At 43.8% G+C, this 144,179-nt stretch overlaps 1 protein-coding gene and 1 non-coding gene across 5 annotated transcripts; both read left to right on the top strand.

Annotated features, from left to right (window-relative positions):
• The first annotated feature begins 38,640 nt into the window (after positions 1-38,640).
• Positions 38,641-38,778, top strand: LOC114807770. Its single transcript, XR_003755843.1, has one exon. It is a non-coding gene; the product is annotated as a small nucleolar RNA SNORA7 (small nucleolar RNA).
• A 23,916-nt stretch (positions 38,779-62,694) lies between these two features.
• Positions 62,695-140,526, top strand: DUSP22 (dual specificity phosphatase 22). Of its 4 annotated transcripts, XM_029054045.1 has the most exons (9): positions 62,695-62,917; positions 78,405-78,438; positions 89,207-89,289; positions 118,750-118,799; positions 131,408-131,482; positions 133,765-133,936; positions 134,925-134,997; positions 139,430-139,571; positions 139,916-140,007. In XM_029054045.1, the coding sequence occupies exons 1-8, from the start codon at positions 62,897-62,899 to the stop codon at positions 139,528-139,530; spliced, it is 609 nt and encodes a 202-aa protein (XP_028909878.1). In that variant the 5' UTR covers positions 62,695-62,896; the 3' UTR covers positions 139,531-139,571; positions 139,916-140,007. The 4 variants fall into 4 exon arrangements, with proteins under 4 accessions (XP_028909878.1, XP_028909880.1, XP_039766593.1 ...); XM_029054047.1 differs by lacking the exon at positions 139,430-139,571 and having other exon boundaries at positions 139,916-140,526; XM_039910659.1 differs by having other exon boundaries at positions 139,430-140,526.
• Positions 140,527-144,179: the final 3,653 nt, after the last annotated feature.

Here is a 144,179-nt window from a genome sequence, read left to right as displayed (position 1 = left end):
GCTCACTACCTAATAATAATGATAATTATGGTATTTGTTAAAGCGCTTACTATGTGCCAGTCACTATACTAAGCACTGGGATGGATACAAGCAAATTGAGTTGAACACAATCCCTTCCCATGTGGGGCTAAACCGTCTCACTCCCCATTTTACAGATGAGGTAACGGAGACACAGAGACATGAAGTGACTTGCCCAAGACCACTCAGCAGACAAATGGCAGAGCTGGGATTAGAACCCACCTTCTGACTCCCAGGCCCATGCTCTATCCACTACACCATGCTGCTTCTCTAGAGGAAAGGAGAACAGGTAATAGACACCCATTTTACAGATGAAGAAATGGAGGCCCAGAGAAGTTAAGTGTCTTGCCCAAGGTGTTAGTGGTGGAGCTGGGATTTAGAACCCAAGAGTACTGACTTGATGGGCTTGACTCTATCCACTAGTTCATGCTGCTTCTCTTCCAACAACTATCCAGATTGTTTTTATTCCCTTCATGCTATTCAAATATTTGAATATTTCTCACAAATGCTGGCAACGTCTCCTTTGGGCCGCAGATGTCCATGCAAGGAAATGAAAGTCCCCCTTAGGAGAGTAAATGCCACCAAGATCTTCATCCCTGGATTTTACAAAAGAAGCCGACACTGTCAACAGGCCTGGGTCTGGACACAGTTGATTGCCCAGAAAATCATCACGATCTGAAGCCTTCTTTGGTAATACCGCTGGTCGAGTCAGAGTAGAAAATGCCCTCCCTGACATGATCACATCACCGGAGCAGTGGAATCTGTCTGATCCTGTGTCACGTATTTTGTGCTGACAATCAATTGCATTTATTGAGCACTTATTACATGCAGAGCACTCTACTAAGCACCTGAGAGAATACAATACAACAGAATTAACAGACATGTTCCCTGCTCAAAAAGAACTGACAAGAGACCTTGAAGCTGGCAGCCCAATATGGTTCTGATCTATCGGGAAAGTCTAATGAAATCGTTTTGTGAGTATCATCAAATGCCTTTAAAACTCATCCATGCTGAATGCTGCAGACTGCCTTAAGGGCATATATCCAAAAAGATATAAAGATTGAATGAGTACTACTTTTTGATGGTACTTGTTGAGTGCTTAGTATGTGCCAGGCACTGTACTACACTGTACTGCTAGGCACTGGGGTAGATGACAAGCTTAACAAGTTGGACACAGTTCATGTCTCAATTAACTTAATACCCATTTTACAAATGAGGTAACTAAGGCACAGAGAAGTTCAGGGACTTGCCAAAAGTCACCCTGCAGACAAGCAGCGGAGCAGGGATTAGAAACCACATCTTTCTGACCCCCAGACTCACACTCTATCCTCTAGGCTGCTATTACTACTACCCACCTCCACTATTACCACTAATAACAATAATAATAATAATGATAATGGTGGTATTTGTTAAGCGCTTACTATGTGCAAAGCACTGTTCTAAGTGCTAGGGGGATACAAGGTAATCAGGTTGTCCCATGTGGGGCTGACGGTTTCAATCCCCATTTTCCAGATGAGGTAAATGAGGCACAGAGAAGTTAAGTGACTTGCCCAAAGTCACACAGCTGGCAAGCGGCGGAGCCGGGATTAGAACCCATGACCTCTGACTCCTAACCCCGGGCTCTTTCCCCTGAGCCAGGCTGCTTCCTGTGCTTCCACTACTACTTCATAGAGACTGATTAAACACATAAAGAAGGTTAGTGATACACACATAACATCCAGCACTGAGGGAACCCCGTAGATTGCCAAACTATTCATTGGCGACATCAAACTTAATGCTATCTAGGCAGTGTCCTGTGCAATAATGCCCAGATGGGCAATTGAACAGAAATCCAACTCAAGAAAATCAGAATGTCCTTTAGGAGAATGACTGACAAAGTGTGGCAACAAAAGGGCATCAAGCTCAAATCAAGCTACACAGGTCTTCAAAGATGAGATAGGGATCCATTGCGGGTTGTATATTAGTTGTTTTTGCCATGCAAAGCAGGATCTAGTGATCAGTAGTGTAGTCTTTGAATTTGAAGCACAGCTTTTTTTCTGAAACCACGCCAACCCACCCAACACCCTCTTGGGAATTAATCTCCCTTTGCAAATGAATGGCTCTCCATTTGTAGTTCCAGGTCATAGGCAACAGAGCTAAACAAGGGGCCCACGAAGGATTTTTTTAAATAAAAGTGACCATGCTATTTGCTGAAGTCCTCCAAAATAATCTGAAAACTGCAGCAGTATCTTGCCTCCTCAACTATTATCTAGGTGGTTTAAACTTCATTAGTCTCCGCCCCTAGTGATGAGGGGGCAAAGCTGGGGAAGGAGGAGAATGGGACATTCCGGTGAGCCCGGCTTCCATATCTGCCAGAGTCGCCTTGATTTTGCTTCCTCTTCCCTCTCCTCTTCCTCCTCTCTTCTTTTCTGTTTCTCTCTGGGGTGGTGGCTGCAGGGGGTGTGGGGTATGGAGGGAAATGCCCTGAGCAGGCGGGACTCCTCCTGGGGAGCTGGAATGAAGTGGCCTCAGTTTTTCCTTTCAGGGACACACGTAGACCAGTTTATACGGCGATTAGCAAAGGCACACGCGTATTGTGTACACAGCTAGTCCATCAGTGCACTACTTTGTTGTTGATCATTGGTGTTTATTGCGTGCAGAGCACTATACTAAGTACTTGGGAGAGTACAATGTAACAACAGACACATTCACTGCTCACAGTGAGTTCACAGTCTCGAGGGGGGATATAGACATTAACATAAATAAATAAATTAAAGGTATGTACTTAATTGCTGTGGGACTGAGGGAGGGATGAATAAAGGGTGCAAATCCAAGTACAAGGGTGATTCAGAAGGGAGTGGGAGAAAAGGACATGAGGGCTTAATTAGGGAAGGCCTCTTGGAGGAAATGTGTTTTTAATAAAGCTTTGAAGGTGGTGAGAGTGATCACCTGTTAATCTCTTGAATATTGTGAGATTTCTTCCATTCCCGAAGAAAGGTCAGAAAAGCAACTGTCTGAAGAAGGACCTGTCTGTAAGAGATGAGAGGAGCTGGTATTTAATGACACTAGTTCTTCTCACTGTGGAAGTGAGAACTCTCTTGTGGTCACTGATTCTCCATGTGACTGAGGACAAATCTCTGTATCTTTTCGTCTCACCACCTCATTATAGATGGGCATTATGGAATTCCCACCAGATAATGTTGGTAAAGGGTGGCAAAAATCATTGGATACAAGGTGGAGGGTCCAATTTATACTTGATAAATGCCCAACAGGAACCTTTCCCTTGTCCATAGGAATCTGTATTTCTTTGATGCGGAGGGGAGTGAAGTCTCTCAGCCTTCTTCCGGAGTCTATATTTTGCTTAGATGTAGGGAGGGAGCGGCAGGTGCCCAAGGGTCATAAACCTGGTATTGTACTCTACTAAGCACTTAGTACAATGCTTTGCACAGAGTAAAGTTGCAGTGAAACTACTGATTGACGGATAGTAGATGGACACCAACAGAGGAGCCCCTCCATGCTTATGTTTACATGCACAAAATAGCAGTCTGAGGTAAGGAAACAGAGGCAGAGAATCCTGGGCATCTGTATTCTCTAACTCTGCCCTGACTATACTTGGTATGTGCAAGTGCGTAGTTTAGAACAAATCCCCCTCCTCTCCTTAGTGCCAACAGGTGCTGCCTCGGTGTCTGAAGCAGATGACTCCCTAGCCTCTCCTCAGCCGTGGGGAGAATCGGTTTTATCTCGATCGAATTAGTTTCTGGTTGAAATACTGGGGTTGAATTATCTTCTAAGTGACTGCTCTTGATCTAGAAACCTAAAGAATTAGAAAAATGTCCTCAAATTCTGAAGGTTTCTGGAAACCTCCAAGTCCCTTCTTCCAATGCCCTGCTTTTTCATGTACTTTCTGACATGGTTTCAAGCAATTCTTCCTTTCTAGAGATGTAGAATGATTAATATTTCACAGAATGGAGTTCAGAGGGGGTGTAAGGAAAAGAGATATGAGATAAAGTTTATTTTGCTTCTTTTAAGCAGCTTAATAGATGTGGCTTTAATCACGCTCCAGGGGTTGGATCCTGTTCACAGGATGTTTTGTTTTTTTAATAGTATTTGTTAAGTGTTTGTTATGTGCCAAGCACTGTTCTGAGCACTGGGGTAGGTACAAGGTAATCAGGGTACATAGTACCTGTCCCTCATGGGACTCACAGTCTTAATTCCCATTTTACAGATGAGGTAACCAAAGCCCAGGAAAGTGAAGTGACTCGCCCAAGGTCACACAGCAGGCATGTGGCAGAGCCCAGGATTAGAACCCCTGTCCTCTGACTCCCAGACCTGTACTCTTTCCACTAGACCACACTGCTTCACCTCCTATAGGAAAGTAGGTGTCTATTTCTGGAGGCTGAGGAGGATACTGTTGCTTTCATCCACTACCAAAACACCCATCCCACTGCCTTCTTTTGGCCTCAAACTTGGTTAGCAGGATAGTGGCCTTCTGTTAGAAATGGGCCAATTTAACCTTGAACCTTTTCTATCCTGCTCTTTTCTTAACACTGGCTTCCCAGCCCCCATATTTCAGGCCCGCCACCCACACCCTTGGGAGGAGATTTCCAGTGAATTCACTGGTGCCCTAGACATAGAGGGGACTGTGGGCAGTGTCAGTGTAGAGCCATGTGCCCCAAACTGGAGAGCAGAGAGCAACGAGGAGTAGGAAAAGATGGGAGGGACATTTTTAGGGGAGAGGGAAGGGGGAATTAGAGGATTTAACGAGTTGCAAATGGGTTCAACGTACCAATTTTCAAGTACTCATGACTTTAGTAAAAAGAGAAAGGGAAGGGGACCACATGAATAATGAAACCAACCATGAATAATGAAAGTACCAGCTACTCCCAGGGTATCTGTTTCTAACCAAATTCCTGTTAACTGGTACAGGTTATGGCTTGCGTGAAAAATTGATGGGACTGCATTGGCAATGGTTTAGCGTGTTAAATGGTTAGAACAAGAGCTCTGCCTTACATTAGTAGGCTTACAGCCGAACACTGGTATGCTGAACACTGCAGGTATTGCAGAAATTAATGGCTTGTCCCTAAGATAACACTGATCCCAAACATACAACATTAGACCAATGAATGTGACGACGATTTCAGGTTGTTCAATCATGGGTTCAACGTTCATCATCATCATCTATGAATAATTGAAAAGGTTAAGAAATCGACAAAGTCCCCCTAAAGCCCAATTTACACAAATGGAGCTGGAGATTTATATATTTAAGATCCAGGTGTTTCCTGATCATAAACTCCTTAGATTATGATTCCATGTGGGACAGAGACTGAGGCAGCATGGTCTAGTGGAAAGAGCATGGGCCTGGGAATCAAGAGGACCTGGGTTCTAATCTCAGCTCTGCCACTTGTCTGTTGTGTGACCTTGGGCAAGTCACTCAATTTCTCTGTGCCTCAGTTTCCTCATCTAAAATGGGGACTAAGACTGTGAGCCCTATGTGGGACAGGGATCGTATCCAACCTGATTACCTGTATCTACCCCAGCCCTTAGTACTGCCCAGAACATAGTAAGTCCTTAACAAATACCACAATTATTATTATCAGCTTCAGGGTTTATTACAGTTTTTAATGCACAGAATGCACTTCACAAATACCACAATTATCACTATTGTGATAATTATGGTATTCACCTTTTAAGTTAAACATTTGTTCTAATTAAAAAGATAACCGCTAACATAGGAGAATATATAATAGAAGAGGGAAATTGAAGTGAAAAGATTAAAAATGATATTTGATAGTTCCATAAATATCAATACAACTTTTCTCCAAAGCACTTTTAACCTTATATTCACCAGGGCTCCAAATTTATTGAATGTGCATCTAGAATACAATTAGTAGAATTTTGGTTTATTTTCACATAACTGATAATCTTGCAAACAAGTTAAAAGAAATCTCACAGTCTGAGAAGCAGCACGACCTAGTGGGAAGAACAGAAGCTTGGGAGTCAGAGGACTTGGGTTCTAATCCCAGCTCCACCACCTGTCTGGTGCATGACCTTGGGCAAGTCACTTCTCTATATCTCAGTTACTTCATCTAGAAAGTGGGGATTAAGACTATGAGCCCTAGATAGCATGAGATCCATGTCTAACCCAATTATCTTGTATCTACCCCAGGACGGTGTCTGACACATAAGAAGAGCTTAACAAATGCCACTAAAAAAAAAGAAGCCCACAGTATTTGAAAAAAATCCAGTTTCCTCTTCAGGTGACCCAATTGATCTGGCCACAGAGAATAAAATGAAGTGAAAAAAAGTTTTATTACTGCCCCATCATCCACCGTTACTGGTATTAGGTTCCTGGAAAAGGTTATCTTAGAGGCATGAAATATACAAATAAAAAGCCTCTAGGCAGGGTGCTGAGGTAGTGAGGAATACAACATAGAGGCTTCTTATTTGTTTCAGATTCCTTGGCCCATGGCTTCAGTTAGCACCCAAGCTCATTGCTCTAGAGGTGACTTGTGGTCCAGGGGCGAAAGGTGGCATTCATTAATCATATTTATTGAGTGCTTACTGTGTGCAAAGCACTGTACTAAGTGCTTGGGAGAGTATGGTTCTTTCTTACATGGCCCTATGTGTCCTTCCTGTCCTGGCTTTCAGTAACCAGAGTGATGGACTCTTGGAAGGGAGATGCTTGTAGGGTAGATGAGGGTAAGATTACTTGAATGCTTCCGGTAGACTATGGGACAAAAAAACCCATGGAATCTGGGGTTCATGTGCTGTGTGATTGTTCAAGCAGAACCAACCACTCACAGAGGTGAGAAAAAAAGGTCCAGAAACTCACTCAGGGCAGAGAACTGTACTAAGCACTTGGGCAAATCCAGTACAATAGAGTTGGTAAATACAATCCCTGCCCACAGTCTACAGGGGGAGACATATGTTAACATAAATTAGAGATAGAATTAAATTACTTAAATGAATAGGTAATTGAAATAAAGATAAAAGGAAAAGAGCAAGGGAGGGAAATGGGCACTGTGGGTTACCATATCCTGTCTCAAGCCAGAGTTTTTATTCCAAATTGCTTCTAAGGCTCCTGGAATAAGTGTAGGCTCACACAGAGCTATGTGACATGGACTCAGTCATCATCAGTGGTTCACTGAGCGCTGTGTGATAAACTATTTTACCCTTCAAAGCCTTATTGAGTACACATCTCCTCCAAGAGGCCTTCCCAGCCAAAGCCCCACCTTTGTCTCCCACTCCCTGCGGCATCACCCTGACTTGCTCCCTTTGCTCTTCCCCACTCCCAGCCTCACAGCCCTTATGTACATATCTGTAATTTATTAATTTGTATTGTTGTCTCCCCCTAGACTGTAAGTTCGATGTGGGCAGGGACTGAGTCTGTTTTGTACTCTCCCAAGCACTTAATATAGTGCTCTGCACACAGTAAGCGCTCAATAAGACTGATTGAATGAATATATTAAGTGTTTGGGAGAGTATAGTACAACAGAGTTGGTAAACATGTTCCCTGCCCACAATGAGCTTACAATCTAGAGAATGGGTAAATTCAATGCCTCAAGGTTTAGCATTGGAAAAAACAAAACAGGGAAGTGGAAAGTGTAGTGGGTGAAGCCACCTGGTCCCTCCCCCGTAAAAACCCTTCCCATTCCTTGTGGCCAGGGAATCCTATTACTGCACATCCCCTCCTCAGCCACCCCCCCGTCAGCTTAAGAGCCAGGGCTACACTGTTTAAGCAAGCAGAGTCTTCATTGTTCTGATCTCCCTTGGGTGCCCTCTGAAGCGGTCTTTCAGTCTGACTCCAGCAAGCAAGAAGACTCAATACAGGTTGAATAATCCTATATTTTATAGTCCTAAAGGTGGCCAGATAGCACCCTCTGTGGTCCTTGGTCTGCCTTGTGGACTCCCGCTGCCTGATTTCAACTGGTTGAAATAGAGGCCTTTCATCCAGCCTCCCAACTCAGGGGTTTCTCTTCTCTGAATAATTAGTATCTTTTCTGCAACAGCGGGTCTTCCACCTATTACGCATGCTTGGCCTTTCCTCTTTGGTCTCACCTTTCAGATTACATCTAATGTGCATTCTCAACGCTTCATCTGGCCCCTTTACTCCTCTGGAATTTTTCCAGAGGGAAAGGTATTTAACATCAATCCCTCACCTGCAGAAATCAACCAGAGCACACCCAATATGTTGGGTGCAGTTGGAAGGCTGGGAAAGTGGGGAGAAACCCCAGAACTACAGTAAGAGTTAGTTCCTGCCAAGCTTCTGAAACAACAGTGTGGCCTAATGGATAGAGCACGGGCCTGGGAGTCAGGAGGACCTGGGTTCTAATCCCTCTCTGCCACTTTTCCGCTGTGTGACCTTGGGCAAGTCACTTAACTTCTCTGTGCCTCTGTTCCCTCATTTGCAAAGTGAGGAGTCAATATTTGTTCTCCCTCCTACTTTGTGAGTCCCAGGTAGGACCTGTTTATTCTGTATCTACCCCAGCATTTACATTGCTTGGCATATAATAGGCATTTAAGATAGCACATTTGAAAAGCAGTGTAACCTAGTGGAAACGATGCAGGTCTGGGAGTCAAAGGAACTGGGTTCTAGTCCTGGCTTTACCACTTGTCTCCTGTGTGACCTTGGACGAGTTACTTAACTTCCCTCATTTGCAAAATGGGGATTCAATACCCATTCTTCCTCTTACTTAGACTGTGAGCCCCATGCGGGACCAGCTTATCTTGTATCTACCCCAGCACTTAGTACAGTGCTTGGCACATAATAAGCACTTAACAAAACTACAATTATAATTAGTCTAGGGGCTTGGAATGAACTTGGGAGAGGATCTGCATCCCAGGAAGGGAAGGGATTGGGCATTATCGATTCTCTCCAAACCTTAACCGCCAGACTGAGGAAGCCACTGAATCCCAGATGCTTCCCTTGCCTTTCAGAGGTTCCAAATCCAAGAGCCATGGGAGGGTGGCAGCAAACTACAGAGATAACCTTGGCTTGCTCTAGGGAAGAGCTTCTCATGGGACCCCTACCTCAAATGCTATAGTCAGGAAGAACCTGGTGTTTCAGCTGGGCAGCTAATCTCAAAAAGTGACTAGAAGCATCACAGATGGTGTAGAAATTAGAAAGACTAATGCAGAGAGCCACAAAAGCAGGCCTGCTGATAGCCCTTGCTTCTCGTTTCTTATAGGGGAAAATCCCTAAGAAGCATCAAATAAGGTGCTGCCTCAATGCCCTGGAACAGCCCGCAAGAGGGGTGGTAAAGCAACACTGACATCTTTAGAGCAGAATTTTCCTCAGGAGCAGTATAATGGTTAATTCTTCAAGGTTCTTATTATAAGGCCTGGAAAGGAGTGTGGTGTCAGTGTGTAGCATTTGAAATATTTGGAATGCTACTGCTTCATGGAACCCTAATTCTTTCTGGATCATTTATTGGGTCAGACAAATATCTGGTCAGAAATATTCAGCGAGAAGAAGATTCTTACTATATCTGGGATAGGAGTGCCAAAATGTAGCACCCTGGAAAAAAAGTGAAGGACTTTCGCTCTGATGCTATGGTAGCCTTGCTAAGAATGCTCATGAGCACAGAACAAATTTTCAAACCAGCTCTACTCCCACTCTAGGAGTAAATTGGAGTAAATTAAGATTTACATTTTCACTCTCCCCTAGAACAAAGCTTTTTTTCCCTTGGGTGGTTGCCTGTCTTAATTGCAAATGAAAGTTACGTACCTAACTAGACACACCTTGTAGCTTGCTGACCTTGGTTAACAATAAAAAACACTTATTTCGTCAAGTAATCTGTGGCCTCTCTGTTGTTTACACTGATGTACAAAAAGGTATGAAAAAGAACAAACACAACACAAATTAGGTGATTGGGAAGGAAGGGAGGGGGGGGTTCAATACTTAAGATTTTTCAATCGTTTTGTCAGATCTAGAACAGCTGCTGGTTTCACTGGTGCTTTATTTCACAACCCTCTTTTTTAGGGTTTTTTGCTACGCACTTACTATATGCCAGGCACTGCACTAGTTACAAACTAATCAGGTTAAACACAGTCCATATCCCATGTGGCGCTCACAGTTTTAATTCCCATTTTACAGATGAGGTAACAGGCACAGAGAGGTAAAGTGACTTGCTCAAGGTTACACAGCAGATAGGTGGCAGGGTCAGATTAGAACTCAGGTCCTTTTGACTCCCAGGCCTATGCTCCATCCACTAGGCTATGCTGCTTCTCAACCCTCTTGCTTGAGTTCATTTCTTACTTTGTGGTCAAGATGTACCTTGGCTTAAAGTGAGATGGAAAAAAAATTAAATGGGTGTGTACATTTAATGTAAATATGTAATTGTGCATTATGTAATTAAACCTCAGCACAGCATTGATTAAAGTCTCTGTTGACTAATGGTAATAGATCAGACATGCATAATTAATGCAACCAAGAAACACCCAACAACTAATTCATTAGAACAGTGTGGTTTGGAATAGGAAACATTGAAAAGCAGAGTCTTCTGCAAGCGCACTCTGTAGCTCAACCTTTACTGCATATACAAGCTGTGTGTGATTTATTGTTACTCTAAAAATATTATTTCACTTTTCTTGGCTGCTCTTTTAGAGCCATCGTGACCTTACCTTCCGGGAGGTCTGAGGTGTGTGATTTCCATGAATGAGTTGATTGAACAAACCCCAGTTTACAGTACTTAATCCTCTCTCCACTGAGATAATTCATCCAATTGCCCCTACTCCCAGCAGCTGGGTCTCCCTTCTGACTATACTGGCTCTAAACTGACTCTGGAGTGCTCTGTTAATAATAATGATAATAATGTTGGTATTTGTTAAGCGCTTTCTATGTGCAGAGCACTGTTCTAAACGCTGGGGCTGATGTCAGTCTTCACCACATCTGATACACCCCGATATGAGTCCTGATCAATCCTCAGGTTGTTCTGTTTTGGTGTTCTCTTCCCCCTGATCCCCACTCCTAAAAGAAAGCAAACATGTTGAACTGGGTTCCATGTGCTTTTCGGAGAAAGATTTGACCTCTGGCTGGGATGTCTAGCAAATCAAGAAGCAGATGATCTAGTGGAAAGAACACGGGCTTTGGAAGTCAGAGGACCTGGGTTCTAATCCTAGCTCCACCACTTGCCTGCTATGTGACCTTGAACTAGTCAATTGACTTTTCAGAAGAGAAGCAGCATGGTATAATGGTTAGAGTTCAGGCCTAGGAATTGCAAGGTCATGGTTTCTAATCCCTGCTCTGCCACCTAGCTGTGTGACTTTGGGCAAGTCACTTAACTTCTCTGTGCCTCAGTTACCTCATCTGTAAAATGGGGATTAAGACTGTGAGTCCCACCTGGGGCAACCTGATTACCTTTTATCTACCCCACCACTTAGAGCATAACATAAGCCAAGCTTAGAACTTGGCACATAGTAAGCGCTTAAATACAATCATTATTATTATGTGGGACAGGTGTGTTCCTGTCCCACAATGTATCCAACCCGATTTGCTTGTATCTACAGATAACATGCACATCCTCAATGCATATAGATTGACTAAAGATGTCATTGTTTGGCAAAGAAACCAGAATACTTAGAATCCTACCACCTAGGAACCAATTCTAGAAGGTCAGGATAGCATAAAGACTTGACTTTTTGTTGTTGTAAGGGGAATCACTGAATTACCCAGTGAAACTTGAAAACAAGGCGTATAAAAACCCCAAAAATCACTCTGGCTTCTGAGGTTCCTTGTCTTCTTTCAAGAGTTCTAGTAATGCTTCCAGTTTCCTGTAAAGGCCCTTCCTGCCTCATGGGAAACCACTATTAGCTTTTTATGAGATTCAGTGTGAAGAATTGATACTAAAAGAAGCAACTGACAGAAGTACATAAACCGAAAGCCAAAATTAAAGGGCTAAGGCAGGAAAATAATTTGGAAAATGTATTTGGAGAAAGACACTAGAAGGCCAAAAACTACACCAGAGAGAAGATGAAAGACATTTCAAAAGACTACATGTTGTAGTGAGCATTGTCTTTAATACCAGAAAATGTATAGACATCCTTTAACATCTTTTTAAAATGGGTCTGACAAAACCATATCAAAGAAAGGCTTGAATGATCAATGATCAGATGATATTTAATAACATGTAAATACCCTGAGGAGTAAAACCTGGCCATCTTAACATATTTTGCATTGCTTAATTCCATTTGCCCAATTTCAATGTAAAAAAACCCAATACCTCCCCCCCAAAAAAAACCCACAAACACCATCCCAAAAAAACAATGTGGTGAACACCTCTTGTTTGAGGAAAAGAATTCTGATTTTGGAAGGCCAAAAAGTCTCTCTCTTGGCATCCTGTAATTCCAGCATAATTAACAGGACAGCAGTTGTTTATATGCCAGAGATACATTTTAGTTTCAAATAAGTAAGATGACAAAGAGAAAATGTGACTAGAATTTTAGCTACAAACTTAAACTTATCCAACTAAAACTCTGTTTCCTCTTAAAAATCCTTCCATTTTACTCAATGAAAAACCCCCATCAGCCACTCAGGAATAAAGGACCCTATTCTTTTGCTGTTCACCTCCTCTCACTCCTCAACTCCAATAACCTCCGGCTCTATCATGGTCTAATGGATAGAGCATGGGCCTGGGAGTCAGAAGGACCTGGGTTCTAATCCAGATCCATCACATCTGCTGTATGACCCTGGGCAAGTCACTTAACTTCTCTGGGTCTCATTGACCTCATCTGTAAAATGGGGATTAAGATTGAGTTCCATGTGGGACAGGGACTGTGTCCAACCTAATTAATTTACATCTTCCCTAGCACTTAGAACAGTGCTTGATACAGAGTAAGTGCTTAACCAATGCCATTATCATCATCTCACCTTGCACATTCACCAGTTTGGGTACATGCTTAATCTCATCATTTCTAGTCACTGTATAATCTCTACTCTCACAAACTCTGAAATTCCTCTATCAAGCCACAACTTTCTCACCTCCTCTTTTTCCCCATACACCCACCCCCCACAAACCTGTTCCGTTCCTACACAGAGACATCCAGCCTCTTGACCCCTTCCAATATTCCAGAGTCATCATGCCTCATTTGGTCTCTATACCCAAACTACCTTCTGTTGATGCACAAATTGACATCCTCAACACCACCCTCTACATTGAGCTCAAACCACTCCCTCCTTCATCCCTCCACCAATCTCATACCCCTAACCCTCAAACCTGGATCATCTCCATGGTATGCTTCTCCACTCCTCTGCTTGAACTGTGGAGGTCTGAGGGTAGAAAGCCAGCCATCTGCTTGACTTTGCCTACCTTAAACTCATTCTCACCTGTTTCAATTCTACCTTCTTCCTCCACCTAACAATAATGCTTATCCTTTCTAATTTACTTCCAAAGCCATTGGTCCCACCAACTGTTTCAGACTTTTAACTCCCTTCTTAATCCTCCTGACTCCCTCCCTCTCCCATCTCCTTCCCCTAATGACCTGGCCACAGACCGTATTAACAAAATTGAAACCATCAGGGGTGACCTATTTAAAATCTCCCCTGTTCCTCTCCAGTTCCCTCAGCTACACCCTTTTTGACTCTCCAGATATTCCCAAGAGGAGATCTCTCACCTCCTCTCAAAATCTACCCCTTCACCCATGCTTTGGATCCCATCCCTTCATACCTTATTAAAACACTGGCCCTCTCCCTTCTTCCCTCCCTGATTGTCCTTTCTTCTTCACTGCTTTCAAACATGCTTACCTATCTCCTGTCCTCTGTCCTACACAAACACTTGCCTGATCTCCAGTTCTCACCCCATCTTCCTCCTCCCATTTCTCTCTAACTCCTTGAGAGACTTGTCTCACCCTCTGTCTCCATTTTCTCTCCTGCAGTTCTCTCCTGGATACTTTCCAATTTAGTTTCTGGTTTCTTCACTCCAAGAGAACAGCCCTCTCTAATGAGATTCTTCTTACCAAATCTGACAGCCTTTACTACATCCTAATCCTCTCAACTGCTTAGCTACCTTCAGCTGTGGTCAACCCCATTGTCCTTGAAACTTCACTGACATTGTTTTCTTTTGGTTCTCCTATCTGACTTCTTCTCAGTCTCTTTTTCAGGCTCCTTCTCTGTCTCCCATTCTCTGAGAGTGAGGGACATTCAAGCCTCAGTTCTGGATCCTCTTCTATTCTTTTTCTACACCCACTCCCTTGGAAAACTCACTAACTCCCATGGCTTCAGCTACCATCTCTGTGGGGATGATTCTTTAATCTACATCTCTAGCCCTGATCTCCCTCCTTTGTAATCATGTATTTCCTCTTACCTTCAGGATGTCTCTATGTGGATGTCCTGCCTATAGCTCAACTAAACATGCCCAGACTGATTAGACTGTAAGCCCATCAATGGGCAGGGACTGTCTCTATCTGTTGCCGATTTGTACATTCCAAGCACTTAGTACAGTGCTCTGCACATTGTAAGCGCTCAATAAATACTATTGAATGAATGAATGAATGAATGAATGCCCAAAAGAGAATTCCTTATCCTTCCACCTAAATTCTGTCCTCCCCATCTTTCCCATCACTGTAGGCAATACCACTATCCTGCCTAATTCATAAGCCTTGGTGTTACCCTTGACCCTCTCATACAACCCATAAATTCAGTGTATCTCCAAATCCTGTCAGTTTTACCTTCACAACATTGCTAAAATCCACCCTTTCCTCTCCAATTCAAACGGTTACTATGCTGATTCAAACACTTATTTTATCCAACATCTGCCTCCTTGCTAACCTCCTTGCCTCTCCCCACTCCAGTCCATGCTTCATTATGCTGCCCAAATCACTTTTCTAAAAATGGTTCAGTCCATATTTACCCACTCCTCAAGAACCTCCACTAGTGGCCCATCCAGCTCTGCATCAAACTGAAATTGCTAACCATCAGCTTCAAAGCACTCAATCATTCACTCAATAAGTTCACTCTCCTATCTTACCTCACTCATCTGCTACTACAGCTCAGCCTGTACACTTCAGTCCTCTAGCTCCAGCATGTTCATTGTGCCCCAATCTCATCTATCTTGCTGCTGATTCTTTTTCCACTTCCTCCCCCTGGCCCAAACACCCTCCCCCTCCATATTTGCCAGTCTACCACCCTCCCCACTTCAAAGGCTTATTAAGGTTGTATCTCCTCCAAGAGTTCTTCCCCGACTAAATCTTCTTTTCCCCGACTCCCTCTCCCTTCTGCGTCGTCTATGCACTTAGATCTGTAATCTTTGGGTGTTTTGTATTTACCCCACTCTCAGGCCCATAGCACTTAGGTATAGAAGTATAAATAATTTGAATTAATGTCTGTCTTCCCCTGTAGATTGTAAGCTTCCGGTAGGTCTGGACTGTGTCTACCAACTCTGTTATATTGCACTCTCTCAAGCATTTAGTATGGGGCTCTGCACATGGTAAACACTCAATAAATTCCATTGTTTAACAGGCAAAATCCTCACAGGGTAACATGGCCTCAGTGTAAGTAAAACAACACAACAGAAATTTTAAAGTGTACCCCAAAATGGCGGGGTATATTGTTCTGAAGCTTCAAAGTTTTTTGATTTTTTTAAAAAAAATTATTTTATGGACACTAGAAATTCATAGGAAGGAGGAAGAAAGTTTCTGAAAGACTTGATAGGCAACTCTTTCAAACACCAGAGGTGCTAGAGAAACAGTGTTATTTAAAAGGATGAGCAATAAAGGGGCATTTTCACTTTTCCCATTGGCAAGTAAGCTCCTTGCAGGGAAAGAATGTGTCACTTTCTTACTGTGAACTTGCAATGAACCAACAGTATTTACTGAGCACCTACTACGTGCAGAACACTGTCCTAAGGACCTAGGCAAACACAAGGAAGAGGGTAAACAAATTTCCTGCACTGGAGCAGTTTAGTGGAGGAGATATACACTAAAACAAATTACAGAAAGAAAGAAGAAGAAAAAGACAATTTGTATAAGAGTTGAGAATTAGGAAATAGAATAAGCAAGATATGTATACAAGTGCTTGGATGAGTACCTAGGTGCTTAGGTAATTCAGAAGTTTATGGGGCAGTTTTGGGGCAGATATAAACCCGAAGAATAAGAAATTAGCTGGGGAAGGCATCCAGAAGGAGATCTGATTTCAGAAGGGTTTTGAAGATGGTAAGAGCTGTGGTCTGTTGGATTTGAAGAGGGAGTTCCAGGTAGTGGAGAGGGCATAAGCAAAATTTGAGAGGAATAAAGAATGTTCGTACCTGAAGAGTTTCCATTACTCTACCAGTCTCGGCTATGGGAGGAAAAGTCCAGCAGAGGCATACTCATTCCATTCCTAGCTTGGCCAGTGGCTTGCCAGTGGAAGGCAATCTGCTACAAGCCAAACTCACCTGTGCTGAGCAACAGAGGCATGGAAGAGTTGAGGGTGGAGACTCAAGTTTACCGCACGGAAAGAGGCAATGGTAAACCACTTCTGTATTTTTACCAAGAAAACTCCATGGATACACTACTAGAATAATTGCAGATGGAGGTAGGTTGTTCTGGGAGAGATGGGGCCCACGGGGTCACTATGGGTTGGAAAAGACGCAGAAGCATAAAGCAAGACAAAAAGTCAGTGTTCAGGCATTTCTATTTGATATGGGGAGGAATGGGTAATCATTTGAGGTTTTTGAGGAGTATGAAAGTGTGGTCAGAATGACGTTTTAAAAAGCAGACCCTGTCAGCAGAGTGAAGTATCGACAAGAAAGGGGAGAAATTGGAGGCAAGGAGAACAGTGAGGAACCAGGTCTTCTGATTCCCAGGCCCATGCACTTTCCCCTAGGCCACACTGTTTTCCTTTCCCTTGTCTGCAAAATGGGGATTCAATACCTGTTTGGCTTCCTCCTTAGACTGTGAGCCTCATGTGGGACCTGATTATCTTCTATCTAACCCAGCTCTTAGTATAATGTTTGGCACATAGTAAGCACTTAACAAATGCCACCGTTATTGTTATCATCCTCAAAGTTGTGATGACGCGGCCAGTAGCAGTAAGTATCTGTGGCCTGAAGAAATTCCTCATTGGTGATTCATTGAAATCTGACCTAGGAGAAATGCTTTTTAGGGAGCATTTAGCCAAAGAAGTGATTTGGAATTAAGGTTTGTGAAGAGGCATTCCATTGCAGGTACCTGTTCTGCTGTGGAGGCTGGGATGGACTCTCAAATGGTGCTGATAGGGCCTGAACTTTCTGGTTGGTCGCTGGTTTTGCATTGCAGGGATACAGCTGAAATCAGTATTCTTGCTAATCATGTATTATATTTATCCAAGCTTAGAGTTCAAGTGAAAATGAAATTAGCCATGTTCAGAATGATTTTTTTCCTTAATGGCATTTAAGTGCTTACTATGTGCCTGGCACTGTACTAAGTGCTGGGGTAGATACAAGATAATCAGGTTGGACACAGTCCATGTTCCGCTTGACATTCACAGTCTTAATCCTCATTTTACAGATGTGGTAAATGAGGCACAGAGAAGTTAAGTGACTTGTCCAAGGTCACAGAATAGACAAATGGCAGAGCTGGGATCAGAACCCAGCTCCTTCAGACTTCCAGGCCTGTGCTCTATCCATTAGACAATGCTGTTTCTTCCTTGAATTTAGATCCGTGACCTTTGGGCATTTGATATTCACCCTACCCTCAACCCCACAACACTTGTGTCTATAGCTATAAATTTTTTATTTATATTAATGTCTGTCTCCCATTCTCGACTTTAGGCTCTTTGTGGGCAAAGAACATGTCTATCATCTCTGTGGTATTGTACTCGCCCGAGCACTTAGTACAGTGCTCTGCAGACTGTAAGCACTTAATAAATACCACTGATGATGAAGATGATGATTCTGATATCTATTTCACAACTAGACAAATTAAATACTGTTTTATTACTAGAAAAATAGGTGCTCTAAGTCAGTCAGTCATATTCATTGAGCGCTTACTATGTACAGAGCAAAGTACTAAGCACCTGGTATAACAATAGACACATTCCCTGCCCACAATGAGCTTACAGTCTAGAGGAGTGTCTTGAAGACAAAGATGCACCAAAGGACTAGAGGCTGAAGTTTACTGCTCTTTTTTCCTGTTTCCAGAATGTCATTAGCTCTTACAACCACTGCTCTTTAGAAACACATTGACCTGCAAACAATGACTACTGAAGAAGTTACAGTCATTCTTTCCTGAGTGCATATTTTCCATTTTTAATGAAGTTCTTGCTTGTCTGCAGCCTGATTTTTTTTTGGGGTTGTAGAAATGTATTAATTTGAACAACTGTTCAAAACATCACCTTCCGACCCAAACCCTGTTCTTCCCCTGATTTTCCTTTCACTATAATTGACACAATCACCCTCCTTGTCTCACAAGCCTATGGATGTCTTCTTCTTTTTATTGTTGTTATTTTTTTGTTTAGTACTTTGTGTCAAGCACTGTTCTAAGTACTGGGTTAGATACAAATTAATCAGGTTGGACACAGTTCCTGTCCCTTATGGGCTCACAGTCTAAGGAAGAGAGAGGACAGGTATTTAATCTCCGTTAGACTTGGCATTTTCCTCAACTCAACTCTCTCACTCAATCTGCACAGCCAATCTGTCATGAAATCCTGTCAGTTCTACTTTCACAACATCTCTAGACTCCACCCTTCCCTCTCCATCCAAACTGCTACCTCTCCATCCAAACTGCTACCACACTGATCCAAGCACTCATTTTCTACCTTGACTATTGAATCAGTCTCTTTGCTGACCTCCCTGCCACTTGTCTCTTCTTTCTCCAATCCATACTTCACTCTGCTCCCCAAATCATTTTCCTGAAAAACCAGCCAGTCCTCATCTCTCCCCTTCTCAAAAACCTCCAGTGGTTGCCCATCCACCTCCATATCAAACAGAAAGTCTCAGCATCGGCTCTGAGGCATTCAATCGCTCTCCCTCCTCCCATACCTTGCTGATCTACTACAACCCAGTCCACACACTTTGCCCCTCTAATGCCAACCTATCACTACACCTCAATCCTCATCCTTGTCCCCATCCTCCCTCTGGCCTGGAACTCTCTCCCTCTCAATATCCAACTGTCCACCACTCTCCTCACCTTCTAAATCATCCTAAAAATCACATCTCCTCCAAGAGGCTTCCCTGACCAAGTCCTCATTCCCCTACTTGCATTGACTATGTAACTGGCTGTGTTCCCTTTAAGAACTTTGCTACTTACCACAGCACCTATTACACATATTCTCTAATATTACTCCTATTCATAAGTGATCCATGGTATTTATTGAGCGCTTACTATGACCACAGCACTGTTCTAAGTACTTGGGAGAGTACAATACAACAGAATGAACAGACATGTATCCTGACCATTATTTTTACCTCTGTCTCCTCCTCTAAGCTTGTGGGCAGGGATTGTGTCTACCAACCCCATTGTACTGTACTTTCCCATGCTCTTAGAACAGTGCTCTGGGCATAGTAAGTGCTCATTAAATGTCACTGACTGATTGATTGATTGTTTATCTGCCCCAGTCATTCCAGGTGAATGCAGATGGCTCTGTCTTAAAAATGACAAGGGAAATATATGTTTTAATCTTTCTTGTGGATTTGTTCTTGTGCTTAACTCCTTGGTATAAAGGTGCTTTGTTAAAATTATACATTTATATTTATCTATCTGTAAGTATCTATAGCTGTCCTTTGAGGTCAAAGATGACCCTACTGATGGCAAATATTATCGGTTTGTGAGTGTAGTGCGAGTGACCTGCATATTGACTGCAGGTTAAGAATGCCCTTACTGCAGAACTGTGTTGCAGTATTTGGTAAGTGCTTACTATGTGCCAGGTACTGTACTAAGTGCTGGGGAGGGTTCAAGATAATCAAGTTTGGACACAGTCGATGCCCACAAAGGGTTCACAGCCTTAGTTTCCATTTTACAGATGAGGAAACTGAAGCACAGAGAAGTTGTGATTTGCCCAAAGTCACACAGCACACAAGTGGCAGAGTCGGGATTAGAACTCAGATCCTCTGACTCCCAGGCCCATGGTCTTTCCACTAGATCACTGAAGATGCCTGACACTGTTTTTGTTTCTCTTTCATGGTGTCCTCACTCCATCCTCCTTATCAAAAGGTAAGTTTCCAAACAGCATGCTTTAAGAAGTTTCCCATATTGGGTAAGCATGGAAATTGAACTTGCACCCTTATCCAAATGTGATTCCGACTACCTAACTTCAGGTGTACGACTCTGTTTGGGAGGGAATTGCAGATTCATTGTTGGTGAAGTGCCATTTCAAAGAATTACTTTTAGTCAATTGCTCAGGTCTGATCCTTTAGCTAGCAAATAGTTCATTACATCTGACTGCCCAGTGAATCACAGTGCCCTCTGCACTGAAACTTATGGTTGAATTAGTGAGCTTTGACCATGTTCATTGTGCAGTTCAGTCACTGCACAAGGCAACAGGATACCCACCAATGCTATGCCTCCTTTGACAGTATGGTGGTTTTCCAAATTCCCATGAGGAAACGACTCTGTTTAAAAAACTGCTGACTCAATACACTCCAAAGTTTTCTTGTGCCCGGGATAGAGTTAATTCACCAAACAAAGAGACGTCTTTTCTCCCAGGTCTAATGTGATTCTTCCACAAAGACTCTGGGGGTACAGCTCGGCAGCTCCTGGGGACACCCAGCTGACTAATAATAATTGTGGCATTTGTTAAGAGTTTACTATGTCAGGCAGTATACTAAGCACTGGCGTAGATATAAGCTGATCAGGTTGGACACACTCTGTGTCCCACATGGAGCTCACAGTCTTAATTCCCATTTTACAGACGGGCTCACTTAGACACAGAGAAGAAAGGTGGCTTGTCCGTGGTCATGCAACAGACGAGTAGCAGAGCTGGGATTAGAACCTGAGTCCCAGGCCTTTGCCCTATCCACTAGGCCAATGCCCCTTCCTCATCCGCCAAGGGATTCCAGCCGGTAGCTCTCGTATAAGATTCCTGCTGCAGGCCACTGGAGTCCCTAAGCCCACTGACAGGCCATAGAACCCTGTGGCCAGGGACTATGAATCAATTAATCAATCGGTGGAATTCACTGAGCACTTACTGTGTGCAGAGCACTGTACTAAGCTCTAGGGAGAGTACAGTAGAATTGGTATGACATTGGACGATCTGTGGAATCCCTGGAGATCAGCCAGACTGAGCTGGCTCCCTAGAATCCCTAACCCTGGAAGCCCCAGAGTGGCAGGATCCTCACCAGTGGTCCCGCTCTCTCTAGCTCTAGAGGTTGGTAAGTGCTTGGGCCAGGTAAACCATCCTCACTTCAGTGGGGAAACTGGTAAAGAGCTGAGCCCCAGGCAGGAGCTAGGAGCCTAGGAGTCTCCTGCTGTCAATGTAATAATTTCAGCTGTAAATCACACCCTGTGTAAGCTAGAGGACTAACTTTATCAGGGCATTGTACAGGATGACTGCGAAACAAGCAGGATAATGAAGCTCATTTTTTTTAATGGTATTTGTTAAGCACTTACTATGTGCCAGGCACTGTACTAAGCACTGAGGTACAGCCGTGCTAAGCAGGTTGGCCAAGAGTCCATGTTCCCCAGCACACTGACAGTCTTAATCCCCATTTTACAGATGGGGTAATTGAGGCACAGAACTGAAGTGACTTGCCTAAGATCACACAGTAGACAAGTGGCAGAGCTGGGATTAGAACCCAGGTCCTCTGACTCCCAGGCTCTATCCATTAGACAACACTGCTTCCCTCCTGGTGGACAGGGAACATGTCCCTACTAACTCTGTTATATTGTATTCTCTCAAGCACTTAGTAGAGAGCTCAGCACCCAGTAAATGCTCAATAAATACCATTGATTGATTGATTGAAGGGGAGGGTCAGAGAACTTGCCCTCCCTTTTCATGTGGATCCTCACAACACTCTGTTTCCAGGGGAGACTACTGACTAAGGATGGTTCTTTCCTGGCAAAGTGAAGTGTGTGGTTTGAAAACCTCTGGAGAATTTGGTTCTTTTTGCCCAGACAGGGGGAATTATTGGCCAGGAGATTTGAATTTTTCCAGTAGTACAGCCATTTCTATCTTAGGTGACCAGAAGCAAACTCATCAGGGGCTCTACATCAAATAAGCTTGTTTTGGGCATGGAACATGTCCACTAATTCTGTTGTATTGTACTCTCCCAAGCACTTAGTACAGTGCTCTGCACATTTTAAGTGCTCAATAAATACAATTATTGATTGACTGATTGAAATGAGCGTGATGCTGTTTGCCCCCAGCTGGGTTAGATCAGCGAAAGATGTCACTGTGGATCCCAGCATTGTTTCGTAGAGAAGCAGTAAGGTCTAGTGCATAGAGCATGGGCCTGAGAGTCGGAAGGACATGGGTTCTAATCCCAGCCTTTCCTCTCATCTGCTGTGTGATCTTAGGCAAGTCACTTCACTTTTCTGGGTCTCAATTTCCTCATCTGTAAAATGGGGATTAAGGTTATGGGCCCCATGTGGGACAGGAACTGTGTCCTACCCAATTTGCTTGTATCCACAGTGCTTAGTACAGTGCCTGGCACATAGTGAGTGCTTCACATATACCACAATTATTATTATTATTATTATTATTGTTATTGTATAGACTCAGGTCCCTACTGGGAACTAAGGACTCCTCCTCTCAGAGCCCTGGAGAAGCTGAACACTTTTAGCCTGGCTGGGCCCCTCAGAGCTGAGCCTCAGGTCTGAGGGGACCAGATCCAGCCCAGCCCTGTGACAACCCAAAGCCAAGAACTCAGTGAGTGCCTTCCGCCAGGCCTTGGGGAGGAAGTATTCAAAGGATGGAGCTACCTGCCAATGCAGTTATTCTGCCTGTAAATAACTCCCCCAGTTACACAGAAATGAGTGCAGCCAAAGGAGGTGGGAACGGAGCAGAGCGGAGAGTGAAAAAAAAGGAAAGTCAGGGTGATGGGTGTGGGAAAAGCAGCATGTCCTAGTGGAAAGAGCAAGGACCTGGGAGTCAGAGGACCAGGGTTCTCATCCCCACTTTGTCACTGACTGCTGTATGACCTTGGGCAAGTCACCTAATGTTTCTGTGCCTCACTTGCCTCCTCTATAAAATGGGGATTTAATATCTGCTCTGCCTCTTACTTAGATTGTGAGCCCCATGTGGCCACTGATCACAGTCAGTCAGCCACCAGTCAGTACCAAACCCCAAGGGGGCTCAAGCGCCTCATTAGTTCACTCGTTCAGTTGTGTTTATTGAGCGCTTACTGCGTACAAAGCACTGTACAGAGCGCTTGGGAGAGTATGCTATAACAATAAAGAGATACATTCCCTGCAGAGGAGTCCAGGAATGGGGAAACCCGCACTAGCTCTCCAGAAATGGCACCACACCATAGAGATAATACTGCCCACTTTATATACATGTTTGTAATTTATTTATATATATATTTATGTCTGTCTCTCCCTTTGCCTACAGCTAGTCATGTGTCAAAGCCCTCTTTCCCTCTACACTGTAGGCTCCTTGTGGGCAGGGAATGTGTCTATTCACTATTGTACTCTCCCAAGCACTTCAGACAGGTTCAGCATTTAGTAAGCAGTCAGTAAATGCCATTGTTTGCTTGGGGCAGTGACTGTGCCTGCCCTATCTGTATCTACCCAAGTGATAATAATGTTGGTACTTGTTAAGCGCTTACTATGTGCAGAGCATTGTTCTAAGCGCTGGGGTAAACACAGGGGAATCAGGTCGTCCCACGTGGGGCTCACAGTCTTAATCCCCATTTTACAGATGAGGGAACTGAGGCACAGAGAAGTGAAGTGACTTGCCCACAGTCACACAGCTGACAAGTGGCAGAGCTGGGATTCGAACTCATGAGCCCTGACTCCAAAGCCCTTGCTCTTTCCACTGCGCCACGCTGCTTCTCTAAGTGCTAAGTGCTAAGTGCTAAGTATAATGCTTGGCCCATAGGGAATACTTAACAAATGCCCCATTTATTGTGGGGAAATAGTGGGAGAAGAGGAGGGAAGAGAGGGAACTGGAAGACAGAGAAATTGCAGGGGGGAGAGAGAGAGGAGAAAGAGAGAGAGACTAAGGGATGGGAAAAGGGGAAGAGAGGGGAGGGGGAGGGGAGGGGTTCTACCTCTCGATGAAAGGGGTGGAGCACAGAACCTGGGATGATTGTCCCTTCCCCTAGGGACATCCTGCCTAACACCTTGGTATGAAAACTGAAGATTCTGTTCTTGTTCCTGTTTGGGAGAACTTTTGCTTGCTAACTGTCTTTGGATTGAATCAAATTCGGAGAGCCTCTGCCACACTAAAAGATTAGTCGTCCACGGAGAGTCAGGACTAATAACTTCTAAGAACTGGGGCTGAATGAACTCACCATTTGCAAACTCATTAGGCCTTTGCCATGTGTGGGTGCCTGATTAACTGATATCATTTCTAGTTCAGATGTGGGCTTCGTTAAGAGCACTGGCTATGTTTAAGGAGACTGCACAGTAAGATGTAACCTTTCTAGAAATAGCTCATTACTGACATCTTGAATTCATCTTAACCCGAGTTGCTTGCTGTGGCATTAGATACAAATGGTCTGGAAAGAAGGAGGCTGACTAATATCTCTGGCTTGAGTCAGAAGCTCTCCCAAGGAATCGACAATGTCCCTGGCCCAGCTGAGTTTCTAATCAATTTGAGTTGTATGCCCCACTTCCTCATGAGAGGAACTTTGAGTCCCAGAATACCTTGCCGCTTCAAGATCTGACAGTCTGGGTTCCATCAGTTTCCCTCACAGTTACAAAATGGTGTGAACGTTCCCATTTATTGATTTCGATTTCTTTCTTCTGATTCATCAGTGCTCTTATTTTGAAGTAATTCTCTGATGCTGTGTTACTTTTAAAACCAAGAAATTTTGTCATCTTTCTCAAATACGTTCCCAAGCCTGAGGTATGGCATTTTTAACCAAATCTTATTTGGGAGAGGTATCCTTAAGGGAGTGAGTTTGACCACCATATTCAAAAATATTTTGGGTCTCAATCTATATAAAAGGCTGAAAGGCATAACTTAGGGGTAAATAAGACACCCTTTTTTAATAAAAGGGGAACCCAAGATTCATAGTGGTTAAGCTTTCCAACTGCAAGCTCGTTATGAGCAGGGAACATATCTGCTAATTCTGTTGTATTATACTCTGCCAAGCGCTTAGTACCAAGTGCTTAGTACAGCACTCTGCACATAGTAAGTGTCCAATAAATGAATACCACTGACAGGTTAAGCAGCTTTTCTGAGTCACACTGCAGGTCAGATATGAGATTGGAATTAGACTCAGATGTTGATATAAATGCTCCTCTTAACAATAATTGTAGTGCAAATGTGCTAAGCATTGGGAAATAATATGAGCAGACCAGATTCAGTACCTGTACCGCATGGGGCTCCCAATGAGCACTGGAGGGAGAATAGGTGGCAAATCCCCATTTTACAGATGAGGAAACCGAGGCACCGATAAGTTAAGTGACTTACACAGGTCACCCAGGAGGACCCAGCTGGTATGAGAACCCATGTTCTCTGCTAGGTCCATGCCTTTCCCCTAGGCCACAGTGCTTCCTTTTGGGGTGGGGAAACTCCACAGGTCAACAGATCAGTGATGGGTTTCACTGGCGATCAAGCTTCCATATTCAACCTCGACTGTCAATTTCCCCGCTCAGATCTTATAGACTAAAGCGAGATGAGGCTTGATGGCAGAGCAGTGGCTGGACAGGGAAGGAAAGCAGGTGCCGAGGTGTGTGCTGATTGTTTTTTTCTGTTGATGGTATCCTTCTTTCTGAGTCACTATTCAACCAGTGGCCCCCGGCCTGTCAGGGTTAGCAGTTCCATTTGGCAGTGCCATCTTTCAAAGGAGAGGACACATAGGAGCCATGACTCTGAGAAGCCCATCAGTTTCAGTTCCCATGAGCTCAACCCAAACCTTCATAAAGGAGGGCAACAGGACATTTCAGTCCCTGAGTTTCACTTTGACTTTGGAACATTTAAACCTAAAAATCAACACACAACCACACCGCCCCAGGTGAGTTTCATTGTTAAACTATCGAAACTTATTTGGATCCACCCTCCTTATGCCTGTGGACGTGGGGTGATATCTTTGGGGAGGCAAGTGTAGACAAGGGAACGAATTCTGGAATGAGTCACATGGGAGTCAATTTGTCAATCAAAAAATGGAATTTATTGGGTGTTTACTATATGCAAAGCACTGTACTAAGCACTTGGGAGAGTACCACAGAGTTAGCAGACATGTTCCCTGTCCACAGTGAGCTTACAGCCTAGATGTACAGTCTCAATCCATCAGTGGTATTTATTGAGTGCTTGCTGTGGACAGAACATGCGTGGCCTGGCGGATAAAGCCTGACTTGGGAGCCAGAGAACCTGAGTATGATTCCCGACTCCACCACTTGCCTGCTGTGTGACCTTGGGCAAGTCATGACTTCTCTTTGCCTCAGTTTCCTCAACTGCAAAATGGGAATTCAATACCGGTTCTCCCTCCTATGGAGACTGTATCTGGCCTGATTAACTTGTATTTACCCAGCACTTAGAACACATACATAGTTAGTGCTTAACAAATACCTTAAAAAAAGTGCTTGAGGGAATAGAATATGTTTGGTAGGCATGATTCCTGCCCTCAAGGAGTTTACAGTCTAATGAGATGGTAAGACAGTCTCTCTATCTCCAATCAATCAATCAATCAATCAATCAATCAATCAATCAATCCACGGTATCTATTAAGTGCTTACTATGTGCAGAGCACAGGGCTAAGCTCCTGGGAAAGTATGACACAGTAGCATTGGTAGACACAAACCCTGCCCACAAGGAGTTTACAGTCTAGAGGGAGAGGTGGACATTTCAATGAATAAATAAAATAAAATAAATAAAATGAACAGATTCTGTTTTCTGCTTCTCTGGGGGCATCTTTAGTTTTCTCTTGCATGGAGTTGCTTTAAAGGTGGAATTATTATTGATTTAATGGCACCCAATTTGTCTGAGTGCTTTTGGGAGAGAGAAGGTGAAGAGGGGAAGAAAGAATGATGAGAGTGTACAGGAAATGATGCTTATTTGATCCAGTGAAAACTAGAATAAATAATAATTGTGATTTTTGAAAAGTACTTACTATAGGCCAAGCAGTATACTAAGCATAGGGTTAGATACAGAATGATCAGGTCAACACAGTTCCTATCTCACATGGGGTTCTCAGTCTAAAGGGAAAAGAGACAGGGTATTTAATCACCACTTTACAGATGAGAAAATTGAGGCACAGAGAAGCCCAAAATCATCTAGCTGGTAAGTGACAGAGTCAGGATTAGAACCCAGCTCTCCTGATTCCCAGGCCCATGCTTTTTCCACTAGGTCATGCTGCTTTACATTATCATCAACCCACTACAACTGATTCCATCCTCGAATAGAATGGAGAATGATGTGCCTTAAAAAACTCATACAAATGGCACAAAATAAGGAGGATATTACTCTAGTTCTCAGTAAATCTCATCCGCAAAATTACCTAGGAATTAAATGTAGGGGGTCAAACATATGTTATTCTTGAAATTTTATTAGTATCCCCATGAAATCAGGGGAATTCCAAGACACGCCTCACCTTTCCAAATTCTATAGATGACATGGCAGCCTCATACATTCTTCCAAGAAATTTTTACATTGAGTAATTGGAAAAAAAAAGAAATTTACACTTACAGTATTGGCATTGGGTTCTAAGCTTATCGTGGCAGGGAATGTGTCTATCAACTCTGTTGTATTGAACTCTCCAAAGTGTACACAGTAAGCACTCAATAAATACTACTGATTGATTGAATTGATTGATGGATTAAGATTCCCCCCAGTATTTTTCAAATTTTGCACACTGAAGGGCACCCTTCTCTTGACTCTTTACCCACTGTCTTGGGGAGCTTATCTATGCACACAACTTCCACTCCAATCTCTAAGGGGATGACTCCTCAATTTAAATGTACAGGGGAAGATTTATTTATTGGTGTCATTTGTTAGTATCCAATCAATCCAATCAATGAATCAATGGTATTTGCTTTGTGTAGTGCACTGTACTAAGCCTTTGGGAAGTACAATACAGCAGAGTTGGAAGATATAATACCTGTCTACAAGGAGCTCCAGTTCAACTTTCACGACATCGCTAAAATCCTTTGGTCTCCATCCAAATTCCTACTGTGTTACTCTAAGCACTTATCCATCCCATGGTGACTATTGCATCAGCCTCCTTGCTGAATACCTGCCTCCTGTCTCGTCCATACTTCACTCTGCTGCCCAGATCATTTTTCTACAAGAATGTTCAGTCCATGTTTCCCACTCCTCAAGAACCTTTAGTGTAACCCCATCCATCTCTGCATCAGAGACTCCTTATCATCGCTTTAAAGCACTCAATCACCTTGCCCTATCCTACCTTACCTCACTGCTCTCTGACTACAACCCAACTGGCACACTCCGCTCCTCGAATGCAAACCCTACTTACAATACCTTGATCTCATCTATCTTGTTGCCGACCTCTCACCCACAGCCTGCCGCTGGCTTGGAATGCCCTCCCTCTTCATATCAGACAGATGATCAGTCTCTCCAACCTTCAAAGCCTTATTGAAGGCACATCTCCTCCAAGAGGCCTTCCCTGACTAAGCCCTCATTTCCTCTTCTCCTACTCCCTTCTGTGTCACCCTCACACTTGGATTTGCTCCCTTTTTTCCCTCCTCCCTCTATCCCACAGCACCTATGTACACATCCTGAATTTATTTATTTATATTAATGTCTGTCTCCCCCTGTATACTGTAAGCTCATTGAGGGCAGGGAATGTACCTACCAACTCTGTTATATTGTACTCTCCCAAGACCTAGTACAGAGCTCTGCACATGGTAAGAACTCAATAAATATGATTGATTGATTGAGTGAAGGAGCTTATAGTTTCTAGGGGGAGAGAGACATTAAAATAAATTAAGGATAGGGGAAATAGTACACTCAGAAAGAATCAGCCTGTGACACCCCCCTCCCCAACACCTAAATCCCCTCCAGCCTCAGGCTGTGGGGAGCTTATAGAGTGAATAATGACAATCATAATAATAATTATGGCTCTTGTTAGGCCCTCACTCTGTGCCAAGGACTGTTCTAAGTGCTGGAGGAGATACAAGTTAATCAGGGTGAACACAGTTCCTGTCCCACATGGGACTCACACTCTTAATCCCCATTTTACAGATGAGGTAACTGAGGCCCAGAGAAGTTAAGTGATTTGCCCAAGGTCACAAGGCAGACAAGTGGCAGAGCTGAGATTGGAACCCATGACCTTCTGACTCCCAAACCTATGCTCTATCCACTAAGCCATGCTGCTTCTCATGGGAGGTGAACCGGAGGGGACCCCACAGGAGAAGGATACCATGCATTACTAGAAGAGGACCCAGGTAGGAAAACCTGCTTGAATTCCATGTCCCAGATGGCCCTCCCTGTGGACAGGGATGATCCTTCAGATGCTGTTCCTGAACTGGCCTGATGTTCGGGATACAGAACATAAATAGCGATTGGCATGGGGCTTGCCCACCTCCTCCAGCCAGCTAGCCGTGCCACTTGTGAGAGCAGAGGAGATACCAGCCCAAGCTGCCATGTGGGGTACCCAACCTTCCACCCAGGGGGAAATTCCTCTTCACAAGCAGACTCGGTTCATTCCCACGAGCCTCTGGGGGAGCCAGTAGCAATGGATTAGCTCACGGCCGAGTGTGGGTCCTAGCCAAAGAACTGGCCCTCCCTGTGTCTGAAGTCCCACCCGTGGCTCTCACCCTCTTGATGACTTGTGGCCCAGGCCCTGGCCCCCTGGAGAACGATTCCTCCAGCCCACGGCCCTTTTCACAAGTTTCTCTGGTCACCTGGGTCTGGGGTTCAAGGAAAGACTCAGCCATGCCCCTTTCTTCCACGTTGTTCTTCTAGCAGAGGCAGAAGTTGAGGGTGGTACTTCTTTCTGAAGCACCTTTATCTGAGCATCTGGCATAATGGAACTATTCCTCATAGTAGGCAATCGCCTTGTGGGCAGGATGATGATGATGATTTGAAATACACTGACTTGAATACTGTGATTTAAAGTCCATTTTAATTTAGCATTAATGACATCTGTTTAGCACAGATGACAGTATGCTATTGCTATTGTTCTGGTCGATTTGGGGGATCCTGAAGAGGCAGTGTGGTCTAGTGGAAAGGGCACAAGCCTGGAGTTCTACTCCCGGCTCGGCAACTTACCTGCTGTGTGACCTTGGGGAAGTAACTTAATTTATCTGTGCCTCATCTGTAAAATGGGGATTAAGGACCTGTTCTCCCTCCTACTTTGACTGTGAGCTTCCTGTAGGACAGGGACTGTATCTAACCTGATTAACTTGTATATGCCCCAGTACTTAGTACTGTGCTTGGCATTTAGTAAGTGCTTCATAAATACAAGTTGGTAGACATATAATAATATTTACATAAGCTCTCCGGGGTTAGGGTGAGGATCAAAGTGCTTCAAGGGGTGCACAGCTAAGTTCATAACTGACACATTGAAATTAAGGGTATTTCAAAGATCAGCCTGACACCAGTCTTGACCTCACCTATTTCCAGTTCCATATTTCCTTCTCATTCTGAGATAGCTCTTCTCTGATGTCCCACTACTACCTCAACTCTCTTTAAAATTGGTTTCCACAGCATCCCTCTTACTTATTCCCCTCTTCAAGAGCATGGGCACTAAGAGGACCTGGGTTCCAATCCTGACTCTGTCACTTGCCTGCTGTGTGATCTTGGGCAAGTCACTTAGGTTCTCTGGGCCTCAGTTTCCTCATTTGTAAAATGGGGATTCATTACCTGCTCTCCTTCCCTCTTAGACTGTGATCCCCACGTGGGACCGGGGCTGTGAACGACCTGATTATTTTGTATCTATCTCATCATTTGGTATATAGTATGCACTTAACAAATACCACCATGATTAATCCTTTCCCTCACTTTAAATCAAATGGGGAAGAGAATAGACATAGTCCATTTATATATTGTTGAATATGTGAGAATAGATACACATGATGTGTACTAGTGAATAAATAAATAAATTACAGCACATAAATAAACAGATCAAGAAAGGAGTCCTGAGGAGGCTGAGAGGATCTGTGTGACTGTGGGCAAGTCACTTCACTTCTCTGTGCCTCAGTTACCTCATCTGTAAAATGGGGATTAATTGTGAGCCTCATGTGGGACAATATGATTACCCTGTATCTACCCCAGTGCTTAGAACAGTGCTCTGCACATAGTAAGTGCTTAAAAAATACCAACATCATCATCATCATGATGATATAAACAGGAAGGTGGTTGATTAATCAGGGAGGCCTCCTGGAGGAGGTGGCTTTGCAAAAGGACTTTAAAGGAGAGTAGAGGCATAATTTGGTGAACCAAAGAGGAAGGGAGGGAGAGGGGAAGGACATTCCAAGCAAGGGGAAAGGCATGAGCAATGGTGAGGAGGCGGCAGAGTGGAGAGTGAGGGATTCTGGAATGCAGTCAGTCAACCAACACTGAAGCGATGCTTTTTACATCACGTCTTGGCAGGGTCTGGGGAGCAGGAATGGGAAACCTATAAACGTTTATAGGCACCTTAAAGCAAAACCTCAACCATGTGGCATAGCCATGAAAAGTTTGGGAAATGCAAAAGGCAGAACAACTTGGCATATAGCAATTAGAATGGCGGGGTTGTTCTTAGATGCTTCGTGAAAAGTCCAACCTAGAGAGGGAGAAACAAAGTGGGCACTGTGACTATTCAAAGGAACAAAGTAACAAAGAGCCACTTTGCAAATGCATCCTAGAGATTTGTCAACCACATTCACACCAACTGATAAAAACCTTTCTATCTGCTGACCTGTAAGACAGCCCAATTCACAGCCCCACACAAACACAAACACACACATAACCAATGTAACTTGCATATAGGCTAATCAAATACAAATTGGACTCACAATTTGTACTAGCACGTCTTGAGGTGGTAGAATTGGTTCAGCAAAATCTTTTGGGTCAAGCCAAGTTGAATGGTACTAGTAAATGTGTAGAGTCCTTCTCTCTCTTTCTAGCATGGCTTTCATCTGTGGGTTTCTATCATCTTTCTGTACCTACAGCATCTTTTATCTCTTTTCCCTCACCCCAGCTCCAACCTACCATCCCTTCTCCCCTTTGGATAGCTCATATGGTATGGACATTTTTTAGTTACAACAAATGCTGACTGACCCGGACTTCATAGGCTACTTGGAGGTAGGCTAGTGAGCCCTTGGGCTGGGCAAGTCAGTCAGGACTGGGGAAGCTAGTTTGTGAGCAGAAGCTGTAATCGACTAAGTAAGGGGCTTGAAAGAATTCCTGTAACTTCCTAAGGTTATGTTGCTGGATAGCCTGACTCATGTTTTTATGCTAATCTGAGGGTTGGCATTTCCTTTGAACACAAAGCAGGTCTTATCAGGTTCACAGGTATTTGGAGAGTTGTCCCAAGTTGTCCTTTGGAACTCCTTGAATTCACAGGAAGATTATCCTTCCATAACAAGTATCCCCCTCAGTTCAGTTTCTCGAGCTCCAGCTTTTGAGAAACAAAGACATTTGTTTTTTTGTTTTTTTTGAAAGATACTTCATTTTCAGATGTTTATTTTGGGTGAATTGACTTCCCTGTGACTCTCTAGCTTTCTTTTTCCCTAGCTCTCTCATTTGCAGTCGAGGGTATGAAGACGTCAGAGTGGAATAGAAACTACCAGGTTACATAAAATCTCTTCTCCACACTCTAATTGGGGAGCGAAACCCCCACACCCACACACCCTCAGTAGTTTTAAAATGATTTGCTCCATTTAAACATGCCACAGCTAGAGAACTACTCACTCCTCAATCAATCAATGGTATTTATTGAGCATTTACTATGTGAAGAGCACTGTACTAAGGGCTTGGGAGAGTACACCATAAGAAAGTCGAGAGACATGTTCCTGGCGCACAGTGAGCAAAAGGGTAGCAAAGAATGCCCCGAAAAAGATCCGGGTTTTTCAGGAGGGGAAGGAGAAGGAAGTAAGAAGCAGTGTATAGGAAATGTAGTCTGGTTTGGCAAAACCCAGGCTTTTGTAAGCATATTTCTCCTCTACCCTCTCCACCCATCCGTCAGCTCTTCCAAAACACAGTGTGATAATGGCCCAACAATTAGTTTTTATGCACTGGGTTTGGCTGAATGATTAATCATGCTCTCCAATCCCCTATTCTGCTACCCAGGACTGGACCTGTCCACCAGTAATAATAATTATTATTAGGATAATAATAATGATTATGGTTTTTGTTAAGTGCCTACTATGTGCCAAGCACTGTTCTAAGCACGGGGGTAGATCCAAAGTAATCAGGTTGTCCCACATGGGGCTCACAGTCTTAATCCCCATTTTCCAGATGAGGTAACTGAGGCACAAAGAAGTTAACTGACTTGCCCAAGGTCGCACAGCAGACAAGTGGAGGAGTGGACTCTTAGTGGAAGTGGACTCTTTCCACTAAACCACGCTGCTTCCCCAGAGGGCCAAGTGTCTATAAGGTCTGAACTGGATTGTGTCCCCCTGTGATTCGGGAGTGGCTCTCATGTTTACAGGAACCAGAGAGGGGATCGGGACAGCTCTGGAGCAATGGATGGGGTCAGGGGTAAGGTCTCTGTGGGCAGAGAATGTGGTCTGTTTATTGTCCTAGCGTACTCTCCCGAGTGCTTAGTACATTGCTTTGTACACAGTAATTGTTTAAAAAATACGATGGAAATATGACTGAATGAACCTGGCTACACACTTGATGTTCTGCAGATTTTCACAGAGCGTCTTTTTTGGGTGTCCTTATGACATCATTATGCCATGTTACGGCATATATCACTCATCTGTTGCATTACGGTTAGCGAAGAGGTACCCAGGGTTCTTTATTTACTAGTGGATGCCCTAGATGTTTCTTCATGAACGTATTTTCACCTATCATTCTTTACACTGAGCACAACATTAAAAAAGAAAAGAAAACCAAACAGATCCAGTCTCACAGCCCACACTGGTCCCCCCAACCCCCCAGTTCTCCTCCCTAGGTGAGCTTAGCTGGAAAGGGAAGAGATTAATGACTGCCCTGTCTCTTTCCCCACAACTGAAGTATGCTTTCATAATCAGCACCTGGAGGCGACTAACCGGGCTGTGACAGTGTCAATGGCAGCTGCAGCAGCAACAGTGATGGGTCTGAAGACGGTAATAAACCTTCAGCAGTTCCACTACATAGCTTCAGCAAAGTGTATGGGTTGACTGGAATTTAGCCTTGTCCCTCATTTTTGGACAAGGCAATTGGTGGTATAGCAGTGCCAGGAGAGGAAAGGAAGAAAGGAGAAGGGGCCTGGGGATGTCAGGTGAAAGGCTGAGCACAAAAAATACATGAAAGGAAATAGTGAGAACCCTTGGAGAGGCAGGAGAAGGCAGAGATGGTTTGGGCCAAATCTAATGGAGATCAGATGGTTCATAATAATAATAATAATAATAGTAATTATGGTATTTGTTAAGCGTTTACTAGGTGCCAAGCACTGTACTAAGTGCTGGGGTGGATACAAGCAAATTGGGTTGGATACAGTCCCTGTCCCTACCACCCTTAATCCCCATTTTTCAGATGAGATAAATGAGGTGCAGAGAAGTGAAGTGACTTGCCCAAGGTCACATGGCAGATAAGTGATGGAGCCGGGATTAGAACTCATGACCTTCTGACTTCCAGGCCTGTGCTGGATCCACTAAGCCATTCATAACTGTAAGAGTGATTCCTACAGAGCAATTCAAAATGGCTCTAGGGTTTGGGAAATGTTTCCTACTGAATTTACCTCTGGTTTTCTTTGGAAACTGTCATGGTTTGCTACATCAATACAGCTAGATATCTTTATTACATGGGATAAGGACTGAGTCTCCCAACTGCCTGGGGCCTGTGATGATTCACAGCCACTCCTCCGATGCAATTTTTCTTCTTCACTGTTGCCAAGCTGCCTTAAAGGTCAGACAAAGATAGCAAAGGAAAGGGATTGTTAACCCTCATTTAAGTCGTTCTCCCCTGATACTGCTATTTGCCTTTGTAGAGCCAGCACACAAACTACCCATAGGGACTGGTCCAGTGCAGAACAAGTGAAATAGAGAATCAAAGCAATTTTCTTGATAATTTAGGCAAAATCCATGATTTTTATTTGTGAAATAACCAGATGACTGAGGGAAAAGTATGAATGTTTTTCCTGGGCACAATTATTTGGATAACTGTCTCTTTTTTATGGTATTTGTCAAGCTCTGACTATGTACCAGGCACACTCTACTAAGTGCTGAGGCAGATAGAGCTAATCTGTTTGGACACAGTCCATGTCCCTCCTGGCTCTCAGAGTCTTAATCCCCATTTTACAGATTAAGTAGCTGAGGCACAGAAAAGTTAAGTGACTTGTCCGAAATCACACAGCAAGTGTTGGAGCTGGGATTAGAACCCAGGTCCTCGACGTCCAGGACAGTGCTCTATCCACTAGGCCACACTGCTTCTCAATTTCTCCTCTAGATTTCCCATTTCGCTTTGCTAGCATATAACTGACCAAAATCTGCTGAAGGCAGCATGAGATTTTCTGCCAAAATAGAAATACTCAAGCATTTGTTTAAAGAGGCGTGAGACGACCCTCTTCTTATCCTTTGCATTTAAAGAGTTTTTCACAATATCACCCCTCTGTTGGTGATTGTTTATTATGTGTGATGGTAACAGCTTCTTTTTAGTTTTACAGTATGTGCCCAGACAAAGCCTTGGCCCTTAAGGCTTCTGATGTACCCGACACTCATGTCAACATAATCTCAGCAGAGGAAACACCATTTGAACAAGTGTTGATGGACTTCAGTCTTCAAACTATTTGGATGTGATTCTTTGAAAATTATTTGAAAGCCCAATTTGTATGTGTGTCTTGGTACTCGGATGTGCACCAAGATTAGGGAGGCCACTTAATAATAACAACAATAATAATAATGATAATGATGGTGCTTGTTAAGTACTTATTATGGCTCAAGCTCTGTTCTAAGTGCTGGGGTAGGTACAACAACCCAGCTCGCACACCACCCTTCTCTAATGCTAATCTTCTCACTGTAACTTGATCTCATCTATCTTCCCACCAACCTCTCGCCCACATCCTGCTCTGGCCTGGAATGTCCTCCCTCCTCATATCACCTACAGTTACTGTCCGCCGACTCCAGAGCCTTATTGAAGGCACATCTCCTCCAAGAGGCCTTCCCTGACTAAGCCCTCCTTTCTTTTCCCACTCTCTTCTGCATCGCCTTGACTTGCTTCCTTTATTCATCACCCACTCAGCCCCACAGCACTTGTGCACATATCTGTGATTTTATTTATTTATGTTAATGTCTGTCTCCCCCTCTAGATTTCAAGCTCGATGTGGGCAGGGAATGTGTCTGTTATATTGTTATAGCATACTCTCCCAAGTGCTTAGTATAGTGCTCTGTACTTAGTAAGCTCTCAATAAATGTGATTGACTGACTGATGGTCAAATAAAAATCCTGGATATAAAGTTTCTCAGTTCCATGCCCATACTGGACAGGGGACAGATCAACTGGAAACTGGACTATGGGATAAAAAAACCCAGATAACATAATATTTGAAAAAAGTGTGGTATTTGTTAAGTACTTACTAAGTGTAAAGCGCTGAGCTAAGTGTGGGTGTAGATACAACACAGTCAGAACAGACCCAACCTCCATCCCACATGGGGCTCACAGTCTAAAGGGGAGGGAGAAAAGGCATTGAATGGCCATTTAAAGATGAGGAAACTGAGGTACAGAGAACGTAAGCACCTCATTCAGGGTCACAGAGTAGGCAAGTAGCAGTCCAGTATTAGAACCCAGGTCTCTTGATTCCCAATCCTGTGCTCCTTCCTCTAGGCAGGATACAGGTGATTCAAGGCACTGTTGGAAGTGTTTGATGACACTAAATCTGTTGCCGACTTGTTCATTCCAAGCGCTTAGTACAGTGCTCTGTACATAGTAAGCGCTCAATAAATACTATTGAATGAATGAATAAATTAAAGGGGATAATTTGAGGCTCTTTATACAATGAAATGATTTTCCATATATCTTTGAGGTAAGTCTAGTGGAAAGAACACAAACCTGAGCATCAGAGGACCTGGATTCTAATCACGGCTCCTGTCACTTGCCAGCTGTGTGACCTTGGGCTAATCATTTAATTGCTGTGGATGTCAATGTCTGCCTTTGTAAAATGGGGACTAAATACCCATTCTCCATCCCTCTTAGACTGTAAACCCCATGCGGGACCGGGGCTGAGTCTGATCCGATTTCCTTGTATCTACTCCCGTGCTTAACATAGTGGTTAGCACATGGTAAGTGCTTAACAAAGATAGCAACTATCACTAAAATAAGTAAAAGTAAGAGAAGGAATGGTCGGTTCTGGAGTCCTGGAGCTAGATGCCATCTTTCCCTCTCCAAGGTCCCGGAATTGTGATAGAGGGCACTGTGCTGCCACGGATCCTGCTTGTAGACAAGAGCTGGAAGGGAGTTCTTGACCACGTACTTTCTACTTTGTGGAAATCTCAAGGGACTTTCCACAGACCAGGATATTAATTTCCCCTCGCATTTCAACTGGACAAAGTCTTTTTCATCCTCTTCCACTGCTCTCCCCATCTTCATATTACTTCCGAAATCACATCTCCTCCAGGAGGCCTTTCTTGATTAATTTCTCATCTCTCTTCCCTATCCCCCTCAACTACTGCCCCTTCAGCACTTTCCTATCACCCAAGCCCTTGAGAACCCACACTTCTACCCCTGTAGCATTCTAATTTATTGCTCAGTGGAATGCAGGAGCAGCTTTTATCCCTGGCCTGGCAATAAGGCACCATTCTGGGAGCAGGGAGCATGCTGGGAGCTAGGGCCTTCGGTGGCAGGAGGGAAGATTGGCAGCCCTCTTCGTGGCAGTGATAGATTGTTCTTGCCCAAGCCCTTAGTAAAGTGCTCTGTACACAGTAAGCGCTGTATTTATTAATATCATTAATAAATGGATTGACTAATTATCATAGCGGTGATAGATTGTTCTTCCCTAAGCATTTAGCAAAGTGCTCTTTACACAGAAAGCTCTGTATTTATTAATGTCATTAATAAATTGATTGACTAATTATCATAACGATGATGGATTGTTCTTGACAAGCACATAGTAAAGTGCTCTGTAAGCAGTAAGCACTGTGCTTATTAATATCATTAATAAGTGCATTGACTAATTATCTTCATACTCTATTGCTTCTCTTTTTCCATAATCTATTTTAATGTCTGTCTGCCTGCTAGATTGTAAACTCCTTGAGGACAGGGATCATGTCTTCAGAATCTATTTTTTTCTCCCAAGCATTTATTACAGTTCTCTGCATAAAGTAAGTGCTCAACAAGTATTGTGGGTTGGCTGACTGATTTTCCATGTAAGGTAAGTGAAACTATCACTTCCCAAGCCAGAGTTGGGTGGCTATATTTCACTACCTGGTCAGAGCATCTAGTTTATCACTTGCAATCTCTGAATAATTAACCTAACCATTCTCGTAGTAAGCACGGGATGAAAGACAGGCTCAACTCAAATTGCATCCCATTCATCAATTTCCCCCCAATACAGTATAAAACTCCCTCTCAGGGTCACATCTGGAGAGTTCCCAGTACTCTTCCAGTCTCCACTACAGGAGGGTGAGTCAGGCAGAGGCATATCCATTCCATTCCTAGCTCGGGCAGTGGCTAGCGAGTGGAAGGCAATCTGTTACAAGTCAAAACTCACCCGTGCTGGGCAGCAGCGACATGGGAGAGAATCAAGGGCGAAGACTCAAGTTTACTGTGCAGAAGGAGGCAGTGGTAAACCACTTCTGTATTTTTACCAAGAAAACTCTGTGGATACACTACCAGAACCATTGCAGATGGAAGTGGGGTATTCTGGGAGAGATGCGTCTATGGCGTTGCAATAGGTCGAAGATGACTCGATGGCATAAGACAGACAGTATTATATTGTGTTCAGTACATTCGGGTTGTTCCTCATTTTACCTATAAGAGTCCCCACACTGATGAAATCTGGAGCTGAGCCTATCATTCGATCGATCGATCGATTGATCATATTCACGGAGTGCTTACTGTATGCAGAATACTGTACTAAGCGCTTGGTAGAGTACAAAATAGCAGAGTTGGTAGATACATTCCCTGCCCACAAAAAGCTTACTGCTTAGAGAGGGAGAAAGCTCCTTTGGGGCACACATCATGTCTATTACTTTACCGAATTGTACTCAATCAATCATTCAAGCAGTAGCATTTACTGAACACTTTTTCATTTTCTCCCAGCGGTTAGTACACTACTCATAGTAAGTGCTCAATTAATGCTTCAGAGTTGGTAGATGAGATCTTTGGCCTCAAGGACAGTCTAGGGGAAAAAGCAGACATTAAAGTCTATTAGGGATAGAGGAAATAATAGAGTATAACATGATTTTCAGAAGTAATAATAATGTTGGTATTTGTTAAGCGCTTACTATGTGCAGAGCACTGTTCTAAGCGCTGGGGGAGATACAGGGTAATCAGATTGTCCCACGTGAGGCTCACAGTTAATCCCCATTTTACAGATGAGGTAACTGAGGCACAGAGAAGTGAAGTGACTCACCCACAGTCACACAGCTGACAAGTGGCAGAGCCGGGAACCGAACCCATGACCTCTGACTCCGAAGCCCAGGCTCTTTCCACTGAGCCACGCTGAAGTATTATGAGGCTGGCATGAATTACAAAGTTCTTACTACTAATACTAATAATAACAATAATAGCAATGATAATAATAATAGGCAAGCACTGTTCTTAGCACTGGGGGAGACACAAGATCATTAGGTCCCACATGGGGGTCACAGTCTCAGTAGGAGATCATTTGAATCTCCATTTTGCAGATGAGAGGACTGAGGCACAGAAAAGTTAAGTGACTTGCCCAAGATCACACAGCAGGGAAGTGGCAGAGCTGGGATTAGATATCAGGCCCTCAGACTCCGAGGCTCATGATAATAATAATAATAATGGTATTTGTTAAGGGCTTACTATGACTGTGAGGCCCATGTCGGACAAGGACTGTGTCCAACTTGATTTGCTTGTATCCACCCCAGCACTTAGTACAGTGCCTGGCACATAGTAAGCGCTTAGCAAATACCATCATTACTACAATGTGCCAAGCCCTGGGTTAGATACAAGATAATAAGGTTGGACATCGTCCCAGTCCCACGTGGAGCTCACGGTCTAAGTAGGAGGAAGTAGCTTGGTGTAGTGGATAGATCACAGGACTGAGAGTCAGAAGGTCCTGGGTTCTAATCCTGACTGCCACTTGTCTGCCGGGTGACTTTGGGCAAGTCACTTAACTTCTCTGTGCCTCAGTTACCTCATCTATAAAATGGGGATCTGTGAGACTGTGAGCCCCACGTGGGACAGGGGCTGTGTTCAACGTGATTACCTTGTATCCACCCCAGCCCTTAGTAGAGTGCCTGGCACATAGTAAGTGCTTAACAAAACCATTATTATTAGTAGTAGTAGGATTTAATTCCCATTTTACAGAGGAGGAAACTGAGGCATAGAGAAGTTAAGTGACTTGCCCAAAGTCAACCGGCAGACAAGTGGCAAATGCTCTTGCCATTAGGCCAGGCTGTTTGTGTACTCTCCCAAGCGCTTGGTTACCGTGCTCTGCAAATGGTAAGGGCTCAATAAATACCACTGATGGATCATGGCCAGAATCTGCAGTAGGCAAGGTGACTAGGTATTTAGATCATCAGAAGACTTTCCCCAGAGCCTGCCTCGGTCTCTGTGACGTTGACAGAGTGGCTGACAGAGATATCGTTTGGGGGTTTCCTAGTCACGAATCCTCACCCTCCCACAGGCAGAGCCTCAGAGAAGCCTCCCGAGGTCAGGCAGCTGAACCAGGCTGCTCAGAGCTCCTGGCATTCCTGGGCATGAGCTGTCAATCAGGTGGATCTCCAGGCCAGTTAGGAAGCACACAAGAGATGGTAGTCACAAGGCCCAAGTCCATCTCTTACAGGATGTAGATGGCGATCTCTTTCTGGGAGGCTGGTACAGGTAGCTGTTCTCCTCAGGGAGAGAAGGGGAACACCACTGTTAGCCAGGTCTGACACTGTTCCTCGGACCTGCGGAAGAACCTGAGGAGGGGAAATGGGTGTCAAACCAAGGGGACTAGGGCTGAGGGCAAGGTCTATGGAGCCAAGTGGCAGAACTGGGTGATGTTGCTTGGAGAGGTTTGGCTCAAGTCAGAATTCAGTGAGTAGAGAGAAAAGAGCCCACAAGGAAGAGGGATGGCGGTATTTACCTCTATGCATGAACTCAATCCCACAATATTATGACATTGTCACCAAATTCCTTTTGTTTAGACCATAAGGGTGGAGGAACAATTTCTCCTGCTAGGGTCTTGTTTTGGAATAATCAGTTGGTAGTATTTATTGAATAATTACTGTGTGCAGAGCACTCCACAAAGCACTAGGGAGAGTACAAAATAGAGCTGGTTTTGCCACATGCAGATACAGCCACCTGTTTTTTTTCACCTCCCCCATGAACAGCGGTAGGGGAATAATGTTCTCTGGAGTTCTCACAGAAACAAATCCTTAGTTTCTTTAATTATTGTAATCATTGTTAGCATTTCCCCTTCTAAACCATTGTGCGCATTTATGCATGTGCATAGCATATCTACTTCAGCGCTTAGTATAGGCCTTGTCACATAGTAAGCTTTCAACAGATACGATTATTATTACTGTCACTTCCCATATTGTTATTACTGAAGGGCACTCTCTTCAGTGAAGAGGCCAATCCGGCTGAATGTGCTTGTGAAGAACTGAAAATAGAGAATTTGTGTGGTGCAGTGGAAAGGGCACAGGGCTGGGAGTCAGAGAACCTGGGTTTTAATACCAATTCTGCCACTTGTCTGCTGGGTCATATTGGACAAGTTACTTAACTTCTCTGTGCCTCAGTTTCCTCATCTGAAAAATGGGAATTAAATCATACTCCCTCCTACTTAGGCTGTGAGTCCCATGCGGGACAGGGACTGTGTCCAACCTGATTACCTTGTAACTACCCAGTGCTTAGTACAGTGCCTGCCACTTAGTAGGCGCTTAATGAATACCATAAAATGAATGAATAAATATGTCCACATTTCTAGCATACCTCTGCCTTTCAGACTTGTCTCTTCCCCAGCCTATTTAGTTGCTCTATCAGGAAAAGATCACTCATTTGAGGGACTGTTAAACCTGCCCTTTGGGAACATTTTGCTCCCTGTATTCATCTACCTGTGCTTCTTGGATGGTTATACCTGACTAGGAACTTTCTTCCAATTAGGAAGAGAACAAATTAACTGAGTTCTTTTGTGAGCAAGAACCTTAGCAGAAACACCTATCTGCAAAGAAAAGCCTATTGCTAGGTCTGTCTCCTATTTTCAGCTGCTGGACCTTTAAGATGTTGACAAGTTCAATTGCCCCGGAGGCACAGACATAAGGGTTGGTTCAGAGCCAGACAGCAGTAGCAGGAGGTGGAGTGGCCAAAACCTTGGATGACTATTATCCATCACATATTCAGGTCCAAAACTCTTGTCAAACTGAGGTTACTGAGATGGTCAGGGATTTTCTAGAGTTATAGGGGAAGAGATCAAAGATGCTAATTTAAAAAAAATGACTTTTTATTTGTTGAAGAAGAAGAAAGTCCTTTAGTAACATTAATTCCTCTAAGACCTGAGGGAGGGGAGAGAAAGAGGGAGAAGAGAAAGTGAATATAATAGTTGCGGTATTTATTAAGTGCTTACTATGTGCCAAGCACTGTTATAAGCACTGGGGGTAGACACAAGATAATTAGATACCACAAGGGGCTCACAGCCTAAGTAGGAGGGAGAATAGGTATTGAATCCCCATTTTGCAAATGAGAGAACTGAGGCACAGTGAAACTAAGTGACAGAGCATGGGCCTGGGAGTCAGTAGGACCTGGGTTCTAATCCCAGTTCCGCCACTTATCTGCTGGATGATTTTGTCAGTCAGTCAGTCAGTCAGTCAGTCAGTCAGTCAGTCAGTCAGTCAATCTTATTTATTAAGTGCTTACTGTGTGCAGAGCACAGGACTAAGTGCTTGGGAGAGTACAGTATGACAATAAACAGACACATTCTCTGTCCACAACAAGCTTACAGTTCCAAGCGGGAGATGGACATTAATATAAAATAATTACAGATATGTACATAAGTGCTGTGGGGCTGAGGAATGGGGGAATAAAGGGTGCAAATCCAAGTGGAAAGGTGACGCAGAAGGGAGTGGGAAAAGAGATAATGAGGGTTTAGTTGAGGAAGACCTCTTGGAGGAGCTATGCTTTTAATAGGCTTTAAATATTACTATTATTATTATCATTATTATCACCCTCTTTTTAAAGTGGGGCCTCCACTTTAACCTGGCATAGCATTTCCCTTCCTTGCCTTGGGACATTCTAATTTGGTTTGGAGTTTTCAAAGGTTCTGCTCTTAGAATGCTGGGGATTCCTTATGCCTGGGGAAGTGGTTAAGGGGATTTAGAAGAAGAAACCTTACTGATGAAGCATTCCACAGAAGACATTCGTAGGAGAAGTGGAAAGACTGCATCTAACTCATATTTGTTTTTCTGGCAATTGCCGCTTCTTCCCATTCCTGATATCACCTCCATTGCAGTGCAGTTTTCTTGCTACTCTTGAGAGAGCTTCTTTCCTCACCCCATTTTCTGGCTTGCACTGGCAGGAGATGAATCCTTCAAATAGCCAATCTCTCGATGGATTTAAAGTAACCATGTCACACACAAGAAACAGATGAAGTATTAAACTGATCGCAGTGAGCACTGATTTATGCCTGGAGAAAAAGCTGGCAGTCAGTCAACCATAGTTTCCAAGAGTTTTGGTTTAGAAAAATAAATAGATGGGCATATTTGTAAATCTCTCTCTCTCTTTTTCTGTGTGTGTCACATATGCTTAGGCCCACGTGTTTGTTTCCATGTGCTGAACAGGTTGTGCTTTTGAGATAACAGCCTCTTTCCTATGGGCACAGGGCACCTCATGATTCCTCTCTAAAGGACATGAGAAGAATGATAAATTGAATGGTTTGGGAAAGAAGGGCCAATAGTCCAATATAGGAGTGGACTGTAAGCTCCTTGTGGGCAGGTATCGAGTCTACCAGCTCTATTATATTATCCTTTCCCACGGTGGTGCTGTGCACACACTAAGCCCTCAACAAATACCCCTGATTGATTGACTGATTGAGTAATTGGTTGAGGTTCCAATCCAGGAGGGTAGGGATTGCTGCAGTTTGCAGAGTTGATGTATTTTGCATGTCTTCTCACTCTTACTTCCTACACTGATCCTCTTAAGGCTCTGTGGCAAAGCAATTGGTACAGCCTATGCCAATCAGATTTGTCCTACTCCAGTCATATTACTCCATTCTTTGCCCCCCATTTTAATAACGCTGTCAAAATTACCCTCTCGCTCTGCTCCAAGATGTGTTTGCTAAACATAGTTGTCTTATTCCTCAAAGTCACTGACTTTGACTTTTGACTTACACTTTCCTACCAGGAAGGTATGTATTTAGCACTGGCCATGTAGGAGAAAGAAGCATGTGCAAAGTTTTGTCATGGGGTTTGGTCGGGGAAACTCATTATTAACCATAAAGGTCTCCATGAGAATGGCAAGTTCCTTGGAATTTTGCTCAGAAGAGGCAGGTGGGGGAGGAGATGAGCCATCATAGAAGGGAGCGAAAAGAAGAGAGATAAAGGAAATTAGAGGAAACAGAAACACGGACAGGATTTCAAGGAGAAAAACACACAGAACATCTTTCTCCCATATGGTTTTCACCCATCTTGTCAACTGAAGAGTAATTTCCTTCCAGAAACAGTGAGAGCAGCAGTAAAATAGAAGTCCGACCTGGCATTTTCACTCCCCATAGCAATGTCTCTCCTCTCTCCAGGCTAATTTTAGTTTGCCTCAAGCCCAGCGATAATTCTATTTTTAAAACAAGAGAGCTAAGGGGGCTTCTTTTCATCTCTGGACATATCGACTGGAATCAGCCCCCTAGAATTCCTCTGTGCTGACCTAAGTTGGTAGTTTAATCACAAGCTCTCGCAGGACACTCTCTGTGAAGATGGAATGATTCATAATGGCAACAGAACTGAGAACACATGAGTTTTGACTTCCTTCCCCAATTGAGCAGCCCTGAAACAGGGAAATGCCATTTTTCTTGTCTGAAAGTCAATAGTAAGTTTCTTTTCTTCAAAGTTCATGTTGATGAAAGATCCCGGACAGACAGCCCCAGAGTTTCCAATTCTCTGCCTTATCCTTGTGACCGGAAGAGCTCAGTCAGGAGGGATGTAGAGTTCACCACAGTGGTTAGTCCTGAGCTGGAGGAAGTGCTTTTGGAAAGGGAAATCTTTCAGCCTTTGGAACAGAAGGTCTCACTTTGGATACTTTCCTTTCTGGTGGCTCTGGAGTTGTTACTGTGGTTTGAAAAAGATGAATCATCATCGGATGCTTGTTCACGGGGATGGACGGAGAGAAACATAAGAAATGCCAAACTGCATCAGAACAGAATTCTGCCTCCCACAGGGGCAACTGAGATTTAACCTCATTGGAAAACCACTGTAAAGTTGTCTTTCAGAGCAAAGCCAGATTTCCTATGTGCTTTCTCCAGGATTTAATTACCCTATCGGACATGGCAACTTTGCTCAGCCTTTGGAGACCTTTCCCAAGGATCTCTTCTTCAGGACTGGAACATTTCCCTCTCTAGACTGTGAGCTCATTGTAGGCAGGGATTGTCACTCTTTACTGTTGCATTTTCCCATGTGCTTAGTACAGTGCCCTGCACATACTAAGCGGTTAATGAATATGATTGAATGAATGAATTCCACAGTGTCCATTGCAAGACAGCATTCATACCTCCAGTGCTGGCCCTCAGATCCTCCATCTGTATTGTGCTGCCGTCGCTTTGGTCATAAATGGCTCCTTCACATAAACAAAACAAAAAACCCTTACCTCCTGCTGCCTGCCGACTTGCTTGTGGCACGCTATGCCCCTGAGGGATCATGATTGGCAGGGAAAAGAGAGGGCAAATCGGGCAAAACACACCACTCTCTCCTCAGGACCAAGGCTGAGCCATCTTCCCTGATGGCAGACTCCATCATCATCATAGCCAATAGAGCCGAATGGTCACTTATTCAACGCCAGACACTAAAACAGTAATGGTATCTGTTAGTCAACCAATCAGTCAATTGTATTTATTGAGCACTTAACGTGTGCAGACCACTGTCCTAAGTCCTTGGGAGAGTACAATACAACAGGGTTGGTAAAGGGTTTACTATGTACCTAGGATTGGGGTAGAGACAATACAACCAGATCATACAAAGTCCCTGTCCCACATGGGGTGCCCAGTGTAAGGTAGAGGGAGAATAGGTATTTAATCCCTCTTTTACTTGAGGAAACTGAGGCATAGAGAAGTTAAATGATTGGTCCAAGGTCACACAGCAGGCAAGTGGCAGAGCTGGGATTAGAACCCAGATCTTCTGACCCCACCCCCCCCAGGCCTGTGCTTTTTCCACTATACCATGCTGTTCCTTAACTCAGGAATCTTCCTGGGTTTATCACCATCAGTATTTTTGAGTGATAACTGCAGGCAGAGCACTGTATTGACCGCTTGGGAAGTACAGTACCACAGAGTTGGTAGACACGGTCCCTGCCCACAACTGGTCACATTTCAGTAAGTGAGCTCTACTGTGTTTCCATAACTGTGGTGGAGTCATGGCTGGGGAAGGTAAAAGTGTTTGGACTGAGCTTTTACAATTTGTTACCATTTTCACTCTATCTTCTCTCTCCTATCTACGTGTTAATGTTTATTCTAGAATGCATTTCTCAGTGAGGTTGCAGAACTTTTGCTCTTAATCTCAGAAGTGTTATGTGGTGACCTTGAAGGTATCACCCAAGATATCCAGATTATTGTTCCAAACCAACTTCTTTTCTGATTTTCTTAATCACTATCACTCAGCTCTTGTTTTGCTTCTAAACACTGCTTTCTTGAACTCACTTCTTGAACTCTGTTTCAGAAAGTTTGAGAAACCCACCTGTTCATCCATCTAGAAAACATGGAAGAAATCTGAAAAAGAGCCAGTATCTATTATTTCATAACTGAAACCAAGACAGATATTTGTGTATCTCTGTGATATCGTAAGCCACACAGGAAGTCACCTTCATTTCTATAGTATCTTATTCTAGAAAGGTTGGCCAGATATTATCAAATATATTAAAGCATAAAATTACTCACTGCTGGCCCCCCCTTCCAAGTGCGCACCCGCCTAGTGGCAATGCATGACCCAACTCAGATATTAAAGAGATGAGATTAAGATGACTTTCATTTTCTACCAGACGGTGACAAATAAAGTGACTATCACAACAGGTGACATAATAGCAGTCAACACAGATAGAGGGAAATTTCCTGAAATGTCTTTTCTAGTTTTGGAGAAAGATTCATCCAGGTGATTGTTTTGTGAGTGTAATTATGTTTTGGCGACTCAAAGGTTTCCTCTTTTTTAAAAGTATAAAGTTAAGAAAAATGTGACCAAATCACCGCCTGTGGCTCAAATTTACCTTTCGTCTCAGCGCTGACTCAACATATCTACATTAGGAAGACCTGGAACATGAATTATTGAAAGGTTTTGAATAAATACGATCCAAAAAATTTAAAAATAACAGGAATTGAGTTTGGGGGTCATAGCTTTGGTTTTCTGCTACAACTTAAAGGCATCTTCTAAAGTTGTGAAGCAGTATGGCCTACTGGAAAGAGCATGGGCCTGGGAGTCAGAGGACCAAAGTTCTAATCCTGGGGCTGCCAGTTGCCTGCTTTGCTACCTAGGACAAGTCACTTAACTTCTCTGGGCCTCAGTTTCTTCATCTGTAAAATGGGGATTAAATACCTGTTCTTTCTCCTACTTAGACCCCATTTGGGAGAGGGACTGCATTTGACCTGATTAACTTGTATCTACCCCAGCGCTTAGAACAGTGCTTGACATATAGTGAGTGCTTAACAAATATTATCATTATTATAATTATTATTATTGTGTCTTTGAAAGATAGCCCTTCAATAATTAATGCAAACCCTCCACATGTACAATAGAAATCCCACATTCTTGGATTAAGGTATCTGATGGAAAATCATTATGCAATCAACAAAGAAAAGCTTCCAACATATGGGACATGAAGTTTTTAAAAGGAACCAACAAAAGGGGAGTTTTGCAAGGTGTGGTGGGGGGGGAGGTGTGTGTGTGTGTTTTATTTGTTATAAACACCTCAGTTGAGGATTACATCTGCTTAAAGTTCTCTATGTAGAGAGACAGTAGAACACCTTGAACAAATTAGATGAGGAAAGCAGATTGTAGTTCATTCATTCATTCAATCGATCAATCAATGGTACTTATTGAGTGCTTACTGTGTGCAGAGCGCTGAGCTAAGCACTGTCCTAAAACCCTATGCAACAGAGTTGGCAGTCATGTTCCTTGCCCACAAGGAGAAGGAATATGTCCTACTGGACAGAGCTTAGGCCCGAGAGTCAGAGGACCAGGGTTCTAATCCCAGCTCTGTCAATTGCTTGCTGCGTGACCTTAGACAAGTCACTTAACTTCTCTGTGCCTCAGTTATCTCATCTGTAAAATTGGGATTAAATCCTCCTCCCTCCAGTTTAGATTAAGAGCCCCATACGGGACTGGCATAGCGTCCAGCCTGATAAACTGGTATCTATCCCAGTACTTAGGACAGCAGTTGGAATATAGTAAGTGTTTAACAAATACCATGAAAAGGTGCTTACAGTCCAAAGGGAAAGACAGACATTAAAACAAATTTCAGATATGAACTTAAATGTTGGAGGGCTAAAATGGAATATCAAGTGCTTAATGGGCACAGATCAAAGTGCACGGGTGATACAGAAGGTAGAGGGAGTAGAGGAAATTACGGCTTAGTCAGAAAGACCTCAATCAGTTTAATCAATCAATGGTATTTATTAAGCACATACTCTGTGCAGACCACTGTTCTAAGAGCTTGGGAGAGTACAATACAACATAATTATTAGACACATTCCCTGCCCATAATGAGTTTACAGTCTAGAGGCCTTTTGGAGGAGATGTGATTTTAATAAGGCTTTGAAGATGGGGAGAGTGGTGGTCTGTCAGATAAGAAGGGGGAGGGAATTCCATACCAGCGGGAGAATGTGGGCATGAGGTCAGCAGCGAGATAGACAAGAGCAAGGTACGGTGAGTAAGGTGGCATTAGAGGAGCAAAATGTGTGGGCTGGGAAGGTAGCGAGGTAAGATAGAAGGGGACAAGATGATTGAGTGCTTTAATTCTTAATTGATTCAGTCAATATTTATTCAGCACATACTGCTTATAGAATACTATCCTGGACACTTGAGAGCATAGTTGTCTGCCAACTTTTCCCTTGGAGTGTACGGGCGAACTTGAAGTAAAACACTGGGGTGGAAGGGTGTTGGAGATGGGACTTTAAGGGAGGAGGGCAAAAGGAAAGAAAAAATTGCATCTGAAAGAAAGAGAAAAGAAGGAGGAGGGGGAAAGCGAGGCGAGGAAAGCCTAGCATCTAGAACAGTCCTTGTTACACAATAGGCTCTTAAAAATACTAATGAATAATGAACTCATTAATTAACTTATTTTCCCAACTGAGCAGCCTTCTTCCCTTCTCCCTTAACCTCTTTCTCCTCCTCCTCTGTCTCTCCCATCATCTCTTCTTCCGTCTGCTGCTGCTTCTTTTGTCCACAATGGGCTCTGGGGTCAGGACTGTGATGGAAAGGTGTCCAGATTTCTAGCTGAAACTCTTAAAACCATGGGAATTCAGACACCCTTCATGTCCCTTTACAACCTCACGGTAAACATGGCCTTCTGGCCATTGCCACCGAACCACGGCCATATGACCACTGTTGTGAAAACCCTGCCACCCTACCACTATTACCCTATCACTGCCGCCCAATACTGCCACCCAACCACTGCCTGTCAACCACTGCCAATCTAATCAGCCCAAATGCAGTGATCTGCGCCAGGGTAGACATGGCAGCTGGGCTGCTGTGGCTTAGATAATATCCATACCACAGCTGATGCCCAACTACCATCTTGTCTTGTCTTATGCCAGTCGAGTCATCTTCGAATGGACACATCTCTCCCAGAACGCCCCACCTCCATCTGCAATCGTTCCGGTGGTGAATCCTTAGAGTTTTGTTGGTAAAAGTACATAAGTGGTTTACCATTGCCTCCTGTGGAGTAAACTTGAGTCTTCGCCCTTGATTCTCTCCCATGCCGCTGCTGCCCTGCACAGGTGAGTTTTGACTTTTAACCGATCGCCTTCAACTCGCTAGTCACTGCCCAAGCTAGGAATGGAATGGATATGCCTCTGCCTGACTCTCCCTCTAGTAGTCGAGAATGGTAGAGTACTGGGAACTCTCTAGGTGCAACCCTGAGAGGGGAACTACCATCTCACATGTTGTAAAATTTTGTCTGCAAAACAATGTGAAAGTCAGTTATATTTTTCAAACCGTTATTAAAAATCTCCTGGAGGGGAAGCCATTTTTGGAGGGATTTGAAGATGATATTGGCAAAACTGAAACCACCAGGCATACCCTTCCCCAAATCTCCCTCTCTCTCTTCCTCAGCTCCCTCCCATCTCCACATCCACTCTTATCTTTCTTCACTGTCTCTCAAGAGATCTTCCACCTGCTTTCAAAATCCAACCAGCCACCTGTGCCTCCAACGCCATCCCCTCTCAACTTCTAAAAACACTCGCACCCACTCTTCTTTCCTACCTGACTACTGTCATCAACTTCTCGATCTCGGCTGGCTCTTCCCCTTTGCTTTCAAACCCACCCACGTCTCTCCTACCCTAAAAATGTCTAATCGGAAACCCGCCCTAACCATCCAGCTCTGGCCCTATCTCCCTTTGCCTAAATCTGTCCAAACTCCTTGAAAATATGAAAATGGGTTGAAAATGGGTTGAAATGAAAATGGGTTGCAATATCCACTACCTCCATGCTGCCTCTTCCCACTCCCTCCAGTTTCTGACCCTTTTACTCTACTAAGACCACTCTCTTCAGTGTCGCCAATGACTTCTTCTTTTCCAAAATAGTGGATTCTCCTTTGTCCTTAATCTCTTCGCCCTCTTGACTACCTTCAACATTACTGTACTCTTCCAAGAGCTTAGTACAGCACTCTGCACACAGAAAGTGCTCAATAAACACTCACGATCGATTGATTGGAAACACAATCTAACCTTGGTTTCTCTGACACTGTCCTCTTCTGGTTCTCTGCTTATCTTTCTGGCCTATGCATCTCTGGGTCTTTCACAGGCTTTTCTGCTTCTCATTTCCTATCTGTGGGTGTCTCTCAACGTATTACTCTAGGTTGGTATTTGTTAAGCGCTTACTATGTGCCGAGCACTGTTCTGAGCGCTGGGGTAGACATAGGGGAATCAGGTTGTCCCACGTGGGGCTCACAGTCTTAATCCCCATTTTACAGATGAGGGAACTGAGGCACCGAGAAGTTAAGTGACTTGCCCACAGTCACACAGCCGACAAGTGGCAGAGCTGGGATTCGAACTCATGAGCCCTGACTCCAAAGCCCGTGCTCTTTCCACTGAGCCACGCTGCTTCTCGAGAGAGGTTCCCATCTCTTAAGATGAGAGGTTCCCATCTCTTCTTAATCAGTCCGTCAATAACATTTATTGAGCCCTTACTTTGTGCAGAGCATTATACTAAATACTTGGGGGACTATCTCTTCTTAATCAGTCAGTCAATAACATTTATTGAGCCCTTACTTTGTGCAGAGCATTATACTAAATACTTGGGGGACTATAATTGAGTGGGTAGATATGCTCCCCTGCACTCCAGAAGCTCTTGGGGATTTATCAGCTTTAATTCAGAAGACGGGCAACCAAAGACAGAGATAGAGCTCTGATCCAAAGACAGTTTTGAGGGATGAGGTGGCAAGCTAGGAGGGTATACGATCTGAGAGTGAAATTTAGCATTGGTGAGACTGGAGATGGTCCAGCACCTGGGGTGGGGTGTGCCCATGTTGATGTGGGTTCCACAACAGCCTGAACTCTTTTACTTCCTACTGATTTATGTGGCACCTATTTTTATATGACCACCACACCTGTCTTCCAGGCAAGGCTTTTTATTTATTTCTAGCCCCATTCTCTCTCAGCCCCACTGAAACCTCAACCTCCTCCTCATACCTCTATGTGACTTTTTTAAACCACTCTCCCTCCAGTTTCCCTGCATCCTCACATCCACCCTTGGACCCCCCACACCCAACTGGCACTAAGAACACTATCCTTCTACAATGTCCTTCTACATTTTTTTAAGCTTTATCCTGCTCCAGCTGCACAGTCCCTTCCCTGCTGTGTATGTGTTCTATGTACTGTGTACTTCTAAGGGATGGTCCTACTCGTCCCCCAGGTGCACTTTTGTAATTAGACTGTAATTAGACCGATTAGACTGTAAGCCCGTCAAACGGCAGGGACTGTCTCTATCTGTTGCCGACTTGTTCATCCCAAGCGCTTAGTACAGTGCTCTGCACATAGTAAGCGCTCAATAAATACTATTGAATTGAATGAATAATTATTGTACTTACATAATTGCCCCAGTTTTAGACATAATTTTTGCAGCCCCAAAACAGGGGTGGGGCTATTAATAATGTTGGTATTTGTTAAGTGCTTACTATATGCCGAGCACTGTTCTAAGCACTAGGGTAGATACAGGGTAATCAGGTTGTTCCACGTGAGGCTCACAATCTTAATCCCCATTTTACAGATGAGGTAACTGAGGCACAGAGAAGTGAAGTGACTTCCCCACAGTCACACAGCTGACAAGTGGCAGAGCCGGGAGTTGAACTCATGACCTCTGACTCCGAAGCCCAGGCTCTTTCCCCTGAGCCACGCTGCTTCCCCTAGCTGGGAATTACTGGAGCAATAAGGGGAGCAAGTGAAAAAAGTGGAAAAACAAGATGGAAAAGAGGGGAGAAGGAGGAGGAGGCTGAGGACACTCAAATGCTTCTTTTACCTCATCAGCACTGCCCCAGGTGCTGCATGTAATAGGTCCTCAGTGAATTCAGTCCCTCAACCACTACTGTATACCCAGGTTCTTACCCTTCTGCTTGCCTCTCCTCTCCTGAATCCCCTGGTGTCAGCTAACACTGGTGGTTTACAATTAAGAGGTACTACTATCATTCTTTTATTTACCCTTCAACAATTGGGGTGGGGCAATTATATGGGTAAATATAGTATTATTTTCTACTTGCCCTGTCATTTCCCTTCTTTTTCTCCACCCAGTTCACTCTACCTTCCCCTCCTTTACCTACCAATCCCCATCCTTACCTCCCCCCGGCCCACCTGCCATTCCCCCACTTTTTTTTAACAATTCCCATCACAGCCTCCTTGACCCTCTAACCAGGATGTTCAAAACAGGGGGATGCCGGCCCCCTATCAGGCCCCTCAACGTCACAGGGAAGCAAGAACACGATGGAATTGAGCTGGAAGGGAAGAGTAGTGATGGTTTTTTCTCTTCCTAGTCCTACTCCACCCCCACAGCGCCCCCTACTTTGGTAATGGGGTGTGGGAGGGTGGGGAATTAGAACAGGGATGGGGTAGGAGTAGGGAGGTGTAAATAAAAAAAGTATGAAAAGTGAGAGTGGCCCCCCGATGTGCACCTACTAAGAATCTGTTGATGAAGGTGACTAGCTGCTTTGGGTCACTCTAAGGCCATAGTAGGTAAACACATCCCAAACAGCACCAACTGTTTTAAGAAGTAGTATAAAACTAGTGTTCTAAGTATTATTATTATTATTATTATCATTAGTTGTAGAAGTAGTTTTGGGGTTTTTTATGGTATCCGTTAAGCACTTTCTATATGCCAGGCACTGTACTAAGCATTGAGGTAGATCCAAGCTAATCAGGTTGGACAAAGTTTCACATGGGGCCTGCAATCTTAATCCCCATTTTCCAGATGTGGTAACTGAGACACAGAGAAATTAAGTGACTTGCCTAAGGTCACAGAGCTGACAAGCGGCTGAGCCAGAATTAAATCCTACGTCCTCCTGACTCCCAGGCCCGTGCTCTATCCACTAGGCCATGCTGCTCTCTAATAATAATAGTTGTTGTAACAGTAGTAAAAGTAGTATTTATTTATTGGTCACCCACTGGGTGCGATATGTTGTACTAAGCACTTGAAAGTGAGCTGTTTCCTGCCCAAAAGAAGCTCATACTTTAACGGGGAACTGATATCTAAGGACAGAATCAGCATTGGCCCAGTAAGATGTCTACAGGTGCTTACGTGACCAAAGGTGAAGGTCTGAGCTACTTAGATATGAAAGTAAATATCTGGGGAACAGGTGTATTTGTCCTTTACAAGTCCATACAGCAAATGCTGACAGAAAGTAAAAGATGCCAGGCAGGCATAAACCTGATTTAGTGTCATAGAAGATCTGCTCTTAATATTTGCATTAAAATATGAAAGTTGAAGTTACTTTAATAATTATTTGTTTTGTCCTTTGATAGGCTAATAAATACTGTTTACCACTAAAATGGTCATATCAAGATAACTTTGAATATTGGTTGCTACTGTGAATTTTATTAAAACATCCATCAGGGAGGCCCTAAACCACATAGGTGCTGCTTTGACCAAACGTGTCTCCTGTTTCTCACCAAAGAAGCCGGACAGCAAAAGAAAAGGTGGAACTCATGGGATAAAATTGGCTAAGGTATCATTTCTTCCTCCCTCTTAGACCGTGAGCCTCGTGTGGGGCAGGGACTGTGTCTGACCTGATTCCCGTGTATCTATCCCAACCCTTAGCAAAGTGCTCGGTACATAGTTAGTGCTTTATAAATGGCATTGCTATTATTATGGAAAAAATTACTATCATTATTGAAAAAAATTCTACATCTTAAACAAAGAAACAGTCTATTTAGTTCCTTGCCTCAATCCTTGCCTCTCAATCAATCAATCATTCATTCATTTGATCATATTTATTCAGTGCTTACTATATGCAGAACACTGTACTAAGTGCTTCGGAGAGTTCACTATAACAGTATATCAGAGTTGGCAGACACATTCTGTGCCTACTGTGAGCTTACAGACTAGAGGGAAAAGCTAATCAGGCTGGACACAGTCCTCATCCCACATGGGGCTCACAGTCTTAATCCCCATTTTACAATGAGGTAACTGAGGCATATAGAAGTGAAATGACTTACCCAAGGTCACACAGCAGACAAGTGGCAGAGCCAGGATTAGAACCCAGGTCCTCTGACTCCCAGGCCCATCCTCTTTCCACGAGACCACACTGCTTCTTGCGACTGGGCTTCCTACTGGGATGTTTCCAGAGTGGGGATCTTTTCACTAGTCACATAGTAGGTAGGTAGGTACATCGCTAGGTAGACGAGTGAAATAATCCAGTTGTGGCATTTACTGCATACTCCCTGTGTGCAGAGCACTCTTCTAAATCCTTGGGAGAGTATGATACAATAGAGTTGTACTATGTACATGTACAGTACATGATTCCTGCCTTCAAGGAGCTTACGATCTAGATAGAATCAATCCATCTGTGGTATTTATTGAGCATTTACTGAATGCAATGCATTGCATTGAACACTTGGGAATGTACAACAGAGGAAAATACAGGTACCCCTCACAAGGAGCTTACCATCGAGTATAAAGTCTAAGCAAGTTTGAAATAGTTCCAAAAACTGCTTAGGAAAAGGGTATTTATGTATAATCATTCGGTGCATCAATACTGTTTTTAATTTTATGTGGCCTCACTAACCACTATAATTTTTTAAAGTGCCCAGCAGACGCCCCTGAAGGCAAGAAAGCAAGCATCCATTTTGGTGTCCTCTGACTCAGTCAGCAATGTATAATTTATAGGAGTGAAGCAAGTGAGTACATCTTTAATATTTCAAAACCTGTGGAAAATGTTTAATGTAACAAAGAGCTCTGGAATATGACTTGCATGGATTCACATTCTTACGCAATAGAAAGTGTTGGGCATGTACGTGGAAATTTTGAAGCCCCCAGGGAAAATCTGGTTAGCCACAATAATCCTCTGCTGTTGTTGTTATCAGGTAAAACTCATAATGGGGACAGAATTTTCCCTATCTAAAACCACCAAATGATCGTTGTCTTGTACAGTGTTCCTATTGAAGGATAAAACTGTCTTATTCCATTGTAAAAATTCCTGGGTTATATTCATTTAGAAAATATGGAATGAAAATAGCAATGTCCAGGGCAGATACACTTCTTCCAATCAATTAATCAATAGTATTTATTGAATTCTTACTGTGGGCAGAGCACTGTTTTAAACCCTTGATAATGCATAAAATGATTAGTAGACATGATTCCTGCTCTGAATGACTTTCTAGTAGGAAAGACAAACACTAAAATAAAATATAAATAGGTATCAGTAATAGAGGACATGAGAGTACAGTGCTTTGCACACAGTAAGAGCTCATTAAATACGATTGATTGAATGAATGAATGAATAAAGGTGTATTTGAAGCGGCTGAAGCAGCGTGGTCTAGTGGATTGACCATGAGCCCTGGAGTCAAAAGGACTGGGGTCTAATCCCAGCTCTGCCACTTGTCTTCTGTGTAACCTTGGGCAAGTCACTTCACTTCTCTACACCTCAATTACCTCATCTGTAAAATGGGGATTAAGACGATGAGCCTTGTGAGAGACATACATGGACTGTGACCAACCTAATTACCACAGTGTTGAATACAGTGCCTGACACGTAATAAGACTTAACAAATACTATTAAAAAATTAGACCCGTTGCCTATATTTTTGCCATCCACATGGCATGGGTGTGAACACAGCATGCCATAGAGGGTACTTGGTGGTGATCCAGTGTCGGGGGTTGGTGGTGCGCAATTGTCCAAGGGACAGGGGGTGAGGGTTTAAGTTCCGGGGAGAGGAAGGAGTTGAAAGAATGGATTTTTGAGAAGCAGTGTGGCCTAGTTGAAAGAGCATGGGCCTAGGAGTCAGAGGACCTGAATTATAATCCCGCTCTGTCATTCACCTGCCGTGTGCCCTTGGGCTACTCACTCTGTGCCTCAGTTCCCACATCGGTAAAACAGGGTTTCAATACCTATTCTGCCTCCTACTTAGTCTGTGAGCCCCAAGTGGGACCTAATTATCATGTATCTATCCCAGCGCTTAGTACAGCATGGACCCATTGCAAGTGCTTTACAAATACCATAAAAAAAATTAGGCATGGTCCTTTGTCCCCAGGGAGCTCACAAAGGACTGGAGAGAGGAGAGATGAGGAAAGATGAAACAAAACACTAAGATGACATAAAGGTGTGGACAAATAGACAAAATAAAAACAAAGGAATCTGTAGAGTACTGTGACAGGAGAAGAATTTCAGACTCTTCATGGCTCACCACCACAGCCACAGGGATTCCTCTGGAAGTAGCTGCCCCATCTCCCGAGGTCTAGTGGAGGCGGTGCCAGGCTGCAGCTGTTTTTCTCTATCATGCTGGGGTGGTGGGAGGCAAGTTGGGATGGAGGGTCCTTGGCGACACGGAGGAGAGCTAGTGCAGAGTCCCAAAGAGAAGGGTGTTATACCCTATTGACTTGGTTTAGGTGACCTTCATTTTTCTTTGAGCGAAATACTGGTTTTGGCTCTTCAGTCAGTTCTTCCCTCCCTTCAAATGAAGTCAGTATCAACTTAATGGAACCGGTTTATGAGAATTCCCTTGGACTAAATCCGGTGATTGGAAGAAGCTAATCCCTCTCTCTCTTCCAGGCCTCAGAATCCTTTCCTTCTGATTTGTTGGGAGATTGAAAATAACAATCACTCCTTCATTTCATCCATCAAGGACTGGAAAGATGTAAGCCATATAAGTGGTTTCTACGAGACCCTTCTGCAATATGAAATAGTACATTAATTAGGAAGAATAATCGCTGCTTCTGCCTGGGGGAATTCTGATAGTTCTGTCTTCAGACTGACAGTGAAAGCACAGCAGCCCCTTATGGAAAAAGAGACCGTGATACTTAGGGATTCGCTAACTTAATTTCCAAGTGTGCTGACCTTAACTGGCAACTAGAACAAAACATTCTATAATTCTAAAGAAGTAACTTTGTCATGTTCATATGTCATGCTTCTTTGTTTCACCTCAACTGTGGTCAGAGAGTCATTTTGTGGAATTCTACCAGTTGGCATTGCCATAGACACTTGTCTTGAAAGCCCAAAACACAAACACCAGATTTATTTTCAACATAAGAGAAGGCATAACCACTAAAATGATCATAGGGAAGAGAGCCTGTGGTTCAGTCGCTGCGGTGAGCTCTTCAGTCTGTGTTCATTCAGTGGAGTGGCAAAACGAAGGGTGGGGAGATTTTTTTCCAATGAAAGTCTTTTCTAGATTTACAAAGCTCAAGTTTGTTTTAATGGTATTTGTTATGTGCTTACTATGTGTCAGGCACCTTTCTAAGCACTGGGGTAGATACCGGCTAGTCAGGTGGGCCACAGTCCATGACCCACATGGGGCTTACATACTTAACCCCCCACTTTACACATGAGGTAACTGAGACACAGAAAAATGTTGACTTGCTCACGATCACGCAGCAGACAAGTGGCGGAGCCAGAATTAGAACTCAGGACCTTCTGACTCCCAGGCCCATGTTCTAAGCATTAGACAATGCTCTTCTCAAATCGTGTTCAAACATGAAAATCATGTTGAAAACAACATCAGGAAGACATTACCCAAAGAACATTAAATAAGGTTTTTTGCGGGACGTTGGGGGTAGGGGGTCAACTATGGGGAATGGAAAAACTGAATTCAGAATCAGAGACCAAGATTTCCATTTCCCAACTGAGGGAGGTTACGTGTTTAAATATTTTCTCACTTATAAAACGGGACTTAATTGGTAAAGAATAATTAGGGGAATAGTATAAAAACCTTTCAGATAAAAAGAATTTGAACACCAATGCTGAATAATATGTGAAGTGGATATCCCCCTCTCGCTATGAGTGAAAGTTTCTTTACTCTTGGGATATTCCGTTCTCTAAGGAAATCACCCCTGGCCCCCCAGACCAATTTTAGTGTTCTTTAACTTCTGCTTCACAGAAAAAAGGCCTAAAGTCCTCCTTGAGCGGCTCGCAAATTTAATCCATCCTGTAAGTTACCACAGTCTATCGAGTGTGGCTGACAAAGAGAGTTCCATCACTCATTCCCTGTGCCTGTGCTCTTGGCCTCTGCCGTGTTGAAAGCACAGTGACCCAGAAAGCTGTCTGAGAGACTGAGTTAGAGAAGCACCAGGTGCAGCAGAAAACTTTTATTTGTATATTACATGAATGTCTGTCTCCCCCGCTAGACTGTAAAATCGTTGTCGGCAGGGACTATGCCTACCAACTCTATTATATTGTACTCTCCCAAGCGCTTAGTACAGTGCCTTGCACACAGTAAGCACTCAATAAATTGATTAGGTCCATATCTGAGGTGGGGAGAGATTGGTCACACGCAAGGCCTGGCATCCCCAAATAGTAGCAAGATGATATTGCAGTCTCCACAGCTCAGTAGAGCCCTTCATGAGTTGGGTTGGATCCCATGGCCCCAGCCCCATCATGCCAGCACCCAACTGAACTCAACCGGTAATTATTCTCTGCCTTCTTTCATCTCTTGCCCAGTTGAACAAGGCTGGGCTGTCGGTACCCAGATGGCTCCCAGTTCAGTAGGAGAGGAAGACCAACAAAGATGATTTGGGGTTTTATCAATACTTCTAGTGAATCCAGTGAGGGACGGGGACCGTGTCTGACCTGATTAACCTGTACCTTTCCCAGTGCTTAGTACAGTGCTTGGCAAATAATAAGTGATTAACAAATATTATCCTGCCACTCTAATCTTCGTTATTTTGGCAGAGGGTTTGGGGCCCAGCAGCAGCTCTGGAAAGAACTTCTTAGTTGGGTAGGTGACAAAAGTGAACCATTTAAATCTGAAGCACTCTTAACGATGCTTAAGAAAATATTTTTGAGGCAGGCCAGGCCCATAATTTGCCATTAACAGGCTTGAGTCAGGCTGAGTTGTATCTCAAAATCTGATTTGGGCAGAGCTTCACCAGATCATAGCTCCTACCACCCAGGCCACCCTGGTCATTCTGGCTTCAAAATCCAGGCTACTCCCTTTCCTGTGGCAAAGCTGGGCCTTGGAACCTCCCTTATCCTTTCATCTTCTCCTCTTCCCTCATGGGCGGGAAGCAAAGGAGGAGCCGGGAAGACAAGATGCTTGTTGCCTGGGAGACACTTTGGTTTGGAGCTAGTCCTTCCTGATGCATTCCCACAGCTCCCACACCTTGGGGTGGAAAAGCAGAGATGGGAAACCAGGTGGGAGGTTGGTGTTACAGATGGGTGGAAGGGCAAGGAAGAGGATCCCACCACAAAGTGCGTAATTCCATAAGCCCCCTTCCCTTTCCTGAGTGAATTTAAAATGCTGACTCCCAGGTGGGGATTAGGATGGCCACAGTGGGCATTGGGCTTTTGGAAATTTATTACAGATAAGGTAGGTTTTATGCAAAACCTAGGGGTATATATATGCAGGCAGGAGGGGTTGTGGGCCCTGGGGGAAGCCACCTTCATTGCCTTTCAAATGGTTGTTTGATGCCCACAGGGGGAAGCAAAACTTATTTCTTCCCAGAGCATCCAGGCATTTAAAACCAGCTGTCACTGTGGTGGCACCAAGCGGGCACTGTGTAGGGGTCCAGGCTGTGGGCGAGAACTGCTCCAATTTGCCCTGCAGCCTGGAAAGGATGAAGGACCCCACAGGTACCTGAACTAGGCCGGGGGCTGTATCCTGCCGGATGAGAGAGTCGGAACAGCAGGAGCGCGGGCTGGCTTTCCCTCTGCTGCGGAGTGACCCAGGCGCCCCGCCCAGAGCCACGCCAGCTCCCCGAGGCTGGGAAGATGGCATGGCTACTGGCCAACTGGCTGCCTGGCACACTGTCTCCTGGTCCCACAGTGAAGGAATAAGGGCCCAAAATGTGTCTGCTTTGAAATAATTCCCACTAGAATGGCAGTAGTGGCAGTCACTGTTTTACAGATAGTTCTTAATTACTTTCACCTCTGTTGATTCCTGTGGTTTAAACACCTCTCAACCTTCCTCTCCTGGCTCTGAACCCTGCCCTCGAGAAGGCCCCAGGGAATAGGGGTGGGGAGAGCGGATAAGGTAGGGGGAAGCAGAGCCTCCCCAGTTTGATCCTGTTATGGTGGAAATGAAAAGCCAGACTTCACTAAATGCCTCATTAACTTTTGATGGACTGGAGCTTCAGGTTACGGGAGAGAGAAATTATTATTCTGTGATGCCATGCCTGCCTTTCCCCATCACGATGACAAGGGGCTCCAGTATATCCGAGCTGAAGCAGGCACCGTTGCCCTGTTAATCAGCCACAATTTGGCATTAACTTGCCATTAGGGTTTGTTATAGTGTACCATCCCAGGTGCTTGGTAAGGTGTTCTACACTCTATATGTACGAGTAATAACAATGCTGGTATTTGTTAAGCGCTTACTATGTGCCGAGCACTGTTCCAAGCGCTGAGGTAGATACGGGGTAATCAAGTTGTCCCCCGTGAGGCTCACAGTTAATCCCCATTTTACAGATGAGGGAACTTAGGCCCAGCAAAGTTAAGTGACTTGCCCACAGTCACACAGCTGACAAGTGGTGGACCTGGGATTCGAACCCATGAGCTCTGCCTCCCAAGCTCGGGCTCTTTCCACTGAGCCACGCTGCTTCAGGCATTCAATATATACGATGAACTGACCACGGCAACGTGTACTGGGCCCACTAAGGGATCTTAGCTTACCTGCCACGGCTCTCTATGGGCTGGGGGCGAAAGGAGGGAGAGACGTGGGGGTTCTCCCTCCATCAGATCTGGACAATCCCCAAAAACCCACTGCAAGTGGTGGCCAGTCGGATACCACCTTGCTCACCGAGGCATTCGAGTCAGAGTAGCAATTTCCTGGTAATAGGCCCCTAAAGGGAATTTAATCAAAGAAAAAAGAAAGTCCCTGCCTGATTTGCATCACTTGGGAGAGCCATGCACTTCAGTGTTGCACAGCCCCTCGGAGACATTTTATCCACACCGATTGCTGAGAAACCCAACGGCGTCCGCGACAACCCCGTCGGCGACGGCGATCCCCCGCCTTACTCATCCTTCCAGGAACGCAAGGCGGGAGGGGGGTGGGGGTTGGGACGGGGGGCAGAAGCGGCTCTCGCCCCGCGACAACCGCCCCAGCGCCGCGCGGCCGGCGATCCGGTGACTTCCCCGGGCGCGGCGCAGGCTGGGAGTTGTAGTTTCCCCGGTGGAGGGGGCCGCGGCCGTGGCGGCGGCGATCCCGACGGAGGAAGACTACAAGTCCCAGGAAGCCCGGGAAGGCAGGAGGGAGGGGGCCGGAGGGAGGGGGGCGGGCAGCCAGGGACGGTCCGCCTTGACTCATATGTGGGGGAGGAGGAGGGCCGAGCCGGAGACGTTTCCTGGCAGCGGAGCTCACCGTTCAGCTGTCTCCTCGGGGCTAGGGAAGTCCCGGGGCGGCCAAGCGGAAAGCCTCCCACCGTCGCCCCCATTCCCCATTCCCCCTCCCACCCCCCCCCCACCATCCCCAAAGAATATAGAGCATCTCCCGCTCTTTTAGTGTTATTATTATCGTGATCCGGCTAATAAATCCTTGTCTAGTGCCTCCCCCTCCTCCTCCTCCTCCTCTCTTCTCTTCCTCCTCCTCCTCCTCGTGTTGTAACATGCAATTAGTGATCCTGCAACCAAATTTCCGGGGGTGCTAAAGTTCAGTTCGCTTAGAGTCACCATGGGGAATGGGATGAACAAGGTAAAGTTTTGTCCTTTGTTGGTCTGCCTGCTTGTTTGCCTGTGCTCGTCCCTGCGTCTTTGCTTTTGCCATCAACGTGCAGCGGAAGGTTGATTCCCCCCAAGCCCCTCGGATGCCTTCTGTCGTGCCCCCTCCGCCCCACCCCTCGCCCTTCTGCGACTCGGGCTCACGGAGCCCACGGAAATCAAGTGAGATTACGTTTGCGGTCAACTGTTGCTGCTTTCAAGGCGTTTGTTGGGGCGGGGTGGGAGCGGGATCGGAACTGGTGTCCTCTTTAGCCCTGCGCTCGGTCTCTCTGTGTGCCTCTGCCTCTCTGTGTGTCTGTGTCTCTGTGCTTCTCTCTCTGTCTCTGTGTGTCTCCGCCTCTGCGTGTCTCTGTGTTTCTCTGCCCCCCCCCCTTTCTCTCTCTGGGGTTCTCTGTCTCTGTTTCTCCGCCTTCCTATGTGTCTCTGCCTCTCTCTGTCTTTCTGTGTGCCTGTGTCTCTGTCTCTGCGTGTCTCTCTGCCCCTCTCTCTCTCTCTTTCTCTCCGGGGGGGGTCTCTGTCTCTCCCTGTGTCTCTCCCTCCTGCCCAGAAGTTGCTCCGGGCAGACAGCCCCGGCCGCCCGCCCGCCCTGCAAGCCCAAGTGCCTCGGGGCTCAATGCCCGCCGTGCCCGCCCTCCCGGGTGCTCCCCCGGGTGCCCGCCGCCAAGCCGTTGACACTTGTTGGAGGTGCGGGTGCGGGGCCGCCGTGGCCGCCATCCCCGAGCAGAGCCCCGCGGGCCCGGGCCGGTCCCTTCCAGCCACCCCCTCCCCCGGACCCCCAACCCCCAGCCCCCCTGCTTTATTCCAGCCGAAGGAAATCCGCGCCATCGCGGCGGCTGACCCTCGTCGTTCTCTGTCTGTCCCTCTATCTTTCTGACTCTCTCCTCTCTCTCTCTCTTCCCCCCGTTCTGTCTCTGTCTGCCTCTCTGCCTCTAACTATATCTGACTCTCTGGCTCCGTCTCTCTCTTCCTCTGCCGGTCTGACTCCCTGCCCCTATCTGGCTCTCTGTCTCTGTCTGACTCTCTCTGTCTGTCTCTGACTCTGTGTCTTTCTGACCGTCTCTCGGCCTGACTCTGGCTCTCTCCGACTCTTGGATGGTTAGTGTATGTACAGAGGGAAGTGTGGGGATGAAATCAAGGGCCCCTGTGGGGTGGGGAGAACTCACAGACTCGACTTTGGGGTTGTTTGTGTTGTTCTCCCCGAGCGATCTTTTGGCCGTGTTCTCCCAGAGGTGATTATTGCTGTACAGGCTCTGCTGAGTCTGACCTTACCATGGGGTACCCTTTCCTCATCTTTCCCACCTTTTCTCCTCTCCATGTTTTCTCCCCCGCCTCCCCTTTTCTTTGCCCTTGCTCCTCTCCCCTCCTCTCCACCTTTGCCCCTCTCCTCCTTCTCCTCCCTCCCCTCTGCTTTCCCCTCTCCCCTCCTCTCTGCTTCCCCTCCTGCTGCCCCCTCCCCAACATTTCCCCTTCCTCCTCCTCTCTGTTTTCCCACCCTCTCCGTTCCTAGCCTTAGAGGCGGCCGTTTTTCCCACCTCCTTTTCTGTCCTTACCTCCCCTTCCCACCACTCTCTTTTCCATCCTTTCTTTCCTCCCTTTCATCCCTCCCACTTTTCTGCCTGATTTCCCCTACTCTTAGGCCCAGAGGTTAGCTGTGCCTCTAAATTTTCCAACAGTGGAAGATGCTGGATTCCAGGTTCCGCGGTTGACAGCTGGCAGGAATGTGTTCCTGTAAACAAAAGTACTCTATTGTGGATTCCTGTGTCCGTGGCAGACAGCTTCCAAGAAATGTTTCATTTTAACAAAGAGCATCTTAGTTTTTTATCAACTCCTCCTTGAATAAGAGGCCTAGACTCCCCCTTCCGTGTAATTCTACTCTCCTACGCACATTTAGAAGTGGTTACATTCATTGAGGTCTGAATTGTCTTTGGTTGTCTATGCGTTTCAGCCTATCATATCTTGCCCCAGGGCTGATCACTGTGACTCAGAGTTCTCATTCCCAACCATTTGGATTGGGACAAACCCAATATAGCACACGGGTTTCTGGGGCTCACCACCACCACCTACCTCCCTATTACCATTCCTCAGTTGACTCCCCAGAAGGGCATAGGAACCAGACAGAAATTGGCATACAGGCCATCCCTATATGGTACTGAGATCATCAATAAGAGATACCGCCTCCTTACATGGTTAATATATGGTGAAATTAGAAGTGACAGCACCCCAAAATTCTCAGAACACCTGATAGGGATTCCCAAGTCTCACAGAGTTGATACCAGTTGAAAATCATTGTTCCGGGAAAAATCTTGCCATTAGTAGTATTATGTTCCATCCCAACTATGGAACTATTTTTCTTTAACTTGGACTGTAGTGCAGTGCTCTGCACATAACAGGTACTCCAATACTCAGTGAATAAAAACCTGATGCTGAGGTTTTCTATTTTCCAGTATTTTATTTAGCTAGGACCTTTCCAAGAGAACAAGTTGAACTAATAAGCCCTCATATCCTCTTCTCCTACTCCCTTCTGCTTTAACCTTACACTTGAATTTGCAGCATGATTCACCCCTCCCTCAGCCCCAATGTCTGTCTCCCCCTCTAGACTGTGCTCTCCTCGTGGGCAGAGAATGAGCCCACCATATCTGTTACATTGAACTCTCCCAAGTGCTTAGTATAGTGCTCTGCGCTTAGTACAGTGCTCTGCACACAGTACATGCTTAGTAAATATGATTGAAGTTGTAAAAGAGAGAGGAATGCTGAATGATTGGGCAAATTGCTCCAACCCTCTTGTGGATTTGATACTGTGATTGGCCCTTCTTTGGGAAAACGAAAACATTGAAAAATGAAAAACATTGTTTTTTACAGAGACGATGTTACTGGCTTTGGCTCCAACCTGATTTGTGCACAGTGATGTTATTCTTGACTCATGGTTCCTCTTTAAAATCTTTATTTGATTTGCTTGCTCTTTGTCTTCTCATTAAGATGGTACTGTTGCCACATGTGGTCTGTCAGAGTCCAAAAGGAAAAAAATGACCTTCTGGCCAAAATGTGGCCAGCTTTTTCAGTTGTAGAAAGCTTTTCTTTCTCATCAAGTCTCTCAAGGCTATTTTCTAACACTCAACTAGAGGCAGCATGGCTCATTGAGTGAAATGGACTGGAAACTTAGATTGGGAACTCTCTCATCTGTGGCTTACTGTGTGACCTGGGCAAGTTACTTCTCTTATCTGGGGTGCGTTGTTACCATCTGTAAAATGGGGTAATGGTTTTAGGAGGATAGTTGTTAGGGTTTAATGCTATCAAAAGCTTTAGGGGACAATTTCATACAGAGGGCAACCCACTTGCCAAATAATCATGTCCTGTTTGTGTACCTTTAATGTATTGCTATTGTGACGAAAATTATCTTCAACATTCATGTATATCTATTATAAAGACCCACAAAGCCCTCACAAAGCAACCCAATCCAGCACACATTCCAGTCAGAAATTTTTAGGATAATCACCTTTATAGGAGGGAGACTAACTGATTCCCTTTCTAGGATTAATGAGGATTTTTGGGAAAAGGTTCCCAGCTTCCTACTTTAGACCTGGATGTCAAGTTTACTTTGTGATTGAACAGAAGGATGATGATTTATACGTTTAAAATGAAAGATAAATTAGTAATTTCTAAAATCTCTGACCAGGGACTGAACCAGTACTGCCAGGACTTTAACGGGCCTCTGAAGAGAGAACCAACCCTTTCATCCAAAGGGCTTTGAAACAACCCTGGGAAGCATCCCTTTTCCCAACCATTGCTTGGTCACAGCTTCATATTTAGCACCACAGGTTGTTTTTTCTCATAAACATCTTTTTTATGGTATTTATTAAGTGCTTACTATGTGTCAAGCTCTGTTCTAAGTACTGGGGTAGATACAGATTAATCATGTTGGACACAGTCCCTGTCCCACATGGGGCACACAGTCTAAAGTAGGCAGAATAGGTATTGAATCCCCATTTTACAGTGAGGGAAGGCTGACTCAGAACTACCCTGTGAGTTTATGGTCATCAGAATAGAGTATTTCTGCCCATTCTGATGATCTCAGGGTGGTTCTTGTCTGATATGAGGCAGGTTGTTAGAAGAAAACTCATTTGATGGCAAACCACTTGACGAGAAGACATTCGTCATGACCGCAGAGAGCTAGTCCTCTCAATCAGCAGGGCCTAGTGGAACGAGCATGGGCTTGGGAATCAGAGGACCTGGCTTTTAAATCCAGCTCTGCCACTTGTCTACTGTGTGACCTTGGGCAAGTCACTTCACTTCTCTGGGCCTCCGTTACCTCATCTGCAAAATGGGGATTATAACTGTGAGCCCTATATAGGACAGGAACTGTGTCCAACCTGACTACCTTGTATCTTCCCCAGCACTTAGAACAGTGTCTGGAACATAGTGCTCAATAAATGCCATAAAAAGAAATACCTTTAAAAAAATCAATTAGTGTTTATGGACACTTCAATAAGTGGTGTTTAGTGAGTACTTACTTGTGTACAGAACACTTTACTAAGCACTTGGGAGAGTGTAATATAATAGAGTTGGAAGACATGTTCCCTGCCTACAATGAGATTACAGGCTAGAGGGGGAGACGGACATTAATCTAAATAAATTCTGGATGTGTATGTCGGTATTGTTGGGCTGAGGGAGGAGTTGAATAAAGGGATAAAATCTAAGTGCTCTGTGCCACACTTGTTCTGTGCAGAGCACTATTACTAAGTTCATGGGAGAGTACAAGAGAGCCTTTATGGGCCTTGGCTGGGAAGAGCCTATTGACATTTCTTATACTGGCAGCACCTGTTCTACAAGTTGGGCACCTCTGATATTGATTGGTCAATCATCAGTGGTATTTATTGAGCACTTTGTGCAGAACACTGCACTTGGGGCTTGGGAAAGTATCATAGAGAAGCAGTGTGGCTCAGTGGAAAGAGCACGGGCTTTGTAGTCAGGGGTCATGAGTTCAAATCCCAGCTCTGCCACTTGTCAGCTGTGTGACTGTGGGCAAGTCACTTAACTTCTCTGTGCCTCAGTTACCTCATCTGTAAAATGGGGATTAAGACTGTGAGCCCCAGGTGGGACAACCTGATTCCCCTGTGTCTACCCCAGTGCTTAGAACAGTGCTCTGCACATAGTAAGCGCTTAACAAACAAATACCAACATTATTATTATCATACAGTTGGTAGACACAATCCCTGATTGCAAAGCCTGTACAAGAGAGAGATATGAAAATAAATGACGGGTAGGTTAAGCTGTTACATGCTCCTAGGGACATGGGTGTTAATTCAAGGAATGAAGAGGTGGGAGGCCCGTGAAGAGCCACACTCACTCCCCAAATCTAGGGCTGGACTCAAGCTGAGCCCCATAAATGTGGGCTTGTGCTCAGTCCCCCAGGTCTGACCTCACTCCAGAGCGGGGAGGGGGCAGAACCGGGGGGTACAAGGTAATAATAATAGTAATTATGGTATTTGTTAAGCACTGACCATGTGCCAGGCACTGTACTAAGCACTGGGGGGTGAGGGGAAGATGACAAGCAAGTTGGGTTGGACCCAGTCCCTGTCCCACATGGGGCTCAGGGTCTCAATCCCCATTTTACAGATGAGGTAACTGAGGCCCAGAGAAATGAAGTGGTGAAGCTGGGTTTAGAACCTAGGTCCTTCTGGCTTCCAGGCCCTTTTGACTTTGAGACCCTTGCTCCATCTACTAGGCCATGCTGCTTCCGTTAACGTTTTCTCTCATATGTAGCTGCTTGGCCCTCCGGTTTCAGCTCAAGTGCCCAACTGAGGGAGCATTAGAAGTGCTTATTGGTCATGGTTTCTGCCAAAGTCTTAGTGGAAAGAGCACAGGCCTAGGATCCAGAGGACATGGGCTCTAATCCCGGCTCCCTCACTTGCTTGCTGTATCACCATGGCCAAGTCACTTAACTTCTCTATGCCTCAGTTTCCTCAAATGGGGATTCAATACCTCCTCTCCCTCCCACTTAGACTGTGAGCCCCATGGGACAGGGACTATGCCTGACTTGATTAACTTGTATTGATCCCAGCATTTAGAAACCTAGTCAGGACTTAAATACTACTATTATAGTTCTATTGTTATTATTAGTAATGTAATAAAGGTTGACATGAGGAAGGAAAAACACAATTCTGCATGGTGCCAAAGGGATTGTTTCCCTTGTCATGAGCTTGCTGTGTGCTTTGGCCACTGTTTTAGAATGTATGAATCTGAATAACATAGTCTGAATTTGGAGTGATAACTCTGGGTTGCTTCTATCCTGGAACTCTTTCTTAATCATTAATCATAAATATCATTTGATGATACTTGGCCCCTAGTTTACCTCTTTTTCTCTCCTTTCCTGAAGACTTAAAGTTTGACAGTTTTTTGAGGAGGAAACAAAAGTATGAGACAAAATTCTGCATCTGCACAACTTAGCTCTGGCTAAATGCTACTTCTCCCTTTGGTTATTGATTCAAAGCTCCATTTAGAGTTTTAAAAAAGCTGTTCTTTAGAGTCAAAGATAGTGGTGAAGATATTCATTGATTCTGTGACTGAATGTCATCAAATAGAGCCAAATATCCTTATACTGTACTATTTCCCTAACTGTAATTTATTTTAACTTCTGTCTCACCCTGTAGACTGTAAGATCCTTGTGGGCAGGGATTATGTCTACCAACTGAATGGTACTCTCTCAAGTGGTTAGTACAGTGCTCTGCACAATGTAAGCACTCCAAAAAAACAGTGATTGATGAGGGCCTTGATTACCAGAGAGGCTCAGCCATTCTGTAATTCCTGGAGGGTTAGGGTTAAAATCAGGTCTTTCCAGTTCCCAGGCCTGCTTATTAAGAAATTCTGTTAAGTGTGCTTGTTTGGGTAAGCTCAGCATTTCATGACGTTTCAGTACCTTGAAGCAGGCATTGCAAATTAAGGCCGTCTTTTGCCTGATTGGGTTTGCCCTAGAGTACTAGCCAATGATATATAAAGAACTCTGTGGTAACTGTTTCCCAAGAAGGAAGAGTACCCATGGACTGTCTATCCCTGTATCTCCGTTTATGCTATTCAATTAGTATTGTAGCCTGTGGGTGCAAATAGAATCACTCAAAATTGTGAAATCTTTTGTAAAGATTTGTTTATATGATCCCCAAATATTTTTCCCTTCCTTTAGGAGGACTCTGCTTCACAATTTATCTGTTGATGGCACTTTAATGCAAAACAGAACTCTTTGTTCCTTTCTGCATGGCTGCATGTCAGAAAGACTCCCTCTGTCTGTTTACAAAGTATTTGCGTTATTTTCAGCTACTGTCCTGGACTCCTTTTTTTCATTTTTGAAACAGCAGTAAAAAATTACCCAATAGACACATAACCAGCTTTTAAAACATCTATTTTCATTTCATGTCAAATATCTTCACTTGGTCTCTTAAATCTGTACTTTTTCCACCTTGCTTGAAACAGAATTAGCTTGAGGCAGTATTGCTATTGTTGTAAAAGAGTTTCAGCTCTTTTGTGGTAATGCAGCACAAACTGCCTTTTTTAGGACTTTTTTTTCCCATCATTTTCTGTTTTCCTTCTCTTTTTGGCTCCTACATGTAGGAACTGAAAAGAGGAGGAAAGGAGAAGCAGCGTGGCCTACTGGAAAGAGCCTGGGCCTAGGAATCAGAGGACCAGGATTCTAATCCCTGCTTTGCCACTTGCCTGCTGTGTGACCTTGGATAAATCATTTAACTTCTCTGGGCCTCAGTTCCCTCATCTGCAAAATGGGAATTCAAGTACTGTTCTCACCCCTATTTAGGCTGTGAGCCCATGTGGGACCTATCTTGTATCTACCCCATTGCTTAGTACAGTGCTTGGCACATAGTAAGAAATTAATAGATATCACAGTCTATTACTGATCTGAGTGGTAAACTGGATCATAAACTTGAGGGATTTGGAATAAACCTGAGGGGTGGACAAGGATGGGATAAAGAGTTAAGTTTACACTGGCAGCACCAGTGTAGAACATGCCTTCATCAACTTGGGAGGGAAGAGACCTGTGTTCTAATCCCAGCTCCTCCACTTGCCTGTTATGTAGTTAACCTCTCTGCCCCTCAGTTTCTTCATCTGTAAGAATGGGGATTATACCTGTTCTCCCTTCCCCTTAGACTTGTGAGCCCCATGTGGGACGGTGCCATACCTAATTTATCTGATATCCACCGCAGCACTGAGGACAGTGCTTGACACATAAGAAGCCCTTAAATACCAGAGTTGTTCTTATTTTTAGTTTGGGACTTTGGAGGAGTTGTGGGCAAGGAATGTGTCTGTTTATTGTTATTTTGTACTCTCCCAAGCGCTTAGTACAGTGCTCTGCACAGAGTAAGCTCTCAATAAATATAATAATAATGTTGGTATTTGTTAAGCGCTTACTATGTGGAGAACACTGTTCTAAGCACTGGGGTAGATACAGGGTAATCAGGTTGTCCCACGTGGGGCTCACAGTTAATCCCCGTTTTACAGATGAGGTAACTGAGGCACAGAGAAGTTAAGTGCTGTGCCCACAGTCACACAGCTGACAAATGGCAGAGCTGGGAGTCGAACTCATGACCTCTGACTCCAAAGCCCAGACTCTTTTCCACTGAGCCACGCTGCTTCCCCGTGATGAATGAATGAATGAAAGGGGCACCTTCATCCCATGACTGACCCTACAGTAGACTCAAAGGGCCCTCCTTCTGACTGTGGATCATAAATGGTGATTAAGTGTCTCCTCTTGCCTATCAGGGGATGTTATTTTCCACCCAGCTCTCAAGTCTCTGATGCAGGGAAGCCAGAGGATAGATACCTGGCTCCCATTTCTGGTCCTGGATGGGGAAGGAATTTGGCTCTTTATTACATTTGTCAATTCTTCCACAGCGTGTATTCCCCCTCCAGATTTGGGATCGATAGAATACTGCTTTGGAACTAGGGAACATGCTGACAGGGCATGTTTAAGTGAATAGAACATGATGCAGTGTTGGAAAAAATAGCTGTGCACTTGGCGTTGAATAAGGTGTGTGATCTATAAATCCAACCTGGAGCACATTGAGGGCATTGCCACTCTCCAGTTGTGGGTTAAGTCTCCTTGCAAAAACAACAGATGAGCCTTGGCTCTGAGAGCTCAGGGCCAAGCGCCTCCACAGAATACTTGATTAGTGTTGGCTGGGAACTTTTTTTATAGTATTAAGTGTTTACTTTGTGTAAAACACTCTTCTAAGCTCTGGGGTGGATAAGAGGTAATTAGGTCAGACACAGTCTCTGTGGGGCCCGTGGGCCTCACAGTCTAAGTAGGAGGGAGAACAGGTACTGAATCCCCATTTTACAGTTGAGGAAACTGAGACTCAGAGAAGTGAAGTGACTTACCCAACGCCACACAGCAGAAAAGTGGTGGAGCAGGGATTAGAACCCAGGCTGTCCGACTCCCAGGCCCGTGCTCTTTCCACTATGCCATGCTACTTCTCGTGGAACTAATTTTTTTATGGTATTTGTTAAACACTTACTACGGGCCAGGCAATGTTCTAAGCTCCGGGGTAGATACAAGTTAATCAGGTTTGACCCTGTCCCTGTCCCACTTAGGGCTCACCATCTTAGTCCTCATTTTACAGATGAGGCAGTCGAGACACAGAAAATTTAAGTGACCTGCCTGCAGACCAGTGGCAGAGCTGGGATTAGAACCCAGGTCCTTTTGACTGCCAGGCCTGTGCTCTATCCACTTGTCACTTAAGCTTCTGTTATGGTACCCTGTTATGGTACCCTGTACTAAGTGGGTGCTCAGTAAGTTGCTGCTGCTGCTGCTGCAATATTACTGTTACCACAACCAACTGCCACTAATTGGCTTGAGGAGCACCACTCTCTTGTTTCTGCTGCAACAAGGAGGTAGACAGCGGTGTAGCACCTTGAAAAGTGCACATGTCATCTTGCCATTCAATCCTGTTTATTGAGCGCTTACTGTGTGCAGAGCACTGTACTGAGCACTTGGGAGTGCATAATATAACAATAAATAGACATATTCCCTGTCCACAACATGATAGGCAGAGGAGGACTAGAATGCTACAGTCCCTCTAGACTGTAAATTCCTTTGGACAGGGAACGTGACTACTAAACTCTGTTGTATTGTACTCTTCCAAGTGCTTAGTACAGCAAACGCTCAGTAAGTTCCACTGATTGATAGAGCCCAAGTCTCCTGATTCCCAGAGCAATGCTCTTTCCACTGGACTAACACCCGTGATAGAGCAGAATTGACTGTTGGCAATGAGATCTGGGAATCCCTTGATTCTCTTCCAGGTGGAAGGCCAGCTAAAAATAAAAATGCTGATAGTCTGAAGGGAGTATGCTAGTCCACTTTGAGCATCGAGTGTCCCCAGATAAAATTAAGATATTAATATAGTGCCAGAACTATATTTACAGTAGCCTTCAAGCTTGTTCTGGACAGGGAATGTGTCTACCAACTCTGTTGTACTGTACACTCCCAATCGCTTAGTACAGTGCTCTGTACACAGTAAGCACTCAATAAATATCATTGAGGATGATGATAATGTTGGTGCATGTGCTTCTGTAATGTCTAAATACCTTGGAAAACCCGTATCCAGTCCTTCTGTCTTTCAGGGGTTGGGTTCTTAAAAAAAACAAAAACCCCACTTCAAGGAAAACATGAGCTGTAGCAGTCGTGGTATATTGAGAATATATATTGAGTTATGGTAAATTGAGAAGCAGCATGGCCTAGTGGATAGAGCACGGGCTTGGGAGTCAGAAGGACCTAGATTCTAGTCCCAGCTCCTTTACTGTCTGCTGGGTGACCTTGGGCAAGTCACTTAACTTCTCTGTGCTTCAGTTACCTCATCTGTAAAATGGGGATTAAGACTGTGAGCCCCATGGGGGACATGAACTGTGTCCAACTGGTTTAGCATGTATTTACCTCAGCGCTCGGTACAGTGCCTGGCACATAGTAAGCGCTTAACAAAATACCAATACCGTGGGCATGCACAAAAGTGGTTTCTCCCAGCACGGTGGTATACTGAAAATAAGCAGGCTTGTCACGTACTCTAGTTCCCCTGCATCATCCTAACCAACCACCTAGGAAAAAGACACATTATGGAACAACTGAATATACAGTACCTAAATTCTAGACTGTAAGCTCCTTATGGGCGGGGAATATGTCTACCAACTCTGTTATATTGTCCTGTCCCAAGCGCTTAGTACAGTGGTCAGCACACAGTAAGAACTCAAGAAGATTGATTAGAGCCTAGTATTAAACATACTGGTCATTTTATAGGTGCAGTTCAACCCTCACTATGATGAGTTCCCAAAAATTTTCAAAACCTTGTTCCAATGGGTCTATGTCCTCTCAAAAATCCTATGCCTTTGTATCCTCTTCCTAAAATGAAGCTCTCAGGATAGATCCCCTATAATTACTTGATAATCAGTGTTGATCTTACTTAGTCATTGACGTGAGCCCCAGATTGGAAAGGGGAATTCTGTCAGACTTTCCAGCTATACCACTGATCTGCTGTGTGAACTTGGGCAGGTCCTTTAAACTGCTCTGTGCTCCAGTTTCTTGGATTCAGGGGATTAACTAACTCCCTCCTCCCTGGGTAGGCTGCAATAATGGATCCGGTTTAAAAGCAAAAAAGAGAAAACTCTGTTTTGAGCTCTTTGAAAATTGGTGCTTTTTATTACAAGAATCCTCCCAGTTACCAAATCACTTCTTCAGGAAAATAAGTTACCGCAACACTTATAGTCTCGAGATCTGAAAGAGTAACTGTACTTTCCAAAATTAGTCGAGAAGGAACATGGTCAAGTAGAAGGAGGCTGGGCCTGGGAGTCAGAGAACTTGGGTTCTAATACTGGCTCCTCCAAGTATCTTTTTTTTGTTGTTGTTGATAATGGTATTCGTTAAGTGCTTATTATGTCCTAGGCACTGTTCCTAGCTCTGGAGTAGATACAAAGCTACTCAGGTTGAATACAGTCCTGGTCCCACATGGGGCTCACAGTCTCAACCTGCATTTTACATATTAGATAACTGAGGCACAGAGAAATAAAGCGGCTTGCCCTCGCCACCTCCTACCTCACCTTGCTACTCTCCTACTACAATTCAGCCCACACACTTAGCTCCTTTAATGCTAACCTTCTCACTGTACCTCAGTCTCATCTGTCTCGCCTCTGACCTCTCACCCATGTCCAACAAACAATTACTTGCCCCCCTCTTCAAAGCTTTATTGAAGGCACAAGTCCTCCAAGAGATCTTGCCTGATCAAAGCCCTCCTTTTCTCTTCTCCTACTCCCTTCTGCATTGCCTTGACTTGCTCCCTTTATTCATCCCCCTTCCCAGCCCATAGGACTTTTGTACATATCTGTAATTTATTTATTTATATTAATGTCTGTCTTCCTCTCTAGCCTGTAAGCTCATTTTGAGCAGGGATTGTATTTATTGTTGTATTGTACTCTCCCAAGTGCTCAGTACAGTGCTCTGAACACACTAAGCGCTCAATAAATAGGATTGACTGGGTGACTGGCAAAATCATCCAGCAGCCAAGTGGCGGAGCTGGGATTAGACCCCAGGTCCTTCTGACTCCCTGGCCCCTGCTCTGTCACTTAACTTCACTGTGCCTCAGTTCTCTCATTTGCAAAATGGGGATTCAATACCTGTTCTCCCTTCTACGTAGGCTGTGAACTCCATGTGGGACCTAATTATCTTGTGTCTATCCAGTGCTTAGAACAGTGCTAGGCACATAGTAAGCACTTAATAAATACCACAACTATTATTTTTACTGTTATTATTTAGAAGCAGGGAATAACTTGGGCTCCTTATTATTGTAGAGCCAGTGCCATGAGTCTGGCTGGCTTGCAGTCGGTTACATAAGGCTCTTGCCCAAAGTGGCCCACGTGCCTTTCAGTTTTCAGCAAGGCAGCTGGCTGTTTCAGAAAACCAGTTCCAGGAGGAACTACGGAATACCTTTTGAGGCTTCATTTGTATGGAGTGGATGGAGCAAAATGGGTGGAGTTTTTTCTGGAAATAGCCATTGCTGGTTGAGTTATTTTGCTGCTGTTGTGATGACAGGAGAGTGTTGCTAGGGTACGAAGAAATCAGCGATGACATGTCATAGATGCCGATATACTCTATACACTTAACTCACATCATATCATTTAGTGTGCATATTTTTAGCCACCTCAACAGTGTTGAACATATAAGGATTTTGAGATGGTGATACACAAGCTTGGCAGGAAATGCCAAACTGGGAGCACGGAAGGTTTTTTTATAATGACTGTATGATTTTATTTTTATTCAGGAGGAGGTATACAAAATGGTGGGGAGGAGAATTGGTTCTCACTTTGTACACACATATACCAGCTGCTGCACAAATGGGCACCACATGGCTTCTTGGACTAATAATAATGATTTTGGTATTTGCATGGCATTTATTGTGTCAAGTACTGTATTAAGTGGTGAAGTAGATACAAGATAATCAGGTTGGACACAGTCCCTGTCCCACATGGGGCTCATAGTCTGAGTAGGAGGGAGAACATGTGTCGAAGCCCCATTTTACAGATTTAAAAACTGAGCCACAGAGAGGTTGTGACTTGTCCAAATCATGCAGCAGGCAAATGAGGGAACCGGGATTAGAACCCAAGTACTCAGACTCCCAATCTTGTGCTTTTCCCACTAGGCTGCACTCTTTCTTGGACTGAAATTTGAGAAAAAGAAATTTGAGAAATTCAAATTATCATGTGTTAATTACAGGGACTTCCTAGTTACCACTCTGAACTGGTTCCATGAAAATATCCTTAAGCAAAAGTGTGCTAAGTGAAATTTAGTTTCCCAGGGGAAATAATGTAAAGTTCAGTACTGTGTTTTCAAGATCCAAAAAATTTACCCAAAACAGTATGTTAAAAGCTGAATGAAAAGCCCAATAGCAGATCAGATGGCACTGTATGTACCAGTAATACAAGATTATGATTTATATGTCTTGTATGTGTTATAGGTAAATCATTTTCTTATGTGTTATCTTTCACATCCTATTCAGCAAGACTAGAGATCTGTTATTAGTTATAAATAAGGACCAAGCATGTAGTCTCTCTTTTCAAGTCAGTCAGAATACTTCAAAGGCTGAAGGGCAAAGGGGAAGGGAGGTGTTGGACCCAAGGACACATGCTCTGCTCAAAATTCTAACCGTAACAGTTATCTGGATGTGAGAGAGGGTGCTCTGTAAGAGATACCGACATTAAAATTAAATCGTTTAACTGCAAAAGGGCACTAAGAGGAAAGAGTTTGAATGGGGGAATCCCACTGTTCACCCCAAATTTAATACAGTACTTTGCACAGAGAAAGTGTTTACCGGCGGTAATGATGGAAGCAACAGGAATTAATGCCTGCTGCTGCCTCCTCATTCTCTTCTCCTCGCCCTCCTCCATGTTCTCCTAGTTCTCGTTCTTCTTCTCTGTGTTCTTCTCATTCTTGTTCTCCTCCGTATTGTTCTCCTCCTTCTCCTCTTCCTCCTCATACTCTTCCTCCATGTCCTTCTCCACCTCCTCCTCCTCTCCCCACTCCTCCTCCAGGATACTGAGCTTGAACTAAATCCCTGCAAGGGAGAGCAAGTGGCAATTGGCTCTTCCCAGTAAAAGACAATTGGTTATGGCCGAGCCCTGGGGGCATGGATCTAGTTTTTGCTGGCCTGGGGAGGGAAAGGAATGAGAATGTTTCTGGGACTAGCCAGGAGGGCAGCATTCCCCTCATCCCCATTTTCCTTTGTTTTCCCTTTTCCCTTTCACAATTCCAAGTTCAGTGAGATTTTAGGACAGTGGTGCCCATGATTACCTTATAAAAATTGAACATCTCCTGGGGTTCACTGTCCTCAGAAAGCCCCCTGGGTTCTGCACTCCAGGTATTTAAAAATAGTCTTGCTTGAGGAAGTAGCTCTGTGTGAAGTAGATGTGCAACAGGAAAGCAGCTTGGCATAGTGGAGAGAGCGTGGGCCTGGGAGTCAGAGGACCTGGGTTCTAATCCCAGCTCCACTACTTGCCTATTTTATGACCTTGGGCAAGTCACTTAACTTTGCTGTTCCTCCGCTGCCTCATCTGAAAAATGGAGATTTAATAACTGTTTCTCCCTCCTACGTAGACTGTGATTCCCATGTGGGACAAGGACTGTGTCAGACCTGATTGATTTGTATATATCCCAGTGCTTAGGCCAGTGCTTGACAAGTACCATAAAAAATCAAAACACTTCCCCTGCCCTGGCTTTCTCACTATTCTTCCTGCCCAGGTCCTCTTGGGCCAAATTACGTGGGTCAAGTTCTGCCAGCTATTAAGGAAAGTTGAGGTGGGAGAGGTTAAATCACAGGTCTTCCCTCAGGCTGTGGACTGCCACATTCTGTTTCAATAAAATATTCTGTCCTGAATGCAAATTTTGTGCCAACCACATTCATATCTCCAATTTGTTTTTCTCCTAGATCTTGCCTGGCTTGTACATTGGCAACTTCAAAGGTAGGTTCACTTTGTTTCTGGTTGTTTTTTTCTCTGTCATCTATGCATTTAGATCTGTGACCTTTAGGCATTTGTTATTTGCCCCACCCTCAACCCCATAGCACTTACATACCTATCTATAAGTTATATATTAAAAAGTATTTCTATCGGTGTTTGACTCTCCATCTAGACTGTTGAGAGCAGGGAACATGTCTGCCAACTCTGTTATAATATACTCTCCTGAGCACGTAATGTGAGCTGTGTGAGCTCTGCACACAGGAAGTGCTTAATAAATACCACTGATGACAATGATATTCTAAGCATCACATTAAAGATACCTGCTTATGGCTTCCAGGCAGTGTTAGTCCTCATTTGCTCTGAACGTGGGTGCATTTGGTCAGCTCTGTGGGATCTCAGACCTGCTTAGCTTAATCACAGTCTCTAAGGCTGCAAATCTCTCTCGCTTTTTTTCTTGCATGCTCCAATGGGCCCCCTAACATTCAAACGAAGTTGTTCATGACTGTGGGTGTGCAGATTCCAGCTACCAGGCCCCAAACCTGGCTTCAGCTCTCGCTCAGGACTTCTCAGCTTTGCTTCATTTAAGCTCTTGTCGGATTTTCTAAAGACAATTTGATCACTGCTCCCTTAGTTACACTTTTGGTCTCTGATTCTCATCATTTTCCATGAACCCGTCTCCCTCCACTGGGAAAAACACAGTCAGCCGAACGTCTGCGACGACAGATAATTACTATTATCCCCGTCTGCCTGTCTGCCTTTTATTTTACTTAAAGCCGGTTATGGTGACAGCCTTGTGTTAAAAATCTCCGCGGTCTTTCGGGAGACTGGAAGAAGAAGCCTCCGTGATTGTCGTCGGAGATCTGTGCTCCTGATCCGCCTCTCGGGTGTCCCTGGAGAAAGCAGAGGCAGTTCATGAGGAATATGGAGGAAGAGTGACCTGACTGGAATGGGTGGCGGGAGATATCTGTAATTAATCTGTTTATAATATCTGTAATTTATCAGTTTAGATTAATGTCTCTCTCCCCCTCTAGACTGTTAGATCATTCTTGGTTGGGAATGTGTCTGTGTATTGTTGTATTGCCCCAAGTGCTAAGTACAGTTCTATGCACATAGTGAGTGCTCAATAAATATGATTGAATGAATGAATGAAATGGGGTGGGGGTCAGAGGAGGGAGGGAGAGAAGAGGAGATGCTTGATTCATGGCTCAGGTCCCTGGAGCTGTGGGTGCTGCCCCTCTTTTCTTTTGCCCTCTTGCCCTCTCTTCCCTTTCTCCTCGACACCTGCTGTAACTTTCCCCTGATTGCCCCTGCCCCAGTGGACCATGAAGGAAGGGAGGTGGGGGCCCAGCCTCCTCTCACCCCCGCTCTTTCACTGAACTCAGTTCATGGTATTTCAGTGCCTACTGAGCACAGAGTGTTGTACTAAGCACTTGGGAAAGGACTTCAGAGACAGGACCCTCAAGCAGCTTATTTTGGTTACTCTTTTCTCGAGAAGTTTTGAAGTTCAGCAAATGTTCAGTCTGAGCAGTGATGCACCTTCATGAGCCACAGCATCAGGTGGTCAATCAGTCAGTGATATTTACTGAACGCCTGCTGTGTGCAGACCACTACAGTACACGCCTGGAGAGTACAATGCAGTTAGTGGATATGATCCCTTCCAAACAAGGAGCTGGCAGTCTACAAGGGGAGACAAACATTAAAATAAATTACAGGTAAGGAAAATAGAATATGGACATAAGTGCTTTGGAGCTAGGGTGAGTACCAAAGTTCTTGAGGGCTATATAACCAACACAGAGTAGCTTAGTTAACACCAAGGAATGGACGATGAGAACACAGACCTCTAAGTTTAATGGGGTAGTTTGGTTCTTTGGGTTTGTAGAAATGAAAGTTTTGGTGAAACTGGGGCCAGTCGGGGAAATTGTTTCACGGTTTCCCCACACAGGCCCCTATTAGGTTGAGCCAACTCTTTCAGGTTCAACTTATGGCTTTCTCCCTCTTCCCTTCTTTCTTCTTTCCTGCTGACCCTCTCTCCGTGCAGTGAGTCCTGTCATAACGCATTCTTTCACTATGCATTTTGGGTGGAAGAACGTGGTGCCCAAATGAGGAAACAGTGTTCTGGTAACACACATCTGTCTAGATACAGCACCATACCTTGTTGGAAGGAACAGTTATGCCCAGTTATGTGTGGTTTTGTTTTTTTTAATTTTCCATTAAGGTTAAAGTTATCAGAATAGTATTCTTTTACAAACTGACTTATACAAATGAATTAACCTTATGTTGTGTCCTCCAAAATATTGATTTATTTCTCTTCCCTCTTGCCTACCTCCTTTGTCAGATAATTGGCGGAGTTGTGTCTGGAGAGCTGACAGCAGCTTATTGCTATTAGAACTCATTGCTAAAAACAGTACTTTTGTAATTATCTCTGAAGTACTCAGTTGATAGGAAGCGGTGAGGTTTGAAAAGTAGTATATCTGACTCTGGGGTTTGCTCATATATATCAGTTCCTCTATGGAGGAAGTATCTTAGGGGAGGTGTTTAGTCAATGGTATTTATTGAGCGCTTATATTGTTCATGCCCAAGCACTTAAAACTGGTCAACACACACTAAGCGCTCAATAAATATGATTGATCGATACGCTTTGAAGGCAGTGATGTTTGTTCCCTTGTCATTTGGGTCCATCCATCAAATGGGATCTCTGGAGATGTGCTGGGTTTTGTTGGTGGCATCAGTACATTTCCGAAGGCCACGAGATTAAGGGCTCTGCAGCCGAACCCAAGAATTGGGCGTGCTTTTTCTCTGTGCTTTAAGAAGGACGTCTGTCCCTTTGCCTCAAGACAAGAGAGTTAGGGATCATAGCCTGAGAGGGAAGCTGCAGGGGGAATCTGCCCAAGCTTCACAGATGATGGCTGGGAAAGGAGACGATGCATTTCATTTCAAGTTAAAATTCTCCCAGGAGGTTGAGAACCTTTGTTATATTGCTGGGAAAAAGAGAACTGAAAAGGCTCATGATGGATTGGTCCCTGCTCGGTTATGAGAGTGCACTGAGTGCACTTCAGTGGAGAACAATTGGTGAGCGGTGGTACCAGAGGATGCTGGGAAGCATTCAGAGATTACTGGGGTGGATGGACCAGTGGTCCGATCTAGGATGAGATTGCTAAATTTTCATTCTTTGTCTCCAGATCCATTCCATGAGTAAACTTGTTCCCCATCCATAATGAGCTTACAGTCTAGTCTCCCCTTCTCTCCGTTCCTACCCCCTCTCCTTTCTGGGCCCGAAGCTCATTTGCATCCAGTCTCCCCGTACTCTTAAGACAGGAACTGGATTGGCTCTCGATGGGATTGGGGGAAAGAGAGGAGGATGATGGAGGAGAAGGGAAACTTGGGGAGTTGCAGGAATGGGCCTCCTGGGTGGAGGAGTTTGGTCTGTGGGGTTGGTTTTCCCTCAGGTGGGTATGTGGTAAACACTCAGTTGATGCCATTGATGGATTGATTAGGTCTACAACTATGCCACTGGTCTAATCTGGTCTCCTCCCAGCCCAACCTGAGAAACATTGCCTTAGAGGAACGAACAGAGGGAACACTTGGGCACTCCACTCCCAGAAAGGCAGCAGTCGTGGTGAGAAGAAGCCTGACATTTAACTTGACAATCACAGAATAACAGCAGAAAAACTATACCTGGGAGTCTCTTCCTTCAGCACTTATGTACATACCCGTAATTTGTCTTAATGTTAGTCTTCCCCTCTAGATCATAGGCTCTTTGAGGGCAGGAAATATGTCTGCCAACTCTGTTATATTTTACTCTCCCAAACGCTTAGTACTATGCTCTGCACACAGTAAGCACTCAATAAATACGATTGATTGATTGATGCATTCATTCACACATTTCAATTGAAATGTTTTTAACATTGAGAAAGGACAGTGTCTGTGTAGAACATTCTGAGTATTAAGGTGGAATAATTTGGGTAGGTTTCGGGCATAGCTTGCCTCAATGGAGATAGATGTATATTAAAACTCAGCTAGTTTGGCATAAATGGTTCATAAGGAAAGTGGAGAAACTAGAACTGTTAATTGAGAGGAGCAACCATAATCATTACAGAGTTGAGAAGTTTGGGATTATTTTTCCTGGACAAGTGATGACTTAATAACCGCATTTATTAAACACTTACTATGTGCTAAGTGTTGAGGGAAATACAAGCAGAGCTAATAAATCATAGTTTCAGCCCAACAAGAGGCTGAGTCCAAGAGGTAAGGAGATCACTTACCTCATTCCCATTTTACAGATGTGGAAACTGGGGCCTAGAAGGGTTAAACAATTAGCTATGGTCACAGAGTGACCAGAGAAGCGGAATCTCCTGACACTTTCAGAAGTAGCTGCCTTCAAGTTCATGAAAGATTATTGATTAGATGGATTGTCATTCATTATTTATGTCTGCTGAGGAAAGAGCAAGAGGTTTAATTTATGGTGAGAGCTCAATTAAACATAAGAGTTTTTCTTGACTGATGGATGGGAGATGCTAAGATGAGCTATTGAGGGAGATGTGGAATTCCTTTGCCCTGGAGATCTCTCAAGTTAATTAAATTCAGTTATGTTTTTTGATATCCAGAGGGTTTCTGACATTACACTGCAGCAGTGTGGTCTAGGAGAAGGAGAACCAGGGTTCTAATCCCAGCTCCACTACTGTCTGCTGAGTGACCTTAGGCCAGTCACTTAACTTCTCTGTGCTTCAGTTTTAACCATAAAATGGGGATTCGATACCTGTTTTCCCTCCTATTTAGACCGCGAGCCTCATGTGGGAGAGGGAGACTGTGTTGGAACCAATTGCACTGTACTTACCCCAATGCTTAGAACAGAACTTGACACTGAATTATTATTAGTTTTTTCACATGAGAAGGAGGTGGATCCCCATCAGGAAGGACTGTAAACCCACTGTGGGTAGGGAGCATGTCCACCAACTCTGTTATATTGTATTCTCCCAAGCGCTTACAGTTCTCTGCTTGCGGTATGTGCTCAATAAATATGATTGATTGAAGGGGTGGAGGAGATTTATTTTAGGAGGCAGGAAGGGGCTTGGGAAGGTAGTCATTCCCTCTGCCTCTGGGTTGGGGGTGGGAGTGGATGGGGTTGGAAGCCGAAGTTTCTGTGAAGATGGGAGCAAGAGGTCGATGGCTAGAGAGATGAGAATGAAGGATTCTGAGGGGGTTGGTATTAGAGGAGTGAAGCGTAAGAGCTGGGTTGTAGTTGGAGAGAAGCGAAAATAAGTAGTAGGGTGGGAATACAGGCTTCTGGGGCTTCTGGAAATGGGGCAATGACAAGTCCCTGGTCTCCTTCCCCCCTGTGGAACAGGGACTGTGTCCAACCCGATTATCTTGCTTCTATCCTGCCCTTAGTACAGTGTTTGACATGTAGTAAGCACTTAACAAATATCACTATTATTATTATCCTTATTATTAAGTCCTTAGTAAGTGGTCAGCCGCAAAGGAAAGTGGCGAGAGAGCAAACCTCCATGGAAGGTATGGTTCATACTGGAGGTGAGGGTTTTTAAAGAGCTCCAAGCTTGCACTCCACCTCATCTGCTGGAGAGTGAGTGTCTTCTTCTTAAACTTTTATTCCACCGAGCCTCATCTCCTGTCTCCGGGACCAACCCGATCGATCTGAGGCTCAAGAGTTTGGGCCATCTGCCCTAAGACACCTTAATGCCTAGAGGAGACTGATTATCTGTCAGAACGGACGCTTGAAGAATTTTGCTATCCCTCTCCCAGGTTAAATAATCGTGACTAATAAATGGAAGGAGGGATGGCTGCTATAGGCAAGAGGAGAGATGAATGGGTTACTACTGATAATGTAGACTGTGTTGCCTAGACCAGTGGAAGTGCATGTCTTGGCCTCCCTCCCAAGCAGTTCCTCGAGCTATTCCACCATGAACTCCCTCCATCCCTCCTCCTTGCCATCCAGGAGCCTCGTTCTCAACCTGGCCCCTCACCAGTAGGAAGGACTTGAGCAGCAGCAACTCTCTCTCATTTTGGCATGTCACTTTGATTCTTCGGGGAAGCATCTCCCCAAATGCTTTTCTCTCCTCTCCACTGAGCAATCAGCCCACAACTGTCCCCGGCTTGTCTGAGAATTGTCTCAGCCAAAAGAGGAGTAGGCTTTTCTGTGCTCATTTCCCTACTTAAAAGGGAGGAGCATTCTGCTGCTTCCAAAATACTACTTGAGTCTCTGGGACAAAATGTTCAAAAAATGGAAAACCCCTTAAAAAGGAGGCACCTGGTCACCCTATTCTGAATAGGCTTACGAAGGAATTAAGACAGCTGTCTATCTGAAATTTACCACTTTGAATATGTGATTGCAAATGCATTACAATTCTGTTTTCTGACTTAGAAATAGTATTGAAACCTCATAGCTTAGAGGAATGGCATGATTTCTGAGATGTCAATGAACTTCTGCAAGTATAGAAAGATCATCCAGGTGATACCACTGTTATTTTTGTGTTGAGGAAGAACCGGTATGAAACTTTGTGGTCTGTGCACATTTTATATGTATGTACATGAGCTGCCACTGTTTTATGAATACACTCTCCAATTCTAATACTTGGAATGCTATTTAGGTGGGTTTCTCAAAAGAATTAATGGATCCGTTTCTTAACACAGACCATTTTCAGTAGTTACATCCATGAGCTTTAGTAGAGGGGCCAAGATTTGGAAAGAGTCACTGTCTTTCATCATCAGAGACTGTTTATTGATGTAGTTTCTACCCTGGGAATTAGTGAGGGACATAATCAGGTACTTTCACACATTCAGACCAAAAGGTGACCGTCTCATTAACTGCTGCAGCGATGCAGAGAACTAACAAGTATTACTGAATTGGAACCTTAGTAGACTGAAAGAATGACTAAGCACCACCCTCGTACCGGAGAGTGATGCAAGTGTGTGAGAGAAGAGAGCCATTAGGGCCCATAAAGCCATGACACAGGGCTGGGCGCTTGACAAGCAAGAAGACTAGGCATGGATTCCACCCTCTGGAAGCTTATGCTCTAAATATAGACAACACTAATGCCAACAAACACATAAAACACTCAATTCCTGAGTCGTTTCCTTAATTGGTCGTTTGATGCCAACTCTTATGCCTGCACCTGTAATATATTGGGACAGCAATTCTAGGTAGTTTTTTAAAAGTGTAACAGAGTTTGAAGGAGCATTATTTCTTTAGAATGAATTTTTTCCCATGGAACATAGAAATATAAATAACCGATTTCTCTCTTTATCATTGAAAAATACATTTGAAAATGGGGATAGGGAGCAATTATCTAATGGATTTGCAAAGAAAATCAATGCAGGATTACAGTGGTAAATCAATCACTCATATTTATTGGGCATTTATTGTGTGCAGGCCACTGTACTGAGTGCTTGGGAGAGTACAACTCAACAAATGCTGGTAAATGTCCTGACCCTTATGTCATGGACCCATAAAATTTAGAAGCTTTAATTAAATTAAATTAAAGCCAGTCTTCAATTTATGGATTAGGTGATCATACTTCAAACTAGATCCTCGAATTCTTAGTACTGTGCTTTGCACACAGTAAGCGTTCGATAAATACGATTGAATGAATGAAGGCTTTGTAGATGTCCTTGATGTAGGAAACTCATCCAACATTTCTTCTTCACCTCTGACTTCCTGTAGTATTTCCTTGTCCATTTTCAGAGAATCGAAAATAAAGAGGCAGCTCCATACACACCTATGGTCCCAGGCCTCTCTCCGGGTTAATCAATCAATCATTGGTCTTGCTGAATGCTTATTGTGTGCAGAGCCCTGTCCTAAGTGCCTGGGAAGGTAAATACTAAATAAAAAAGGGGGACCCCCTACATGTCTTAAAATAAAGATATATTAGTTTCTGTTACACACACTCACGCATGCACGTTTGTGTGCTCATATACATGTTTGTTAGCTCCTGGAACCCCAAGTGTGTCCCAGTACCCTGTCTGTTAACTTGACTTGTAAAATAATAACGATAATAATGGTGGTATTTGTTAAGCGCTTACTATGTGCAAAGCACTGTTTTAAGCGCTGGGAGGATACAAGGTGATCAGGTTGTCCCACGTGGGTCTCTGTTTTTTAATCCCCATTTTACAGATGAGGTAACTGAGGCACAGAGAAGTTAAGTGACTTGCCCAAAGTCATACAGCTGGCAAGTGGCAGAGCTGGGATTAGAACCTCTGACTCCCAAACCCGAGCTCTTTCCACTGAGCCACGCTAAATAACAGAGAAACAGAAAACAGCTCAGCAAGCAGATTGAATACCAGAAAAAAGATCTAGGCTCACGATTGAAGGAATGGATAAATAAGCAGACTATGTTCAGGGTTTGGTGTTTGTCATTCTCTTGTGCTGTGGGGTATGAATGAAACATACATCTTGCCCTCGGGTTCAGTATACCCAGAATACAGATTTTTGTTGTCAGTGTATCTTTGATCATGCTGACAAATCACGGCAAGCTAGTCTTTAATTTATGGATTAGGTAAACTTCAAACCAGTTCCTCAAATTCTTAAAATCTTGGGTGCCCACAGAACTGGAAGAAACCTCGGAGGCCACCTGTCCAGTCCACGACATTGTCAGGTGCATTACTAAAACCAGCCAGTGAACTGAATGTCCTTTCTTTTCTTCAAAGTTTCCCTTGGTAGCGGGTTCCACTCTTTGTCATTCTGCCAAGAAGTTTTTCTTTTTCCCAACACCACTTCTTTCTTGCTGCATTCGAAACTCACTATCTCTTGCTCAATCCTCGAAGGATGTGATGAGCCCTGTCAAACCACATTCTCCCAACAAACTTTCACCTTGACCTTCCTCTAGATTGTAAACTCATTATGAGCAGGAAATATGTCTACCAACTCTGTTTTATTGTATACTCCCAAACATTTAGTTCAGTGCTCTGCACAAAGTAAGTGCTCAGTAAGTACGTTTGATTTATTTCCTTTCTCAAGGGTAAGAACTCCAGTTCCTTTAACATTTCCTCAGTTGGGACTGCTTTTCCATCCCTTTAAAATGGCTTGGGGATTCTTCCTCTGGGTTCTTTTCAGTTCCTTGTACAGTCCTAGGTATCGCCAAGAATAGTAGAAAGTCTGATTACTTCCAAACTCTAGTTATGTCCTACTTCTGATTCTACATCCTCAGACCATGTTGACTTTTGCTATTCAAAACAAAACATGGTATTTGCTGCCTTGTATTTAGCTTCAGGCTAATTATGACTCTCAGGACATTTTCTGCTGATCTAATGCCTAGCTATTCTTTGCCCTCCCTGTATATGTGTTATTTATTCTTCATCCCTAAGAGACTACCTTGTAGTTTTACTTAATTCTGGGTTTTCTAAGGCACTGAGAAAACTTTGAATTTCATTCAGTCATCCTATGTGTAAGGATTTAAACCTTCATTTAATGTCGGGTACAAATTTGATGAGTATTGAAATCTGGATGAATTTCTATGACGTGTAACATCTATCATTGAGCCTATCTCATTCTGCTTTGTTCTCTGTGTATCGTATGTGTCTGTGTATACCTATTTTTCCACTACTTGTTCATTTTACTGTGTCCTTGATTAGGCTGTAAGGTCCTAGAAGAAAGAAATTTTGTCTATTTGTTTTCTTGCATGGTGCCCAGTACAGCTTCAACCCAACCTGAGTCTCCAGCCTAGGATGAAAAACGTTGAGCTTCAGACTTGCCATCAAGATTTCAGTGACTCAGTGCACCTCTAGATTCAAAGTCAGTGTGCAGAGTCCAAAAATGCAAATTTGACTTCCGATTTGGCATTACGAGATTGAGTTGGTTGGAATTCTTCAGTCAAACGCTGCATGTTATTTATTGAGTGCTCACTTTGTGTTCAGCACTGGACTAAGCACTGGGAGAGTACAGTTGGTAGTCATGATCCCTGCCCTCAAGGAGCTTACAGTCTTAGAGGAGCATAAAAGAGATAAAATGAAGATAAGAGGGGATTATGAAGGAAGCTATGGAATTGCCTGTACATGCTCAATAGATTAATAGAAGATTTCAATCCCCAGTGAGATTTGTCTGGACTTTCCATAAGAAAAATTGAACGATCTTTAGCTTAAGCATGCAAAAGAATGCAGTTCTGGGACCTCCAGGCTCTACAAATATGCAAAATATTAAATAGCAAGAAGCTGCTGCATTCATTCAGACAGGGTTCTTAGAATCAACTACCATCATCCATTCCCAATACTGCCCTAACGTGAATTTTAAAGTCCTAAAAAAGTAACACAACTCCACTACTTGGCTATCATTGTATTTGGTAAAATACTGGTCCAACAGGTTTCTGTGTCTAACTCTTAGTGGAGGAGTTGGTGTTTACTTTTAACTTGAATTACTGGTTGTGATGAAAGGTACTTAATTTTTTTTTATTCCGCCAGGAGCCTGAGAGAATTGTTTTAAAAAACTAAGAAGAATGCAAAAGTCTAATTTTTACTCCCTCTAATAACATTCATATTAAAGTGGCAATGCTTATATAACCTTAATGCAGTTCAGGTTTTCAAGTGTCAGATATAATATGAAATGTGGGGTGTTTGCGCATGTTCTTTTAATCCGCAGCAGTGATTTCCTTCTATGTAGTCTATCGTTAATGCTTATGTTTTTTATCTTAATGAAGTTTTAAGATCAGCTGAATCCTAGGTCTGAAGTTTCAAGAAACAGAGGGACTGGCATTTATCCTAACTGTTTTTTAACAATGAATCACCTTCATAAAAATTAAAGTGTCCTTTTTTCTATCCCTGTCAGATGCTAGAGATGCAGAGCAATTGAACAAGAATAAGGTTACCCACATTCTCTCCATCCACGATAGTGCTCGACCTATGCTTGAGGTAAGACTATAAATTTGTGGGTTGTCTGTGAACAGATTTGAATTAGCTACCAAGTTAAATTTATACTAAATCAAATGTAACTTTGCTTAAAATTAAGTGGGGAATGAATGTGGAACTTGATTCCCCTCCTTTAGTTCCCCATCACTTCTGTTCTTTTTCTCTGTGATTTGGGGTATGTTAAATTTTGAGAATCAACTGTATTTGTTTATATCACAGTTTTTGGCACCACAGGGAGTCTGGCTCACAGAGGAAAAGGCAATTATCTTAACTGCCGCAGCCCGTCCTCATTGGCCATTTCTACTTCCTTTGCTAATGACAAGGGGTAAAAACCTCTGTTCATTTCCCTCTGGGTTTTGATCACATTTAAAATCCATTTTCATTCCCTTTCTCAAAAAGGGTCTCTTTCACTTAGAGAATTAAAAAAAAAAAGTTTATACAGCCCATTTCCTAATCTTCTCGAAAACATTTAAACTCTACATACTTTTCGCAAGTGGGATAAAGGGACAATTAAAAAGGTGAGTTGTCATTCCTTCGCAAGCTTTCTCTAGGGTTTGGTGCCAGAAATCGGCAATGCTGTAGCTGTTTGCCTTATTATTGTGCTGCGTGCATATTAGAGTAAACAGGGTGTGTCTGCCTGCCACTGCACACTAATTCCAAAAACATCTTCAATTTTAAGCTGATGGACGGTTTGAGCTGTTTGCCTGGAGTGAAATTTGTTTCTGCTAATTGACCTAGACTGCCCAATTTAAAATGCTTACTGGCTGTGATGAATGTGTTTTTTTTTTACTTTAGGGTGGGGTGGCAGTTGGGTGGGGGGGTCTCTCTCTGAATGAAATAATCCTGCTTCAACCTGTTGTCACTGTGAGGAATGAGTAAATTCACCTGGCTTTTTTTTTTTTTGGTAGATTTCATGTCCACCAAAGGGTTCATAAATTAAGGTAGCATCAGAATACTGCATAATAATGGATGCTTAAGAACTTCATCATGTCAGGAACACAATCAGTGAAATAGGATACAGGAAGGGATAAAACTCCTAAGTGCCCCAGATATTTAGGTAGGGTGAAGCTAGAAAATAAGTTTTCTTCTCCTCCTTAATTCATGGCTTACTGTTGAAAGGAGCTAAAAATTGCATTACTGGTTATGATTTTGCTGAATAAACTTTGCTGCTGATTGTCTGACAGATCAGCCCACTTTGAAAAAACAAAAACCAAATCTCCACTTTATCATCATATAGTATTTTGTAGTCAAGATATTCATTAGGTAATATGTCTTAACGGTAAAGTGCTTGACTTCCTCTTTAAATCACTTGCTAAAATGTGTGGTTTCCTTTATTTTAATTCATCATCTACATCCTATTTACATCCCAAGAACAGGCATGCTATGTTATTTTTGCTCTTTATACTTACATGCACTACAACTCTATTTTATGTGGTCCCTAGTGATTGCTCATGGCGCGACCAATGACCTCGAACCTCTTCAAGCTGAAATTTCAAAACATGCCTTTGGGTTTTTAAGGAAAAAAAAATCTTTCCACGTGCAGTGTGTATTATTACAACGTGAGAGCTTCAGAGAAAAACTCCTTATCTTTTTCCACCTCTGGGCTATTAACACCTGATCTATTTGCTTGCTCTTTTCCTGCTTGTCAGCAGAGTACTAGGGAGCCTCCTCAAAGAGACTGTTAAGTGGTAGGGATCACGAGGCAGTGTGGCTTTGTGGAGAAAGCATGGTTTTGGGTGTCAAAAGACCTGGGTTCCAATCCCAGCTTTGCCACTGGCCAACTGAACAAATCATTTAACCTCTCTGGGCCTCCATCTGGAAAATGGAGATAAAATACCTTCACCCCCTGCCTCTTAGATCACAAGCCTTGTATGGGGGACAGGAGACGTGTCTGATCTCATTATCTTGCTTAGCTCAATGCATGGCATACAAGTGCTCAATAAATAGCATAGCTAATCAATTGTGTCAGTTATGACTTTTCTTTCTTTCCCAGACACCTAGTACAGTGTTCTACACATTTAATACTGTTTTCGTTTTTATTTTACCATACCTGTTGAGTGCTTACTATGTATCTAATGCTGTTCAAAGTGCTGCGGTAGGTACAAGTTAATTAGGTCAGACTGTTGATAAGTGAATTCTAAGAAATAATTCTGTCTTGCTTTGAAGCTGCTGTGGGAATAATAGATTAAACATTTGTTACCCAGTTCCTTAGTATCAGGAACTTCCTTGATAAAGTTTAAATTTTGGTTAAAACCCTTTCCTTTTTCTACAAAGAAGATGTTGACTGTCAGAAAGTAATAGATTGCTTTAGAAATTTGAATAGACATGGACAGCTCTTTCTTCAACATAAAAAAAGTCTTCTTTTCCCTTCCACTGCTATCAGAGTACTTTCCCATCACGATAGACGTCACCACCATCCTCATAAGCCTGTAACCTAGGTGTTGTCCTTGACTCCTCTCTCTCATTCAACCCACATATTCAATCCATCACTAAATCTTGTAGGTCCCATCTTCACAATCTAGCTAAAATCCACCCTTTCCTTTATATCCAAACTGCTACCATATTAACCACTCATCCTAACCACCCCCGGATTAATGCATTAGCCTCCTTGCTCACCTCCCAGCCTCCTGTCTCACCCCACTCCAGTCCTTACTTCACCCTGCTGCCCGGATCATTTTTCTGCAAAAATATTCAGGACATGCACCACACTCCTCAAAAAACACCAGTGATTGCCCATCCACCTCTGTATCAAACAAAAACTCCTCACCATTGGCTTTAAAGCACGCCATTGCCTTGCCCCCTCCTAACTCACCTCACTTCTCTCCTGCAACCCAGCCCACTCTTTAGTCCTCTAGTGCTAACTTTTTATTGTGCCTGGATCCTGCCTGTCTCGCCATTGACTCCTCACCTACATCATGCCTCTGGTCTGGAACACCCTCCCTCCTCAAATCTGACAATTACTCACTCTTGCTTCAAAGCCTTATTGAAGACACATATCCTCCAAGAGGCCTTCTCAGACTAAGCCCTTCTTTTCCTCATCTCCCACTCCCTTCTGTGTCACCCTGACTTGCTCCCTTTGCTTTTCCCCCCTCCCAGCCCCACAGCACTTATGTATATATCTGTAATTTTATTTGTATTGATATCAGTCTCCCCTGCTCTGGACCGTAAGCTCGCTGTGGGATGGGAATGTGATTGTCGCTGTGGGATGGGAATGTGATTGTTTATTGTTGTATTGTACTCCCCCAAGCACTTAGTACAGTGCTCTGCACACAGTAAAAGCTCAATAAATGCAATTGAATGAATGAATAATCAGGTCCCACAGGGGGCTCATAGTCTAAGTAGGAGGAAGAACAGCTATTGAATCCTCATTTTGCAGATGAGGGAAGTGAGGCACAGAGAAGTTAAGTAACTTACCCAAAGTCACTCAGTGGGTTCGTGGAGTAGCTGGGATTGGAACCCAGGTCCTCTGACTCAGGCCCATGCTCTTTCCACTAGGCCACACACTTCTTGAATTCCTGGAATACAGTTTTCAGTGCTAAAACATTTATGTAGTACAGTTCAAATTCAGTTTTCTAAACCTCACAGCGAGTTTGTTTAATCGAGGCTTGTTGGAATGATATTCCCCCCCCCCCCCATCTCTTCCTCCAAAACAAACCACAATTGCTTTGCCTGTTGGGGTAAGGCAACCCAGTAAGTCAATGAGGGAGCAAATGCAGCCACTGAAAAGTGTTACTGGTTGTTAGTGTCAGAGTTATAGTTTCCTAGTAATCAGTTGATCCGGGAGAGGAAGGGTTCTCTTGCAATTGTAATTTTTCCTGTTGGATTGTGACTGTCTTCACCAATTCACCATCACCTGTAATAGCCATTTTACTTGTGTAGCTGTTTAGCCTCAGGTTAATGTCACTTACTTGGGAGCTTTGTTTTTAAATGGGATCTCTAAGCCTATATCTCTCCATTGTTCACAGACATGATGTTTTGCAGTTTGTTGCCCCCAAGACAGAATCACATCCCCAACCATGGGCTCTGAGTTCTAGTGTGTGGGACAGGTGCTGTGAGGATAAAGACTTTAATGATGCCAAAAAAGAGAGAGGCTTTGAAGGTCCTTGATCCAACCGCCAGTGACTTTGGTTCAGTAACACTCCTAGATTCAGGGACCTCCTTGGTGATTAGACTGGGAAATGAACAGTAGCTGGAAGAATGGGTAGAGTTTCTCTGGGACAGGTACAGTGCTCTGCCCACAGTAAGCGTTCAATACATATGAATGAATGAATGAATGAATGAATGAATGAATGACAGGAGTGCAGTTTTGAACTGGGAGAGGGAGAATAAGCACTACTGGCAGAAAGGGACCAGGGTAAGAAAGGGCAGGGCTGCATTTTCATTTCGTCCTTTCGGAAGTGGATGTCCATGGAAAACACCAGGTTTCTACCATTGATTGACTGACTGAATGATTGTGAGGATTGGGTGGAGAACACCAAACCTGTTGGAGAGGGGTGTGGAAAGCCCTAGATCAGATTTTAGGTAACCAGCAAAGAAGCCATGTACATCCTCAGCCATCTGTCTTCCGAGTCGTCCAACATTCAGTTTCAGTACGCACACAGTTTCTAGTTGAACTGCTTGGCCAAAGACATTATATAATCTGCTCAGTATGACTGACCCACTCAGATTTTGTTAGGTTGCGTTTTCTGGTTGGCTTGGTTAAATTATTAATATACAAGCTCCTTTAAAAGGATTACATGAGTTTGCACAACTCCGTTGGTGACTCACCATGAAAGGTGTGTTTTACTTTGGCTTTCTCACAAACAGAAAGTGCCTCATGTTTAGGTGGGCAGGTGTGTTGAAGGGCACAATTGCAGTGAAACCAAATACACAGCGACCACATCAGCGGTCCATTAAACTGGTTCTTCACCACCTATCAACCAATCAATCATTTATTGAGCACTTACTGGGTGCAGATCAACTCTTAGTGGTATTTATTGAACACCTACTATGCACACAGCCCTCACTCCCTGCCAGAACTCTAATTGGGTTGTGTTTCACAGTGTCTTGGACACAGTATTTATGTGGGTGGATTTAAAAACAATAGGTTCGGAAATACTAGTCAGCATGGCCTTGTGGCAGGAACACAGGCCTGGGAGTCAGAGGACCTGGGTTCTAATCCCTCTCTGTCATGTGCCTGCTGTATGGCCTTGGGTAAGTCACTTCTGAGCCTCAGTTTCCTCCTCCATAAAATGGAGATTTTAAACTTGTTCTCCCTACTTAGACTGTGAGTCTCATGTGGGACAGGGGCTGTGTCCTACCTGATCAGCGTGTTGTATCTATCCAGTGGTTAGTACAGTGCTTGCCACATACTAAGTTCTTAACAAATACAACTATTATTACTGTTTATTATTTGTTATTTTTATTATTATTCCCTGACACAGAAAAGTAGATGAGAGGAGAGGATAAGGAATTTTGTAAATATAGTGTTTTAATTTGCATGTGTGTATATATTTGTACAGAGTGGGGGTTCAGGAAATGGGGACCATATTGCAATGTGCTTAACAGCACTTTTTACTTTTTTATGGTATTTGTTAGCAGTACTTCTTACTTTTATGGTATTTGTTAACAGTACTTTTAACTTTTATGGTATTTGTTAAGTACTTATTACGTGCCAGACACTGTACTAACTGCTGGGATCGATACAGGATAATCAAGTTGAACACAATCCTTGTCCCCTATAGAGCTCACAGTTTTAATCCCCATTTTACAGATGAGGTAATTGAGTCACAAAGAAGTTAAATAATTTGCCCAAGCTCACACAGCAGACAAGTTGCGGAGCCAGGATTAGAACTCAGGTCCTCAGACTCCCGGCTCGTGCTCTTTTCACTAGGTCATGCTGTTTCTTTGTCCAAGAGGACAGAGTAAATAATGTCTTCTATAGTTATCTGTTCTGGGAAGCCTGACACACTTCGGGTCACTTGAGGTGGGCACCCAGTTATAACACCCATAGTCTAATGCCCTCATCCATTTACAACCAGACTTGTTGGGGGCAGACTTGCCTTGATTATATTCTTCCCTATGCTTATTACAGCTCTGTGCACAAAGTAAGCTCTCAGTAAATACTACTGATGGTCATGATGATGTGAGAGGCTCATTAGCATCTTTGCTTTTTGGGGGGCCCTCTGACCCTGGTTATGCAAGCTGGTTATGCAATCTGGTTCAGTAACCTTCACTTACTGAATTGAACTTCTGCAGCAAATAATGTTTTCAGGTGGAAAGCGAGACAGTGAAGAGACTGAATGATATACAAATTAAGTGTCATTAGTAATAATAATTATTAAGCATCTTGAGGGCAGGAATTGTGTTTACTTTATTATACTCTCCCAAGGGCTTACTTACTATAGCCTTCAACACACAGTAAGTGCTCAAAAATGCTATTGATTGTGTGCAGAGAACTGTACTACGCGTTGGGAAAAAATATCCAAGGGAGAATTAGACAAGATCCTTGCCCCCCCCCCCCAGTAGGTCAATCAATCAATCATTTATTAAGTGCTTACTGCGTGCAGGGCACTGTACTAAATGCTTGGGAGAGTACAACGCAACAATATAACCACCACATTCCCTGCCCACAATGCGCTCTAAGAGACTCACAATATAAGTGGGGTAAGAAGGAGGAAAAAACATAAGAAATGAAGAAACAGTGAAGTCACAAAAGCTATTTAAAGCAAGGATAACAGTAATTCAAAAGGATAGAGTGCTGTGTCTCGGGGAAAAAGGTTTTGGGCTCCTCGTGGCCCAGAGTCCAGCAGCCACGGCTTCAGTCACAAGCCTTTTCAAAGCCCCAAGGGTTAAGAAGTTCATGTTTTCGCTACACTTTCTCACGCTCTTAGATGGAGAAGGAGGGGTCAGTGGTGGGTTGGTGGTGGGGTGGCTTCTCTCCCATGAAATAGCCTCGGTTGTGGGCTCACATGGCTACTGCCTTCGCACCCGTGGCTCCTGAGACCCTGCTTCCCACTTTGTACTTCCTTCACCCTAGCCCAGAGGTATGGTACAGTTATGTGCAAAACGTGTGGGAGTCAACATGTCAAAGGGTTTTGAAATTCTAAATTCAGTAGAAGCACTGGATTTATTCAAAGGGTTTTGAAATTCTAAATTCAGTAGGAGCACTGGATTTAGTTGTGGTCCCCAGAAATAGGCAGGCTGTAGGCTAAAGAGGAAACCCACCTAACTTGTATTCCATTTAAATGGAACAAGGAGATTCTACTTCTGTCATCTGGGGGAATACCAGCATACCAGTTAGGGTTGAAAGAAGATACCAAATGTGGCTTCTTAGCAGGAGGTAGTGGTTTTGCCATTCAGGGGAAGGTGGGTGGTGGGGAGCCAGAAGAGGAACGGGTGAGGAGATGTCCGCTGTCCTATATGAAAGCTTTATTCAGGAGTCATGGGCGGGGAACGTGTTTTACTCTCCCAAGTGCTTAATACAGTGATCTGCACAGAGTAAACACTCAATAAATACAATTGAATAAGTGCTCAATAAATATGATTGATCGATTGAGCTTTTAGGCTCCACATTGAGGGAGATCACTACCCCAGACGAGTTTCTCCACTCAACCAGAACTCTTAGATTCCCACAATTGTTGTCAGTACTGAAAAGACTGAAAGGCTTGCAGCAGTTTTGATGGGTTAGATAAATTTGAATGTAGCCAGCATGAGGCTTAAATAGAAATGACTCAAATAGAAATGATTACAGTAGGGTATCGGAAACTGTCTAGTAGTTCTATTTCTTGGATTAAGTTGAATTTGAGACCCTTGTTTGCAAGCAGTCTTAGGGCATGAACTTGTCTCCCAGTTGTTACCATTTCAAATTGCGTTTTCACTTAAGGATGTAATTTCACAGAATTCTAGAACCAAAAGGCTGTTGGAGACTTTGATAGGTCAAATCCCCTCCACTAAATAAGGACTTCACTTGAACCATTCCAGGTTGATAATTTATCCTTAAAAACATCCAGAGAAAGAGAGAATGTATAGAATTCTTTCATTTCCGTGAGCCTAAATACTTATGCTGCAGTGTAAACCCATTCTGTCGTGCTTCCTCCTCAGTGGAAGCCATTATAATAATTAATCATTTGTTGTTACCCAATCCTTCTGTCCCCTCTTTTGGTGCTTGAAAGTTTTCCAATTAGCCAATTTTCCAACTCCAGAAAAGATTACTGGAGTGCTCCTACTATATTGTAAACTCTTTGAAGGTGGAGACCATGTCTGCTAAATGCTATCATTCTCTCCCAAGCACATAAAAGGTGCTCAAAAATGCTACTGATTAATTAGATTGCCTGGAGCCAGGGGTGCCCTATGAAAAGATTTCACACACCGGGTGAATGTGGAGTTGTGTTTTGAAGGAGGGGAGGGATGTGCCTGGGGGATTGCAGTATCTTCTCATTTCCTCAGTTTACTGGATGCAGAGAAGGGGAATGTCGTGGGCCGGGGGGAAGGGCAGTTCCTGGCTGTAGCATTGAGTGGGAGCCGAAGTGACAGGAGATTAAGGCACCCTATTCTCCCTGCTACTTAGACTGTGAGCCCCATGTGGGTCAGGGACTGGTTGTAATCTGTCTAACCTATATCCACCCCATCTTAGAGAACAGTGCTTGACACATAGTAAGCACTTAACAAATACCATAAGATACCCTCTAGATGTAATAATAATAATTATGGTACTTGTTAAGTGCTTACTATGTGCCAAGCACTGTCCTGAGCGCTGAGGTAGATACAACTTAATCAGATTGGACACAGTCATGGGCCTCACAGTCTTATTCCCCATTTTACAGATGAGGTAACTGAGGCCTAGAGAAGTTGTGACTTGCCCAAGGTCACACAGCAGACACATGGCAGATCCGGGATTAGAACCCAGGTCCTTCTGACTCCCAAGCCTGTGCTCTATCCACATCTACCACTCTGTTGTATTGTACTCTCCCAAGCACTTAGTACAGTGCTTTGCATGTAGTAAGCACTCAATAAATATCATCATGGATGATGATGATAATTTAACCAAGCAAAGGTAAGGGTGGGAGGCCCCTAAAACTCATGATAATAAACTTTCCTGAGATGGAAGAGATACTTAAAAAACTCTGCAGGGCATGGACTGCAACTTTTTGTGTGAAGGGCAGGGGCACAAAGAAGGTAGGGATTTAGGGATGATTGGGTTAATAACAATTACTGTCTTTAAGTGCTTACTACGCACTAAGCATTGGGGTAGATACAAGGTAAGTGTCATTTGGACTGCATTCTTGCAAATGCTCTGCGTAAAGTGACTGCTCAATAAATACCATCGATTGATTGATTGACACCATCCTGTCACACATGGGGCTCACTGTCTATGGAGGGAGAACAGGTGTAGCATTCCCATTTTACATTTAGGGAAACTGAGGCCAAGAGAAGTTAAGTGACTTGCTTAAGGTAACACAGCAGGCAAGTGGAGAAGTCCGGATTAGAACCCAGGCCCTCCAACTCCCAGGCCCATGCTCGTTCATTCATTCATTCAGTCGTATTTATTAAGCGCTTATGGTGTGCAGAGCACTGTACTATGTGCTTGGGAAAGTACAATACAACAATAAAAAGTGATCCCTGCCCACAACGAGCTCACAGTCTAACTCACAGTCATTCCGTTTGGCCCCGCTGCTTGTGTAGCTGACCAAGAGGGGATAGACTTTAAAGAACTAAGTCAAACAGTAATCATTTTGGATCTTTACAGTCCTGACCAGAAGCTCTCGCATCTTGGGCTGACTGAGACAAGGAGTCCAGTTCCCTAGAGCTACTGGGGCAGTCTTCTCCCTTGGCCTCCATAGAGTTGGCACTTATGCACCCAAAGTTCTGCAATCAGCCCAAAGCTTCCCTTGGCTCTTGCAGGACATCAACCCATTACGGAGGTCCTGCTGGGCAGTATTGTACTTTCGAGGTTCACTTTGTCTTCCACACCTGCTCTGAGTGCATCTAGATCTGGTGGGTGGCACATTGTGGACAGGGTGTCTGTCCACACCTGGGAGGGAAGTGGTCCAACCTCATTTAAATTTTCGGGGTGCACATGTTCTCAGGGCCCTGAAGGTTTCGACGCCTCAGTCAAAGGTAAGAAACCAGAAGTTGTACTGGGCCCTTCTCTGGGTGGTTTTTTTTTTTAAAAAAAAACTTCACTTTTTCCCCCTCATGGGTGGGAGGGAGTCAAACCTGTTTAAATAATGAACTTAGTGGGGGGTGGGAGCATCGGGGTGATCAGGAGGAGTCTGATGCTTGAGACAGGAAAGTCTTACTTTCCTCTCTGGAATCGGCAGAGCTAGTAGAGTTGGTGGACAGTTGTTGAAGCAGTGTGGCTTAGTAATAATGTCAGTATTTGTTAAGCGCTTACTATGTGCCGAGCACTGTTCTAAGCGCTGGGGTAGATACAGGGTAATCAGGTTGTCCCATGTGAGGCTCGCAGTTAATCCCCATTTTACAGATGAGGTAACTGAGGCACAGAGAAGTTAAGTGACTTGCCCACAGTCACACAGCTGACAAGTGGCAGAGCTTAGTGGATAAGAGCATGGACCTGGGAGTTAGAAGCACCTGAGTTCTAATCCTCCCTTCACCGTGTATCTACTGCATGACCTTAGGCACACAGTAAGTACTTAGTAAATACAACTGAATGAAAGTCACTTAACTTTTCTGGGCTCCAGTTACCTCATCTATAAAATGGGGAATAAGACTGTGAGCTCCATGTGAGACAGGGACTGTGTCCAACCTGCTTAACTTGTATCTACCCCAGTGCTTAGAACGGTGCTTGTCACATAGTAAGCAGTTAAGTACTATAGTTATTATTATTAGTCCTGGAATCCCTGACTTCTTTTCTTTCTGATTCCCTTCCTCTTCAACTATGAAATATTATCATAGATCTAAACTCTCAGTATTGCATTAATGCCCCTGGGCATTTCAGGGAACCACCATCGGAAAGTAACAGGAGAGGAAGGTGGTGAAGGTGTGGACTAAATCTGGTGTGTCCGTGGCCCACTTCATCACGTATGAGGTCCAGAGATACTTTGTGAAAGCAAGTTAGGCCTTTAACTTGAATACACTTTTAATCCTAAAATAGTCCCGGTGGTCATGGAGAGAGACTAGGAAATAGGCAGCACTCTGAGGCACGGAGATCGTAAGAATGTATTTTTGAAAATGACTGAAGTCATCCCAGAATTTCAGCAACTAGAAGAAGAGCAGGATATTGTGCTCGTTTTGTGGAAGAATGAGACACAGGGAGTTTGAGACTCTCCCAGAGTGTCACAGGGATTCTGCGATGGGCTAGGATGCTACTCAGGACTCTTTGCTCCCAGGCCAATAAACTAGGCTTCATTATTTAAACAGGTTTTTACTCCCACATTTAAGAGGCTGTGATTTATAACTTATGCTTGTAACACGTCTACTGGAGCACTCCAGTCAACATGTCAACATGGCCTTTCCTGTTCAAAATCTCTTCCTCTCAGCTGTCCCGCCTGCATTGTCATGAGAGAGATCCTTTTACCAAAGTGATCAGCCATGCTTGGAACCTCTGACCTGCCTTCCTCAAATGCCCAGAATGTGCTCTTTCAGGGGCTCTTTTGTGGCAGAAGCTCTTCTCGCTCCTGTGAGCATTCATATATATCACTGATCAAGGTGGCCGAGGGTTCCTCCTGACCATCGTGCCAGAGGATGCAGCTGTAGATATAAAAATAGCCCTGTCAGATTTTTTTTAAGTTGGGGGAGGAAAGAATGAGGCATTAGATTCCACTAAGGGCTTATAGAACCTCCATGTACAGTAATATCCGTGGCCTAGTGGAAAGGGAATGGGCCTGGGAGTCAGAGGGCCTCGATTCTAATTCTGGCTCTGCTGCTTAGCTTAGACCTTGGGTAAGTCACTTAACCTCTCTGTGCCTCAGTTTCCTCTTCTGTAAAATGGAGCTTAAATAACTGTTCGTCCTCCCACTTAGACTCTGAATCCCCCTGAGGGATGGGATTGTGTCCAATCAATCAGTCATATTTATTGAGCACTGACAGTGTGCAGAGTACTGTCCTAAGTGCTTAGATCAGAAGTATAACAGAGTTGATGGACATGTTCTCTGCCCACGAGGAGCTTACAGTCTAGAGGGGGAGACAGAATTTCATATAAATAAATAAATTATGGATATGAACATAATAATAATAATAATGTTGGTATTTGTTAAGCGCTTACTATGTGCCGAGCACTGTTCTAAGCGCTGGGGTGGATACAGGGTAATCAGGTTGTCCCACGTGAGGCTCACAGTTAATCCCCATTTTACAGATGAGGTAACTGAGGCACAGAGAAGTTAAGTGACTTGCCCACAGTCACACAGCTGACAAGTGGCAGAGCTGGGATTCAAACTCATGGCCTCTGACTCCCAAGCCCGTGCTCTTTCCACTGAGCCACACTGCTTCTACATAAGTGCTGTGAGACTTAGGATGGGGTGAATAAAGGGTGGAAATCCAAGTCCAAGGGTGATACAGAAGGGAGTGTGAGAAGAGGAAATGAAGGCTTACTTGGGAAAGGCCTCTTGGAGGAGATACGGTTTTAATAAGACTTTGAAGGTAGGGAGAGTGATGGTGTGTCGGATATGAAGAAGGAGGGAGTTCCATGCCAGAGGCAGGATGTGAATGAGGGGTCGATGTGAATGAGGGGTTGGCAGTGAGATAGCTGAGTTCTAGATACAGTGAGTAGGTTGGCATTAGAGTAGCTAAGTGTGCAGGCTGGGTTGTAGTAGATCAGAGAGAAAAGGTAATAATAACAATTATGGTACTTGTTAAGCACTTACTGCATGCCAAGCACTGGGGTAGATACAAGTAATCCATGCTGCTTCGGGGCAAGGTGACTGAATGTTTTAAAGCCAATGGTAGGGTGTTTATGTTTGATGATTTAAAGCCAATGGTATGGAGTTTGATGCGGAGGTGGATCAGCAATCGCTAGAGGTTCTTGAGGAGTGGAGAAACATGGACTGAACAATTCTGTAGAAAAACTGATCTGATTATCTTGTACCTACCCCTAGGGCTTGGTACAGGGCTTGGCACATTATAAGCACTTACAAATGCCACTATTTATTGTTTTTGTTGTTGTTGTTATTCCATATGTTTTGATCCCCTACTGTGTGCAGATCCCTTTAATAAGTCTTATTGGGAGGTTGTAACAGAAGAGGAAAAGTTGGTCCCTGCCCTTGAGGAATTTCCAGTTTAGGAAAACAGATCACATGCATACACAAACATGCAAGTGTTAGGCATGAAAAGTGAAAAATAGATGAAAAAACAAGCACAAGAACAATGTTCGCATAATTGGCAGAACTAGACATAAGAGCCAGCTGGAATAATAAATGTCATCAGTCTCCCTGAGTTCCAGAGTTGTGTCTAGTACAATTAAAATGCCATCTGCATAGATCCATTAGATACTTAATAGGAAGGTGGTCATCTTGAAGTGCACCTTTGGAGAGCCTTTGGGTGTGCTTTTCCAATGATTCAATTGACATCTTTAGTTGGATACTTCCCTCTTTTACATATTGTTCATACTAGTCAATGGAAATGCACTAATATCTGATTCCCACAGCTCAGACACTTATTTTTGAACAACAGTCATAACTTTACTGCATTTGGACACTGTTGACCCGCTGTTCTTTTCACTTTTGATCACCCATAACGCCCCTTGTTTTCTGAATCAGTGGGAAAAGGGTTGGGTTTGGGGAGTCATGAAGTAAATAGAGGCATAGCTTGTACAGTAACCTCGCAATGCCACGTTGGCTAAGGTGATTTGAGCGAAGACCATCTTCAGGCATCACAGCCGAATGATTATTTGAGGGGATTATGACCCCCTGGTCAATCAAATGTGTATAAGTGTAATTGAGTAACCATAATCATTCTATTTTACATCTACCTCACTGACACTGTTAGTCAAGTGATATGGGCAGTCCTATCTCATAGATGAGAACACAGACAGGGAAAGCTCAGTCACTTGACTAATGTGCCGACAGAAAACTGTGACACAGTTTAATGATAATAATAATCTTTGTTAGATGCTTACTATGTGCTAAGCACTGGGGCATATACAATACTATCAGATTATTTTTAATTAATTATGGTGCTTGTTAAGTGCTTACTATGTACAAGGCACTATACTAAGTGCTGGGGTGGAAACAAATAGGGTTCGACAGTCCCCATCCCATTGGGGGCTCACAGTCTCAATCCTCATTTTACAGGTGAGGTAACTGAGGCACAGAGAAGTGAAGTGACTTGCCCAAGGTCACATAGCAGCCAAGTAGAGGAATTGGGATTAGAATCCAGGTCCTTCTGACTCCCAGGCCTGTGCTATCCACTACACCATGCTGCTTCTCAGGTACAGTACAGTCTCAGTCCCTGTCCTAGTCGAAGGGGGAAGGAGAACAGGTTCTCCCAGAACATTCCCCATTTTACAGGTGAGGAAGTGGAGGCATGGAGGTTAAGTGACTTGCCCAGGGTCACATAGCGGGCAAGTGGCAGAGTCAGGGCTAGAACCCAGCTCCCCTCTGACTCCCAGGTCTGTGCTCTTTGCATTAGGCCACACTGCTTCTTAGGAGTACCCAGTCCAATCGAGAAAGCCTGTAGGTCCCAAGCTCCTGTGGCTGGCTCAGGTCAACTCAAAGCACTCCTGGGCCAGCTTGGCAGCCTGCCAGGCCGTTACAGCCTCTTGGACTGGATGGGCTGAACCAGAAGGGGCAAGAAATTCCCTCCTGCCATGTTTTTTGGCAATGTTATCCATGTCACCAATCCCTGGACAGTCCTTGCTAGCCCCTGGCCGATTCCAGTTTGGTACCATGTCTGGTGGGGGCCAGGTTGGATGTGGTCAGGTCAGGCTGTAGATTTCCAGCCCATACAAGGCTCTCAGTTGGGATCACCAAATCTCCGGTTCCTGGTGGTCCCGAAGAGTTGCTCAGTTTTTTTGCCTCATCTCTTCTTCAGTTTCTTTTCTAGTAGTAATTGGCAGTTGGCCACATACAGCTGCTCACTCCATTTATGGCATTTAAGTCAGTTATTGGACCTACTGGACTTGGTCCCAATACTAGTTCGGCAATTGTTTGGACTGTTAAAGGACATTGAGTCCAGTTAGCCAAGTGCGCTCTTTTGTGGGGGTTGGGGAAAGGGCAAAATGGGGAAAAGATATGAATTGAAAGCTCAGTTTGGGTAACTGGTTTCTTCCCCACTGCTTTCAAACATGCTCATATATCCCCTTATGCTACAAAACCCTTCCCTTGACCCCACGGCTCCCTCCATTTATCGCCCCAACTCCCTCCTACCATTCCTCTCCAAATTCCTTGAGTGGGTTGTCTACATTGGCTGCCTCCTCTTCCTCCAATTCTCTCCTTAACCCACTCCAATCTGGTTTCCACTCCCTCTACTCTACTGACTCTGCCCTCTCAAAGGTCACCAGTGATCTTCTTCTTGCCAAATCCTACAGCCTCTACTCCATCCTAATCCTCCTCGACCTCTCAGCTACTTTCAACAGTGTGGACTACCCCCTTCTCCTGGAAACATTAGCTGCCCTTCGCTTCACTGCCACTGTCTTCTCCTGGTTCTCCTCCTGTCTCTCTGGTCCCTCATTCTCATTCTCTTTCACAGGCTCCTCCTCTCCTTCCCTCTCCCTAACTCTGTGAGTCTCTTCAGGCTCAGTTTCTAGGTCCCCTTTTATTCTCCGTCTATACCCACTCCCTTGGAGAACTCATTTGCTCCCATGGTCCCTCATTCTCATTCTCTTTCACAGGCTCCTCCTCTCCTTCCCTCTCCCTAACTCTGGGAGTCTCTTCAGGCTCTTAGAACTCATTTGCTCCCATGGTCCCTCATTCTCATTCTCTTTCACAGGCTCCTCCTCTCCTTCCCTCTCCCTAACTCTGGGAGTCTCTTCAGGCTCTTAGAACTCATTTGCTCCCATGGTCCCTCATTCTCATTCTCTTTCACAGGCTCCTCCTCTCCTTCCCTCTCCCTAACTCTGGGAGTCTCTTCAGGCTCAGTTTCTAGGTCCCCTTTTATTCTCCATCTATACCCACTCCCTTGGAGAACTCATTTGCTCCCATGGCTTCAACCACCATCTCTATGCAAATGATTCCCAAAGCTACATCTGCAGCCCTGATCTTTCTCCTTCTCTGTAGTCTCATATTTTCTTCTGGCTTCAGGACAGCTCTACTTGGATGTCCCGCTGACCCACCTGAAACTTAACATATCCCAAACAGAACTCCTCATCTTCCCATCCAAACTCTGCCCTTCCCTTGACTTTTCTATCACTGTAGATAGCACCACCATCCTTCCTGTCTCACAAGCCCATAACCTTGGCATTATCCTCGACTCTTCTCTCATTCAAGCCACATATTCAGTCTGTCACCAGATCCTGACACTTCACAACAGTGCTATAATCCACCCTTTCCTCACCATCCAAATTGCTACCATGTTGATCCAAGCAGTTATTCTGTCCAGCATTGACTACTGCATCAGCCTCCTTGTTGACCTCCCTGCTTCCTGTATTTCCCCACTCTAGTGCATCTTTCACTCTGCTACACAGATCATTTTTCTAAAACACCATTCAGTCCCTGTTTCCCCACTCAGTCAATCAATCATTCATATTTACTGAGTGATGACTGTGTGCAGAGCACAGACCCAAGAGTTAGAGATACCTGGGTTCTAATCCCGGCTCCTCCACTTGTCTGGTGGGTGACCTTGGGCAATTCACTCCACTTCTCTGTGCTTCAGGGACCTCATCTGTAAAATGGGGATTGAGACTGTGAGTCCCCACTGGGACGGGGACTGTGTCCAACCCTATTTGTATCTACCCCATCACCTAGTACAGTGCCTGGTATACAATAAGCACTTAACAAGTAACATTATTATCATTATTATTATTATTACTACAATATAAAGGAGTTGGTAGACACTCCTCAAGAACCTCCAGTCGTTGTCCATCCACCTCTGTATCAAAGAAATTCCCCTTACCATTGGTTTTCAAGCACTCAATCACCTTGCCCTCCCTCCTGTCATACCTATCTGATTTCCTACTACAACTCAGCATGCTCACTTCACTCTTCTAATATTAACCGGCTCACCGAACCTCACCCATCTGTCTCACTGCCAACTCCTCACCCACATCCCACCTCTGGCCTGGAACTCCTTCCCTCTTCATTCCAATGGACAGTCACTCCCCTCACCTTCCATCCTTATTAAAATCACATCTCCTCCTTCCATCCATTCATTCATTCAGTAGTATTTATTGAGTGCTTACTGTGTGCAGAGCACTGTATTAAGTGCTTGGAAGAGTACAATATAACAATAAACCGACACATTCCTTGCCAACGATGAGGTTACAGTCTAGAGGGGGAGACAGACATTAATATAAATAAATAAATTACAAATATTACATAAGTGGTGTGGGGCTGGGACGGGGATGAACAAAGGGAGCAAGTCAGGGCGACGCAGAAGGGAGTGGGAGAAGACGAAAGGGGGGCTTAATCAGGGAAGACCTCTTGACTAAGCCCTCATTTCACATACTCTCTCTCTCTCTCCTGCATAACCCCTGCTCTTAGATTTTTACCCTTTATTCACCTCACCCGTAGCCCCGCAGCCCTTATGTACCCAACCATAATTTATTTTAATGTCAGTCTCCCCCTCTAGACTGTAACCTCTTTGTGGTCGGGGAACGTGTCTGTAGGCTGTGTTATATTGTACTCTCCCAGTACTTAGCACAGTGCTCCACACACAGTAAGCCATCAGTAAATACAATGGATTGTTAATTGGTTGATTCACACTTGGCCATTCAGATCATTGTCTTTTTAGTGTATATGTGCCATAGAAAAAGCTTCAACAAATATTCACAACTCATGTCTTTTTAGGAGGAGGTGAGCCTCAGCTCTAGGCTGAAATATCCAGGACTTTCTTTCAGGACCCTGCCCCTTCCTCAGCCTAGCTGCCATTCATTTGGCTTTCTTGTAAAAACAAATTGAATTATAAATAGCTTCTTTTAAAAAAAAGACACGAGATAATAGTGCAGAGGGACCAGGTTTGAGTTGGGTGCTGAAACCCCGTTTTCATGAGTCATTAATATATCAGCAACGCACTCCAGAAACTTATCCGGAAGGCCAAGATGGATGGAAGATTTTCAGTTGCGCAGTGCAGTAGGCGGGCTGGACATCCTCCACCAACTCTGGGTAACCTCTCTTTCTCTCTCGATGGCTTGAGGAAACCCTGATGTTCTGACTGCTCCTACTTTAGGCCTTTTGTTGAAATACCCTAAACAAAAATAAGCACTTTAGCTCTCATCTGTTGATGTGATCAGTCAAATAAGCACATGGTTTTTTGACTAACCTGAAAGAACTCACCAGGTGTTGGAGGTTTGCTATTTGCATCTGGTCTCGCAAATTTAAGCCATGGGTTAACATCCCTCAACCTCTTTAGCCCCCATTCTCCACACCCCCTCCCCCCCCCCCCCAATATTTCTTGGAAGTCGTTACTGGTATCAATGTATAAATTTAACTGTAGGGAGAACAGCGCTAAAAATGTACCTTTAAAAAAAAAGTTTTTCAATTTTAGAACCTGATCTTGAAATGAGACTTGCATCGTTTTTTTAATTCATATTTGTGGAACGATTACTATGTGTCAAGCACTGTTCTAAGAGCTGCAGTAGATGCAAGTTACTCATGTCATACACAGTCCCTCTTCCACATGGGGTTCACAGTCTAAGTATTAAATCCCCATTTTACAGTTGAGGAAACTGAGGCACAGATAAGATGTTACCCTGCAGGCAAGTGGCAGAGAGGTGGCATATTTCAATGGTATTTCTCTTCTATTGAGATATTAAAATGTGCACTTGCCTTTAAATACATAGGGACAATAAGAAAAGAGAAGAATAAATGAGAAGCAGTGTGGCTTAGTGGATAGAGCACAGGCCTGGGAGTCAGAAGAACCTGGGTTCTAATCTCAGTTCCACCACTTGTTTGCTGCATGACCTTAGACAAGTCACTTAAGTTCTCTGTGCCTCAGTTACCTCCTCTGTAAAATGGGGATTAAGATTGTGAGCCCCATGTGGGATATGGACTATATCCAACTTGAATGTCTTGTATCTACCCCAGAACTTACTACAGTGCTTGGCATATAGTATGTGGTTAACAAATACCATAAGAAAATAAAAAAAAATTGGAATTTAAAATACCCTGTCAAATGCAGTATTCATCTAAATACAGGCTCTTTGAAGACTGTTTTGAAGAACCACATGAGACCCAGGGATCAAAATTAAATTGGATCTTGGATGTTCATTCCAGTCATATTTACTGTATTAACCTGATCTGGAAATTGTCATCCATTCTCTTGGGCCTATAATGCCTTGATCCATTTTAGAAGTATTGTCAGAACAATCTAAACTAGATTAAAACAGTCTAAACTAGACTTAGTTTAAAAGTCAAACTTCTGAGTGGGATGATTTCAGACTATTTTAGGATTATAATGACCTATTCTTTGTGGTTGTGTTGGTATCCTCATCTTCCTTTGAACTTCTTGGGAGTGATGAGACCATTCTTAGTTGACTGAAAGAAGCCTTTGGTGGGCTACCTGGATTTCCTAATTCTAGTTGCTGTTTGCCATGTCCACCTTGCGGTGAGCACTCTTGGTAAGATCAGTTTTCTGCTGAAAATATCATGCAGGGAGTATCGCTACAAAAGATCTGCAACCTGTCTTTCTGCTAGCAGTGTAAGCTTCTCACTTGTATTGAGTTAGTACAGTGCCTGGCACATAACAAACTTAACAAATACCATTAAAGAAAAAAAAGTTCCCAAGTGTCTGGTATCATGCACTGAATTCAGTAGATGTTCAAAAAAGGCTGCCTCTGCTGCTGCTAAAATGAGCCAGATTCTCAGCCCCAGCCAAACAATCGCAGTCATGGAGCAGAGTAGGCTCGTCTGATTATCCGTTCCAGCAACCCTGACATCAAGTGGATGGGCCAGACTGACTGAGGGCATCCTCGCCTCCTTCTTTCTCTTCATACCCCTATTGGCCTGGTCCCTCTAGGGTACAGACAGGTTGAAGAGCAGAAGAGTCTAGTGGAGTTGGCAATCAGACAGGTTCTGGGGCCAGTGGAGAGGGACAAACAATATTCCCGTGACACACCTGCCCCATTTCCATAGTCCAACCTTGTACTTGCCAGGCACACTGTGTTGACTTGAGAATGAAATGAATAAATAAATAAAAAAACTCCCTCCTTTTCTTGAGCTGGAAAATGGAGTTCCCATCATTTGTCCAGTTAATAATAATAATTATGCTATTTGTTAAGCACTTACTATGTGCCAAGCACTGGGGTAAATGTAAGGCAATCAGGTTGGACACAGTCCCAGTCCCACATGGGGCTCACAGTCTTAATCCCCATTTTACAGAAGAGAAGCAAAGTGACTTGCCCAAGGTCACATCAGGGATTAGAACCCATACCCTCTGACTCCCAAGCCCATGCTCTTGCCTCTAGGCCATGCTGCTTCTCAGGCAGACTCCGTTTACTCTGTATTTCTTTTTAACTGCCAGGGTCTTTACTGTATCAAGATAAGGAAATGCAATGCAGCACATTGCCAACTTGTCATTTTCCAGGAGAGGAGGAATACAGTCACTACTTGCCGCTCTTAATAATGTAGAAGCAGCATGGCCTAGTGGTAAGAGCATGGGCCTGAGTCAGAGGACCTGGCCTCTAATGACAGCTTTGCCACTTATCTGCTGTGTGACCTAGGGCAAGTCATTTAACTTCTCTGTGCCTCAGTTCCCTCATCTGCAAAATGGGGATTCAGTACCTGTTCTCCTTCCTACTTAGCTTGTGGGCCCCATGTGGGACTTGATTTATCTTGTATCTACCCCAGCATTTAGTGCAGTGGTTAGCACAAAGTAGCACTTAACAAAAGACACAATTTACTTTTATTTTTTCATTTTTATGGTATTTGATAAGTGCTTACTATGTGCCAGGCACTGTACTAATTGCTGGGGTAGAAAAAGCTAGTCAGGATGTACACAGTCCATGTCTCACACGGCCACAGAAACTTAGTACCCATTTTACAGATGTGGCAACTGAGGTACAGAGAAACAAAGTGACTTGCCCAAGGTCACATAGCTGGGATTAGAACCCAGATCCTCCTGACTCCCAGGCTCATGTTCTTATCCATTGGGCTACCCTGCTTCTCTAGTTATCATAATTGTTATTATTACTATTATTATGTAACTCATTGGGAGTTTAAACCAAAGCCCTACAATCATCAATGCAACCCTTTCATTAGAAGTTACTTCAAAAGGTCAGACCTTCCATCGCATAGTTTCCCCAATGAAGGTCACCCCACCACCCCTCCACTGCCCTCCCATTTGAGGTTCACGTCACCTTCCTTATGACTCCTCTTTATGTTCCTCTTTCTAACTTAGGCTAATCTATTTGGAGGTCTTCTTCAACTTGGTTAGCTCCAGAGTTAAGGAAAGAACAGATTCTGAATTTTGAAAAGTGAGTCTGAGTTCATCTCTCTGAAAGAGTGAATTACAGTGTTGATATTTTTCAGACTTGAAATTGTTATGGACTTGAAATCGTGTTTCAGAAGAAAAACCAGTGAATTTTAGAAATTGTTCTTAAACTCTCGCTTGTTTCATCTCTTATGGTCTTGAAATCAGAATACTTGCTCTAGTTTTGTAAACTTTTGCTGTATCGGTTTAACTGTAGCCTTTAGTTTCAGGGCCGAAGGAAGACAAAAACCTAGTTTTGGTGGTTACTGAATCTGTTGAAACAGAAAAGTGAAAAATATTACATCTTTTGAGTATATTGGCATTTTAGTCTAGATTGCAGGAAACGTTGGTGATAATTTATTTGTAGCTCATCATGGCAAGAAGAGCGGTGTGACTTTTGTCCAGATTCAAAAATGAGTGAGCATTTGAAACTCTGGAACCCACAGATGGAATAAAACAGCTTAGAAGCCCTAAGTGGTTTGCCTGTCCAAAAAAAAATGCAGCATGACTTTTAACCAAATATGTGGGAGTGGAAGTGCTGGTTTGTTCACTGAATGAAAAGTAAACTTAGGATCTGGGCCACATCACAACTGAATGCCCGGTTGACTTCTCGTTCTTGCATACGTAAATCAACCAATCAGTGGTATTTATGGAGTGCCTACCATGTGCAGAGCACTGTAGCAAGTGCTTAGGGGAGCCCAATACAACAGAATTAGCAGATGCGTTCCCTGCTCATAACGAGCTTACAGCCTGCCCTCTTGGCTCACTATGGCAGATATTAAATGTTCATTTCATTGAAGGGTCAGTGTACTTTTAAGGAAGGAACAGTGGTGTTTTAGTAATAGAGGTAAAATGGGATAAAAAAATGCTCACTGCACTTACTACAAAGCAGCCTTACTACATGTTTAGAAGGCTTAAAAATGAAATTCCTCCCAATTTTTTTTATGTCCGGGGTTTACTTACTTTGCTGGAATTTACAACTTTGATTTCTGACTTGAAGCGAAATATACAGCAAATATTCCCTTGAGTTTGTGTCTATCTTAAGTTACAAATGTGGCCTCGAAAATCATTGTTTTCCTCAGAAAGCAGCTGTGAGAAATTGGTGGAAAATGAAGTCTTAACTTCCTAAAATAATTCAAGAAGTTCAGTGTTAGGTCAGTACCCTTCGGTTTATAAAACCTGATTTCTCATTTTTATTCTTTTCTTCCATGCTACATCATTTAAATCCTACTGGTCTCTTATGACTAGGTAATCCTTTAGTTTCTCTGTCACTAGACAAGTTGCTTTCTGAATTAGTCATTAACTGTTTTTTCATGAACCATGAAAAGAAGTAGGCATTTCAGTGAGTCTTTGTCCATTGTTAAAAATAAAGTTGTAGTTTGGAGCCTTGAGGCCCTTCTGATAATGACCTGCTCGCCAAAGGACCGTTTCTGATGCATCTGAAAGCCTTCAACAGTTGATTCCGTTCTCAAATTTACATGAACCATTCTTACTGTAAACCCCTGGGACCGGTTCTTAGATGTGCACTGTCCGTCCTGCCTGTGCACAGGAAGGAGAATCGGGTCCCTGGGGTATGGCTGCTCTCCGTGTACCTCCTGGTGGAGTGACTTAAAAGCCTGAATCCTGTTCTCATAATTTCATGTTTCATCTTGAAAAACCTCTACCCACCTCATAAATATAACTTACCGTGAAAAAGTTCCCTCAAGGGGAACAAAGATACCTGGTGTGGAAATGCAGAGGAAAATTCCTGGAGATTATGCAGTCCTCTAATAATAATAAAAATAATAACTGCTATTTGTTACGTGCTTACTCTATGCCAGGCACTGTACTTAAGCCCTGGGGTGGATGCAAGATAATCAGGTTGGACATAGTCCTTGTCCCAGATAGGGCTCACAGTCTTGATCCCCATTTTACAGATGAGGTAACTGAGGCACGGAGAAGTGAAGTGGACAAATGGTGGAGCTGGGATTAGAACCCAGGTCCTTCTGACTCCCTGGCCAGTGCTCTATCCATTGGACTATGCTGCTTGTCTAGGCGGTAAGCTCCTTGTGGTCAGGGAACGTGCCAGCCAACTCTATCATACTGTACTCTCCCAAGCATGTAAACTCATTTTGGGCAGGAAATGTGTCTGCTAATTCTGTTGTATCGTGTTCTCTTCCAAACGCTTAGTACAGTGCTCGGCACAAAGTGAGTGCTCAATAAATGTGATTGATCAAATGATTGATTGGAGAGGTACTGATGATGTTAGAGGGCAAATTCAAAGCAAAGAACTAAAGAGCTTTCAGCTGAGAGGTGGAATTCAGGGGACTTTTGCCAATGAGAAGAAGTCAGAAGGTCAGGGCCTCCTGGCAGTAGTCCGACTAGCCCATCCAGGGCAGTTTTGGGCTTACTCTTTTGTTAAAGTGCTTCAGGGTCTGGGCTTATAGAATAGGAAGCCGCATGGATTAGTGGAAAGAGCGTGGGCTTGGGAATCAGAAGGCCTGGGTTCTAATCCTGGCTCTGCCACTTACCTACTTCGTGACCTTGGGCAAGTCGTTTACTTTCCCTGTGCTTCAGTTCCCTCATCGGCAAATGGGAATTCAGTACTCCTACTTAGAATGTGAGCCCCATGTGGGACCTGATGGTCTTGTATCTACCCCAGCGTTGAGTACAGTGCATGGCAAGCCCTTAACATCATTATTATTATGTTGTTATTAATTCTACTCATTCATTCTTTCGATCATATTTGAGCGCTTACTCTGTGCAGAGCACTGTCCTAAGCACTTGGAAAGTACAATCCGGCAACAGATAGAGACAAATTCTATATTATTATTATATTTGCTAAACAGTTACTATGTGCCAAGCACTGCACTCAGCACCAGAATAAATACAAGATTTTCAGATTGGACCCATTCCCTGTCCCACGTGGATTTTACACTGTAAGTAGGAGACAGTAGGATTGAATCCCCATTTTACAGATGAGCAAATTGAGGCATGAGATATGAAGTGACTTGCCCAAGGTCACATAGACAAGTGGCATAGCTGGGATTAGAACACAGGTCCTCTGACTCCCAAGCTTGGCCTCTTTCCACTAGGCCACACTGCTCCCTTGTGAGTCCATTTCAGTGTCTTAGTCTCTGGCAAGCAACTTCCTCTTTCCTTCAATCCAATCTCCCTTACTTCAATCAAAACCCATTTCCTCTTGCTCGGTTGAAAGCACGGTCAGAGCCCTCATTGTGAAACGGTTTCACACCTTTGAAGACAGTGTAACTCAGTAAATGGCAGATTTTACTCAAATATAAATGCTTTCCTCTTTACTCCCCTCCTAAGGAAACCCCTCCTCCCCTTGCATGCATTTGTAGCACTTTTTTTTTGTGCTTCTCACTACATTTTTGAAAAATCTGAAATCTCCAACCCAACCATCTATTTCCCTTTGATTGCAGAATTTAGACGATGCAATTTTATATGGCATTTTTCCAAATATGCACCTGAGGTGGGATGTGGTGAATGCCCTTCATTTTTCTATCAGTCATTTTAGCCAAATAGCTAAAGCCTCCCCCCGCACCCAAATCTACTTTTATTCCTGTGCTTCAGCATAGTTCTAAAGCTACATAGATTTTTGGGAATTCACTTAGAGCCATCCTTTGTAGAGAGACACTGAACTCTTTTCATTGTTCCCCTTAGCCCATCTCGGTGGGCTGAGGGAGATGGGACACATGCAACATATGTTTTAAAAAAAAAAACTGGAACTCTACCCTTCCAGCCATCGGATTTTGTGATATTAGCCATAATGGCGTATGCCATTGTTTAACTGGAAAAATGTTCCTCAAGCTGTGGTGTCCTAAATAATTCTGGGATAATCGGTATTAAATCCTCTCCCCAGTGCTTAATGCAATACTCTACACCAAGTAAATGCTCAATAAATATCATTAATGAATTAAACCCAGAGAAACGTCGTCCTATAAGAATCTGTTGGACTCAAGTGGTAAATTCACCTGATTAAAACTAATTCTCCAATCACATATTAATGAGAAGTAGCTTGGCCTAGTAAATAGAGCACAGTCCTAGGAATCAGAAGGACCTGGGGTTTAATCCTGACTCTGCCATTAGTCTGCTGTGTGATCTTGGGCAATCATGTAATGTCTCTGTGCCTCAGTTACCTCATCTGTTAAATGTGGATTACTACTGTAAGCCCTATGTGGGACATGGACTGTGTTCAACCTGATTAGCTTGTACCTAACCCAGCACATAGTACAATCCCTGGCACATAGTAAGGGCTTAATAAATACCACAAAAACAAAACCAAACACCTTCTTTGTGCCTTAGTTACCTTATCTGTAAAATGGGGATTAAGACTTCATCCCAATGTGGAACATCTTGTATCTACCCCAGCATTTAGTACAGTGCCTGACACATAGTAAGGACCTAACAAATACTGTTTTTTAAAAAAGCAAAACACTACCTCAAAATGGGAATTACTATTGGAGTAATGGGCTTCAGGTGAATTTACCATTTGGAAGATAATAATAATAATTATGGTATTTGTTAAGCACTTAGTATGTGCCAGGCACTGTACTCAGCGCTGAGGCACTGTACTAAGCATCATGATATGGTCACATGACCATAAAAGAGGTAGAAACACCCATATTGCTGCCCCACAGCAATGGTGGGATTCAAATTGCTTCCCGAGCAAACTTGTGATTGGCACTCCAAACCAGTGTTTTTGTCAGATTGCTCTCATTCAAATCCAGATCAGAGATGTCTTTGTAACTTCTGAAGATGAAATGCTCATTTGGGGGAAAAAAATGGACTTTTCATTTTTATTTCCTTATTGAAAGTCAACTGCCCACATTGTGGAAGGGTTTATTGTCTTACAAATCAGGCGAATAATAGCTTCTATATAAGAGGAGTTTAAATGGATCAAGATTCATAAAGCCTATCATTTCAGGGGAGTTGTTGGAGTGAAGGCTTAGGTGATTCAGAATCTATTTGCATTTTTTTTCAGAATTAATTTTAGCGTGCTGTAGAATAAAGGGATCAGGTGGCCTGGTTTCAAGGAGGAGCATCCCATAATTTCTAATGTCAGGGTCTATGCCACCTCCTAATTTGAAAGCATCAGGACATGATGGAGTCCCAAGAAATCTAGTAGGTGCTTAACAAGTACCATAATTACTAGTGAAAACAATAGTTGGCTAAATAAACTATTGTGTGTGTGACTGGGCGGATTCTCCTTATTTACAGTTAAGCTCCTTGTAGGCCAGGAGTGTGTCTGCTAATTCTGCTGTATTGTTCTCTCCTAAGTGCTTAGTTCAGTACTCTGCGCATAGTGAGCGCTCAGTAATAATAATAATAATGATGGTATTTGTTAAGCGCTTACTATGTGCCAAGCACTATTCCAATACCACTGGTTGATTATATCTCCCTATGAAAAGGAAATGGGGACTGAGGAGAAGGAAGACATGAGAAGGATCACTTCTACCAACTCCCTTGTATTCTCCCAGGCTCTTAGTACAGTGCTCTGCTCACAGTAAACACTCAGTGAATACCTATGATTCTCCCAATTCTCCTCTATTTTACCTTTCTCTTCTGTATCTTTCGTCCTTCTCTCCCTCCAGCCCCACCCCACTTTTTTTTTTTAACCCGGTTCCTGTCCCATTCAGGTTTCTAATCACTTGTTTGAAAACCTCTCCTGAAAAGCGCTTAAGGCTTATCGATGCTCAGGTATTGAATGTGAGAAGCAGCATGGCCTATTGGAAAGAACACGGGCCTGGGAATCAGAGGACCTGGGTTCTAATACCAACTCGGACACTTGCCTCCTGTGTGACGTTGGACAAGACATTTAACCTCCCTGGTCCTCAGTTTCCTGGTCTGTAAAATGGGAATCCAGTTCCTGTTCTTCCTCCTGTTTAGACTGTGAGTCCGATGTGGGACAGGAGCTGTGTCTGATTTGGTTATTTTCTATCTACCCCAACTCTGAATTACATTCTTGGTACATTGCCAGCGCTTAACAAATACCAGTTATTACTATTGTCTTGTACCAATCACCCAAGTTTGTCCTATACATAAAGGTAAGGGGGAAGAAAAACCTCAGGAATTTTTAGAACTGGTAGAAACTCACTCCTGAGGACCCCCTCCCTGAAGGAAAGCTAATCTGTTTTCCCGAGTACCTGAACTTATCTTATTGTTCTACTTGGAACACAGCTAATCACATGGGAGGATGGGGAAGGTGAATTTAAAGTGTCAGTTGGAATTTAGAGCATTTTGTATAAGCGCTTAGTACAGTGTTCAAGAGTTTAGTACAGTAAGCACACAGTAAGCACTCAATAAATGCCTCTGATGGATTGAGAATTTCTGGGTACAGGATGCAGGAGAAAAGGTTCCCCAAGTTGGGTCCAGAGGCTAGGCTCTCTGGGGAGTGAAGTTCCTGTCATAGAGTGGGGGAAATGAATGTGTGGGTTGGCTTCCAGAAATCCCAAGGGAAGGATCTGGAAGGGATGGCCCTGAAACCTGGGAATCTCTGAGAGAGGCTGATAGGAGTATGGCCTGAGGAACATGTGCAGAAGGACGCTTTGCAAAGCAGTAGAAAGGGTCATGGGGAGGAGCATATGTTAAAGAAAAGGGCAGGTGTTTTGGGTACGAGTTGATTTTATCTTTACTTGATTTATTTGTTCATATCATTCCAAATTTTCTGTTAAATGTCAAGTAGAACTTTAACCCCTGTGTCTGCAAGGGCTTGAATGGCTCATGGTTGTTGCTGAGATATGTTTGACTAAACTCCCCCCGTCGAGCTCCTTGAGGTCAGGGATTATGTCTGCCTACTCTACTGTAATTTTACTCTCCCAAGCACTTAGTTTAGTGTTCTGCACACAGTGTGTGCAAGTCACTTAACTTCTCAGTGCCTCAGTTCCCTCATCTGTAAAATGGGGATTAAGACTGTAAGCTCTTTGCAGAACAGGGACTGTTCCGCTTGGAACAGTGCCTAGCACATAGTAAGCCCATAACAAATATCATAACTATTATAATTCTTATCATGTGCTCATTAAATACACTTGACTGGAAACTGAAGACTAGGTTCCCAGCTGCCTGCTTCCAGAAAGAGGATAGCTGCCCGGATAGGGAAGACAAGTTGGTGGAGACTCCTACTGAGTCTCCTGGAGCTATTTTGCTCCGGTAAATGGGGCGAGGGGGGCCTCATAGCTGTAGAATTGGAAAATGGAAAGGTACAGTTGGGTTTTTTAAATCACACAAGTCTTAGTTACTTTTTTAAAATATAGATAGGATTTTGCTACTAAAATCAAACTCAGTAAAAGCAAAAATAAACTTTGTTTTAGTTTCCATTTAATAGTTTTGATGGTATAGGAGTTGAATGAACATCTAATCTTTAATATGAGTGTTTCAGCCTTAAAGTGATGCCTTTCAATTAATATGATATGCTTTTATTATCTACCATTTTTCCTTTGGGGAGTTGCCAACTTGATGTGTCCAAAATGTCAAAATAACATTTGCCACTCGAGTAGCTAGTTTGGAAACCTGTTAACTGTGGCTGGACCACCTTCAACTATTTCTCTTTATGAGGTAGCACTCGAGTTAGGTCTAAGCATGGTTCATGGTTGCTGCACGGATGTGTTTAACTAAACTCGTCCTCTAGAAGTACGCTTTTTGAGAGCAGGGAACGTGCCTGCTAACTCTTATATTGTGCTCTCCCAAACACTTAATACAATGTCCCCAACTCAGTAAGCACTCAATAAATATCATCGATTGATTGATAAGTTTGGTGTTCATTTTTATGAGTGCAAGTGTAGTGGAAAATAACTAGAATCTGAATAAAAGTAGATTTTTTTTTGTTCCTTGGCAACAAAATGCTTGTGAAAAACTTCTCCTTTTTGCACTTTTTTTTTTTTTTACCCTATCAAATAAGTTCCCTTTAAATGCCATTTTAAACTCAAGGTTCTACACTTGTTCATTTTTGATTGTTTTGTTTTACAGGGAGTTAAATACTTGTGCATTCCTGCTGCCGACTCACCATCTCAGGACTTGTAAGTTCATCTCTTTGGTGAAATACAACATAAATAAGGATTTGAAATTGGCAGTTTCAAATGAAAATCCATCTTGCTGGGAACCAGACTGGATCGGGACATTGTGGTTTCTATCTTCTCCCTGACACTACACTCCTCTCCACCCTCAGGCCAAATAACCAGTCTCAGTAAGCCACTGATACCATCTAAAGAAAACAGACGTTTAAAGAAAACCTAGATTCTGTTTTACAGTCCGACATTGATTCACAGTGATGAAGACTGTGAGCCCTACATGGGACAACCCGATTACTTTGTATCTATCCCCGCGCTTAGAACAGTGCTTGGCACATAGTAAGTGCTTAACAAATACCAACATTATTATTCACAGTGGAAACTTGGACTAATCACATAGCCTCTTGGTGCCTTAGTGATCCTGGCTGACCCATGAAGATTTTGACCTGACAGATGAGATGATCCTTAGAAGGGAGAAAAACACTCTATATGTGCTAACCGGTATAATAATGACATACTGTGATGAGTATTATCTAATTTTTTAATGGTATTTCTTAAATGCTTACTATGTGCTAGGCATTGTACTAAGCGCTGGGATGATACAAACTAATCCGATTGGACACAGTCCCTGTCCCACATGGGGCTCACCGAGTTAATCCCCATTTTCCAGATGAGGTAACTGAGGCACCGAGAAGTTAAGTGACTTCCAAGGTCACCCAGCAGAAAAGTAGTGAAACTGGGATTAGAATCCAGGTCCTTCTGACTCCTAGCCCCATGCTCTATCCATTTAGGCCATGCTGCTTCCCTAAAAATAGCTTGAATTTACCATATTTTTGAAAATGACTAAACTGAATCTGGTTGGACTGCAAAAGGCAATGTTGTGCTTAATACAGTGCTCTGCACATAGTAAGCGCTCAATCAATGTGAATGATTGATAAAGACGTGCTAGTTGTATCTGTGTTCTGACCTACAGTACGAATTACCCACATGACTCTAGGAATCTGAACGTACACCCCCTTCTGAATCTGGGAGGATGTCCTGATGAATGATTTGAATTGACCTCGGTTTCAACATCCAAAATAGTCCATCTTTCTCGGTGTAGGAATCGAGGTTCCCTGCCCCCTTTGGGCAGGGGCAAGGTCTCATGGGATCTCAGATTGGTTACTTTATCAATCGTCTGCTTGTTATAGCGAATGCGGGGAAAGGGGCCAGGGATGCCTGGGTCAGATCCGCCAGGAGAGGGCAGATGGGACAAGTGAAAACCTCGCTTTGTTTGTTGGGGGAGGCCGTGGGGTGGGGGCCTGGATGACCAATACCAATTTAAAAAAAAAAATCCACTACAGATTAAAATTTAGAGGGAGTGAAGGGGAGGAGGTTTTCAGAACTTCCCTGGTAACTAACTTTATAGAGAAACAGAAGTGGTTGAAAGGGCATGGTACATACGGAAGGAAGTGCAACACTGATTTTTCTCTAAGATCAGAACAATATTCTGGCCAATGTTTTTAGTTTCTATTTTTAGAATATTTGTTTTACATGAATCCTGCATACTTTGAAACAGTCACTTATCTGCTTGCCTTTCCTATCACTTGGGAGTTTTTTGTAGTACAAATGCATGGATAGTGAATACATGTGATTTATATTTTAGTAATCCCTGCAGGTATGCATGCTTGTGGGTAGTCACTTCATTTTGAAATTAATCCATTTGGGGGTATAGAGAAAATGTTTTGATTCTTTGAAAAATAATCCACTTAAATTGGTTTTGGAGAGCCCTGTTTTGTTTTTTGTTTCAGGTTTTTTTTTTGCATTGATGTTGTTTCTTTGGAATATTGTGAGAGAACAGAAGGAGGATTCCAACAAATGAAGAGTCTTAGGGTAGCAATAGTGTGTGAAGTTAGTGTCGAGAAAGGGTGTGCAGAGAATAGCGAATAGTTGATTGACTCTCCCCATTTATTCCAAATAAGATTTATTACCCTGTGCTTGGAAACCCTCTAAGACTGGGCCTTCACTGTCAATGAGGGAAAGTTCTCATTTCTCATAGGGAAAAGATGTTCATAACATGCTGCAATAAAGACTATTGAATAAGCATGGCAAGTAAAGTGGGATCTAAAATATTTTGAACCATTAGAACAACACAGCACCTTAGCATGCATTTTGTGTTGGACATTTACAAAGATATCTATAATCCTGTAGGAATAAGGAGCTCCTAAGGGTTAATCAGAATAGTGAATTTAGTTTTTTCTGCTGTACATGTACTCGGTAGTTTAAAAACAGAAGTATCTTGAATTTTCCTTTACCTTGTAGAAGAATTTAATTACAAAGCAAAACCTGAATACTTTTATTGCTAATCAAATCTGTAGCAAGAACACAGATCAACCCTCTTGATGGTGTACACATCCGTAATTTATTCTAATGTTTGTCTCCATATCTAGACTGTGAGTTCCATATGGGCAGGGAATGTATCTCCCAATTCTGTTATACCCTTACAAGTGCTTAGTACAGTGTTACGACTGACTGATGTTCACAGTTTGCATTTTGCATTGGCGGAGTACATCATTAGAATTTCTGGACATCCCATTTTTGTGGGACTGTCCCTTCACTGCCTTGACTTTTTCACCAATGAGGTGTGTCGGTAAGGGAGGTAGATTTGTCTCGTGTTTGAATGCTACCTGTTCCACCTCTGCCAGGAATGGAAAGCAGGTGATACCAGATGGCAGCTCATGCCCAGCGTTGTCGAAACTCAATCGAGTACCAAGAAATTAAATGCCTTTTTAATAGTCCTAAGAAAGTTTGCAAGGAACTTTCATTTTTGTATATACAGTCTGGAGCTAATTTAGAAATCCAGCCTCTTGGGGTTACTAAATGATGACTGTTGAAAACCTTTGGTTTATTTCAGTCCTATTAGAATCCTATATTTTCTCATTAATTCGTTTTAAAAATTCTAATTAGTGTTGACATCTTCCATCCCAATCCCAACATGGAAAAAATAATAATAATTATTATACTGATGGTATTTTTTAAGCACTTAAGCATGGTTCTAAGTGCTGAGATAGATACAAGTTAAGCAGGCTCCACACAGGGCTCGCAATCTAAGTAGGGGGGAGAACATGTATTGAATCTCCATTTTACAAGTGAGGAAACTGAGGCACAGGAGGACTGAAGTGACTTCCCCAAGGTCACACGGCTGGCAAGCGGTGGAGCTGGGATTAGAAACCAGGTTTTCTGACTCCCAGACCCGTGCTCTTTCCAATAGGCCACGCTGCTTCTGATGGTTTTTAATGTGAATGGATTTTAAAACCCTTCTCCGTCCCAATCCAGAAATTCTCTTGCCTAATTTGGAGTTAAGGCTATTTGGCTATGTTCAGTACTTTCTTTGTTAGTTGGTTTTTACTTTTTTAATTGGTCTGATGACACAGAATATTAGCTACTTCTGTTGGGTTTTGTTGCTATTTCAGGACTCTGGCGGTTCTGTGTGCAAAAGGTCAATTAATAATCCCTAGCACCTCCCCCCACCCCTTCCAGGAAATCAAATGCAGAAACCTATGGTAAAGCAACATTGAGGCATTTAAATTTTGACCCCCACCTCCCCCCATAACCCTGACACGCAATCAGGAAATGTAGAAGTTCAGGTTCTCATAATAACAATGACCCCAAATGCGGTGCGTTGCATTCAGGGCTGCAGAATACATTTTCACACTCTGTCCTGGTACATTCGATCACAAGAGAATCTATTAAATGGTGCTGTGCTACATAGTGAATGGTGGGGATGAGAGAAGGGCTGATGTAGGGTTGGGGAATGTTTGCTCTGCATTTTCTAATGCGGGAGCTTATATTATCTGTGAATATTCGTGCATATGTCCTACAATACGGTATAAAGCACCAGACATTATATTAATGTCTGTCTCCCCTTCTAGACTGTAAGCTCATTATGGGCAGGGAATGAGTCTGTTTATTGTTATTTGGTACTCTCCCAAGTGCTTAGTACAGTGCTCTGCATGCAGTAAGTGCTCAATAAATACCAATGAATGAATAAATGAATGAATGAACAAATGAACCAGGCTCCTTACTGTGGACTGTGTTGGTGACCCGATGCTGCTCTGATTCCAACCAGTTCCCAGAGAGCTCACCTTCCTTCCCCTTTCCTGGAGCCAGAACTGTTCCCCTTTCTTCAGCACACCCCCAGCTTGGAACATGGTGACTCAATCATCTTTGCTGTTCAGTGGCAACCACCTATCCCTCCATCTGCTACTGAGGTTCCTTGACATTTCTGTCCCCTCTGTGTTTCCTCTTCTAGCTGAGTTAAGTGGGCAACCTTAAAGGACAAGTAACCGCAAAGTCTTTCCCCTCTTCCAGCCCCCTGCCCCTTCAAATCTTTCGAGCCATAGTCCTTCACTTCCAAATCCTAACCCTGAAAAGCCACATCCTCTAGGAGAATTTCTCTAACTAATCTTCACCTCCCTTGATGTTGTCATCCTTTTTGCCACTCTTCACACTTATGTAGCTAGTGATGTGTGTTCTCTACTTAATAATAATGATAATTGTGGTATTTGTTAAGTGCTTACTATGTGCCAGGCACTGTACTAAATGCTAGGGTGGATTAAAAAAATCAGGTTGAACACTGTCTTAATCCCCATTTTACAGATGAGGTAACGGAGACACAGAGAAGTTAAGTGAATTGCCCAAGGTCACACTGGAGGCAAGTGGCAGAGCCGGGATTAGAACCTAGAGGTTTCTGATTCCCAAGCCTGAGCTTGGAGCTGCTCTCTCTATTCATTTTTCATCTTATTCATCTATCCATATTTTGCCATTTCTACTCTTCCTCCTGCTCCCACTAAAGCAGGCAAGCAGGCAATCAGCCAATCAGTGGTATTTATTGAATGGTTACTGTGTGCAGAGAACTGTCCTAAATGCTTGGGAGAGTACCACAGAATTGGTAAACATGCTCCCTACCCACAAGGAGCTTACGATCTAGTGATTGTTTAATTTGTCTGCCTTACCCTCCCATTAGATTGTAAACTCCTCAAGGGCAGAGATCATGCCTTTAAATTTTATGGTAGTCTCCCAGTCGGTCAATAGATCGATTCTATTTACTGAGCACTTATGGTTTCCAGGGCTCTATACTAAGTGCTTGGGAGAGTACATTACAACAGTTTAACGGACAAATTCCCTGCCCACAACAAGCTTACAGTCAAATGCCTAGCTCAGTGCTCTACACATAGTAGCCAATCAATATCAGTGGTGACTGTCACGACTTGCATGATTGTCGAAAGTACAGCTTAGAAATTCAGCTCCCATCACAGTGTGTTAACCTGAATGTAGGCCCAGATTTTGTGTAGGTGAGCTGGGATCCGAAAGCCAGAAAGCCAAGTGGCTGCCACAGAGTTGCTTGTGGAAGGTGAGGGAAAGAGCAGGAGATGGGGAGGAAGGAAGCAAAGTTGTTTAGCAGGGAATGGAAATAGGGCACCAGGTCTAACAGTCACTATTTCTAGATCAACCCCATCCCCTTTGTCAAAGGGTCTGGCTGTCACTACTGGTTTCCTATGTTAGTCCCTACAAGTGGATGCTACAGCGAAACCTGGAAAAACCCTGGTGAGACTAGGCATTTGTGTTTTGTGTGTGTGTGTGTGATATATGACACTTATTACTGCATGACTGACTTATATGCCACTTCTCTGTAACCCAGTTTGTAAATTCTGGATTTAGGGCACAGTGGACTAATTTTTTTTTTTAAATTGGTATTCGTTAAGCCGTTACTATGTGCCACGCACCGTAGATGCTGGGGTAGACACAAGCTAATCAAATTAGGCACAGTCCATGTCCCACATGGGACTTACAGTCTTTGTCCCCATTTTGCAAATTGGAACTGAGCCACAGAGAAGTTGTGACTTTCCCAAGGTCATACAGCAGGCAAACTACAGAGATGGGATTAGAGGCCAGATTCTCTGACTCCCAGGCCCGCCTCTTTCCACTAGGCCACACTGCTTCTCCAATTCTGAAAGCTTGGAAAGATCATTTAGCTACTGGTCCAAGAGGCAAAATAGATCTCTAAGAAATTACTCCTCTACACCTGTTGTGAGCCTAAGCATCAGAGAGTTCCCCTAGATAGTTCAATTATGGATTTGTTCAGCCATAAAAAATCATCCCTGGCCCAAGCACCTAAAAGGCAGTGGGTAGTGGACTATAAGAGAAATAAGACGGTGGACATAATGAAAAATTAAATTACACTTTGCCCTGAATTTTTAGTCATCTTGGATTCCTCTGTGAAAATTCCTTCTCATGGATGGACTTTGATATTATTTGAGACAACGTTTTTCTAAGCATAGCCTTAATGGTAGCAGAGACCTCAGGTCAGACGATGCAGATTCATTCTTTTATACACTAGCTTTTAAAAACTCCATGCGAGGTGGGTTTTTTGCATTTTCTCAGATGGAAGCATTTTCTTTTCAAATACATGAAAGGCTGCACTGTGTCCTACATATTAAAAAAAAAAATCTCAGAAGTTAGCTGCCGAATAACAATTCTGTATTTGAAGCAGATGGAAGGGGTTAGAGAAAAGAGTGCATGAAGAGAAAGAATGACTGAAGGCCGTGTCGTTCATTAGGTGGTGCTACTGACCCATTCAGAGCCTATGATGTGGGTACTGTTGGACTGAACAAATTGATGTGCTGCAATCTATTCCATACTGCATGCCAAGGAGATGGAAACCAGTGAAAAGGGGAAACTTGGATTCATTGAAACTGCTTGTGGCAGAGATTGTTCTGGCTGTATGTTCTGCCACTTCAAATGTGAATTGAGCAACGCTAATGACTGAGGTTCAGGGTATTTCCTGGTGGGGAGGAGGGAGTATAGTGATCAGAGCTTGGTTTTAGGTCACCAGCTTCCCTAGAAAACCCCCCTTCGGGGGATCTCGATAGTGTAAGATTTACATCAAAACAATAATGTGTTTTCCCTTCTCCCCTTACTTTCTTGGAATTGGCGTTTCTAGGAATCGACTCTATTAGTCAAACTAACCTAATGCCTAACAGGCCTAGTGGATTGGATTCTGTTGCATTCTCTCAGGGAAGGCCTCTTGGGGGAGATGTGATTTTAATAGGCCTTTGAAGGTAGGCAGAGTGATGGTCTGTGGGATATGAAGGAGGAGGGAGTGCCAGGATAGAGTCAGGACGTGAGGGAGGGGTCGGTGGCGAGACAGACGAGGTCGAGGTACAGTGAGTAGGTTGGTGTTAGAAGAGCACAGTGAGTGTGCTGAGTTGTAGTAGGAAATCAGTGATATAAGCTAGGAGGAGGCAAGGTGATTAAGGGCTTTAAAGGCAAAAGGAGCTGACGTGGAAGTGCATTGGCCAACTACTGGAGGTTCTTGAGGAGTGCGGAAACATGGGTTGAGGTTTCAGAAAAATAATCTGGCAGTGCAGTAGAGTGAAGTATGGACTGGAGTTGGGGGAGACAAGAGGCGGGGAGATCAGCAAAGAGGCTGATGGAAGTAGTCAAAGAGAGAGAGACTAAGGGCTTGGATCTGCAATATTGGCAATTTGGATGGAGAGGAAAGGGCAGAGTTTAGCAAACTTGTAAAGAAAGAACTGAGAGTATAGTAGTGTTGTACTTGCGGGCTGACTGAATGCAGTGCACTGCACTAAACAGGAGATTCAACAATCAGTGAATCAATTGTATTTACTAAATGCTTACTGTGTGTAGAGAACTGTACTAACCATTTGGGAGAATACAATATAATAAAGTTGGTAGACAGAGAAGCAGCGTGGCGCAGTGGAAAGAGCATGGGCTTTGGAGTCAGGGCTCATGAGTTCAAATCCCAGCTCTGCCACTTGTCAGCTGTGTGACTGTGGGCAAGTCACTTAACTTCTCTGTGCCTCAGTTCCCTCATCTGTAAAATGGGGATTAAGACTGTGAGCCCCACGTGGGACAACCTGATTCCCCTGTGTTTACCCCAGCGCTTAGAACAGTGCTCTGCACATAGTAAGCGCTTAACAAATACCAACATCTTCCCTGCTCAAAAGGAGCTATATGCCCTGAACCCCATGTGGGGCAGGGACCAAGTCTAATCTGATAATCTTGTATCTACCCCAGCACTTAGTACTTCACGCATAGTAAGCACTTAATTTATACCATAATTGTTATTACCATTCCCTGCCCACAGAGCTTAAGTGAAGAGGCATAGAAATGTCTAATATATAGTAATATTTAATGTATGCATACATACACATATGCTGAGGGTACACAAGAAGAAATATCTAAGTGTAACAAGTGGACTGATAAAAATCAGAAGTAATAGTAGTAGCTCTTATTTAACCCCTTCTTGGTACAGGACACTGTAATAAAAGCTTAGGAAGGACTGAGTAATGAAGTGGAATGTTCCTAGCCCTCAAAGGAGCTCACGTTAGAACGAGGGAGAAGGTACTACTGTTTAGCAAGGAAGGCTTGTTCGGGGAGTTGGGATTTTAGGAAGGTTTTGAAGGTGGGAAGGTTGTTTCTGGTGAGTAAGGAGGCAAAGGGTGTTTCAAGCCCTGGGGATAATGTGAGCAAGGGGTTGGAGGTGGGGGATGTGAAAATGGGTGATTCTCTAAGGAGTTGGGTTTAGGAAGAGCAAGGAGTAGATTGAAAGTGTGCTGTCACATAAATTATTTTATTTTATCCTCACAGCATCCCTGGTGAGGTAGGGAGAGGCAAGAGTGGCAAGGATGATTTCTATTCTATAGTTGAGGAAATGGGACCAGATAATTTAATTGACTTGTCTGAGGTCATATGGCTGGTCAGGAGCAGAGCTGGAATTAAAACTCAGATCTCATGGTCCCAGCACCATGCACTTCCTTCTAGGTCACACTCCCAAAGCTGACTAGTTCTGGGTCTTGGACCCTATTCCTTTTCAGACTTCTTCAACTTCTGAAGTGTCTTGGCTACTCTGAATTTGGCCTCTCGGAGGTAGAACTGATCTCTTTTGACTCCAAATTCCTGATTTGTTGAATAGGCTCACTTTTCTTTTTTCATGATGAGTCTAGAAGCCCTGGGCCTTGGATCCCCATTGAACCCAAAAATAGTATTTGAGATCTGGGTTTCAATGTGCTGTGGGTTTGGTGAATGCAGGTGTAAAAGGCGGATATAAGAAGTTGTCCCCCACAAGTTTCAGAAAATATAACATTGTCATCATGCCTGGGTGTTGCCTCTTTGCTGGGGTTTTTCTGAGTGCCCTGACCAGTCTAAGTAGTGAGAAAAGCCACGTGTATTTGCCCCTATTCATGCATAATTTATGCGCCCTTTTTCAGCTGCCTAAATCTGACTGTGTAGTCATTTTCAGGGCTTTTACATGAAAATGCAGCATTCCTTTCTTCGCAGAGCCATTTCTGGCTTTTTTTTCCTTCTCTACCACTTCTTGTTCCCCAGATTCATAGCAGTGACCCCTTTTTTTGTACTGCAAAGGCTCATGGAACCATATAAAGAGAAGAGAAGAGAAGAGAAATGGAGAGGATGAGGGAAAGCGGGCCATTATTTGGAGATGACCTCATGGAAAGATCACAGGACCCGGAGGCAGGAGAAAAGGGCTCTAATTCTGACTTTACCACTTGCCTGCTGTCTGGCCTTGGTCAGGTCACTTAACTTAATGCCTCAGTTTCCTCATATGAAAAATGGGGATTAAATGCCTGTTCATCTTCTCCCCTTCCCTGCCCTCCCCCCCACCGCCTTGGGCCATATATCCCATGTTGTGCAGGGACTTGTCAAATCTGATTCTGTTGGGTCTACCCCAGCTCTTAGCATAGTGCTGGGCACATAGTAAGTGCCTAACAAATACCAGCATTTTTCTTATTATTTATCATCATAATACCTGAAATGGGAAAAATAGCCAAACTAAACCTGATTTTTTTAATGGTATTTGTTAAAGCTCTTATTATGTGCCAGGCAGTATACTAAGTGCTTGGGTAGATACAAGCTAGTCAGTTGGGCACAGTCCATGTACCACCTGGGGCTCACGGTCTTAATCCCTGTTGTATAGTTGAGGTAACTGAGGCCCAGAGAAGTGAAGTGACTTGCCCAAGATCACACAGCAGACAAGTGGTGGTTCTAGGATTAGAACCCAGGCCCTTCTGACTTCCAGGTGGTTGTGGGGGAGAGCTCCTACCTTCACAGGTGTGCTCCTCTCCCAGTCCAAGGAGACAACTTTAGAGAACACGTGTTTCCCTACTCCTGTGGGCTCTTACCTGGGAGCATAGTTTTAATACTCCTTTAAATAATAATGATGATGATGATAATAATAATCATAACTACTTGCTATGTGTCAAACACTATACTAAGTGCTGGGATAGACACAAGAAAATCAGGTGGGACAGAGTCCCACAATGAAGGGAAGGAAGGCAGACATTGAATCCCTGTTTTAAGGTGAGGAAATTGAGGCACATGGAAGTTAAATTGACTTTCCTGAGGTCACTCAGCAGGTATGTGGCAGAGACGGGATTAAAACCTAGGTCCTCTGACTCCCAGGCCCATGCTCTTTTCATTTGGCACGCTGCTTTAAAGGCTCTGTTTTTGCAGGTGGGAGCCTTAACCTGATGTCAGTTTGTATTTGCATCTGCTAAGATGCTAAGAACAGTGCCTTCAAACCATCAGAGAAGCAGCATGGCCTAGTGGATAAAGTACGGACCCGGGCGTCAGAAGGACTTGGGTTCTAATTCCAGCTCTGCCACTTTTGTGTTGGAGGTAATTGGGCAAGTCACTTAACTTTTCTGGGCCTCAGTTACCTCATCTATAAAATGGGACTTAAGACTGTGAGCTTCTTGTGGGACAGGGACTGTGTCCAACCCGATTAGCTTGTATCTACCCCAGAACTTGGTACAGTGCCTGGCACATAGTAAGTGCTTAATGAATGCTATTTTTAAAAAATAGCTAGTTTCTTCTGTTAACTGCTATTTCAGGAGGCAGTGGACCACTTACTACTAGTGTCTTTGCTCTTTGTTTCGTGGAAGGGCTCTGTAGCATTCTTTGATCTCTCAACCTCGGGACCGTCTTTGCTTCTCCCTTTGCCCTGGACCTCACTTAATGGCCAAAGCAAAAGAGGGTTTGGATCAATTCATGAATGAGCTGTCCCCAGTGCATTTCCAGAGGCAATCGACCAATCAGTGAATCCATCAGTGGTATTTGTTGAGTGCTTACTGTGTGCAGAGCACTGGACTAAGGGCTTGGGAGAATACCGTACATCCGAGTTAGTAGACACGTTCCCTGCCCACAAGGAAATGGTAGTCTAGAGGCGGAGATAGACATTAAAATAAATTAGAGTTAAGATAATGCATCCCAACACATTTGGTTGGTTAGTAATTTCTTTTTTGTACAGTGCTTTTATTTTTCCAAAGTGCTTTTTATATCAAAGATCTATATCATCTATCCACACAACAGCCACACAATGCCCCTGAGAAGCAGGGAGAGGCAGGATGTCAAGGAGAGCACACGGTTCCTGTGAACATCCTGTTGTCACTGTCGGGAACAGAGTACCAGGCTGGAGAGACCATTTTTCTCTCCTTGTATTGTATTTTCCCAAGTGCTGAGTACAGTGCTCTGCACACAGTAAGCCCCCAGTAAATACCACTGATTGATCCTCACCTAACTACAGCACAGCTTGGAGTCTTAGGTGGGGGGTGGGTCTAGGGCCAGGGAGTCAGCATGGCACAGTGGATAGAGCCCGGGCTTGGGAGTCAAGAAGTCATGGGTTCTAATCCCAGCTCCACCACTTGTCTGCTCTGTGACCTTGGACGAGTCACTTTACTTCTCTGTGCCTCAGTTACCCCATCTGTAAAATGGGGATTGGGACTAGGAGCCCCATGTGGGACAGGGACTGTGTCCGACCCGACTTGTATCCACCCTAGCGCTTAGTAGAGTGCCTGACACACAATAAGTGCTTCTTAATACCACAATTATTATTATTATCACCCAATTTCTAATCCCAGGTCTGACACTTGCATGCTGTGTGACCTGAGGCAAGTCACTTAAATTCTCTGTTCCTCAGTTTCCTCAACTGTCAAATGGGAATTCAATACCTGTCCTCCCTCCTACTTAGACTGTGAACCACATCTGGATCAGGGACTGTGTCCGACCTGATTATCTTATATCTACCCCAGCGTATGGTACAATGCTTGGCACATAGTAAGCGCTTAACAAATACCACTATTATTAGGTTGGAATTGGCAAGATTTGGGCTTCCAGGTAGTGGGTGAAGAGTCATCTATTGGGAAATTGGGAAGATCAGGCCTCAGCGTAAGGGACCCTACTGTTAGGGTTACCTGACACCCTTCGTGATTCAGGTGGTTTCGACCTGTTGGTGGAGTCTTTGGATTTGTTGTCTGGCAGTGATAATTTTTAGGACTGGGAAATTAGTTTGGGGCAAGGAGTTGGTGTGTGTGTGTGGGGTCGTTCCTCCCTCAGCTACTAGGTTTGAAGTCTCATCCCTTCAGGGGTACTTGGCCTCTGCCCCAGCAGGCCCTGGCAGCCTGGACCACCCCCCGGGCACCATTGGACAGTTTGGGAATTTTCAGCGCTCCCAAGAGAACTCCCTGGATATACCTTTGAATCACAGGCTGACTGAGGTAGAGAAAGGTTATTTCTCTTTTTGTTTCTTCCATATCCAGGACCAGGCACTTCAAAGAAAGCATCAAATTCATTCATGAGTGCCGGCTTAGGGGTGAGAGCTGTCTTGTTCACTGGTACGTACGTTTTTTGCTTAAGAATACTCTTCGCTAGTTAGCCATTTCTGTTTTGATTTTGCCCAAAGTGTATTTGTAATGTGTCCTGCAAGTAATTAGGAAGATGATTTCCTACCTCTGATACCTTTCTCTCTACGTATTATTTTTACCCTAACCGCTTGTCTTGTAGTGGACATTTTCATTCAGCCTTAGCAGTTGCCAAGAATGTAATCGCTTTTTGTTTCCACCTATTGTAATGGTTTTAAGGACACTGAAGGTTTCATGACACCAGAAACTGTCCTTTCAAGGTTCCTGCTAACATTCCAGTGTGCAAGCCAATTACAAGTGGTTACAGCCCTGAAATTACAGTGGCCTTTAAAGGCAATTTCACCTTTTTCCTGGGGACTTTTAGTTTCGTGTCTCAATGTGGGATGACCCTGGTTTTCTTGTTTAGCTTTGTGATACTGAGATGGCCAAATGACAATTTCCTAGTAACGTCTCCAGTTAATAATAATTATGGTACTCGTTAATTGCTTGCTATGTGCCAAGAACTGTTCTAAGTGCTAGAGTAGAAACAAGTTAATCAGGTTGGACACAGTCCCAATCCCACAAGGGACTCACACTCTTATCCCCATTTTACAGATGAGGTAACTGAGGCCCAGAGAAGTTCAGTGACATGCCCAAGGTCCCACAGCAGATGTGTGGTGGAGTCAGAATTAGAACCCAGGCCCTTCTGACTCCCAGACCCATGCTCTATCCACTAAGCCACGCTGCTGCCAGTCATGCTCTGTCCACTCGCTGTTCATTGCGTTGCAGTTGAAAATTCTGTAACAAGTGACCAAATTCTGTAACAAGCGACCAAAGCCGAGTATAGAAGACCAGATTGGTCAGTCGGTAGAGCATTGTACTTTTAATCTGAGGGTCCAGTGTTCAAGTCCCTGTTTGGCAGATGTGCTTTTCCCTCTGGACTGTAAGCTTGTTGTGGACAGGGAAGATGTCTACCAACTCTATTGTTTTTGTACTCTCTCAACCGCTTCGTACCGTGCTCTGTACAGTCAGACTGAAGAATTTTAAGTTTCTTATAATGAAGTAACTAATCATCTTATGCATGTTCAACACTCACAAAAGGTAAAGTGTTGTTACATTCGATTGATTGGTTGTTTTTGCTAATACTAATAATATTCCTAACTCTCCAGAGATCGTATGCCATGTAGGACAGTACATCTCTAGAAGAAACCCACTCAGAAGTTTGATTCATTTTTGAGAGAATGAAGAGAGGAAGCTGAACAGATTGGTAGTTTCAGAATGTATCCAGTGAGGATCTTTGCACTAAGATTTGGTGTCAGTGTAATATCTAATTTTCAGGTCCAACTATTTGCATTTTAAAAAATCATAGCTTTATAGAAATTCTGGGAAGATGATAAAATAAGTTTTGCTATAAAATAAGACCTGGATTTATGTTCCCCATTAGACTGTAAGATCCCTGAGGGTAGTGATCATGTCCACCAACTCTAAGCACTCAGTCCAGCTCTCTGCACTCTGTAAGTGCTCGATAAATAATATTGGTTGACAGATTTGTATTGTCATGTTATAGAATTGTTGCCATTAAGTGGTACCAGGTGTGTCCTATTATTATTATTATTTTCATTATTATATTTGTAAAGTGTTTACTATCAATCAATGCTATTTATAGAGTGCTTACTATGTGCCGAGCACTGTACTAAACACCTAAGAGAGTACGTTACAACAGAATTAGCGGACACGTTCCCGGTCCATACTGAGCTTATAGTCTTTGTGCCAAGCACTGGGGTAGATATAGGTTAATGAGATTGAATGTGGTTCCTGTCTCACACGGGCCTCACAGTCTAAGCGGGAGAGAGAACAGGTATTGAATTCCCATTTTACAGTTGAGGAAGCTGAGGCACAGAGAAGTTCAGTGACCTGCCCAAGGGCATACTGCAAGCAGTTGACTCCTCTGACTCCGAGGCCCAATCTCTTTTCACTGGGCCATGCTGCTTCCGAGTGACTAGAGCATGGGCCTAGGAGTCAGAAGGTTGAGGGTTCTAATCCTGGCTCTGCCACTTGCCTGCTGTGTGACCTTGAGCAAGTCACATCACTTTTCTGGACCTCAGTTACCTCATCTGTGAAATGGGGACTAAGACCATGAAGCCCACTTGGGACGGGGACTGTGTCCAACCCAATTTGCTTCTATCTACCCAATGCTTAGTATAGTGCCCGGCACACAGTAAGCGCTTAACAAATACCATAATTATTCTCCTGGCGTCTTCTCTCTGGTCGTGCAGCCTGGCGGGGGTGTCGCGGAGCGTGACGCTGGTAGTTGCCTATGTTATGACCGTCACTGACTTTGGCTGGGAGGATGCACTGCACACTGTCCGGGCAGGACGATCCTGTGCTAATCCCAACGTGGGCTTCCAGAAGCAGCTCCAGGAGTTTGAAAAGAATGAAGTTCAACAGGTAAGTGAATTAGCTGGGGGCTGGCCTAAGTCATCCACCCTGGGACCTTCGAACCTTTGTCCCTAGAATGTCTGGGGACTCAGAAAGGGGGACACCAATCAGCCCAGACTTGCCCCTCTGGCGGCTGAGTTCAGGGTAAGTGCTGCTCCACAGAGTGATATTTATTGAATGGTATTCATAAACACCACTCAGGTGGTATTTGAGTGCTTACTGTGTGCAAACCATTGTACTAAACGCTTGGGAGAGTACAACAAAATTGGTAGATACGTTCCCTGCGCAAAAAGAGCTTACCGTCAGGGGGACCCTAGAGACAAAAAGGGTGTTGGAGGAATTCTGGGATCATGTTTCCAAAGAACTGGACTATCCACTTGAGTGGCATCGATGAGCAAGAGATCCTGGGGGCTTGGGTGCACGGTTTGAGGGAGCACATTTGTCGTGTGTGAGAGCAGAATGCTTTCCATACTCCCCCTGGGGGCAGCCCCTTTGAGTCCAGCCATTATTTCAACATTTGCCAGTAGCGCTTCACTCTTCCAGGAATGTTCAGAGAGGGTAAATGTGGAGAATTTATTTTCCTTCCTGAAAATCCTTTTGACTCTCCAGTTTCAAATGGGTCCTCTCTTCCTTTCGCCATTGGTAAGGCCTGCATTCCCAGCCCATTATATCCCAGCTCTGGTGGAGGGAATGATCTTCTTAATGTACATTGCATTTATTGAACGGCTACTGTGTCCGGATCACTGTCCGAAGCCTAGAGAAATGTACAAGGATGGGATTCAGACACCGTCCCTGGCCCTCAAGTCCCAGTGGTCAGAAAAAAGAAGACATTGGCGATGGACACACGAGAATGCCATCTGGGGAAGTGACTTCCTTTTAAGCTCTCTGGTGTTGGAACAATGGGTGAGGTTGCTAGGCTAGCCCCGCTGGGTTCTCATAAAAAGCATGATGTTCAAAATCAGATGCGATGTGTTTTTGGTCTCTTTCGCGACTCTAGTTTCGGCAGTGGCTGAAGGAAGAGTATGGAGAAAGCCCTCTGAGAGATGCAGAACAAGCCAAAAGCATTCTGGGTAAATATAGAGAGCAAGCGCAAGCTGAGTCCCAGCAGAATGCAAGCGGTAGGCGATGGAGTAGCTTTTCAACTCTGTCATCTTTGGCATACAGTAACTATACAACGGAGACATAATGGAGTAGGATTCATTTCTTTCCTCTTTTGTCCTGCTTATCTTAAGTATTTCATGTATGCGCAATGGTGTACTGGATGCCTCTGCAGCTGTTCTGAGGAGGTGAGGGGCGTTGGGGATGGGTTGCCAGTGGAAATATGGCTCTGGAATGCTTTCCCCAGCTTCACTCGTGTGTTCCCGGATCCCGCTTCCAAGTAGTCCCAGCCGGGATCCGCTTCGCAAAGAGCCGCTGCTCAGATGCCATGCTCCATTGTGTGGATGTGTGTGGATGTGGATATGTCTATACATATACATATAATATATATATATATATATATGCATATACATATGCATATGTATACGTATTCTCGATATGTAATGCATAGCCTATATCTAGCAAATATATTCTAATGCCACTAGTCTGTATTCACTGAATATTTTTATCCAAATCTTCACGCAGAAGCCATATGAGTTTTTGGTCATAAAAAGCTTCTTTGAAGAGTGTGCATGAGGCAACCTTGAATAAAACTCAGGGATGAATTTGCCCCTTCCATGGGCCAGGGTCTTCTTGGTCCTCCTCTGTCAACAGAGAAACTGCAGTCCATCGTCCATCCATCATACATCCAGGCACGTCCACAGGCATAGAGATGGACATCAAGAAACTCTCAGGGAGGACGATGGCCATCTATCCCACCCTACCCCCGATCCCCAGAAGTGATCAGTCCAGCCCCAGGTCCATTTCCAAGCCACAGAGTCGCAAGAGGTACCAGTAAGAGTAGTTGTAGTGATGGTGTTTATCACCTGCCCACTGTGTGCAAAGCACTGCACTAAACACTGGGAAATAAATGCAGTATTTCTGAAGTACTTATTAGGTGCCAAGCACTGTATTAAGCACTGGGGGGTAGATACAAGATAATCAGGTCCCCCTGGGGCTCACAGTCTAAGCAGGAGGGAGAACAGGTACTGAATCCCCATTTTGCAGATGAGAGAACTGAGGCACTGAGAAGTTAGGTGACTTTCCCCAGGTCATCCAGCGAGTAAATGGTTGGAACCGGGGTAAGAATCTGGGTCCTCCGACTCCCAGGCCCATGCTCTTTCCACTAAGCCACTAGAAATACATGGAGAAGATTTGGACCCCCTCAGGAGGCTCACAATCTAAGACTAAGGTGAGGAGAGGGTTGATGACGGACGTGTGAAGAAAGATGAAACAAAAATGTCAAAGTGATGGTAAGCATGATAGGAGCAGCAGAGCTTTAGACTCCTTTTGGCTGAGATGAACAGAGTCCATAAATGGTATTTGTGTACAGAACACTGTACTAAGCTCTTGGGCGAGTACACTACAATAGAGTTTGTATATGTGACCCCTGCCAACAAGCAGTTTATAGTCTACAGGAGACACAGACACTGAAGTAAATTATGGATAGGGGAAATTAAATGTAAGGATATATGCATAAATACTCTGGGGCTGAAGGTGGGGTCAAGTGATAGTATCAACTATCAGCTATCAGAGCGTACAGATCTTTTTGCAGACTCCTCCTCTGCCTCCCACCCTCTAACTGTGGGAGGCTCTCAGGGCTCAGTTCTGGGTCTCTTATTCTCCATCTACATCCACTCCCTTGGAGAATCATTCACTCCCTTGGCTTCAACTACCATTTCTATGTGGATGATTCCCAAATCTACATCTCCAGCCCTGATATTTCTCCATCTCTGCAGTCTCGCATTTCCTCCTGTCTTCAGGACATCTCCATTTTGATGTCCCACCATCACCTCAAACTTAACATGTCCAAAACAGGACTCTTCATTGTCTCACCCAAACCCCATCCTCCCACCGACTTTCCCATCAGAGTAGGCAGACCGCCACCCTCCCTGTGTCACAAGCCCATAACCTTGATGTTTCCTCTTTCATTCAACTCACATATTCAGTCTGTCACCAAATCCTGTCAGTTCAACCTTCACAATATTGCTAAAATCTGCACTTTCCTCTCCATCCAAACTGCTACCATATTAATTGAAACACCCTATCCCACTTTGCTGAACTCCCTGCTTTCTGTCTCTCCCCACTTCAATCCACAGTTGACTCTGCTGCCTCTTTTTCTACAAAACCACTCAGTCCACGTTTCCCCACTCAAGAACCTCCGCATCAATCAGAAACTCCTTACCACTGGCTTTAAAGCACTCAATCACCTCTTACCGTACTCTCTGATTTCCTATTACCACCCACACTTCACTCCTCTAATGCCAATTATTTTTTTTTTAATTGTATTTGTTAAGTGCTTACTATGTGCCAGGCATGGTTCTAAGTACTGGGGTAGATGCAAGTTAATCAGATTGGACACATTCCATGTCCCAGGTGGGGCTCATAGTCTTTAATCCCTATTTTACAGATGAAGTAACTGAGGCCCAGAGAAGTTAAGTGATTTTCCCTAGGTCACACAGAGGACAAGTGGTGGAGCCAGGATGAGAAACTAGGTCCTCTGACTCCCAGGCCCACACTGCTTCTCAACCTACTCATTCTACCTCGATCTCATCTATCTCACTGCCAACGTGTTGCCTCTAGACTGAAATTCCCTCCCTCTTCATTTCCAACAGACGATCACTCTACCCAACTTCAAAGCCTTATTAAAAATATATCTTCTCTGAGAGGCCTTCCTCAAGTAAGCCCTCATTTCCTCTTCTCCCACTCCCTTCTGTGTTGCCCCTGCTCTTCTATTGGTATCCTTTATTCACCCCTCCCTCAACCCCGCAGCATTTATGAACATATCTGATTTATTTATTTTCATGTCTGTCTCCCCCTCTAGAATGTAAGCTCCTTGTGGGCATGGAATGTAGCTACCAACCCTATTATATTGTTCTCTCCTAAGTGCTTTGGAAGGTGCTCTGCACACAGTAAGCAATACAGTAAATACAACTGATTGATTGAGGGAGGGTAGGGGAAAGGAGAACTTAGTCCAGGAAGGGATCTTGGAAGAGATGTAATTTTAGGAGGGTTTAGAAAGTGGGGAGAGTGATGGATAGTTGGATATGAAGAGGAAGAGAGTTTCAGGCTAGAGGGAGAAAATGGGCAAGAAGCCAAGGGCAGACTAGATGGGACTGAGATTCAGAGAGTAGGTTGGTTTTTTAGACAAATGATCCGGTCAGCAGAATGAAGTAAGGACTGGAGTGGGGAGAAGCAGGAGGCCGGGAGGTCAGTGAGGTGGCTGATACCATAGTCAAAGAAGGGTGTGTCAAATACTTTGCTCAGGATGGGAGCAGTTTGAGTGAAGAGGAATGGGCGGACTCTAGAGATGCTGTGAAGGTAAGAATCAGCCACAGCCAGAGCGGTGCCTTCGCTGTCTTTGAAAAGTAGAGAAGGCCTCACACTGCTGCTTGTTTGACTCCTTCCTAGACTGAAGGAAGGGCCAATGGCAGTCCTGGGAACTTGGGGGTGGGACAGCCTCTCTCTCCTATACAGAGAGCCCCAGAGGGCGTAGTTAGTGGAGACACTCAGTTCTAGAATGTTTGGGATGGGAGGATGGGTGTTTGTATGTGTTTTATAAGAATAGTGAAATAGTGATGATATTCATTAAGTACTCTGTGCCAAGGACTGTGCTAGGAGCTGGAGTGGATCTAAGGTAACAGATTGGACATAATCTCCATCCCACACAGGGCTCACTGTTTTAGGGAGTCCAGATATTTTGTCCCCATTCTGCAGATGAGGTACTTGAGGCACAGGGAACTGAAGTGACTTGCCCAAGGTTTAACAACAGGCAAGCGGCAGAGCCGGGACTAGAACCCAGGTCTCACAACTCCTAGTTCTGTATACTTTCCACTACACGTCTGAGTTTCTCTTTAACTGAAATTCCTCAGCCAAAGCTCCTTTGGTAAAGTGCCAGATCTTCTTTGTTCATTTTTATCACCCCCCCCAGCCCTTCCCCATTCCAACCCCATAGCAGGATTCCTGTAGACGACCATACACCAGTAGAAAAATGAATTATGTCTCCTAAAAAAAAAAGGCATCTATTAAGTGCCCAAGGAGAACGCAGCTTACGTCTGTGCTCCAGGTTCAGTATTTGACTCACCTACCTCAGAAAATTGTATCTATTGTTAACTTGATCTGCTGAGGGGCCGTTTTCTATCCCCACCGTACTGGAGTCAAACTCAAAGGGCTTAAATACTCTCTTGAGCCATTTGAAAGGATCCAGTTTGGCCTTAATTCATCCCCTCTTTGATCGGGTCCGGATGGAAAATTCTAGCAATGAACAGGAGGAGAGGTGTGGATATGAAAAATCTTCATGTAAGGTTAAAGGAGAAGTTGGTCCAGGGTTTGGGGATATTTTATGTCAACTCCCAACTTTTTAAGCTCACAGAACCACAAGAATGAAAAGAGGTGTTCGTCCAACCCCAATAAAGGTGTTGCAACCCAGTTCCTCTGAATTCCACCCCAAAAAGATTCCCGAATAAGAAGAGTCATTCTCCAGTGCACTATAGGTTGGATGTAAAAGGTGAGCTTTTTGCGGGTTGGAGTGGGAATTTGATAACGTGTCTCTAAGCGAACAGTGACCAACACAAATATGGATTAGAAGAGAGGGATGTTTGGAAAATATATGGTAACATATAACCACACAAAACTAAAAAAGTTACCCAAAAGGTGTAGTACATTTTTCTTAAAGCAAAAAAAACCCACCCAACTTTGTTTAGCTTAATCAAAAAATTTTAGTTCTATTTTGATAGGGCATAAATGTGTGAATGGTTGGGTGCGTGTGTGATATTATGGTGCATCTAAACTTATTTACATATATTGTAAAATGTTTTGATGTCTGTTGCCAGTGATATTCTTTCTCCACAGCAAAACCTGGATGTCTGAAATATTTGACATTATTAAGAAGACTGTAATGTACTGTTGGAGAATTCTGCTTATTGTAATATTCCGGAAGTTGGTTTTTGCATTCCTGCACTTTCTTGGATTCTAAAAATCTTCTGTATTTGGAGTCGTACTGCCAAAAAGGCCCCACCCTGTAGTAGTTTTCTCTGTATGAGATTCTAAATGTAGAACAATCTTTTATAGGCTTTTTTATTAAAAAAAATGCTCTCATTATATAATTTCAGGGTCGGGGTTACTATTTTAACAAAAGAAGAAGAAAGTATTTTCATGTTAAAACTGCAGCTTTAGTTGGATGACTGGGAAAACATGACAGTAGAGATTTTATCCAATATCCTGTGACTGTTGTTGTTAATAATGATTGCTCCTTACGACTGCATAATTGAAAAGCTCCCAGTTCATGAAAAACTCTAAGCCACGAGAACCCACTGTCATAGAATGCAGCATTATTAAGTCAGCATCAAGGAAAGTTTCTGTCCCGTTTGCTTTTTGTTTGTGGTATATATTCTTTCTAGTATGTATTTAATAAAATCAATGTGTTTTTATAAATAAAGATCAACTTTGTTAACTAACTGAAACATTTTGTACTGCTGTTTTGTTGGCCTCAGCTGTATTTATTTTGGGGAAAGTGATGTTATTTCTATTGTGCTTGATCCTATGATGGGTTTTGTGAGTGTCTTTCTGGTTATAAATTACTCACCTTTGTGAGCAAATTGAAGATTTTAGTAGCATCAGGGTGTCATTGAGTGCACTTAGAGTGAAATTTATTCAGTAGTATTCTGAAAGAGTTGATTCTTCTCACATGAATCAGCTCTTCACCCTCTCTAGTTCTCTAGGGAAGCACGTGGAGTTAGGAATTCTTGTAGTTTAATTTCTAATGGAGCCATTCTTTGGAAGTGTCAGAGTTTTAAAGATGTGAGATACTAGAAGTAGTTTCACCTAACTGATGTAGAAACTGAGCCTAAACTGGGCTGAATTAAGCCACTTTCTAAAATGATTCTGGCTCTGGGCTTGAGAATGAATCACCGGCTAATTGGTTTTTGCCCTCAGACTGTAGGTGGCAGGCTTGACTTCTCAAGAGTTTTTGTTTTTTCCAATTGCTTCTGAGCTCAGGTGGCTAACAGAAAAAAGGATTGAGAATTGGGAAAGGAGGGAATGAGGAATGGGGTGACTAGGGCCATGCTAGGGGATGATAAATATATGGTTAAACCTTTCTAAGAGCACCCACCCCCACTAGATGATTGAATGGAACAGTTGTGCAAATCTCAATTTGGGAATACCTGTATTCTTCTTCTTATCATTATTATTATTGCTGTGGTATTTATTAAGCATATTTATTAAGCACTTAGTATGTGTCGAGCACTAAGATAATCAGATTGGACACAGTCCCTGCCCCACATGGGACTCACAGTCTAAGTGGGAGGGAGAACACTGATTTAATCCCCATTTCACAGTTGAGGAAACTGAGGCACAGAGAAGTGAAGTGAAATGCCCAAGGTCACACAGCAAGCAATTGGCAGAGCTAGGATTAGAACCTAGGTCCGTGCTCTTTCCACTAGGTCATGCTGCCTCTCAATAGTAGTGGTAGTTATGTAATAATAGTAGTATGTATTGAGTACAGTACATTGTTCTAAGTAATACTAATAAAAATGTTGGTATTTTTTAAGCGCTTACTATGTGCCAAGCCCTGTTCTAAGCACTGGGGTAGACACAAGGTAATCAGGTTGTCCCTCGTAGGGCTCACAGTCTTCATCCCCATTTTACAGATGAGGTAACGGAGGCACAGAGAAGTTAAGTGACTTGCCCAAGGTCACACAGCTGACAAGCGGCGGAACCGGGATCAGAACCCATGACCTCCAACTCCCGAGCCCATGCTCTTTCCACTAAGCCATGCTACTTGGGAGCAATGAGAGAAGCACAGGGTTCATTCCCTGCTCACAAGTAGCTTACACGCTAATGGAGAAGACCTACAAAGAGATATTCCCAAGCAGTGGCCAGAATAAGTGAAATTGAGTGTCCAGTCAAATATTCATATATTTGTAAGTACAAGGTGGGGCATAGATGAATAAGCGCAAAAGACAAGGTGCTGATAATTAGCTGGGGAAGGCCTGTTGAAGGGAGTGGGATTTTAGGAGGGCTTAAGAATGTCTATCTATCTATCTATCCATCTATCTATCTATCTATCTATCTATCTATCTATCTATCTATCATCTACATACACACATATTAAAGATGACCCTTGTGAGGCAATGCATTCTGCTGGCCCTCTAGGAGCTTACTGTCTGGGTTGTTCTCCCCCTGCTCTCCAGAACAGGATCCCTGCTTTCTCGACCTATTCAACCTCCTACAGGCTTCTCGCCTTAACACTCCAAAGGCAGTCCTCTCAAGGCCTCGTCAGCTGCGTCCTTGTCTCCCAAGGCTGATTTGAGAAGCGTGAGAGGGGCAGCAGGAGGCGGCAACAGCTCAAGGGTGTTGACTGGGAGAGAAGTTTGCGAGGGAGGAGTTAAACTGTGCCCAATCCAGGGCCGTTTCTCTACAACTCCACGTGCCTGTCAGTGACGCAGCGGGAATGAGATAAACGGCACGAATGTTGCCATGACTTGAAACTGAAAATTTGCACTGGGAACTGACGACTTTCTTCACTGATTTCCCAGGAGAGGCAGTTCCTGACCATCAGGGGTGCAAGTATAACGTCCAGCCTGTTCCCAGGAAAGTAGCCATTGGCTTGTGGTTGAGCCAATTGTGTTGGTGTTTCTAAAGCACCAGGGGAAATACGCTATTGAAGGCTCAGACTACAGGATTCTGAAGCAACACAGGCTTTTGTCTTTTAACTCTGCCTTGAGGAGACGGGACAGGAGAGTATTTGGGTCCCTCTCAGCCCTATGATTTGATAAAAAGGTAAAGAAACTTCCTTTGCTTTATTAATACTAATTACAAGTAATTATTGATAATACAATAATTACAAGTAATAATTGCTAATACAGTTGTGATGTTTGTTAAGCATTTATACTGTGTGCCAAGCAGTGTGTTAAGCACTGGGGTAGATACAGTACAGATCAGAAACAGCCTCTGTCCCACATGGGCTCACAGTCTAATTCCCATTTTACAGAAGAGGAAACTGAGACACAGAGCGGTTAAAGGACTTGCCCAAGGTCACACAGCAGTCAAGTAATGGAGCGATGATTAGAACTCGGTTCTCGTGCCTCTCATTTCACTAGGACAGCTGCCTTAAAACTCTGGCTCAGACTTGCTGACCTGTGTACTCTGTTCTTTCTTGCTTGGTTCAACAGATCAATCAATCAATCAAGTTTAATGAGTGCTTACTGTGTGCAGAGCACTGTACTAAGCAATTGGGAGAGCGCCATATAACGGAATTGTTAGACACATTCCCTGCCCAAAACGAGCTTCAGTCTAGAGGGGGAGACAGTGAGTGCTCAGTAAGTGCATCTGAATGAATGAGTACGTTGACATTAGAAGAGTGAAGTGTGTGGGTTGCGTTGTAGTAGGAGAATAGTGAGGTGCGGTAGGAGGGGTCGAGATGATTGAGTGCTTTAAAGCCGATGGTAAAGGATTTCTGTTTGAGCACATGGAGGCTGCTGGGCTGCTTCCAAAACCTTAGACATCCGAGTGGGAGTTGTAGTGTACTCTCTCAAGTAGTCAGTACAGTATGCTGCACACAGTAAGCACATAAAAAAAATGATTGATCGAATGGGGTCTGGACTAGGCAGATTATGTGGGTCTGCTCTTCCCACCTTTCAAATTTTGAGCAGTGCTGCTATTATTGTGTTTGGGGAGAGGTGGTGAGGGTCAAGACAGAAAATCCCATTTGAAGCCTCAAAGACTTGGGTTTGTTGACTTCACATGGTTTCAGGACCCTATTTTTATTTTTAAAAAAAAAAGGAAATAAGGAAGAAGCCAAAAAGCAGGCCTCAGAGATCCACGTTTAAAATTCCCACTTTTGGAGGGTCACTATTGAATCAAATCCTGCCCCATGACACTTGGAATCACTCTCGCTAGATGCTGCCCAACAGCCAGCCCGTTTGAAGCCACATTCCATTTGAAGCCATCTCAATTTCCAGACCATGAAAATAAGGAACAGAGGTAGAATCAAACCTCGGTGATCCCCCGCCTGATGGCTCCTCCCATCCTGACTCTGAGATGTTATTAATAATTTTATTAAGAATGTGCTTTCAACATGTCCATATTTATATCTTCCCCAAGAAATCACCAA

This window comes from Ornithorhynchus anatinus, chromosome X3 (genome assembly GCF_004115215.2).
Source record: "Ornithorhynchus anatinus isolate Pmale09 chromosome X3, mOrnAna1.pri.v4, whole genome shotgun sequence".
NCBI classification, from domain to species: domain Eukaryota; kingdom Metazoa; phylum Chordata; class Mammalia; order Monotremata; family Ornithorhynchidae; genus Ornithorhynchus; species Ornithorhynchus anatinus.
The sequence above is the reverse complement of the archived record's forward strand: the minus strand, read 5'-3'. Positions and strand labels throughout refer to the sequence as shown.

What these genes read in the sequence shown, in the direction of transcription:
- DUSP22 (XM_029054044.2), top strand. Translation starts at nt 62,897, where the DNA reads ATGGGGAATGGGATGAACAAG. An exon ending in TGGGGAATGGGATGAACAAG is followed by an intron (nt 62,918 to 78,404) that starts GTAAAGTTTTGT and finishes TTTTTCTCCTAG; the next exon opens with ATCTTGCCTGGCTTGTACAT. An exon ending in GTACATTGGCAACTTCAAAG is followed by an intron (nt 78,439 to 89,206) that starts GTAGGTTCACTT and finishes TATCCCTGTCAG; the next exon opens with ATGCTAGAGATGCAGAGCAA.